A 144,179-nucleotide genomic window follows, 5' to 3' on the forward strand; every position below is an offset into this window, starting at 1 on the left:
TAAAATGCAATTGTCTTCCTTGTCCATAGCTTATGCCTGCCCATACCATAACCACACCTCCACCATGGGGCACGCTGTTCACAACATTGACATCAGCAAACCACTCGCCCACACAACGCCATAACACAGTCTGCCTTCTGCTCAGTACATTGAAGAGCACGCGACCGTAAGGCGCTACAGAGGGTAGTGCGTATGGCCCAGTACATCCCTGGGGCCAAGCGTCCTGCCATCCAAGACCGATATACTAGGCGGTGTCAGAGGATGGCCCAAAAAATAGTAAAAGACTCCAGTCCCCCAAGTCAAAGACGGTTCCCTCTGCTATCGCACAGGGAAGCGGTACCGGAGCGCCAAGTCTAGGTCCAAAGGGCTCCCTAAATCTCAGACGGCCAAACCCTCCCCTGTTACGGTCCCGCTCCCTCTCCCTGGCGCTTGAAGGAGCCAGGCTCCCCAGCATTGCGCACTCCTGCCACCATCATTACGCACACCTGCCTTCCCCCCGACACGCGCTTCAGCGATTATTGGACTAACCTGGACTCAATCACCTCTGTCATTACCTCCCCTATATCTGTCTGGTTCCCCACTCTGTTCCCTGCCTCAGCATTGATTTTCATATGTCCTTGTATAGCCGTGTGCTGACGCTGTTCATGTCTTGTTTCATGCCTGTTCCTGATTAAATGTTTGACTCTCCATACCTGCGTCTCATCTCCGGCATCGGTCCTTACATCCCCTTGTTGAATTTGCGATTTACAACTTGTTGTGTAATGTTTATGTCCAATGGCTAATGAGCACCGTTACGTTTAATTTATCATTTATCTTCATATGTCGAGGATTGACAAAGGATTTGCCAGTAGATTGTCAACTTGATTCATGGCCATGACTGCTTGTCTAGCTTGCTAGCTAAGATTTTGAAAGTATGATGTTGACATGATTGGTAGATATAATGTGATTTGATGTCATTTCATCTGTGGCCAATGACCTTGAGTCTTCTTGGATGAGCACTTCTCGTGTAAGTCTATGGCAGAACACTGAGCCAATCACGGCACAACTAGAGAACATTACCAACCCCTACGCTCTGTATTTTCTGCTGGCTGCCCCACCACCACCACCACCACCACCACCACCACCACCACCACCACCACCACCACCACCACAGAAAGCACTGAGCTAGGCTGAAACACCTTCCTTTTGGAGCTGCCTTACTCAAGAAAGCAAAAAAGATACCATGTTTGTATGCAGCCCTATTAACTTTTTTTTTACATAGTTTGCAAACTTATATGTGACACGTATTAATGCCAAAACAACATGCAAAGCGTGCAAAAAATAAATAGATAAAAAAAAAAAAGATTTAATAAAAATGTTAAGCTAAACAAGGTTGGGCTCTGCCACTGTAAACAGCCATCCTTGGCTGTCAGAGCTGGAGAGGTGACTCTGTAAACATTCCCCACTTGACCTCTTCCAGGCATTTCTGCAGCTCACATGGGGCACTTCATGCCCTGTGAGGTTGACCCTTCTGGCTGGACAGTGACCTCAGACACAGTCTTCGATGCGAGGACACTATATTTCTGTGGCACTGTGGTCAAGATGCTTGCTGGATTAATCACGCTGGCATCTTCCTGGCATCCTGCTGCTCCACAGCTCTACTCTGATTTGCTGAAGTACAAATTACTCTACTTCCCTCATCAGTGGCTCCATCTCTGTTGAGTGAAGTGTCATAGACACACTTGGATCCATCAGGCAACCTGCTGCAGGGGTTGGATGGAAGTTTGCTTCCAGAGGATACAGTATGCATGCTAAGTGCTCTCGCAGTGACTTCAGGAGGACCTGTGCCAACTGTTTTGGAACAGTAGTTGACAGCAAGTGTGCTGCAAGGTTGAGACGGCATGGCAACACATCAGACAGCGACTGTCTGCTTGAGGTTCGTCATGCTGTCAGTTTAGGGCGGCAGGTAGCTTAGCGGTTAAGAGCATTGGGTAACCGAAAGGTCACTGGTTTAAATGCCCAAGCCAACTAGGTGAAAAAATCTGTTGATGTGCCCCGGAGCAAGGTACTTAACTCCAATTGCTCTTGTAAGTCACTCTGGCTAAAAGTGTCTGCTAAATGACAAAAATGTAATTCTAAGGTAGTTGTGTGGATTGTGAATGGCTTCAGCAACTTCACAAGCTGTTCTAGCATGGCCCAATCACGCTCTGTGTTCACCCATGGATTTCTTCCCTGGTAGCTAGTAATAGTGATGCACAAGCTAAACCTATTTGAAACATTGGCATCTAATGTCAGTATTAAACTGCCAGATTCAGAAGCTTAAAAACCAAATTTAAAAAATAGCTTAACCCCGTTCGATTTTAGCCCAAAGTGATTTTTATTTTATTTGAGGTGGTTTTGTAGTTTTTAGTTTTTTCAGTCTTTCTAAATTATTTTTCCAATTTTTGTTTTTATTTTAGTTTCAGTTTTGGTTTACTATAATAATCTCGATCACCACTTTATGTCCCTCAGTGTAGCCGTGTCAATTTAGATAGATTCAGATGATGACAGATTGAGACTTTATCTTGATTATGCCAAACAGCCGCTGATGCACTTTGTTGACATGAGCAAGAGTGTCTATGGTGATACATTTGCAGTGTACAATGTACATGGTCTCACTCACTCGGCAGAGGATGTTGCATTTCACAGCTGCTCACTCAATGACCTTAATTGCTTTGAGTTTACTCCATGTGTAACTCTGTGTTGTTGTTTGTGTCACACTGCTTTGCTTTATCTTGGCCAAGTCGCAGTTGTAAATGACAACTTGTTCTCAACTAGCCTACCTGGTTAAATAAAGGTGGCTTAAATGTGCCATCAAAAGCCCACTGAGGCGACTGTCCATATCAAGCCAAGTAAAAACACATTGTCAAGAACATCCAACCACACATCAAGAATAACATGTGAGATGGTTGCTTCCTCCTCCAGGACAAAGACTGTCGATTTGTCCAAAGAAATAAGAAGCGATGGAAACCTTGTTCGTGTGATGTCATTCACCATCCTCAAACTGACAACTTCTTTCTTTCATGTGCCCCCAAAGACTTCAAAATCGCAGGTATTCAAAAATATCCACAAATGCAGAAGATACATTATTTCTCCGGAGAACCTCATCAGCAAAGGCAATACATACAGATCCCTCTGTTGCACAGTTTTGCCAAGTAAGATCAGATCTATTGGAATAGTTTGGTTTGCAATTATGGTTTATATTATGTTGTCTAATAATGTCTATTCCCCCAGGTTCTAATCTCAGAAGATGTGGGCCAGAGCAATGTGGGTGGAAATAAGAAGCCAAATGTGTTACTCCAGAGCACTGGAACAAATACCAAACTGTGTGAAGGCCCCCAAATCAATATTACAAAGCAATAAAGGATTGGTCCTCACCTTCTCTGAAATTGAAGTCACTTCAGATTCTCAGGATAAAACTGACATCAGGTAAATATACCTGAAAATGCAATAAGAAACTGCTGGCTGTTAAAGATGACTGTGAAATTGTTCGAACCCTCACCCGGCCATTCAGAATCAAAACAGTATTGTGAAGATGTCAATTTCCGAAGCCAGTGAAGTGGAGGAGAACTCCAAGAGAAAGCGAAGGAGAAACACATTCAAATCATGTAAAACTGGTATATTAACCACACATTGACAGTCTGCGTACATTCAATTTACTTGCCATGGTTTTATTCTGTATATTGTTGTGTGTTTAGAATCGCATGAGGAATGTGATCTCCCACATCCAGCCACTACTGCCTCCAAGTCATTTAAACCCTAGCCACCGAACAACCACCTTGCCTTTTGATCAACTCGGAGGACCATTTACTGTATTACTTTAGCTGATCCTTTCAAATTGACGAGTGTGGCTAGTGGAAAGGTAGCCTCAACCCAGAGGGAATCACTCCATGTTTCACCATTGTTAGTGTAGTGAAACAAATGTGAAACTGAACTGAAATCAGTCTGGATTTCGAAGCTAGGTGGTAGGGGCTTGAGAGGTGAACTTTGGCATGTTTTAGAATTTGAGTTTGAAGTTTGGTAATGTGTTGAGGTAAAGTTCTTCTTTCACTTCAATAAAACGCAAACAAATGACGTGTGTAGAAAAAGGCTGGATGTTATTTTATACTTTTATGTTTATTTTCAGGCAAAGGTCTACACAAGCCCCCACCAAAATATGCCCAGAAGCACCAGAAAACCTGTGCCACTGCTAGCAAGAAGCAAAAGGCTAAAATGCAGCATCCTTCACAATGTAACTCAACTCTTTATTCTTGACCGTTGTATTGAGACAGGTATTCTAATTGTAAAAACAATTGGCATGATGTTGTCCAATCTTTTATTGCAGAGAATCATCTCGGTTTCTCACATGGCTTAACCCTGGAGCACGAGGGTTCGAAGTCTCCTTCTGCCTTCTTAACGGAGGGATTGCCCTCACCAAATCGCTGCCAAGGATCAGACCCTTTTCCTGTGAGACGCAAGTATGAAACTCTCCATTTAGAATTTTGGCTTTAACGTTAGTTAGAAATTAGATTGTGTTTAGATTTCCTTTTAGGTTGGCTTACAAATGTGTTTAGAATTTAAAAAATGTTGGATGTTATTTGACACTTGCGTGTCTTATTTCTTTAGGCCTACCCAACTCCCACTAAATTCTGCTCCCAAGCGCCAGAACCTGTGCCAGTGCCACTAAGAAGCAAAAGGCAAAAAAAGAAAAACTGCAAGCCACCAAGTATTGGTGGTGAGAGGAAATTCGACTTCAACCTGAATGAGACAGAGGAAGATTCATTAAAGATGAAAGAACAGCTCATTGGTATGAGTTGAATTACATATTGCCATGTAGTACGGAATGGAAAATATCCTGTGCATGTGTAATGTATTAGTGTCCTTTTGTAAAATGACAGATATCTCAGATCTCGAAGCTGAGGGGGAAAACATCCCATACCGGGTGAAGAGAACATTGCACCGGTAAACTATTACTATATTTGATTCACCTTTAAATGAGGTCATAGTGTGTTGCTTGCAAAGTCCATATTTTGTGTCCTATACAGAACCCTGAGAAACGGCCTCATGTCAACGATGAATATGAATGGAAACCAAGGGAAGGGGGCTTTTGAGGACTCCAACCTGTGCAGCGTGATTATGTCTACAGTGGAGTCCAAATCATGACATCTACATTGACATTTGAATACCTTCTCGAGCTAATATCTTCTTTTCCCCCTTTACAGCAGGTGTGAGTCTTGGCGATTCAAAGGCTACAGGGGCAGAAATACTACAGGCGATGTCAACATGCCTTAAGAAATTAAAAGCATCAAAGCCTGTTCTGACCGTGCTTTTTTTTTGTTTATTGTATATCTAATTTGTTCTTCCCGAAGCCTGTGTCTGAAACAATTTTTTAGCATTTATTTTTTCTTAAATCGGCTTGTACATCTATTTTGTGTTGCAATACATTTTTCATTTCAACCATTCTTGACTTTGTTTGCTTCACAGTTTGACATGGACAAAAGTTTATACAATGCTGTTCCAAGTTACTGCTCTAATTGTGTTACACAGAATGACAATAGCCAACAGTAGTATTAGACCCTAAGTCTGGAAGATACATTTTGCACCATGAGTAGAATTGTATTATACATATCAGGGTGCTTTTCAGGTGTGCAACAACAGAAAGTCCTGGTTGATACAGTTTGTTTTCATATTCTTACCTCAGGCTCGTAAAGAAACCTACATCACAAAATGGCAACTACTTCCAAACATCTAATCAACACACTTCATGATTGGCGATAATTCCTGTTGAATTCATGGTGTGTTTTGGTCAAATCAGGTCACAATGTGTTCTGAACTTCACTCCAACTTTTAAACGTAGTTGATTATTAGTTGAGTATAGTTTCCAAACTCGATAGTATCGAAATAAAACAATAACTGTTGGCTGTCTTTTTGAGTGGGTGAATCAAAGGTTTAAATCTTATTGATCAAAGTCTCAACCAAATATGACCAACATTTCCACGTTGAAAAGACGTGTGCACAGTGGGCCGTGCTCACTCAAGATAAGTATAGTTGGACAATTGGGAGGTTGAAGTCAATTGAACTTGTTTATTGTGTCTCTGCACTAACAGTGCACGTGCACATCTAAATAAAGACTTATGCAGTTGTTCACTTGATTTAGAGAAAAAGTTGCAATTTAGAAGGTGCTCCAAACTGTAGCATTTGATATTGCTCTCAGCTGTCTGTTAACTAAAATGAGCTTCATTTGATCTCATTCTATCCTCCCACCAAAGCTGTGTTTGGGTGTGAGAAAGAGAGATCATGTTGCCATGGAAATGTCTCCTGTCCAGAAGGTTAATGATGAGTCTCGGCCACGGCTCGATCTGTTGGGTTGCCAGGCAACGCCAATGGCATCCCTCGTTGAAAAGCCTTTATTTTTGCAGGGCTGCATGTGCGTCACAACGTTTCAGCAAAGCTTTGTAAAGGACTAGATGATTGGACTAGACTTTTTTTGTGAGTGAAAGTGCCCTCTAAGAGTCTGCTGAAAAATGACTGTATTGTCAAATTGAACTTTTTAAGAATGCTCACAAAAACCTTTTAGAGAGTCCTTTGTCTTGGCTGACTTCTTCACCCAAACTCTTTAAAGTTCAAAAGATAAGCCAGGGCTACCATAGTTCACACAACACTGACAACCCAAATCCTTTGTGCTCTGATTTAAGACTGGGAGCAGGGAGCCCAGGGTATGGGGAGGCCCTTGTAGCGGTAACATGCCTGAGTAGTTTTAACTGTCTCAGTCTCTATTGAGTGAGGAGGGGGTTTACAGCATGTAAATAGCTTCACAGGCCTCCTCTGTCCACTGCTCCTCTGCCTGTTGCTGAGAGACGAGCTAGAAGTCACCAGGCTCTCTGAGAGGATAACACAGGCCTCCTCTGTCCACTGCTCCTCTGCCTGTTGCTGAGAGACGAGCTAGAAGTCACCAGGCTCTCTGAGAGGATAACACAGGCCTCCTCTGTCCACTGCTCCTCTGCCTGTTGCTGAGAGACGAGCTAGAAGTCACCAGGCTCTCTGAGAGGATAACACAGGCCTCCTCTGTCCACTGCTCCTGTGCCTGTTGCTGAGAGACGAGCTAGAAGTCACCAGGCTCTCTGAGAGGATAACACAGGCCTCCTCTGTCCACTACTCCTCTGCCTGTTGCTGAGAGACAAGCTAGAAGTCACCAGGCTCTCTGAGAGGATAACACAGGCCTCCTCTGTCCACTGCTCCTCTGCCTGTTGCTGAGAGACGAGCTAGAAGTCATCAGGCTCTCTGAGAGGATAACACAGGCCTCCTCTGTCCACTGCTCCTCTGCCTGTTGCTGAGAGACGAGCTAGAAGTCACCAGGCTCTCTGAGAGGATAACACAGGCCTCCTCTGTCCACTGCTCCTCTGCCTGTTGCTGAGAGACGAGCTAGAAGTCACCAGGCTCTCTGAGAGGATAACACAGGCCTCCTCTGTCCACTGCTCCTCTGCCTGTTGCTGAGAGACGAGCTAGAAGTCACCAGGCTCTCTGAGAGGATAACACAGGCCTCCTCTGTCCACTGCTCCTCTGCCTGTTGCTGAGAGACGAGCTAGAAGTCACCAGGCTCTCTGAGAGGATAACACAGGCCTCCTCTGTCCACTGCTCCTCTGCCTGTTGCTGAGAGACGAGCTAGAAGTCACCAGGCTCTCTGAGAGGATAACACAGACCTCCTCTGTCCACTGCTCCTCTGCCTGTTGCTGAGAGACGAGCTAGAAGTCACCAGGCTCTCTGAGAGGATAACACAGGCCTCCTCTGTCCACTGCTCCTCTGCCTGTTGCTGAGAGACGAGCTAGAAGTCACCAGGCTCTCTGAGAGGATAACACAGGCCTCCTCTGTCCACTGCTCCTCTGCCTGTTGCTGAGAGACGAGCTAGAAGTCACCAGGCTCTCTGAGAGGATAACACAGGCCTCCTCTGTCCACTGCTCCTCTGCCTGTTGCTGAGAGACGAGCTAGAAGTCACCAGGCTCTCTGAGAGGATAACACAGGCCTCCTCTGTCCACTGCTCCTCTGCCTGTTGCTGAGAGACGAGCTAGAAGTCACCAGGCTCTCTGAGAGGATAACACAGGCCTCCTCTGTCCACTGCTCCTCTGCCTGTTGCTGAGAGACGAGCTAGAAGTCACCAGGCTCTCTGAGAGGATAACACAGGCCTCCTCTGTCCACTGCTCCTCTGCCTGTTGCTGAGAGACGAGCTAGAAGTCACCAGGCTCTCTGAGAGGATAACACAGGCCTCCTCTGTCCACTGCTCCTCTGCCTGTTGCTGAGAGACGAGCTAGAAGTCACCAGGCTCTCTGAGAGGATAACACAGGCCTCCTCTGTCCACTGCTCCTCTGCCTGTTGCTGAGAGACGAGCTAGAAGTCACCAGGCTCTCTGAGAGGATAACACAGGCCTCCTCTGTCCACTGCTCCTCTGCCTGTTGCTGAGAGATGAGCTAGAAGTCACCAGGCTCTCTGAGAGGATAACACAGGCCTTTAAAACAACATGTCCTCCCCCTCTTCTTTCTTCTCCGCCAACCCCCCTAGAGATAGGGAAAAGGGCAAAGGGAATGAAACAATTGTGTTAAATGTGGGGAGAGCTCCTGTTTCTGAGAGAGAGAGCGAGAGCGAGAGAGAGAGAGAGAGAGAGAGAGAGCGAGAGCGAGAGCGAGAGCGAGAGAGAGAGAGAGAGAGAGAGAGAGAGAGAGAGAGAGAGAGAGAGAGAGAGAGAGAGAGAGAGAGCGAGAGCGAGAGCGAGAGAGAGAGAGAGAGAGAGAGAGAGAGAGAGAGAGAGAGAGAGAGAGAGTGAGTGAAGTGAGATACGAAGTGAGAGACAAAGTGAGAGAATGAGGGACAAACCCCACTACACGACATTAAACTAGTGGAAAGGAGGGCGGAAGTGGAGTATGACAAAAGGGTCAGAGAGAAAAACAAGACATGATGAGAGGAGGAGGGCCATGTAGCCGATAGTAGAGGGAGCTACAGAGGTAGATGAACATATAGAGAGGCATACTATATGTGGGGGCCAGGCCGTGAAATGGAACCCTTTGGAGCTGTGATCAGCTCCAGCGTCCTGCTAGCCTAGCTTCCATTCCTCTCCATTCACCTGGGAGTATGACTCACTACAGAAGGTGACAGAGATGACAGCCATTGAAAAACGAGCCCTGATCTGGAGCCTGTGGACGGCAGTGATCTTCGCAGCTGGAGTTGGTGAGGAACTTAATTTGATATCACCCTCAATTACAGGGGGGTGAGCCATAGACATCTTTATGTATTTCTATGGGGCTTCACTTGCTTTTGAACTTCTCTTCTAATCAGATGTTTGATGCTGAACATTAATCTGGTTTGATACGGATTAGAATGTATGTGTTTCCCCCCCCCAATACTAAACATAAAGGGATATAGGATATCATATAAAACAATAATCTGTTCGTGAGATAACATGTGTGCTTGACTCACAAATACCTCTTCCAAATTGTACAGAATTTATTAAATGGGCAATTGTATGATTAATCATGTTCATATTAATTGAATTGGTAATCAAGTGGCAATGGTCAATGTTGTTCCCCCAGATGAGCACCTTTGCCCCAAAGGAGCCCAGGTCCATCTTGCCAGTCTGCAATGCTATTGGCTGTCAGAGTCAGCGACATCATGGCTGGAGGCGAAGGGTATCTGTCGTCAGGTGAAGGGTGGGGATCTAGCCACAGTCCGAAGCACTGAAACTCAGACATTCATCCACAACTCCTTCAAATCGTGAGTAAACAGTTTATGATCTTTCTAACAGATTTATACATTATATTCTGTCACCTGACTACACTAATTCACTTCATTCCCCACCACCCTCTTTTAAATTGTTGGGTATGCGGTACCAGTCAAAAGTTTGAACAGACCTACTCATTCAAGGGCTTTTCGTTATTTTTTACTATTGTCTACGTTGTAGAATAATAGTGAAGACATCAAAACTATGAAATAATACATTGAATCATGTAGTAACCAAAAAAGTCTTAAACAAATCAAAACATATTTTATTTCTTATATTCTTCAAAGTAGCAACCCTTTGCCTTGATGACAGCTTTGCACACACTTGGCATTCTCTCAACCAGCTTCATGAGGAATGCTTTTCCAACAGTCTTGAAGGAGTTCCCACATATGCTGAGCACATGTTGGCAGATTTTCCTTCACTCTGCGGTCCAACTCATCCCAAACTATCTCAATTGGGTTGAGGTCAGGTGATTGTGGAGGCCAGGTCATCTGATGCAGCACTCCGTTACTCTCCTTGGTCAAATAGCCCTTATATAGCCTGTTGAAAAACAAATGACAGTTCCACTAAGCGCAAACCACGTGGGATGCCGTATCCCTGCAGAATGCTTTGGTAGACATGCTGGTTAAGTGTGCCTTGAATTCTAAATAAATCACTGACAGTGTCACCATCAAAGCACCCCCACACGGTCACACCTCCTCCTCCATTCTTCACGGTGGGAACCACACATGTGGAGATCATCTCACTCAACGGTTGAAACCAAAAATCTCAAATATACTCATCAGACCAAACTACAGATTTCCACCAGTCTGATGTCCAATGCTCGTGTTTCTTGGCCCAAGCAAGTCTCTTCTTATTATTAGTGTCCTTCAGTAGTGGTTTATTTGCAGCAATTCGACCATGAAGGCCTGATTCACGCAGTCTCCTCTGAACAGTTGATGTTGAGATGTGTCTGTTACATGAACTCTGTGAAGCATTTATTTGGGCTGCAATCTGAGGTGCAGTTAATTCTAATGAACTTATCCTCTGCAGCAGAGGTAACTCTGTGTCTTCCTTTCCTGTGGTGGTCCTCATGAGAAACAGTTTCATCATGGCGCTTGATGGTTTTTGCAACTACACTTGAAACTTTCAAAGTTCTTGAATTTTCCGGATTGACTGATCTTCATGTCTTAAAGTAATGGTGGCCTGTCGTTTATCTTTGCTTACTTGAGCTGTTCTTGCCATAATATGGACTTGGTCTTTTACGATAGGGCTATCTTCTGTATACCACCCCTACCTTGTCATAACACAACTGATTGGCTCAAACGCATTAAGAAGGAAAAACTTTTGAAAGAGTAGATGTGTCCGAACATTTGACTGGTACTGTATGCCTCTTTTTGTATAGAAAATCCACTCAGTGGGTCTGGCTGAGGGACGGCAGGGGAGAAGGGCCGGATAGAAGCGAGGGTTTGGGAACAGGAAGCCACCCTGGGCGGGACAGGGGCAGGGAGAGCCTGGGGGGCTGTACCCAGATGGACCTGGGTTCACCAGGACAGAGGAGGAACACAGTGTGTGAAGGACAGTACCGCTTCCTCTGTGATAAGGTGGTTACAGGTGAGACTGCATGGAGAGTGTACTGCATTAATACGTCATCGCAAACTATAATTCAGAATTAAATGTGTTTGTTGTCTTCATAGGGAGACCTAAGGGGTGTAACATTGTCACAAATTAACACATATTGCGGTGTGCTAATGGATGTGTGTATGTTACCTCTGTATCCTGTAGTTTCCCTGCCTTCGTTAGACAGCTACATCACAGGTGTTCCTCTCATGTCGGGTGTGTACGCCAGGTCACAGCTACAAGTCCTCCCTACAGTCCCAGACCCTGACCAAAAGAGAGTGGAGGTGAGTGACATAATATTTCACACTGATGGAACCGATTATGATACTTTTTTTGTTGTTGATTGACCCACTGGACTGCATTCATATTAGGAGGTTGTCAGATTTCAGGCAAAACTCTTGATATGGATGTCATTCTCATGGCATCACCTAGTGTCGGCTTTGACCACACCTTGTCCCCCCCCCCCCCCCCCCCTTGTGTCTGATTACTTTATTATCCTCCCCTCAGATGCTGCTGTTTCCTGGGCTGTGGTTCAGCCATGCTGGCCAGGTGGTATCAGTGGAGCTGGTCAGCCAGCCCAGAGAAGTGTCCACCTGGGTCAGAGTTCAGATCCTCCGGCCCTACTGCAGCCCCCACCATCACCTGGTGCCCCCAGGTAAAACTTCTTTTTTAAACACCACCTTACAGGAAGTTTTTGAGGTAATTAAATATTTTCAGTCTGGAAAAACACCAGAGCTTGAGAGTATACCAGTAGAGGTATATCAGACCTTTGTTGATGTACTCATAGATACATTATTTGCATGTTTTAATTACTCCTATAAAAATGGAAGACTTTCAGGTACTCAATAAGATGACTTGATTTCATTACTGCTGAAACAGGATCCAGGTGGTAAATATAAAGATCCAGTCCATTTAAAAACTGGAGGCCTCTTACACTTCAGTGTTGTGATGGGGAAATCCTGATGAAATGCATAGCACATAGAACAAACAAGATTTTACCAGATATTGTTCATCCTGATCATGCAAGTTTTTTATATGGACGATATATTGGAGACAGCATACGACAATTACTTGAAACAATTGAACATTGTGAAACATCAAAGATATCAGGCCTGGTCTTTATAGCAGATTTTGAAAAGGCGTTTGATAAAGTACGACTAGAATATATATATACAGTGCCTTTGGAAATGATTCAGACCCCGTTACTTTATCCAAATTTTGTTACGTTACAGCCTTAACCTAAAATTGATTTTTTTTTTATCCTCAGAAAATCTACACACAATACCCCATAATGACAAAGCCAAAATAGGTTTTTAGAATCTTTTACAAATGTATTAAAAGTAAAAAAAACAGAAATAGCTTATTTACATAACTATTCAGACCCTTTGCTATGAGACTCAAAATTGAGCTCAGGTGCATCCTGTTTCCAATGAACATCCTTGAGTTGTTTCTACAAGTTGATTGGAACCCACCTGTGGTAAATTCAGTTGATTGGACATGATTTGGAAAGGCACACACCTGCCTATATAAGGCCCCACAGTTGACAGTGCATGTCAGAGCAAAAACCAAGCCATGAGATCGAAGAAATTGTCTGTACAGTCGTGGCCAAAACTTTTGAGAATGACACAAATATTAATTTTCACAAAGTCTGCTGCCTCAGTTTGTATGATGGCAATTTGCATATACTCCAGAATGTTATGACAAGTGATCAGATGAATTGCAACTAATTGCCATGCAAATGAACTGAATCCCCCCAAAAACATTTCCACTGCATTTCAGCCCTGCCACAAAATGACCAGCTAACATCATGTCAGCGATTATCTCGTTAACACTTATGACACTTATGAAATGCTTGTAATTATACTTCAGTATTCCATAGTAACATCTGACAAAAATATCTAAATACACTGAAGGAGCAAACTTTGTGGAAATTAATATTTGTGTCATTCTCAAAACCTTTGGCCACGACTGTAGAGCTAGACAGGATTTTGTTGAGGCACAGATCTGGGTACCAAAAAATGTCTGCAGCATTGAAGGTCCCCAAGAACACAGTGGCCTCCATCATTCTTAAATGGAAGAAGTTTGGAACCACCAAGACTTCCTAGAGCTGGCTGCCCGGCCAAACTGAGCAGTCGGGGGAGAAGGGCCTTGGTCAGGGAGGTGACCAAGAACCCCATGGTCACTCTGACAGAGTTCAAGAGTTCCTCTGTGGAGATGGGAGAACCTTCCAGAAGGACATCCATCTCTACAGCACTGTACCAATCAGGCCTTTATGATAGAGTGGCCAGACGGAAGCCACCCCTCATTAAAAAGCACATGACAGCCCGTTTGGAGTTTGCCAAAAGGCACCGAAAGACTCTCAGACCATGAGAAACAAGATTATCTGGTCAGACGAAACCAAGATTGAACTATTTGGCCTGAATGCCAAGCGTCACATCTGGAGGAAACCTTGCACCATCCGTACGGTGAAGCATGGTGGTGGCAGCATTATGCTGTGGGGATGTTTTTCAGCGGCAGGGACTGGGAGTCTAATCAGGATTGAGGCAAAGATGAAGAGTGCAAAGTACAGAGAGAACCTGCTCCAGAGCGCTCAGGACCTCAGACTGTGGTGAAGGTTCACCTTCCACCAGGACAAGGACACTAAGCACACAGCCAAGACAAGGCAGGAGTGGCTTCGGGACAGGTCTCTGAATGTCCTTGAGTGGCCCAGCCAGAGCCCGGACTTGAACCTGATCGAACATCTCTGGAGAGACCTGAAAATAGCTGTGCAGCAATGCTCCCCATCCAACCTGACAGAGCTTGAGAGGATCTGCAGAGATGAATGAGATATAGGTGAGCCAAACTTGTAGCGTCATACCAAAGAAGACTGAAGGCTGTAATCTTTGCCAAAGGTGATTCAACAAAGTACTGAGTAAAGCATCTGAATACTTTAAATGTGATAGTTCCGATTTTTTAAATATTTTTCTAAATTGGCAAACATTTCGTGACGCCATATTGTTGTGCAAAAAAATCTTACACAGGGACACTCAAAGTCAATCTTAAATTAATCATTGTTTATTGTCAGCGCGCTTGTCACGATAATCGTGAGAAGCGGACCAAAGCGCAGCGTGGTGTGAATGCATGATTTAATGAAGACGGGAAAAACACGAAATACACTAAAACCAACTAACCAGACGACCGTGACCGCTATAGCAACAGAATGCCAACATGCAACATCACATAGACAATAACCCACCAACCGCAATACAAAACAGGCTACCTAAATATGGTTCCCAATCAGAGACAACGACAAACACCTGCCACTGATTGAGAACCATATCAGGCCAAAACACATAGAAATAGACAAACTAGACATACAACATAGAATGCCCACTCATATCACACCCTGACCAAACAAAACATAGAAACAAACAATGCAAATAATGGTCAGAGTGGGACAGCGCTGGAGAGGTTCCAACTAACTCAAAGCACCATAGTACACATGTCAATCAGAAGCTCCCTTTGGACAGACCCAGCAGTTGTCAAATATACAAGTTGTATTTGCATGATTTAGCATAATTAATTAATCATTTCTGTTTTGTTTCATTCTTTTGACCGACGAATACTGTTTCATAACATGTGACAGACCAACACCTCACGAGGCCTCTTCTCTCTAAGCTGAGACCTTGAAACTGAGATATCTTTCATTTCTTTCTCAAAACAAGGTCTGGGCGTACTGCCAAATTGCAGATCCTGATAAGTGAGGATTTGTACAGTCAGCCACTTGCAAGAACACAGAAATAAAAACAAGGGATAAAAGCTAAAGTGTCAATGTATGCCGATGACTCAAGTTTTTTCTTAAGACCACAATCTGGATCCCTGCACAATCTCATTGAAGATCTTGATCACTTTTCTAGCCTCTCTGGACTCAAATGTAATTATGACCAGTGTACCATATTACGTATTGGATCGTTAAAAAACACAGTGTTTTCACAACCTTGTAGTTTACCAATAAAATGGGCGGATGGTGAAGTAGACGTACTTGGTATTCACATCTCAAAAAATAGAAATGAATTGACCACAATCAATTTCAATTGAAAGTTAGCAAAAACATATACGATTCTTTACCCATGGTTTACTTACTTACTAATGGCGCTGCCTACTCCAGACAACTTGTTTTTTAAAATCATATGAGCAAAAAATATTTCATTTTATTTGGAATGCTAAGCCCGGCAACATTAAATGTGCCTATTTATATATGAGCTTAAAGCTTTAAATATGACAGCTTTAAACCTCTCACTGTACATAAGTGACACACCAAAATGGTCCTGTAGATCATTAAGAAAGGCTCATCCTTTGTTTAACATTTTTATTTTTGCCTTTATGCAGATCACAACTTCTCATTTCCAACTAATTGAAAATGACATGTTGTTTAAAGTATCTCCCTTTCTCAAACAAGCCATACAAAGCCGGTTCCAATTTCAGTTTTATCCTCCAGAAAATATAGAGCACGTATTACAACAAATATTATGTTTAAACTCAAATTTACTCATTCATTTAAAAAAAACATTCTTTATGGATTTTTTCAATTTAAAAAAATTATATTTATTAATGATATTATGAATATAAACGGTGGAGTTATGTCACATATGAAGCTATTGAAACTATATGGGAATGTCTGCTCAGTCCAAACTTATAACCAACTGATTGCAGCATTGCCACAAAAATGGAGGAGACAAGTGGAAGAGGGAGAAGGTAGGGAACTTGTTTGTCTGACATATATTAAAAATACAAATAGTCTGAAAAGAATTGGCATAAATAGAAATGTAAAGTTTAATTTGAGAACAAAAATATTTACAGCTGTGCCATACAGGTTGCAAAATAAATGGGAAGAGATTTTCGATGTACTGATTCAATAGCACATGGTCTATGAACTGATACACAAAACAACCCTTTAAGCAGCACTTCAAGTTTTTTAAATTTAAATTGTTATACAAAAGTCTTGCCACCAACTGAAGGCTATATAATATGGGGCATACAACACTCTCAGCTCTGTACATTTTTCTGTGAAGAGACAGACTCACTAGATCATTTATTCTGGTATATGTAAAATGTACATGTGAAATGTATGTATGTATGTATTGCAGAAAAGCTGTAAAAACTAAAAGGATCTGTGTCCTCCGAAGAGGGGATGGGCTAATAAGTAAAAAGGAAAAAAGAAACACCACCTCAGGTTATTAATAAAAATTTTGTTGTATTGGAAGACTTGCCCTGTGTGCGTTTGTGCTGATTCATTCCTGCTTGTTTTTGTGTTTCCCTGATGTATGATGATCGATCTTTCAGTATACATAACTGGTACTCACTCTCATTTCTCTCTCTCTCTCTCACTCTCTTGTTCTCTCTCTCTCTCATTGCCTTTCTTTCTCTCTCTCTCTCTCTCTCTCTCTCATTGTCTTTCTTTCTCTCTCTCTCTCTCTCTCTCTCTCTCGTTATCTTTCTTTCTCTCTCTCTCGTTATCTTTCTTTCTTTCTCTCTCCTCCATATCTTTCCCTTATCCATCTCTTTTTCTATGCAGGTTGTAGTTCTCTCCTGAACCCGTTCAGTTGTTGCTCTATCACCCCTCTGTGTAACACTACGGGAGGCTGTGCCCTGGGACAGTACTGGTGCCACCTGTTGGAGGCCTGTGTCACTGTCACCAGCCCCTGCAGTCCCTACAACCAGTCCCCCTCTACAGGGGAGCGCAGCTACCCCCTGCCCCCCAGATACCCTGACATACCCCCCTTCTACCACCTGGTGGCAGACCTGCCCATGAGAGTGGCTCCTTGCTCAGAGCCTGCTCATATTAGTGTATGTGTGAGACGTTCTTATTTACAGAGGGTTTCTTATGTACAGTTCTTATTTACATGCTTTATGCTTTGGATAAGTCAAATCAATGAAATTCAAATAACTATGCTTCATTCTCTCTCTGTCAGATCCTGCCAGAGAGGGAGATCAGTGTTTACCCCGATGACATTCTGTCCATCCAACACACCGGGAGACCTGGAACCTTCCTGAGTTGCCGCGACAACGCCTCCTCATCCTCCTCCCCCTGGCGACAAAGCTACCTCTCCCTGCAAGGGGCGGAGTGGGGGGGCTGGTGGGAGGGGGGGCTCTCGTCCCAGCCGGATGGAGGGCAGTGGGTGGACGGGGTGGTGTGCGACCTACGGGTGCTGTACGTCGACACACTGCATGGGCATGGCTATATTTCAAGTTCGGGCCAGAGTGAACTTAGTGGCTTCACTCACATTGGGAACATCAGTACGACCATAAGTATGACCCCTGAAACCTCAGCTCCTGCCCCAGCAAAAAGTCAAATTTCTGGCCTTTGTATGATCCATCCTCTGCCTGATGGAGACAACCAGATCCATATATTGGTTGACACTCCTATACTCATTGTGGTTAAAATATTCTCTGGAAAAGGGGCTACCAGCTCCTGGTTGGCTCCGGTGCTCCAGACAGGGGTCCCCTTCCTCCCGTCCTGCCCAGGAGAGTTACCTGACTCCTGGCCTGGTTGTGAGAGAGACTCCCCTGACAGCTGGTTCTCCCACATGTCCCTGGTGCTACCCTCAGTGGGTGTCCACACTCTAAATGTCAGTGCTGTGAATGGAGTGAGTGAACAGAGTACCTGTGTACAGGTTTGTGTCTATGAGCCGGTGGCTGGACTCAGTGTAGAGCCACATGGACATCTGAGGATGCTGGTGGACTTGTCACAGGTGAGTTAGCCCGACTAGTTGTATTGTTGTATTGTATTTTATAGTATTTATTTGAAAATCTGTGTTTTCTTTGTGCATCTTTGAAAATAATCTGATTTTCTTTTATTTATTTGTTCTGCTGATCACGTCCCTGCTACTGTACTGAAATTATACATTGTCACCGTTCCCTGTTTTTTCTAAGGCATTTACAGCCACGGCGGAGACTGGTTCCTCAGTAAAGTACACCTGGGTGATTGACAAGCTGGATAAGTTTTCCTATGAGGGAGACACCTATAGTGTGATGTTCAAGAAGCCAGCTGAGTACAAACTGAAGGTACTAAGCTCATCCATTTCATATAATTTATATAATACCGATATAACAGTGTAAAGTGCCCATAGAGGCTCACTAATAACTTGTCTCTGTTCCTCCAGGTGACTGCAGCCAACCCTGTGAGCTCCCAGACCCTAGAGGTCACTCTGACTGCTGACACCATGACACCTCTGGCCGACCCAGAATTCCTCTCTGTCAAGGAGGTTATTGCTGTGGCCGCACTGCGTCTCTACACTTTCAGGGTCAAAGTTGATGTCTCCCTAGGCGTCACTTTCAGGTTAGGGTCATTTTCTGTTTCGCAGAAGTATTCGCTTGGAGTGATATTACATCAATGAGGGTAGCATATCTGTTTACTCCATTATTTTCTCATTAACTACTGCTGGAAGTGGTGTTGGAGGTCCAGTACGGGGCACTCTTCCCTCTGGTGTAAGGAGATCCCATTGCCCCAGGGCAGTGAAGGGGACATTGCCCTACATAGGGTGCCATCTTTCAGATGAGACTTTTAAAAACCCTAAGCTATTAAATATTATTTCCTGTAGGTGGTCTTTTGGTGATGGCAGTGCCCAGGAAAACCAAACCTTTCCTGCCCTGTCTGAGTCCCAGGACAGGCCAGTGGAGCGAGGAGTGACACAGGTGTATGTGCAAGACTCTGTGAGCCATGTCTACCTACAGCCAGGTAAACATACCTCTACCAATGTGTAAATTATTGGAATTCATTCTAATAGTATAGATGCTTGCATATCACTCCTCTTTGCATTCAATACAATAGGGTATGTCTCTATTAATCTACAGTGCCTTCTGAAATATTCAGAGCCCTTGACTTTTTCCACCTTTTGTTAGGTTACAGCCTTATTTTAAAATTGATTAAATGTAATTTTCCCCCTCATCAATCTACACACAATACCCCATAATGACTAAGCGAAAACATTTTTTTTGTCTTTTATAATTTATATAAGAAAACAGAAATATCACATTTACATAAGTAGTCAGACCCCTTACTCAGTTCTTTGTTGAAGCACCTTTGGCAGTGATTACAGCCTTGAGTCTTCTTGGGTATGACGCTACAAGCTTGACACACCTGTATTTGGGGGAGTTTCTCTCATTCTTCTCTGCAGATCCTCTCAAGCTCTGTCAGGTTGGATGGGGAGCGTCGCTACACAGCTATTTGGGCCACTCAAGGACATTCCGAGACTTGTCATGAAGCCACTCCTGCGTTGTCTTGGCTGTGTGCTTAGGGTCATTGTCCTGTTGGAAGGTGAACCTTCGGCCCAGTCTGAGGTCCTGAGCGCTCTGGAGCAGGTTTTCATCAAGGATCTCTGTACTTTGCTCCGTTCATCGTTGCCTCGATCCTGACTAGTCTCCCAGTCCCTGCCACTGAAAAATATCCCCACAGCATGAGGCTGCCACCACCATGCTTCACCGTACGGATGGTGCCAGATTTCCTCCAGACGTGACGCTTTGCACTCAGGCCAAAGAGTTCAGTCTTGGTTTCATCAGACCAGAGAAACTTGTTTCTCATTGTTTGAGAGTCTTTAGGTGCCTTTTGGTAAACTCCAAGCAGAGTTTGTGCTTTTTAACCGAGGAGCGGCTTCGGTCTGGCCACTTTACCATAAAGGCCTAACTGATGCTGCAGAGATTTTTGTCCTTCTGGAAGGTTCTGCCATCTCCACAGAGGAAATCTTGAGCTCTGTCAGAGTGACCATGGGGTTCTTAGTCACCTTCCTTTTGGTACCCTTCCCCAGATCTGTGCCTCAACAAAGTCCTGTCTCGGAGCTCTACGGACAATTCCTCCGATCTCATTGCTTGGTTTTTGCTCTGACATGCACTGTCAACTGTGGGACCTTATATAGACAGGTGTGTGCCTTTCCAAATCATGTCCAATCAATTCAATTTACCACAGGTGGACTCCAATCAAGTTGTAGAAACATCTCAAGGATGATCAATGGAAACAGGATGCACCTGAGCTCAATTTTGAGTCTCATAGCAAAGGGTCTGAATACTTATGTAAATCCTTTTTTATTTTTTTATGTAACATTTGCAAACATTTCTACAAACCTGTTTTTGCTTTGTCATTATGGGGTATTCTGTGTAGGTTTGCTGAGGAAATCGTTTAATTAAATCCATTTTCGATTAAGGCAGTGACACAACAAAACGAGGAAAAAAGAAAGCGGTCTAAATACTGTATATCACTCTGTCTCTCACTCATACAGATGACTACACACTGACTGTACAGGTCTACAACCAATACGACAACATCAAGAGGGCCATATCACTGAAGGTACGGCCTCCATTGACTCGTATACTCATCTCCCCATCTCCTCCGGTTCCCCTGGTCAACCAGACCTTTCTTCTTGAAGCCTCTTCATACCCATTTCACTACGGAATCCTGTACACTTGGAACTTTGGGGACGGTTCAAAGGAAATCCAAGGATTCCACAGCAAAGTTAGCCATGTTGCTCGGACCACTGGGGTTTATAACATGACTGTGTGCGCTAACAACACCTTGACTGCACTGACAGCCTGGGTGGCCGTGGCAGTGGTGGAGAAGGTATCTGGACTCCAGTTGCGCTCTAGTGGACACAGTGAACTGAAGTCTGCAACTGAAATCAAGGGCAAAGTGGCTTCAGGTTCCAGTCTTCACTGGGACTGGGACTTTGGTGATGGGACTGGACATAAAAACATCACAGACAACTCTGCATCCCATGTCTACGAGTCCCCAGGGAGTTACACAGTCAAAGTGACCGTATCTAACGCAGTCAGCCAGGCTAGCCAGTCCATCCGTCTGGAAGTCTACAGGTTGGCCATCAGTGGAATTCTGCCATCGGAGTGTTCCGAGACAGAGAAAGAGATACCGCTCCAAGCACTGGTGAACGGGAATGTTTCCATGCTGACTTTCCATTGGAATTTCGGGGATGGATCACCTTTGTCAGTACAGAAGGGAAAGTCTGTTGTTACTCACACTTATTCAAACTCTGGGGTTTATAACGTTAACGTAACTGTTCTCAGTATAGTAGGATATGTATTTTATGATGCCAACGTTTGCATTGAGGCCCCCATTACCGGGATAACCATCCACCCATCACAGGATGCTGTGGCAGTAGGAAAAGAGGTGTGTTTTAATGCAGTTGCTGCCCCCAAAAGACAGCCCACTGGATATCAGTTTCTGTGGCTCAATCATTCATCCAACAGCTCTCCTATAAGAGGACTGGCTCATCATTGCTTTGTGTATAAGGAGGAAGGGATCCATGATGTTTCAGTGATGGCAAGTAACAAAGTCAGCCAGAGCATAGCCAAAGCCACGGTTGCTGTGCAGAAGCCTGTGAGTAAACCATCCATAGCACATAGCAGTCAAAGCAACACACTGACTGTCAATGAGAAGATGACACTTTGGGTCAAGAGTTGCCCTGGGACCAATGTTTCTGTGCAGTGGGACTTTGGTGACGGCTCACCACTGGCAAAGAGTCTAAATGTTTCCCATGTCTTTACTTCCACTGGCAGGTTTACAGTCAAGGCCACAGCTTCTAATGCAGTTAGCCTGGATTCTGTTAACCTGGAAGTGAACGTACTTCTTCCTGTGTCAGACCTGAAGCTGAAAATCAGCCAGCCATTTGCAGTAGTAGGAGAAAAGACTGTCATAACAGCATTTGGCAATGTTTCAGGTCATGTCAATTTCTACTGGTCAGTGGATGGCCCTGATACCACCACTGAGCTTGGGATGTCTCACTTTCAGTATGTGTTTCTTAAAGCAGGTGTGTATCAGGTCAAAGTCACAGCCCAGAACCTGGTTAGCCAACAAGAGGCAGCCATTTTGATTATAGTTTTAGAGAGAATACAAGGGCTTCAATTCTCAAGTCTGAGCCTGACATCCATGAACTACATACCAACCAGAGAGAGTGTCTTGCTCACGGCGTCAGTAACACATGGCTCCAATGTCACTTACCATTGGCTAGCCAACCAGAGAGGTGTGACCCAAACTGGCAGTGTTGGTGAGAACTTTGTGTGGTTCACTGAAACTCCAGGTAATATATCTGTTGAGTTGACAGCTTCCAACGGACTTGGTAAGACGACCAGCCGTATTTCTCTAAAGGCAGTAGAGCGAGTTTCAGGAGCTAGAATGTCAACAGCTAGAGACACCATACCATTAGAGAAGTATACCAACATTTCTGTAACTGTGGAGACTGGATCTGACCTTCAGTATCTCTGGAATGTGAACTCAGAACTTTCACCCTTACAGACCGATGTTCCTTTTCTTCTTTACAAGTTTGAGACTCTGGGTTCTTGTTCTGTCAGTGTGTCGGTCCAGAATGTTCTCAGTTCAAGCAACGCCACCAAACATTTCACAGTTCAGGAGGAGGTTAGAGAGGCAGACTTTCAGGTAGGTGGCAAGACACATCCATTCTTTATAACGTCCAATACTCAAGTTGCACTCTATGGATATGTCAATAAAGGGAATGGTCGGCACTGGGAGTGGAAAGTTGTTGGGTGTACTGGAGGTGCTGTGGTTTTGGACAACAATCAGTCAGTTATCTATACCTTTACAGATGTAGGGGTCTATAATGTCTCTCTGAACGTCTCTAATGGTATTAGCTGGCAGGCAGTCTCACACAGAGTCACCATCCAGGATGCTATTCAGGGCTTGACTCTAAACCTTAGCAGGTCTACGGTCTGCGCTGAAGATCATATTGCTTTTACACCATTAGTTTCCAAAGGAACCAATGTCAGCTTCTCTTTAGCCTTTGATGAAGTTGAGCCATCATATGACCTTGTTGAGGTAAGCTTCACCACCTCCACCCTCCCAGTTGGGTCTCACTCTGTCACAGCCCGAGCCTGGAACAAGGTGAGCAACTCCCAGGTGTCATTGACCGTCCAGGTGGTTGAGAGGATCGGGGGCCTACGACTGGTCAACTGCTGTTCCACTGCTCTAGAAGCTCTAAAGGAGGTCCCTTTCCAAGCAATTGTCATGAGTGGTTCTCCAACCGATTACACCTGGACGATCCAATTAGAAGGGTTCCAGCCCTCACAGGTCATTGGACAGGAAGTGATATATACCTCACCCGGAAGTGGTTCGTTGTCTGTGGGTGTGATGGCCAGTAATGGCTTCTGCTCTGAAACCCTGAATGAGACAGCTATTGTTCAGTTGCCTGTGAGGGAGGTCACGATTGTTTGTGATTCTACAGAAAACTTTAGAGGCTATAGTGTCAGATTCTCAGTCACAGTAGATGGTGGCAGCAATTTGAGGTTTCAATGGGGCTTTGGAGACTCAAGCGAAGGAGTTGTCGTCACAAAATCCAATAGAGTAGACCACACATATCTCACTGCTGGAAAATATATTGTTCAAGTCACAGCCTTCAATAACGTCAGCCAGGTCTCCACACAACTGCTCACTGAGGTGAGAGAACTCCAGTGCTCACTCCCTCAGGTCACTTTAGTCCAGGGCCAATCCACAATCGTCAAGTCTAGATCCAGCTACTTTGAAGCAAGCGTAGACATCAAAGGCTGCACCGCATACAAGACCATGTACCTATGGGAAGTGTTTAGGGGGAGTGGCTGTGGAGCTGACAAGACTGACGACACTATGGTAACCCAAAGCAGTGGGCACCCAGCAATCCAGAACAGCAGTGGACATCCAGTAACCCTGATTAACCTGGTGGGTGTGACTACACCACTGTTGTCCCTCGCTAAGCAGGCCCTGGAGGTGGGCCAGTACTGCCTGGGGTTCACTGTCTCTCTCCAGGGAACCCCTCTACGCCTGTACAGGACGTCCAGGCTCTCTGTGGTTCACAGTTCCCTGGTACCCATCATCAGGGGGGGATCGCTTAGACTGGTGTCGAGCCACAGTGACCTGATCCTGGATGGGTCAGAGTCCCATGATCCGGACGGAGAGGAAGGGGAGCTGAACTACCACTGGGAATTCATCACTGAGGTCATTTAAATCAGAATTAGGAACCCTTCATTGCCTTTCTACATTTTAGGTTGAGATTGTTCACTTACATTTATGTTAACTTATATTGCTGTCTCACCTGGATGTTTTCTCATAATTGTACCAATGGTGTCCGTTTCTGCCTGTAGAACTCTACTGGATGGTCGTCCCAGGACCAGGATCAGCTTGTAGGGTATGACAGCAGCAGGTTGACTGTCCCCAGCAGGAAGCTACAGCCAGACAAGCTCTACCTCTTCACCCTCACTGTCCAAAAGGAAGGGAGGAGACCTATCTCTACTACACAGTCAGTGAGTCCCACATTATCTCTACACACCACAATATCTTGATGCAACGAAGGTGGTTCAGCGAACCATGCTCTGTAAATGGGTTGCTGTGAATTTGACAGTAACTTACAGGCAGCTAGTGGTAGGTATAAGTTACTGTTTTTCATATTGCAGTACAACTACTGTAGTCTAATTACAGTATCAAGTACTGTGAAATGACGCACAGTAAAATACCGTATAATTGACGTACTCTACTGTAAAAAACAAATACTACTGTCATCGTAATGAATGAATGAATGGATGGATTAATTAATTAAATTCATTGAAGGGAGATGGTGTTTGTATTTTACAGGATTTTACTGTAATTACATGAGATTGGTGCAAGCAGGTTGGCTGCTAGGTAATGTTTTACACATTACAGCATATCAATTCATATTTGGTGTTTTATATAACTTGCACTTGTAGAGGCCTTAATGGTATTTTTCTATCTCAATATCAAATCATTTCTGGGTAACAATTAAGTACCTAACTGTGATTGTTTTCAAATAAAATGGTGAAAAGACACAAAAATAGAAAAATAGCTTCTTAGCAAAGAGCAATTTCTCAAGCAAGAATTTTGCTGGGAATGTCTGGGAGTGGTCTGAGTGGGGAGGGGAAAACTAGCTTTTATTGGCAGAGAGGTTTGGAACGCTCTTTCTTATTGGTCTATTAACTAATTTACCAACTTGTGATATCATCGCACAAAAACAGGCTGACATTTCAGCCGGTCCTTTCAAAAAGGGTCCTTTTTCACAGCATTATTCCAACCTCATAGTGTGAAAATATATATAAAACAGAAGAAAAACTAAATGTTTGACTGAACTGGGCCTTTAACAAAGGTTTCCAAACTGGAAGTGACTGCAGGGCAAAACAGACAAATGCTCAACCATTAAAAGTTTAAGACTAGCTGCCTCTCCAATCTGTCCCCTATACATTTATAATTGATGGGGCACTACTACCACATACCAGTTAAACTGGTACAGCATTCTCACTAATGGGTGCAACAAATATAGCCTCTTACAAGGCAGGCCTCAAAATATGTTAATGAGCCAGAAATAACAATACCATGCACCCGCTAGTGGTCAAAATGACGATATAAAGGTTTCAGTTTCAGTGTGGTCGTGTTATGTTTATTTGAGAGGATATACATGTCAAATACTCCTCCATTCCTCTAGGTGGCGGTATCTAAAGTTGCAGTGCTTCCTGTAAGTGTGGAGTGTGTTTCCTGCAGTAGCCTCTCTTCTTTCCGTGTCAGCCAGAGTCGCCCCATTGTGCTCTCTGGTCGTTGTGACAAGTGTGGCAGCCATGTTCAGGTAAGTTCCCCTCTACGTAGCTAATTGGCTGACCTAAACAACATTTACCGTTTGTGACAAATTAAATAAAGTCAGGCACCATCAGCTGTCATGGCTGCTTTCTGTAGGACTTATGGTGGAAAGTTGATGTATGGTCTTCCTCTTTTCACAGTACAAATGGAGCGAAAAGGATCAGAACGGCGTGACCCTTGACCTGAACAAGGTGACCACTACGGGCAGTCTCTCTCCTGAACTGGTGGTCCGACCGGGGGTGCTGCAGGAGGGGTGTAACTATACCTTCACCCTAAATGTTACCCACCCTGCTGGGGGAAGATGGGGGTTTGCTAGCCTGACCCTCCTGCCCAACCCTCCACCCCATGGAGGGGTGTGTACTCTTACTCCAGGCCCTGGGGAAAACATACACCTGCTGGAGACTGTGGTAACATACAACTGCTCAGGTAATAGAAACAAAGACTCAAAGATACAATCACATCTTCTTTTGGTGTCTTTGCCATGTTTTACCATGGTGTACCAGATGTTCTGTATCTACTCTATAGGTTGGCTGGATGAGGATCGTGAGTCCCCCCAGATTATCTACATTCTCCAGGTGGCATCGTCATGCCCAGGCTGGGGCCAAGCCTGTCCCCTTCTCACCCTCTACAGGGGTACGCAGCGTACATTTGGCAGTCTGGTTCCTCTGGGGGAGGCGGGGCCAGAGAAGGACCGGTCAATCATCTCTGTGATCCTGCAGGTAGAGGACCACCTGGGTTCAAAGGTCACAGCACTTAACAGGTGAACTGGAGATGAGTTTAAAACTGAGAATGCAGGGAAGAGGTTCCGACCTCAAGAGACCCATGGAGGTTGTAAAAAGAAAATTTATGGATGCTTTTGTTTTTTCAGAACTATAACAGTGCTGAGACCTGTGGATGGAGATGGGATCACAGAGTGGCTGAGGAACAAGAGCCAAACCGAACTATCGGGTTTACTTCAACAGGGTAACCCACAGCAGCTCATTCCCTATTCCATCGCCCTCACCAGCCAGCTCAATCAGGTATGAACATTACCTTTGTCTTTACCTGGCTGTGTCTCTCTTCTCCTTAACGTTATCTTTCCTTTACCTGTCTATCTCTCTACTCTCGGTCACAGGTGGATCTGACTTTGAGTGAGCAGGATCTCAGGGACAAGAGGGAGATCAGGGGGAATGTGACACAGGCGCTGGCCTCTCTGTCTGTGTACTCTCTACAGGATGCAGCCCAGATCAGCTTAGCCCTGGCCCAGTCCACTGTAGGTAACCTGGCCATAGTCTACTCAGACGGAGTTTGTGGCAATAAAAGCCTGGCAAAAAGACCCACAAATGATACAGACTTGTCCTCGACGCCTGAATGCCCCTGTGTGTTGTCTCTTGCAGGCAGTCCCAAGTGAGGTGGTGTGTGAGGGCTGTCAGGAGAATGTTCTAGATTCTGTGGGGAGAATGATCAGGGTTCTGGAAGAGCAGACGGGACTAGGAGATGACACAGCCATAGACACGGGCAGAAATATCCTCCATGTGATAGGTACGGTACCAACTTCTGAGTGGGATCGACGGATACATGCTCACAGAGCAACGACAGGAATTAGTCCAAGATTTTTGACCAAAAACGGTTATTTCTCTCTCTGTCTCCAGGCAATTCGTTGGCTGCTGTGTTCGAGTCCAAGCTCGTCTCCTCTGGTCCTCGCACTCACTCTAATGTATCTGAAACTGCAGTGTCAGCCCTGGACCATGCCAGGGCTCTCATGCTTATTCTGATGCGCTCGCGGCCACACGACAAGGAACCCCTCTCTCTCTCTGCTCCACAGATCAGTGCCGTTGGTTACCACGGAAACCCCTCGGAACTCCTCTGCACCACTGACCCCTCGGTCAACACCCGCCAATCAAACCAGTCCAACAAATGGCAATTAAACCCTGACAAGCCAGAGTCATACCCAGCACATCCACCCTGCCAGTTCCTCATTCCCTCTTCTCTCAGTGCCCAGCTCCAGCGTCAGGTCCAGGGATCTGAGGTGGTACAGATTCTCCTGGGTTTGGAAGGGGGGTCTGAGTTCTTCTCAGCAGCCAACCCACCTATTTCTACTTCTCTGGCTGCCATGGAGTTCACCACGCCCCAGGGACAGCCCATACCCATTGCTAACCTGGACACTGACAGATCTATCAGGGTTACTTTGCCCTTAATATATACTGTAGGAAGGATCGGCGCTGGGCATCGGGCTAGTGGAAGTGGGTCTGGGTCTAGATCTGGTGGAATTGACAGAGACGAGGGACGAGCCCCAATGGTTAACTTTACACTCCGAGCCAAAGGGTGGCTGGATTTTACAGTGAGGGCAATGAAGAATATGGATCCCAATGCTGGACTGTACATCTCCTTAAACTTCAGCCTGCTTCCAGGAGCTTCTCTGGTGGGCTCAGGACATGTGACAATCACAGTGGCCACCCAGCCAGGTCATCCTGCCTCCCATGATTCCCTAGTCAGAGAGCTGACCCTCTCCCTCTCCAGCCAGTCATCTGTGGAGGACACCATCTTCCTCTCTCCTCTGTGAGTGTTCTGTATCTAGACAGTTATGTTTTCCAAAACCTTTTACAAGTTGTTCACTTTTACACCGACAGAATGTTGTGAGGCCTGATTTTCTTCCACACATGGCGTATGATGACATGCCAGTCATTTACTAATGCAGCTTGTTGCCTATTATTTCTCTTCGTCCCTAGACTTAACAGCACAGTACAATCTCTCTTTGTGAACCTGACATCCAGTCTGAGTGGAGCTCCAGTCCAGGCCTCAGTGTGTGTGTTCAGCTCTCTTTGCCAGTACTACAGCCCGAGGAAGAGGCGCTGGAGCACTGAGGGCCTCCGGCCACTGGAGGGCAGCACCCTCCACTCAGCACACTGCCTCACCCAGCACCTCACCATGTTCGGGGCCAGTCTGTTTGTCCATCCAGACGCTGTGGTGCTACTGCCACCGGTATGTTTGGGACACTTTTCAGGTTAACTCATTAGTACATACAGGGAAAATACATGTTAACAGCCTTAGATAGATGCACATACATGCTGAAAAGGTAGGGGGACACAGAATTCCGAGACATGATCATACATTCAATATGGCCACCTGTTGACCCACCTTGGAAGACCGTTTTTTAATTGGAACCTCCTACTGATTCTACTCATTTGTATTACATGTCCCCCTCCATCTCACCACCCCAGTCCAGTGGTCCAATGCGTAATGTGGTAGTGGGGATTGTGTGTGCTGTCCTGGTTCTGATCCACTTCCTCCTGGGCCTGATCGCCCACAAACTGGACCACCTGGAGAGCCTGAGACTATGCCATGTACCACTGTGTGGCCGACCTGGACGGTACAGCTACAAAGTCCTGGTCAAAACAGGCTGGCGACGAGGAGCAGGTAAAGGGACTCGCAGATCTTAGACGACTGGGTAGGTGTAAGCAATAGATCCACTTCTTTTCTGTCATATTGCTGACAGTTCTCACCGAGCCAGTCCTAACAGTCCTAACGTCTGGGAGGGAACGAGGGTAGGAGAGAGAGGACATCTGGCTGAGAAAGCATTGTGTCAAAGTGAAACGCAAACCAGGTTCACGTTCATTTGTACTTCCCATCAGGCACGACGGCCCACGTGGGCATCAGTCTGTACGGGGTGACTAAAAGCGGTTCACGCCACCTGCAGCGGGAGGGGGCGTTCCAACGAAGTGGTCTGGACCTGTTCCACTTGGAGACGGACAGCAACCTGGGAGAGGTGTGGAAGATACGCCTCTGGCATGACAACACAGGTAACTACTGTAGTCTCGCATTGCAAGACTTCGTAGTCTTGTATTCACTCGCCTACTGGAACACCAGGAAAGCAGGAGATCGAGGCTCCAGGTAGTAAGATTCCAAAGAGGTTGACACAACAATACCTGTTCGTGTGTATGTCTCCCAGGTCTGGACCCATCGTGGTACGTGCAGCATGTGGTGGTGTGGAACCCTCAGACAGACCACCTGTTCTACTTCCTGGTAGAAGACTGGCTGTCTGTGGAGAACGACAGGAACGAGGGAGGAGGGACAGTGGAGAAGGAGATGTTGGCCTCCTGTAAGTGCTACAACTCTCTGTATCTGTCTTTACACTCAGGGAGAGCATGACCACCTCAAAGACAGATTTCTTTCTCTCTCTCCATCTATCTCTCAGGTCCTGAGGAGCTGTCTCAGTTCCAACGTGTTCTCTCCTCCCAGCTGGCGTTTGGAATGCTGGAGCGCCACCTGTGGCTCTCTCTGTGGGAACGCCCCGCCCACAGCCGCTTCATGCGGGGGCAGAGGGTGACGGTGTGTGCCCTCCTGCTACACCTCTACCTTGCACTAGGGGCATTGTGGTACGGGGCTGTGGGCGCAGAGGGGCATAGGTGAGATGGCAGTCTAACCAGAACATTCCAGGTGACAATAGTGTACACAATAGAAGGTTCTTGTGAAAGTGCTCAGGTGGGATTCAATCAATCTCGCACTGTGGACAACTCACTGCGCTGAACAACAACATTGATGTTTTGCCTGAGACTAATTAACTCTGTTAAGTGAAAGAATCAGCCATTTTAAGGGTGTTGTGTTTTAGTGTACCGGTTTCGGCCCGGTTGCTTGTAACCTGGGAAACGGTTGCAGTGGGGATGACTATTGCCATCCTGGTGTTTCCTCTCCAGTGTCTCCTCTGCTTCCTGTTGCGAAAGACTCACAGCCAGGTACATCTCCTACATCTCTCTCTCCTTCTCCATCCATTTTTCCTGTTGCCCCGTCAACAAAAAAAATCCTATGACTGCCTATTAAATCACACATTGTTATCACTTCTGTCAATAAAAAACTTAGTCAATCAGAGGTCAATGTGAATGTGTATTGTATATTTACTCTGTTGATTTGGAAAGTGCTTCCAAATCAACAGTCATGTGGAAAGTCCTTGACGGAGATGATACTTGGTTCAGCTACAAATGTTGGGTTGGGTTTCCCTTTCCCTGTGTGCGTTTCAGGTAGCGGTGGATATGTCAGTGCCTCCATCCCCTGTGTGTCAGTCAGTGGAGATGGGCGTCCATCTCGGCCAATCAGATCTTTCCTGCTCCTCCTTCCTGTCTTTGCCTGAAGGACCTGATCCGTCAGGCCTGGGTGGAGACACACCCTCTTCTGTAAGAGTGCAAACTCTCACACGTGTCAATGCATGCACGTACACAGATTCACAAGAGAGCCAGAAAGAGCTGTGTAAGTTGTACACTGAAAAGGCTGAAAAGCCATCTGTTTCTTCTCTCGTAGCTGATGGGAAGCAAGGCATTCAACGCTGAGTTCTGGAATGCCACTAACCTGGGAGTGGAGAAGGAAGGAGATGGCATGACCCTGTGGCCCTCCTGGGAAATAACCTCTGACCCCTTGGGATCATCCCTGGGTCATGCCCGTCTGCTGAAGAGGAAGAAAGCCCTGACGAAGCTATGCCTAGCCTCACCCTCCTCACCCCAATTTCTCATCTCCAACCCCCCACCCTCCTCTACTGCACCTGTGGGTCCATCCCAATCCCTGTCTGGCCTGCATCCAGACCACAGCCATGGACACAACCTGCAACCCAATGTCCTTACCCTGTCTGGTGTGTGTGTGGGTCCCATATGTGTTACTATGACTCCTGTGTGAATAAGTCTAAAATGATTGTCTCTCATGGTGTTTCAGAGGAGGACCTGTTGAGGTCTATAGCAGCAGACACAGGAGTGTCCGACAGTCCCTCAACATCAGACAGTGGCCGCTACTCCCCCAGGACCACCTCTCTGTCCCACAGGTAAGACCTGCCTGACCAGTCCACTCCAGACCCAAACCCCAGAAAATACCGTATCTGGCCCTGTCTACAGTATATCCTCTGAATATACAGTCCTCCTCCTCCCCTCTTTCAGTGGAGATCAGAGTTGATCTGACTGGACTAGATAGCAGGGAACAACCAGTCCTAGTAATTTGTATAGCACTGTTGCCTGTTGGCAAGGAATACTTCTGAGTCTTACTCATCTCTCTGTGGGTTTTAGCCAGAGCCGGGACAGCTCCTGCAGTGGCTGGTCTGAGCTGAGTGTGGACAAACCACTCTATGGGACAGAGATCCACAACCCCCCCTGCTCTCCCATCTCTCTGCATGGGACAGGGCTGTTTAGGCCTTCCTCATCTCTCTCTGTCTACTCCATCGCCAGTACCTTCCTCCCCAGCCCCTCCCCTGACTCCACAGACTCTACCACACGCATAGGTGAGCCACTACACGGACTTATCCAAACTTTGTTACGATTCCCTCCTCTTTATGCCAAATGTATTACTATGTGGATGCGAGAGTTCACCATTTAAAACTTTCTATGAATGATGTCTATTTTGCACAAATAATCCTCTAAACTATCTGAATATTCATATCAAACAACAATTTTCAGACATCATAGAGCATAGTTTCCTCCATGTTTTTCACCCCACCCAGGTGTGGCCCGTGGCAAGCCGAGCTGGCTGCTACCTCCCTGGGCACTGCAAGTCATTTACCCCCTGGTTGTGTTGTTGCTGGGGGCCTGCCTGGCGGTAGTAGGCCTCTATGGGAGTCACTTCTCTCGCTCAGTGGTCCTGATGTGGCTCATCTCAGCCCTGTCTGCCTTCCTCACCTCCGCTCTGCTGCTGGAGCCTCTCAAGGTAGGCAGATAGAGACATACACACAGGGAGGCTCAATAGTCAATGCAACAAATTGTCAGCAATGAATGTTTTCACCGTACCAGAGAGAGAGAGAGATACCATGTGACCCATGTGATTGTAAAACACAAGTTGCTGGCTTTGAATCTATTGAAATCTGTTCAGTCTAAGCGGGACTAGACAGGTATGCACCTTATACCCTTATTAACTAATGGTACTGTCCTCTCCTCAGGTGTGTGTGCAGGCCTTGTTCTATGCTGTGGTGTTAAGGCCTGTCGACCCCGAGGTGAATGATCGGCTGGGGCAGGAGACCGTCATTAAGAGGGAGGGGGGCAACCAGGGGGGCAAGGTGCACCCCCCTTGTGGGTTCGGCCTACTGCAAGCCAAGGAGGAGGCCAGGAAAGTGAGAGCGCTACGATCCCTCATGAAGGTGAAACAGGAAACAACAAAAAACAGCTCCCATACATCCTTATGGTAACCTCTGGAATGAACATATGTGGGGCACTGTTTATGTTCCTAACAACCTAGTACCATTTGGTATTGTACTGGAATTCAAATAACATGCATCTGAATGATTTATCTTCCCTTCTCCTCTCTTGTTCATTCCCTCTGTATACTCACTCTCTCTTTCATTTTCTCTCCTCTCTTCCCCCTCCCCAGCACTGTGTGTGCCACATGTTGTTCCTGTTGGTGGTGTTGATGGTGAACTACCAGGACAGTGTTCAGGAGACCCAGGGAAGACTGCTACACTCTGCCGTCAAACACTCACTGACCACCAACCTCAGCACCATCACTGGGTAAGGGCTGCGTGTGTGGTGTGTGTGTGTGCATGTACCCTGTACTGATTTGTGTATTGGTGTGTGTGTGTGTGCGGGGGCTGTGTCCACATGTATCTCTCTGTGTTGTTTTCAGGTGGGAGGGGGCGTGGCAGTGGATGGACAGCATCCTGGTGCCACACCTCCATCAGAACCCCGCCCTCCACCTGGTGGGGTTACCACGGATACGCTGTATACACACTCCAGACCATAATAATGGAGTCTTTCTGGGGAACAGCAGTTTTACCACACGCCAGCTTCTCTCTGGCCTACACAGCACACACTGGACCACAGCACAGTGAGTTACACACATACACATACAGACACACACCAGCTTCTCTCTGGCCTACACAGCACACACTGGACCACAGCACAGGGAGTTACACACATACACACACCAGCTTCTCTCTGGCCTACACAGCACACACTGGACCACGGCACAGTGAGTTACACACATACACACACAGACACACACCAGCTTCTCTCTGGCCTACACAGCACACACTGGACCACAGCACAGTGAGTTACACACATACGCACACAGACACACACCAGTTCCACACAAATGATCTTACATGATTCTTTGTACCATTTTCATCTCTCAGGTTAAAGGCTGTGTCCATTGACTTCACCCAGTACCACAGAGAGACGAGTCTGTTTGTGTGTGTGTCTGTTCTAATAGAGAAGACCCAGATACACACACTCATCTCCTCCCTCTCCATCCATCCTCTACTCATCCCCCCATCCTCCTCAGGACCAGACCTGGAGATTGCACTCATGGTAACATTTGACAAACAATTTGTTTGTATAAAACAACACTATTATTCCCATTCATTAGGGATTGCAAAAATGTAAGATCGTCAATAGGTTCCGTTCTGAGACACTCAGTTGGCCACTCGGTTTTGAAACCTTTCCCCCCCCCCACCCCCACCCCAAGGTGCTTCTGCTCCTCTCTGCCCTCTTCTTTCTGGGGGTGGAGCTATGGGTCATGGCTACTGACCGTGCCCAATACGTGCGTCAGGGCTGGCGCTGGCTACAGTTCCTCCTCGCCTCTTTGTCCCTGGCGATGGCCGCGCTGCGATTCTGCTTCCTGTCCCAGGCTGCTTCCTGTCTGTCTCAGCACCGCTCCAGACCAGACTCCTTCACTGAGTTCCACAGCGCCGCCCTGCTGGCCAGGAGGTCCACACAGATATCAGCCATACTGCTCACTCTGCTGGTACTCAAGGTACTGGACAACTTAAAGATAGTTCCTAAAGAATGACATTATTTGAATAGTTCCTAACTCCATGGGTTAGGAATCCACATTTTGTGCCAGACCATAATAATGGAGTCTTTTGGGGAACAGCAGTTATACCACACGCAATACAACAATGCAACAATGCAACAATGCAAAAATTTGTGTTTCAGATGGTGGGTACTCTCAGGTACGTGCGGAGGTGGGTGGTGTTTGGTCGAGTGCTTCAGCGGGCATGGAGAGAGATGGCTGCTGTGGCTCTACTACTGATCTTACTGCTGCTGCTCTTCGCTCACACTGGACACATGGTAGGAAATGGAAGGTTATGTAATGTAACCAAGGTTCTCTGCAGGAATATGCGAGACACAGCTCACTCTATGGGAATATGCATTTCCTATTCATGCATATATGTTTGTGTCTCAGCTCTTCTCCAGGTCTGTGGATGGGTTCCTGTCTGTGTACCAGGCTGGTGTGTCTGTGCTGTCTGTGCTGCGTGGTCGCCTGGTCCTGCAGAGGCTCAGCAGGACTCACCCTGTCCTCGGACCCCTCTACGCCCTCTCTCTGCTGGCGCTGGGAGGTTGGCTGCTGGCCCGTCTCTCTGGATCTGTTCTGCTCCGCACATACAGGGTTGTGCAGGCTGAGATGTACAGGCCAGCCATGGAGTCCCAGGACTACGAGATGGTGGAGTTCTTCATCAAAAGACTGAAGCTCTGGATGGGACTCATTAAGGCCAAGGAGGTATGGAGGAAACTCATTCATTCATTTGATTAAACACAAATTGAAACTTATGAAATCTCCCTCCCTCGCTTCTCTCCACAGTTCAGACACAGGGTGAAGTTTGAGGGCATGGTAGTGCCTCCCTCCAGATCATCCCAAGGATCCTGTCGCTCCACCCTCTCCTCCCCCCATCCCCTGTCCTCCGCCCTCTCCCTGGGTTCCGAAGACTCGGGTATGTCCGACGTTCCGGGTTTAGACGTTCAGCTCAACCTGGACCGCCTGCTGTCTTGCGTCAACGGTCTGCTTTCACGTTTCGACCGCGTCAACCAGCTGACTGCAGACGTTCAGGGTCTGGAGACCCAGCTAGAGGAGGTGCAGAGCAGGAGGAGGAAGAGGAGGCCGCAGAGACTTGGAAGAGGAGAAGAGACAAGTGAAGAAAGAGGAGTAGGTGGAGGGGCGATGGGCAGGAGGACAGCTCTGCTACCCCCTCATTCTCGCATCTCCCTCACTTCCTTATCTCCTTCTTTAAACCCCATTACCCTTCTCTCCTGCCCTCCCTCCACCAATCCTTCCCTCCCTCGTGTTCACAGCTCCTACTCTGAGTCTGTCATTCTCCAGCTTCACCCACACCCACCCAGGGACACTCACCTCTCCGAGGCAACCAAACCCACACAAAGGAGCCCTGGCCTGGGCTTGGGCACCGGGCATTCCTGGTGTCCTGGAGCCAGGCAGTTTCCTAGACGTCGAGCCTGGCACTCAGGGAGTTCTCACTCAGCTGATGCAGCTCAGAGGCCCCCCCAGGCCCCTGGTGGAGGTGATAGTGGGGTCAACACGAAGCCCAGGCCCTGTAGTGAGGAGGGGGACAGGAGACGCGCCAGTGAGGGAGTGCCTGTGAAGAGACGGGCCTGGATCTCAGAGGGGCCTGAGACAGACATAGACTGAAACTGAGAGAGGGACTGAGACAGAGATTAAAGTGCCTATTACTGTGGGTATACAGTATCTAGTGTATGAACCTCTAAGGTTCCAGCTATGAATTGCGCAGTACTACTTCAAGAGACAAGTTTTCCCACTGTTGTCTACCTCTTTACTAGAGCTTCTGCATTAGGTATGCTATATACGTATGCTGAGGTTGTATACCTTGTACTTCTTGTGTATCTACTGTATAATAAACATTTAAAGAGGATTATTGTGTCTCCAAGAACTGTGGAATATATTATCCTCTATCTGTAACAAGTAGTGACACACTGCATTAAATAATCACCAAGTTATTTGTTTACGTTGTGAATTTCCTCAAATGTCAAAACAAATCACATTTCATTTGTCACATGCTTTGTAAGCAACAGGTGTAGACTAACCGTGAAATGCTTACTTACACGGAACCCTTTTTCAACAAAAACATATGACACGAGGAATAAATACAGTAAATGACGAATAACAATGACGAGTAAAAATAACATGGCTATATAAAGGGAGTACCAGTACAGAGTCGATATACAGGGGTATGAAGTAATTGAGCTAACTACAGTTATGTACATATATGTAGGGTTAAAGTAACTACACAACAGGATAGATAAGACAGTAACAGCAGCGGGTAGCCATTTAATTAGCTATTGAGCAGTTTTGTTTAGCAGTCTTATGGCTTGGGAGTAGAAGCTTTTCATGGTCCCGTTGGTACCAGACTTGGTGAACTGGGTGTGGCATATCAAGAAGCTGATTAAAACTGCATGATCATTACACAGGGGCACCTTGTGCTGGGGACAATAAAAGGCCACTCTATAATGTGCCGTTTTGTCATGCAACACAATGGCTGTCACGTTCGTCATAAGGATCGGACCAAGGCGCAGCGTGGTATGCGTACATTCTCTTTTTAATGAATGAACAAAAACAACTGAACCGTGAAGCTATACAAACTAGTGCTGACAGGCAACTAAACATAGACAAGATCCCACAACTAACAATGGGGAAAATATATAGAAAAACAGAGAATCTAAGGTCAGGGCGTGACAATGCCAAAGATGTCTCAAGTTGAGGGAGGGTGCACATGGCATGCTGACTGCAGGAATGTCCACCAAAGCTGTTGCCAGATAATTTAAAGTGAATTTCTCTACGATGAGCCGCCATCAACATCATACTTGAGTTTTTGGCAGTACCTTCTCCTGACCTCACAACCGCAGACCACGTGTAACCACACCAACCCGGGATCCACATCCGGCTTCTTCACCTGCGAGATCGTCAGAGGAGGGATGTATTTCTGTCTGTATTAAAGCCCTTATGTGGGGAAAAACTCATTCCGATTGGCTGGACCTGGCTCCCCAGTGGGTGGGCCCGGCTCCCAAGTGGGTGGGCCTGGAAGGGCATAGGCCCACCCACTTGGGAGCCGGGCCCACCCACTCGGGAGCCATGGCTACATCTCTGCCCAGTCATGTGAAATCCATACATTAGGGACTAATTAATTTATTTCAATAAATTATCTTATATGATCTGTAACTCACCAAAACCTTTGAAATAGTTTAATGTGTATTACTTTCTAGCACGTCAAGCTAGCTTACAGAGTAATAAGTACAGCCCCATCGATGTGGGTGGGTGGGTGCGTGCTTGTCCCTCCATCTCCTATAATTCACAATCAGCTAATTTGTCTTGCTGACGTTGAGGGAGAGGTTGTTGTCCTAGCACCACACAGCCAGGTCTCTGACCTCCTATAGGCTGCTTCATGGTCGTCGGTGATGTCACAAACCAGCTCAAAGCCCGTAACAAAAGGGAGACAACGTGGAGATAAGGAGTAACAAAACATATATTTATTAAATAAAGCAACTAAGTCCCAAGACAGCCTCTGCGTCCCAAATTGATGAGGGGTTATGTGTTCACACCTCCACCTGCACCAGCCAACCTCCTCCTCCCCAGACCTCAGCAACCTTTGCGCATAGGAAGCAATGTTTAAGAGGAAAGAAGAACACAAGATCAGGAGGGAACAGACAGGAAAGATAGAACATGACAACCCCAAACAATGGTCAGTCACGTAAACATTCAGGAACATGGCACAAAAGACCACAACAGCTACAAACTCCAACGAAAAGAACATCAGTGTCCTTCTTAATTTTTACAACAACTCCCAACGATTCATAGTCACTTCCAACGATTCATAGTCACTTCCAACGATTCATAGTCACTTCCAACGATTCATAGTCACTTCCAACGATTCATGGTCACTTCCAACGATTCATAGTCACTTCCAACGATTCATAGTCACTTCCAACGATTCATAGTCACTTCCAATGATTCATAGTCACTTCCAACGATTCATAGTCACTTCCAATGATTCATAGTCACTTCCAACGATTCATAGTCACTTCCAACGATTCATAGTCACTTCCAATGATTCATAGTCACTTCCAACGATTCAGTCACTTCCCAACGTAACAGAATTTCAATCATTCAACCTTGTAGTGTTCAGCGATCTTCAACAGCTTCTTTAGTGCATAATTCCAACAAAACGATTGAACTTGTCTACATAAGACGCCATAGTCATAAGTAAATAATCTTGCTCAACCCCTCTGCTGAGCACATCAGACCACAACCAGAGAAATGACAAATCACCCTGAGCACCACAGAAGAGAGATGAGATACGGAGCTTCCCCAAAACCTACAATAACTCAACCCTAGTCTTCGTGCAGATTTGCGTTTACGGAAATAGAACTCCCCAGCATGCTGGCACGGATGTGCCCCCGAGACAACTGCTCAGTCCACAGACACCACACAAAAATAACAAACATTTAACCAAGGGCTTGTGACCTACTTTTGTGTGTATATGTACTGACATGCATGTGATAGACACATGTACACACAGACAATGTATTTAAATCGTAAAGTCTTTTGTCTAATGTCTTTTTTGCTGCATCAGACCAGAGTAAGACTAGTTGTCACCACTGGTGTCTGCTAACGGGGATCCTAATAAAAATCAAATCAAAACAACCTCACACAGCAAAAGCTTTTTAAGTCATGGTCTCTTCCCTTTAATTCCTCTCTCTCTCCTCCCTCTATTTCTCCCTCTTTTCAGAATGTGGTGAACTTGCCTATGCCGTTCTGTACCATCCCTCATTCATATATCGTTATGTACATATTCTTTATCCCTTCACACTTGTGTGTATGAGGTAGTTGTTGTGGAATCGTTAGGTTAGATTACTCGTTGGTTATTACTACACTGTCGGAACTAGAAGCACAAGCATTTCGCTACACTCGCATTAACATCTGCTAACCACGTGTATGTGACAAATACAATTTGATTTGATTTGTAACATTATCAAGCCAGTAATGGTCTTCCACATCCACGGGGCAGCCTGTCTCCCAGTAGAGTTGAAATAGCCCTGAAGTGACCATAATATTGTTTTGACTAGTTCTCTCTCTCTGCCACCCATGCAGTCCCCCTACTATGGCTGACGCACTGGTCTCCATCTGGTCACTCCAACCTGCGAATCGTGGGTGGTATCAGACAGTACCATCTTCAACAGATTCCAGAACATGGTGAGCCTTGGCTAGATAAATCGAAGACTTATCAGCGATGGATATCCCGTAAATCCATAGGAGCAAACATTGTGTCTCTCAAGTGCAATATCTATTCTAAAGCAAGTTTGGGATTGGAAGTAAGGCATAGGGCTTTATGTGTATCATTGATTATTAGTTCACCAAAAATGACAAACTAAGGCGTAGCATTATGAGTAGTTTGATGGTATTCTGTTTGGTTCATACATACTTTGATTATGAATAAAGCATGTACTGCATGATCAAACCAAAAATAATGTGCACCCATTCCCTTTCCTATAGTGTCACCATGTGGCCAATCATGTAACTACTCAAAGGCCCTAAAGTCAGTGTTGCCAATTTAGCGACTTTATCTCTATATTTAGCCAGTTTCTCTGAACCCTCCAGCGACTTTTACTCTTTAAAAAAAAAAAGAGTCTAGCAACAAATTCAGCTACTTTCAGGCTGCCTTTGGGGTGTTTTGCCACCGAGAGTTTCTACATTTACATTTTAGCCATTTAGCAGACGCTCTTATCCAGAGCGACATACAGTTAGTTATTCATCTTAAGATAGCTTGGTGGGACAACCACATATCACAGGCATAGTAAGTACACTTTTCCTCAATAAAGTAGCTATCAACAAAGTCAGAGCTAGAAGTGCTGTATATATTTTTTTGTGTGGGGCTATTTAAAATACTCTTTGAAGAGGTAGGGTTTCAGGTGTTTTTGGAAGATGGGCAGGGACTCTACCGTCCTAGCTTCAGAGGGAAGCTGGTTCCACCATTGGGGTACCAGGACAGAGAAGTGCTTGGACTGGGCTGAGCAGGAGCTGCCCTCCCGTAGGGGTTGCTCAGGCAGGGGTGTAGGGTTTGAGCATAGGCTGAAGGTAGGGAGGGGCAGTTCCTCTTGCTGCTCCATGGATGAGCAGCATGGTCTTGTAGTGGATGCGAGCTTCAACTGGAAGCCAGTGAAGTATGTGGAGGAGCGGGGTGTCATGAAAGAACTTGGGAAGGTTGAAAACCAGGCAGGCTGCAGCGTTCTGGATAAGTTGCAGGGGTTTGATGGCACAAACAGGGAGGCCAGCCATCAGAGATTGGCACTAGTCCAGACGGGAGATGACAAGTGCCTGGATTAGGACCTGCACCGCTTTCTGTGTGAGCTAGGGTCTTGCACTCTGGGAGAGCGACACTGTGGCGTTGTCAACAGTGATGAAGAGGTCTCTGAGCGGTCAAGCCTTCCCCGGGAGGAAGAGCAGCTCTGTCTTGTCGAAGTTGTGCTTGAGGTGGTGGGCAGAGATGCGTGTCGCCACCTGGGTGTCAGAAGGGGAAAAAGGAGAAAAGTAGTTGAGTGTCATCCGCATAGCAATGGTAGGAGAGACCATGTGAGGATATAATGGAGACGAGTGACTTGCTGTATAGAGAGAATATGAGGGCCTAGGACCAAGCCCTGGGGGACACCAGTAGTGAGAGTATGTAGTGCAGACACAGATCCTCTCCACATCACCTAGTTGGAGCAGCCTGCCAGGTAAGATGCAATCCAAGAGTGTGCAGAGCCTGACACTCTCATCCCTGAGGGTGGAGAGGAGGATCTGATGGTTCACGGTGTCAAAGGCAGTGGATAGATCTAGGAGGATAAGACCAGAGGAGAGAGCGTCAGCTTTGGCAGCGCGGAGAGCCTCCGTGACAGCGAGAAGAGCAGTCTTGGTTGAGTGACCCATCTTGAAGCCTGATTGGTTAGAGTCAAGAAGATCGTTCTGACAGCGATAACGAGAAAGTTGATCAGAGACAGCATGCTCAAGTGTCTTGGAAAGAAAGGAAAGGCATACAGGTCTATAGTTTTTGACGTCAGATGAGTCGAGTGTAGCTTGAGGGAGGTGACAGGCCATTTTGAAGTCAGAGGGGATGTAGCCAGTGGTCAGGGATGAGTTGATGAATGGGAGGTCTCCAGAGATGGTCTGGAGAAAGGAGGAGGGGATGGGGTCGAGCGAGCAGGTTGTTGGGCGGCCATACATCACTAGTCACAGGATTTCATCTGGAGAGAGAGGGAGAGAGAGAGAGAGAAAGAGGTCAAGGCGTAGGGTAATTCTGTGTGAGTGGGACCAGTGGACTCAATAGGCTGAGTGAATGTCATCAATCTTGTTTTCAATGTTGATGACAAAGTCGTCCACAGAGAGGGAGAAGGGAGGGGGTGGATGATTAAGGAGGGAGGAGAAGTTGGAAAAGAGAGTTTCCTATTGTTAGAGGTAGAAGCTTACCATCTGGGTAGGGGCTGAGTGGCTAGGGTTGAAGGATAGGGAGACAAATGGAAACTACAGTGATCAGAGATCTGGAGGGGGGGGGGTTGGAGTGAGTCTGTTAGTAGGTGTATTGCCTGTCTTCTGAGTTGGAGGGGATTAGGAAGGGGTGAGGTCAAAAGAGGCAAAGAGGGGAAAGAGAGAGTTGGAAAGAAATGAATCGAAGGCAGAAGACAGGAGGTTGAAGTCGCCAAATACGAAGAGCGGTGAGCCATCGTCAGGAAATTAGCTTAATAAGGTGTCAAGCTCATTGAGGAACTCTCCAAGAGCACCTGGTGAGCAATAGATGACAACAATGTTAAGCTTGAGTGGACAAGTGAAAGTGATGGACAGGTGAGGGGTAGAAAATATAACATCTCCAGTTAGGAGAAATTAGTGGCCCTGTGACATCCCCGTGACAACCATTTCCTCTTGGACTATGAGAGAAAACATAGTCAGATGAAGAGAGATCAGCTTGAGTAGCAGTGTTCTCTGGAGTGATCAGGGCCAAAAAATTAAAGAGACTGAAGGGCAGCATAGGCTGAAATCTGCGTTCTTGACCACAGATCGGCAGTTCCAAACATTGCAAGAGACCCAGAATTCCACATGGGTTATGCGCACAGGTACACTAAATTAGAAGGGCTGCAGCTCAGGGTCGGGAGCGTCTATAAAGCTAACAGGGAGAGGAGCGAACAGGTATAGAAAACACAGTTGCCAAAGCTACAAAAGAGCAGAGAATAACTAAGATACTCAAGTGAGAGTGGTGTGGAGCATTCCTCGAACAACTACGCAGAACAACTTAGTCTTAGTTGTATCTCTGTGCATTCAAATTGCCATTGATAAAATGCAATTGTGTTTGTTGTCTCTAGCGTATGTCTGCCTGCCCATACCATAACCCCACCGCCACCATGGGGCACTCTGTTTACAATGTTGACATCAGCAAACTGCTCGCCGACACAACGCCATACAGGCTGTCTTCCATCTGCCCGGTACAGTTGAAACTGGGATTCGTGAGGAGCATCCTTATTTGATGCCAGTGGTCATCAAAGGTGAGCATTTGCCCACTGAAGTTGGTTACCGAACTGCAGTCAGGTCAAGACCCTCGTGAGGACACTGATCCTACAGATGAATCTCCCTGGGATGGTTTCTGTCAGTTTGTGCAGAAATTCTTCAGTTGTGCAAATTCAGTTTCATCAGCTGTCCATGTAGCTGCTCTCAAATGATCCCTCAGGTGAATAAACAGGATGTGGAGGTCCTAGGCTGGCATGGTTACACGTGGTCTGTGAGACCGGCAGGACGTACTTCCAAATTCTCCAAAACAATGTTGGAGGCGGCTTATGGTAGAGAAATTAACATTACATTATCTGGCAACAGCTCTGGTGTACATTCCTGCAGTCAGCATGCCAATTGCACGCTCCCTAAACTCGAGACATCTGTGGCACTATGTTGTGTGACAAAAGTGCACTTTTTAAGAGTGGGTTTTTATTGTCCCCCAGCACAAGGTGCACCTGTGTAATGATCATGGAGTTTAATCAGCTTCTTGATATGCCACACCTGTCACATGGATGGATTATCTTGGCAAAGGATAAATGTTTTCTAACAGGAATGTAAACAAATTTCTGCACAGAATTGGTGTAAACTAAGCTTTTAAATTTAACATTTATGGGATCTTTTATTTCAGCTCATAAAACCAACACTTTACATGTTGCGTTTATATTTTTGTTCAGTGTACATTCACAAATCCTTGTTGATCATTCTGCACGTTATGAGCAGTCAGAAGTTCACACACCAAGTTGGCTACTGCGAAGAGACGCAGCACTTGACGATGACGGCCCTAGCTTGTAAAAAGACAGTGCTAGACAACAACAAATAAATACAAATTATAGTCCTCTATCTATAGAACGAAGCACACAGAGATGGAGCCTGAGAAACTGGTTATGTACACTCAGAAGAGGTGAAACAACTCCCCCTCCAATACAGCCACTGACTACCAAAACAAGGTCACAAATTGCCCTGCCCCTTAATCCTGGTTGATGTGTCAACAATCAACTGCATGTTATGAGCAGTCAGCAGTTCACACGCCAAGTAGGCAACTGGGAAGACAGGCAGCACCTAAAGTACATGGCCCTAGCTAGAAAAAAATATTCAGTAATAGACAGCGGAGGCTGGTGCCTGGACAGGCTCATTGTAATGGCTGAAATGGAATTAATGTAACTGAGTCAAACATGTGGTTTCCATATGTTCGATATGCCCCTTTTACATTTCAGCCATTACAATTTCCCCGTCCTCCTACAGCTCCTCCTATGGTATTAGACAACGACAAATAAAGACAACAAGTATACTCAGCACTCCTGGAGATATCAGGAGTCCTCTAGCTATAGAACGAAGCTATAGAATTAAGCATTTGGAGACTTTTCCCACCGAATTCTGACGCAAACGAGAGCGGGAGAAGCTGTCTGTGCAACAGAAGTCACACACACACACAGGCAAGGACGCACAAGTGGAGGAGATGTGCGGCAGGAGAGGGTGCGAAAGACCGCATCTGTTCTGCACCAAGGCAAATAGGTGCTGTGACGTCGACGCGGCAACGGCCAAGCATAGTCTAGCGACTTCTAGCGTCAAAACAAGGAGCCAATAGCGATTCTCACAAACAAAACAATAGTTGGCAACTCTTCCCAAAGTCAGTGACAAACTGTCATAGTTGGTTGGTCGGAGAGTTGCACTTGCCGTGTTAAGCAAAGTAGGCAAACCTCCACTGAGCCAGCCAGCCCTTTGACAAGGCACACTGGATTAAGATGTTAAGACTCGCATGGGCACGGTCGTCGTCAAAAAATAGCCGCGTTGACCCAGCTCGCCTGCTAAGTATCGTTCTCCTGGGAGGTGACAACAAGTCGCACAGCCCAGAACAGAGTCGGGACATCAGCGGGCTCACACCACCCCCTGCCAGCGACAAGTCCCCCTCGCTGCTGAGTCCCAGGACGTCCCAATACTGCTTCAGGTAAAGTAGCTAATGAAAAGACACATAACATGACAATCGCCTAGGACGTGACATCTTGCGACTGACTTGTCAAATTAAATGATTAATCGCTAACTAGCTAACGTCAGCTAGCTACAATAATGCAACGATTGATTAGCTGTGGATTACATCATTGTCTCGCCTGGGGAGTTAGCGGGTCGCCAAGTGGTCTTGTACGAGCTGTTGTTAGCTAGCTAGCAGGCTAGATGACATTCGTCCATGGTCTAGCCAGCTAGCTATTTACCCAATTGTAAATACACCTGATGATACTCTTTGCAGTGTTGACACGATTGCCAGTGAACACTGGACATAACACGGTGATGCTTTACGGTGTGTTCTGCAGTTTGGAGAACTAAAAACCATGCTAGCTCAAAGGCTAGTGTTTTTAGCATGCTTGACAGCCAGCACTGTGGTTTTGACAGCTGTCACTTGATAGGGCTCGTGCATGGAGGAAGTAGCTACTGTAGCTAGCTAACTAGCTACAGTAGCTAACGATTATAGTAAGCTGCTACTGTCTAGCCAACATTGATATCATGCAGCACTCATACCGTACATGCCAAGTATGCACGCAGTTCACCCAGCAATAACCTTTCTATAAACATAACATGTGACTTAGCTAACATGGACAGGTTTGATGGCATTGATGGCACACTCCACAGAATGTTATTTTCAGTCAGTCATTTTGTTGTAGTTTACAAACAGTTTGCAAACAGTTTGCCAATGATGATCAAAGTGCTACCTCTGTGTTTCACTTGAACCACCAGTATGACAAGCAGAGCAAGTCTGAGTATGGCGTCTGGGAGCGAGGGGCAGGGTAGCCCCCCGTCCACTCCCCAGAGACCCCCCAACCGCCTGGGACAGGAGAGGTCCCCTTACCTGCTGCAACACGCACACAACCCGGTGGACTGGTGGGTTAGACACACACACACACACACAAAATCCGTGGACTGGCGGGTTAGTCCACTTATTATTCTCTTTCACCAGTAGGACTAATCTAAACCTAATGAAGTACACTGATCAGAAATATAAATACAACATGTAAAGCGTTGGTCCCAATTATTAAATTCTCCTATACGCACAAAAAGCTTATTTCTTCCAAAATGTGTACACACTTTTTTATATCCCTGTTAGTGAGCAGTTTCCCTTTTCTAAGATAATTCATCCACTTGACAGGTGTGGAATATCAATAAGCTGATTAAACAGCATGATCATTACACAGGTGCCCCTTGTGCTGGGGACAATAAAAGGCCACTTTAAAATGTGCACTTTTGTCACACAACACAATGTCACAGATGTCTCAAGTTTTGAGGGAGCGTAACAATTGGCAGGCTGACTGCAGGAATGTCCACCAGAGCTATTGCCAGAGAATTTAATGTTCATTTCTCTAGCATCAACTGTCTCCAATGTCATTTTTTGGCAGTTTGGCAGTATGTCCAACTGACCTCACAACCGCAGACCATGTGTAACCACTCCAGCCCAGGACCTCCACATCTGGCTTCTTCACCTGTGGGATCCACTGAGGGGGGGTTGGGGGTGGTGCTGAGGAGTATTTGTGTCTGTAATAAAGCCATTTTGTGGGGGGAAAACACATTCTGATTGGCTGGACCTGGCTCCCCAGTGGGTGATGGCTGCAATGGCTGCACCCCTGCCCAGTCATGTGAAATCCATAGATTAGGGTCTGATGCTTTTATTTCAGTTGACAGATTTCCTGATGAACTGTAATTCACCAAAGTCTTTGAAATTGTTGCATGTTGCGTTTTTATATTTTTGTTCAGTATATGTAAACTAATATAAGATAGTGCCAGTTAAATACATGAATCTATCCCACCTCCCAGGTATCCATGGGGACAAGAGGCTTTTGACAAAGCCAGGAGTGAAGACAAGCCTATCTTCCTGTCAGTGGGCTACTCTACGTGTCACTGGTGCCATGTGATGGAGAGGGAGTCCTTCGAGGACGAGGAGATTGGAAAGACCCTCAGTGACAACTTTGTCTGTATTAAAGTTGACCGTGAAGAGAGACCTGATGTGGACAAAGTCTACATGACCTTCGTGCAGGTGTGTGTGGCTGCGTGAATGTTTGTGTGCCTGTGTGTATGTTTGTGTGCCTGTGTGTGTAAACATGTAGTAATCAAGTCCCCATATCTGCTGTGTTTGTTAATCTGTGTTGCTGTCCCTGGTCTCTAGGCAACCAGCGGAGGTGGTGGTTGGCCGATGAGTGTGTGGCTGACCCCTGACCTACGACCTTTCATTGGGGGCACCTACTTCCCCCCAAAGGACAGTGGCCGGAGACCTGGACTCAAAACTGTCTTGACCAGAATTATGGAGCAGGTCATAACAATGTCCAAGCTGTATTTGAACTCTACAAATACAGCACTTTACAAAGTTCAAATGTGTGTATACAGTAGCCTACATGGATATGCCAAGTGGCTTGTTGGGTGTGTGAGTGGCAAAGATATTAGTGCTGTAGCAACCGTGTGTGTTCCGCTCCCTCAGTGGCAGGATAACCGTGAAGCGTTGGAGTCAAGTGGTGAGAGAGTTATAGAAGCTCTGAAGAAGGGAACCTCTATCGCAGCTAACCCAGGGGAAACCCCACCCCCAGCCCATGATGTAGCCAATCGCTGCTTCGTACAGCTCGCACACTCCTATGAGGAGGAATATGGAGGATTCAGGGATGCACCCAAGTTCCCCTCACCAGGTACATACGCACACAGGAGTTCTCCAGTTCTTTCTTTTTGTCTTTGCGTCTTTGTCTGTCTGTCTGACCGTTGCTCTCTCTCCTCTTTCTATCTCACGGTCTCTTTCTCACTTTCTTTCTGCCTCTCTCTTTCTGTAGTGAATCTGATGTTCCTTATGTCATTTTGGTCTGTGAACCGTTCGTCCACTGAGGGGTCCGAGGCGCTCCAGATGACCCTACACACACTCCGCATGATGGCCCTGGGGGGCATCCACGACCATGTGTCACAGGTACATACTCTCATTCACACTAACGCCACATTGCCATCGTTCCTAGGACATGCTACTCCACTACACACAGCACACCACAACACAGCTGGCATGAGCAAGAGGAGAACGTTTATGTTGTATTTCTCATTAGTTTCTTTATTTCTCTCCCCATCTTCCTCTCTTGCAGGGGTTCCATCGTTACTCTACAGACTCATCCTGGCACGTTCCCCACTTTGAGAAGATGCTTTATGACCAGGCCCAGCTGGCTGTGGCCTACATCAGCGCCTTCCAGGTGTGTGCATGCGTGTGTTTGTGTGGCAGCCACATCATTTAACCCCTGTCTCTACCATAATCGTTTTCCTGCCAAAAAAGTCTTAGTCAGCAGAATTTGCCTAGATTAATACACTCTGTTAGGGGATGTCACATCATGTGAGGGGTATGTATAGCAATGCGAACCACTGCCGCAAAGCGTGCAATATTTTACAGGGAAAGCTGCAGCAGAAGCGAACTTCTTTGTCCGCGGGAGACTACAATAACTTAGTTTCCTGGGGAAGCTGTGAAGTGAGCTGTAGCCTCCTGGGGAAGCTGTGAAGTGAGCTGTAGCCTCCCGGGGAAGCTGTGAAGTGAGCAGTAGCCTCCCGGGGAAGCTGTGAAGTGAGCTGTAGCATATTGTGTGATTGTGAGTCTGTATGCATAGCAATTATAAGGATACATATTTCGGTACATTTTGCTGCCGACTAACTTACGCTCATTAACCGGTCAACAAACGGTAAAACAATGTCAAACAGTAAAATGATGCGACCAACAGAAAATACTATGGATGCATACAAGAAATTGACACTTTTCAATAAGAGCTTAATGAAAACATACCACAATAGCAAGCCTATCGTCTTACAGTCAAAATGCTCTAGCCAGTTATTGAACATGCAACTTATGTAATGAAGCTAATAAAAGCAAGATAGCGCCGACAGAGAGGGTGACCTCGTTTCTAGTCCTTAGGAAACTATGCAGTATTTAGTTTTTGTTTGTATTATTTCTTAAGTGTTATTACATACAGCCGGGAAGAACTATTGGATATCAGAGCGACATCAACTTACCAACATGATGACCAGGAATACGACTTTCACAAAGCGCATCCTTTGTTCGCACCACCACCCAGGGCATTGGATATCATTCCAGAGGCCGACCTAAAAAAAACGTAGCCGCAGAAGTGGTAGATGGAGCAGGCTCCTTGTCAGACTTCGGAGGCCTGCACACCACCCACCTCTTCCGATTATATTGCTCTCCAATCTCCACATAACAAGGTAGACTAAATTAGGGCAAGGGTTGCTTTCCAGAGACATACTCTGTTTCAAGGAAACATGGCTCTCTCGGGATATGTTGTCGGAGTCGGTACAGCCACTGGGATTCTTTGAGTCGCGCCGACAGAAATTAACATCTCTCTGGGAAGAAGGGCGGGGGTGTATGCCTCATGATGTAATGGTAACAACATTTAAAAAAAAAAATGTATTTTGCCAGGTAAATTGACTGAGAACACATTCTCATTTACAGCAACGACCTGGGGAATAGTTACAGGGGGCTGAATGAGCCAATTGTAAACTGTGGATTAATAGGTGACCACGATGGTTTGAGGGCCAGATTGGGAATTTTGCCAGGACATCAGGGTTAACTCTTACGAAAAGTGCCATGGGATCTTTTAATGACCTCAGAGAGTCAGGACACCCGTTTAACGTCCCCAATCACTGCCCTGGGGCATTGGGATATTTTTTAGACCAGAGGAAAGAGTGCCTCCTACTGGCCCTCCAACACCACTTCCAGCAGCATCTGGTCTCCCATCCAGGGACTGACCGGGACCAACCCTGCTTAGCTTCAGAAGCAAGCCAGCAGTGGTATGCAGGGTGGTATGCTGCTGGCATACAGGAACTCAGTCCTTTTGTTCACCTGACCTAGAATTCCTCACAAGCAAATGCCGACCATATTTTCCCCCAAGAGAATTCTCGTTGGTTGTCGTCACAGCCGTGTATATCCCCCCTCAAGCCGAGACCACGACGGCCCTCAAGGAACTTCACTGGACTCTATGCAAACTGGAAACCATATATCCTGAGGCTGCATTTATTGTAGCTGGGGATTTTAACAAGAACATTTGAGAACAAGGCTACCTAAATTCTATCAGCATATTGATTGTAGAACTTGTGTGGGCAATACACTGGATCACTGCTACTCTAACTTCTACGATGCATACAAGGCCCTCTCCCGTCCTCCCTTTCAGTAAATCTGACCATGACTAAATTTTGATCCTCCCATCCTATAGGCAGAAACTCAAACAGGAAGTACCCGTGACAAGAACTGACCAATCGGAATCCATGCTTCAAGATTGTTTTGATCACGCAGACTGGGAAATGTTCCGGGCAGCCTCAGAGAATAATATCGATCTATACGCTGATTCAGTGAGTGAGTTTATATGGAAGTGCATTGGAGATGTTGTACCCACTGTGACTATTAAAACATACCCTAACCAGAAACCGTGGATAAGTGGCGGAATTTGTGCACTACTGAAAGCGCGAACATCCGCATTTAACTATGGAAAGATGACTGGGAATATGGCCGAATACAAACAGTGTAGTTATTCCCTTCGCAAGGCAATCAAACAAGATGTTGATATAGGGACAAAGTGGAGTCGCAATTCAACGGCTCAGACATGTGGCAGGGTCTACAGGCAATCACGGACTACAAAAATAAAACCAGTCTTTCTTCCAGATAAACTAAACACCTTCTTTGCCCGCTTTGAGGATAATACAGTGCCACCGACGCGGCCTGCTACCAAGGACTGCGGGCCCCCCCTCTCCTTCTCCGTGGCTGACATGAGTAAGACATTTAAACATGTCTAGCCGCATCCTCAGAGCATGTGTTTACGGACGTATTCAATCTCTCCCTATCCCAGTCTGCTGTCCCCACATGCTTCAAGATGGCCACCATTGTTCTTGTACACAAGAAGGCAAAGGAAACTGAACTAAATGACTATCGCCCCATAGCACTCACTTCTGTCATCATGAAGAGCTTTGAGTGACTAGTCAAGGATCATATCACCTCCACCTTACCTGCCACCCTAGACCCACTTCAATTTGCAAACCACCCCAATAGGTCCACAGACAATGCAATCACTATCACACTGCACACTGTCCTATCCCATCTGGACGAGAGGAATACCTATGTAAGAATGCTGTTCATTGACTGCAGCTCAGCGTTCAACCCCCATAGTACCCTCCAAGTTCATCATTAAGCTTGAGGCCCTGGCTCTCAACCCCGCCCTGTGCAATTGGGTCCTGGACATCCTGACAGGCCACCCCTAGATGGTGAAAACAGGAAACAACATCTCCACTTTGCTGATCCTCAACACTGGGGCTCCACAAGGGTGCGTGCTCAGCCCCCTCTTGTACTCCCTGTTCACCCGTGACTGCGTGGCCATGCACACCTCCATCATCAACTCAATCATCAAGTTTTCAGATGACACAACTGTAGTAGGCTTAACTTCTTATGGCTGGGGGGCAGTATTGAGTAGCTTGGATGAATAAGTTGCCCAAAGTAAACGGCCTGCTCCTCAGTCTCAGTTGCTATAATATACAGTGGGTCAAAAAAGTATTTAGTCAGCCACCAATTGTGCAAGTTCTCCCACTTAAAAAGATGAGAGGCCTGTAATTTTCATCATAGGTACACTTCAACTATGACTGACAAAATTAGAAAACAAATACAGAAAATCACACTGTAGGATTTTTAATGAATTTATTTGCAAATTATGGTGGAAAATAAGTATTTGGTCAATAACAAAAGTTTATCTCAATACTTTGTTATATACCCTTTGTTGGCAATGACAGAGGTCAAACGTTTTCTGTAAGTCTTCACAAGGTTTTCACACTGTTGCTTGTATTTTAGCCCATTCCTCCATGCAGATCTCCTCTAGAGAAGTGATGTTTTGGGGCTGTTGTGAGTATAACAGAACTGATATTGCAGGGGAAACCCTGGGAAAAATCAATATCAACCAGATTCCTTTTCCTATCGCTTCCTCAAGGTGTCAGTCTTTAGACATAGTTTCAGGCTTTTATTTTGAAAAATGAGCGAGATTGTATGGCCGGGTGCCAGCAGCGTTTTGTATGCGCAACAGAGTTTGGGCAGCCATTGCCTTTCCCTCTCCTACTGAAAAAGACAGTTGCGGTTGATATATTATCGATTATATATTTTAAAAACAACCTGAGGGTTGATTATAAAAAATGTTTGACATGTTTCTGTGGACATTACGGATACTACTTGGAATTTGTCTGCGTTGTCGTGACCGCTCTTTCCTGTGGATTTCTGAACATAACGCGACAAACAAACAGAGGTCATCCATATATTTATATGTATATATTCTTATTCTATCCCTTTAATTACATTTGTGTGTATTCGGTAGTTGTTGTGGAGACATGTAAAGAGTGACATGTATCCATTGTGATTTTCCCTGGACTTTCACTGCTGACCTCGTTATGAGCAAAACTTGATAAAGGACCTTCCCATTTTGTCCCTAATGTGTCTCTTACATATTGTTTTACCAATCACCCACTGTCCTGGTTCTACGTCATGTCCCCCCTCAGGAGTTATTCCCTACGCCTCTTTTACTTCTGTCTGCTTCCCCTACTGCATTAGAGAGTTGTATGCAATAGTTAAGCATTGTGCCACTCAATGTGAACGTCTGCTTTTCTCAAATCCAACGTGCCTGGTAGTGACATGGGTCGACCTGTGACAACCTCAAACGGACTCAACCCTGTGGGTTTGTTATGTGTTTCCCGTAAACTACACAATACCAAAGGCAAAGCATTCAGCCATGCCATTCTTTGAAAGTCTCTTTCAAAACTCGATTTGGGCGTTCTACCTGTCCACTCGATTGAGGGTGATAAGGGCAGTGTAGTTGCCAGTTTGTTGACGAACGAACCACCTTCTGACACACCTTTCCTGTGAAATGAGTGCCTTGGTCTAATTGTTCTGGAAATCCCCATCTGGGAATGATTTCTCAAATCAAATTTTAGCTGTGTGTTGTGCAGTTCCTTTCTTACTAAGGTGGACAACGACCAGCACATCTTCGGGCCCTTTACATTTGGGCAGCGTGATGTATTCAGGCTGTAGATGTCTGAAGGGTCCTGGTGGGGCAGGCGCTCGTTGTTTCTGTACTTTCACTCATCCTTTGGTGTTGTTTGATTTGATTTGGGATTTGATTTGTTTTGTTTTCCATACAAATGTTGCAATTCGCCACAACAGCCGCAGCCTCTTTCCCATTTTCCAACACAACGATAAACTATCTTGTCCACAACAATGTGTCCCAAAGGGTGGAGCTGTGTCATCAAGCAGGGTAGGAGTGCATTTGGCACTACACATCTCAGGTTGTATTTCCACACACCTTCTTGATTGAGTTTGCATCCTACAGCCATCCATTCCCACACTTCATCTTTTGGTGCACTGCTTTGCATATCTCTAATGTGTTGCAATGTATCCAATGTGTATCTCCTAATCAGTTTAGGTGAGAGGTGTTCTATTGGCAGCCGCCCTGGCAGCTTTGTCAGCCAACTCATTACCTTTACTCTGGTCTGTAAAGATTTTTCCATATGCTTTCATTTTCAAAATTGCAACTTGTCCAGGTAACTGGAGAGAATTCAGTAGAGCCATCACCTCTGGTCCATTCTTCACAGGAGCTCCCAGTGATGTCATGAATCCTCTGTTTTCCAAAATCATGGGTAACACCAAAAGCATACCTTGAGTCTGTGTAGTTGTTTTTCCACCAATTCCGCCACCTGTGCTGATGTTACTGCAGGTAACATGCCTGTCACTATCACATTGTCCATTGTAGGAACTGCCCAGCCTGCCTTCCTCACACCCCCCTCCACAATGCTTGAACCGTCTGTGTATGAGATAAACTCAGAGTTTTCCAACAGATGCCACTTAGTAAACCCATCAGAGAGCTGATCCAAAACCAACTCACAACAGTTGTGTTCAAGTAATGTGGTATCTGTAGGATACATCAGAGTAGCTGGATTACATGGTGTGCCACGTTGCATTATGATGTTAGGAGCCAACATAGTTGGAGGCTCCATTCGTTCCAACGAGCAGCTGTGACCTGTGCAGCTTGATTCATTGTCAAAAAAGAGTATGAACAGCATGTCGGCAAAATGTGTCTTTTCAACTATACCCATGTCCAATAGATCTTTAATCACTACTTTAGTAGCATCCATAGCTTCCTTGCTAATGGGATATTGTTTTGTGCAAGGTGGGGCAACACCTGTCAAGCACACTGGTTCCATATCCAAAGTTCCAACCTCATTTTTCTTCGTAGTCCAAATAGGATGGTTCTGAACTGTAGATCCCTGCAGTTGTCTAATTTGCCACGTCACCTTCCCTTCAGAGATGTTCAGTGCACAGTCAAGTTGCATAATAACATCAGGACCTAAAATAGGTTGTTCAACTGAGCCTATCCACAACCCTTATTTTCAAAATGTTCTTACACTTGTTAAATATTACTGCACTGCCGAAACTAGAAGCACAAGCATTTCGCTACACTCGCAATAACATCTGCTAGTCATGTGTATGTGACCAATAACATTTGATTTGAGTACATTATTTTCAAACATTTGCCAAAATGCAATTAGTGGAAAACACCCTTCTATACGGCGCACCGAATGCGAGCGGTTCCATGTGACAAAGATTCAAATCTTTGTTAGAAACTAATTGCAACAACTAGGATGGGTTGCTAATATGACTAGGATTGTGCCTTTTGGCTTCTGGACAACAAAATAAAGTTGATATGAAAACCAATAGAACAGGAGAGAAATGCTGGTTAATGGCTAGAGGAAGTCTTGATCAAATAATTGCCTCTACATTTCTGTGATTGGATTTTGGCCAGGCTACTTTAAAGAAAGGTAAGACATGCCTCATTATCTGAAGTAAAGTAAACCGTTCAGGTTTCAAACAATTATACTGTAAAGTGGTGGGTGATGCGCTGATAACCTGCCAACCATTGACTTTAGCCTACAGTATGCACAAGAATAGTGATTAGGATTCACACTTTTATGAGTTGAGATTGAGAAATAAAAATAGTAGCTCTTTTTAATCGTGGCCATCAAAACAGTTTTTAACCTATAGACCAATAAGCACAACCGGTCAAATGTATTTTCAGCGGCTAACCGTTATACCTAAAAGCAATGTATAGGCCCATAGACGTGTCCCTTACCTTGTTGGTGGTACAGTAGAATAAATCAACACTGTAGTATAGTAGAAAACACCAACAAGGCTTCTTCACTGATGTATTTTTAATCTTGAAAAGGTAATGATTCACTGTAAAGCCAGCCTCGATGCGTAGTACAGGGATATATAGGTGCTGTATTTGGGAGGTGTTCGATCAAGTGCAAGAAGTTGTTTTTTATAGAAGGTGTTGTACAGTGGTTGGCTCAGAATACAGTTGCGTTATCGTTGCTATATGTTGTTGTGAGTGCAGGTCTCAGGAGACTGGTGCAATATTGTTAATTACAGTATCGTATGGTTGGTTGGGTTCCGGTTGTGTAACAGTTGCAGTGTGATATGTTGTCTTCTCTGAGTGCAGGCCTGGTTGTGGAATGGTGTTGGTCTGCTTGTGTCATGGTTGCAGTGTGGTTTTGTGATATGTTGTCTTGTGTGGGTGCAGGTGTCGGGGGAGCAGGTCTTTGCTGACGTGGCCCGGGACATTCTTCTCTATGTCTCCAGAGACCTCAGTGACAAGGTGAGCCATCTCCCTCCTACCTCATTAACACCTCTGTGTGCGTGCGTGCATGTGTGTGAGGGCCAGGTATCGCACTCTTTTAAAAAATGCCCCTGGATTACTATCAAGGTCCACCTGTTTCTTCCTCTCCCTGCTCCCTGCCCTGGCAAGGCGGCGGCCATCTTAGTTTGATTAATGTCTCGACAGCCCAGAACAGAGCACACAATTAAAACCACACTCATTGAGATCATTCTATTCACCAAGATTTATTATGTAATTATACGGTAAGGAATTACGCAAGGAAGGTAATTTACCACGGACACTTTCTTTTATACGGCTGCCTCGTACAGGGCTTTCCCTCGAAAGCTCTGAGTCATTGTCGCAGAGAGAATATAAAGAATGTGCAGACAATGGAGTTGGCCTGAATTTGAGTTTCTAGTTAATTTACTTACTGTTAAACGGAGTAGTTGTATGTTATCTACCTTTAATCTCATGTGCTGCGGGCAGTGGCGTGCACAAACAGCAGTTGATGACTGAACCTTGTTTTTTTTCACACGATTGTTAGGTAATAAGTTAGGTAGTTTAGACAGCACTACAGCTAGCTAGCACTTCCACACTCCATTTCCCTAGGGGGCAGCAGCTACCTTGTCCAGATGCTGAGCCTGGTTGATAAGCGCATCAGGTGCTGCCAATTAGGGTTGTCGTCGGTCAGAGTCCCAGCTTGCAAGCCGCAGGGCTGCTGATTTTGTTTGGTGTCCATGAGGCCTTTCGTTTGTTTTTGAGGCTTTAGTTTCGGCCTTTTAGTGTTTTTATTTGTTTCGCCACATTCTGAAAAAATTATAATCCGGTTGGACAGGCCGATCAAGAGACAGAGCTGGCCCTGGGTACATGCATTCACCGCCTGGTTGCATTACTTTTCACATTTAATGCACACATTTATTCAGGTTACAGACATTGTAACTAGGCCAAGGACCCCTTGAGAAAGCGAGTGCAACAATTTCCTTAGGCAAGTTTCTTGGTTTCGTAATCCATTACATCAACAGCCTCATGACCGGAACATTGGTTTAAGATTCATTACATTTATCATACAGAGAATGATATTAACACTATGTTCTGTAAACACCCCTTCTCTCCCTCTTGGGGGTTTAGTCTGGGGGCTTCTACAGTGCTGAGGACGCAGACTCTCTCCCTGCTGCTGGGGGAAGTGAAAAGAGGGAGGGGGCATTCTGTGTGTGGATGGGGTCAGAGGTCAGAGAACTACTTCCTGTCGTGGTGGAGGGAGCAACAGGGGGCGCTACAGAGGCTGACATCTTCATGCACCACTACGGGGTCAAAGAACAAGGCAACGTGGACATGGAACAGGTGTGTGTGTGCGCGCAAGCTCGTTGGTCCCCAAGATAGACCTTGTCCTAAGTATCTTTTAAATGATCATTAACATTTATCTTCTGTGTGTCTTCTGTAATTATCTTCTGGGCGTGTCAGGACCCTCATGGGGAGCTGCAGGGCCAGAATGTGTTGATTGTGCGTTACTCTGTGGAGCTGACAGCTGCACGCTTTGGCCTCAGTGTTATAAAGGTCTCTGAGCTACTGGCCTCTGCTAGAGCCAAGATGGCCGAAGTCAGGAAGAGCCGTCCAGCCCCTCACCTCGACACCAAGATGCTGGCCTCCTGGAACGGTAAGTGCACACACACACTGCACCCAGGTCTCCATCTGATGCGGGAGTGTATCTGTGAGGTAACGAAGCTAGGTGATTCCAGGAACCCTTCCATTAAACCTCTCTCCTCCATCTAGTCCTTAATTAGTCAATCACTTCATTAATCAGCTGTCCCACAGTGCAGACAGCACTCTACTGGGCTTTGATGACTAGGCTGCTCCCTACCAACGCTTTGATACTGACATGAAAGATGGAGGGAGGGATAGAGGGAAGGAGAGAAAAGGAACCCAGCGACCAGGGGAACTTCAAAGCCTGGTAATCACCAAGTTGCTTCTGAACTGCCACCTCACGGAGTCACTGAGCTGCTCCAGAGAGAGATAATGATACAGCGTTCCAGTATGGGACGTTACCACAGAATTCCATTGAAACCATGTTGCTGGCAGTTGCTTGACAATATTTTGGGTTTGGCAATATGACAATGGGTTTCATAACCCTTCTCTCCCTCCTTCCATATCTCTTTATTGCTCTCTCTCCAGGTCTGATGTTATCAGGCTTTGCACGTGTCGGTGCTGTGCTGGATGACAAGGCTCTGCTGGAGAGAGCGGTGCAGGCCGCTGGCTTCCTAAAGGAGCACCTGTGGGACGCGGAGCGACAGATCATGCTTCGCTCCTGTTACCGTGGAGATGAGATGGAAGTGGAGCAGGGGTAAGATGGGGGGGTAATGATGAGGATGTTTAGGTGACAAATCATAACTTTAGTACTTGACATCAGTGTGTGATTTGCGCATAAGTTTCAATTATCTGCACATATCGCAAGTGAGCAATGGACTGAATTAAAGGTTAAATAAAAAAAAATATAATAATACAATGATTTGGGCAGGTAGGTGACAACACATGAGGAACTTTCACCAACATCAATTTGACCACGTGTTAGATAAGATTCAAACTAAAACAAAAATGTATTTATCACATGCTTCATAAACAACCAGAGAAATGCTTACTTACGGGCCCTTCCCAACAGAAATAATAATAATAAATAATATATATAAATAATAGCACAAGGAAATAACGGTAACATGGCTATATACACGGGGTACCAGTACCGAGTTGATGTGCAGGGGTACGAGGTAATTGAGGTAGATCTAGTGTATGTACATATAGGTAGGGAAAAAGTGACTAAGCAACAGGACTAGTGATGCACCGATATATTACATTTTTGGCTGATTCTGATATTTTCCTTGCCAAAAAAAACGATACCGATATTTAAAATGTTAGCGACCTTTTAAGCATTCTAGTACAGTTAAATAGTTAACACACATGGACGCAGAGGTCTAAGGCACGGCATCTCAGTGCAAGAGGCGTCACTACAGTCCCTGGTTCGAATCCAGGCTGTATCACATCCTGCCGTGATTGGGAGTCCCATAGGGCGGCTCACAATTGTCCCAGCGTCGTCCGGGTTTGGCAGGGGTAGGGCGTCATTGTAAATAAGAATGTGTTCTTAACTGACTTGCCTAGTTAAATAAAGGTTACACACACGCACCACACTGACCCCAAAATGATTTTGTTGGCATTTACATATGTCCCCATTACCAGTAAAACATCATCAAAACCTATTTCTTTCACTTACCTGCTGTGCTGTTTCATTGTTCAGTCGTTTCATTCTCAACCAGGATTTCTTGGAACGCCGTTTGGGTGTTTGCGTGTCAAAAAAGAAAACGATGACCAGTAGATAACACTATTTGACATGTCAAATAAGTTTGTTGACCAATCAGGACCTGAAAATGAATTCACGTCACATAATAGCTTAACGCCTTCATAGTTATTACACTAAGTAAATAATGTATCACTTGTATTTCATGTCACAATGATTCATCGATACGTATGCTATGATGCTGGTCTCGTGCACCTACAGTGCTGGTCCTAAAAAAGTTAAGCTAATTAGCTAGCTAGCTAACTATATAAATAGGTGTAAAATAACCCACATATATTAGATTAATGGTTGCCGGACCCATCTATGGGAAGCTAGCCACAATAAGGATTAGCCACAATAGTGGACTTTGCGGTTAGCCTTCAAAATAAAACTATGGCATAATTCTACTATTTGTATTCATTTGCATCACTGTTAATGACATACTTTTATTTTGAAGGCACACCGTAAATTCCACTATTGTGCCTAATCTTTGTGGCTAGCTTTACAATACATAAACAAGTCCGGTTGAGCCTCACTAGCCAGATGAAGCTAGCTGGCTGCTTATAATGTTAGCTTTGGGCAACAGGGTTAAGTAGCTGGCTAGCTATTCATTTTCATTAACTGTTGAAGTTAAATTTCAATAGGCGAACAACAAGTGGCAACCTAGTTAATACTTACTCACAAGGATTCCTAAATCATTGCTAAGAATAATGAAAACTGCAGTTTCTATACTGGTCATTGTTTCAGGCTGGTTGTATTGGTGCTAGCTAGGTACCAAGATAAAGCTAGCTACCCCAGAAGTTGCGTCAAACAAATGCTTTATTACCATTGCGGTATTGTAAATAACATTGTTCGTGGCCGGTGTTTGCAGACTTTTTTGTACAGCTTTGACAGAGCTACTGTATCTTTTTTGACATGCAAAGACCCAAATGGCATTCCATAGTATGCATGTCTTGACGCTATTACTGTGTAACTCCGGTAGGGCAACATCTGAAAAAAAGCGCACTTGGTAGTGTGTACTGGTGCTCGACCAGTCGGCAAAAGTCAACATCACCATGTTGACCATGTCAAGGGCAATGAATTCCATTATCTTGGCCTTTATGGATTTCAGCTTTGAGTTGTCTCGCTGAAATGTTCTTACTCTTTCAAATGACTGGTCGGCTTGTTGACTGCTCGATCCACACAGCAGACATTGTGGGCTAGCTTAGGAATGCTGTGTAGAGCAACATTTTACGTGACGTCATTGTTACGCACGCCTCTGTGAAGAGGGAACGCAACACCCTGTTACAACTCAACTCTCCGTGAAGCGAAAGAGGTATGGACTGTAGGTGCGAGTAAGGGTGACAAAAGGCAGAGAATTTACCGTTTTACTAGGAATTTATTCCTTCACACGGTAATATGGGGAAAAGGGGCTGGACGGAACCAAAGCAAAGAAAGTAAATATCAAAGCCCCATCTCCTATCTTACCTGCCTACCCACTACTTACCCAATTTAGCACCACCTGGTGCCCTAACCAAAATACAGGGGTTGGTCCGCCCAGGTCTTACCTAGTGTGCCTAGACAGTGAATACTACGGGTTATGTATGCCCGCGGGCCTCTTGCCTAAGCACTCCCTAGGTGCCTTCCCCTTCCACCCTGGGAACAAATGAAACAGAATATTAGACAATTTCACAAAGGACATCAAATAAGCTCTGACTGAGCAACAAACTCACACAGAACATACAACTGCTCCCAGCAACAACTAATACAGTACATACCAACATGCTATACCCCCTCAGCCATCAACCTCCTCTCTCAGCAATGATCTATATCACAATCACTCTCCCCTGAACAACAGAACACTGGCTTTTATAGCTTCAGTAGGCATTGGAAATTGGAGACAGCTGCGTCCTGACGAGGGGGCGGGGTCAGCTCTCCAATTAATCGTGGAGTCGACCAATCAGCTGCTGGGGGATTTCAGGATGGCATCTCCTGAAACACACTCAAATACACAAACTTCAACACAGAAACTGGGGAACATAACAGTCATTACGTCCTGTACCTACGTTATATAGGTATGCACGTCCGCTTTGACATTGGTTTTGCACGTCGGTGTTAAACTAGACATGTTCACAGATATATCGTGCATCCCTAAACAGGATAGATAATAAACGGTAGCAGCAGCTAATGTGATGAGTCAAAAGAGTTCATGCAAAAAGGGTCAATACAGATAGTCCAGGTAGCTACTGGTTAACTATTAAAATAACTATTTAGCAGGTTTATGGCTTGGGTGTTGAAGATGTTCAGGGTCCTGCTGGTTCCAGACTTGGTGCATTGGTACAGCATGCCATGCAGTAGCAGAGAGAACAGTATATGACTTTGGTGGCTGGAGTCTTAGACAATCTTTAGGACCTTCCCCTGACACTGCCTGGTATAGAGGTCCTGGATGGCAGGGAGCTCAGTCCTAGTGATATACCGGGTTGTAAGCACTACCCTCTGTACCGCTTTGCGGTTGGATGGAAAGCAGTTTCCTGTAGTCCACAACCTGCTCCTTTGTCTTGCTGACGTTGATGCACTTATTAATGAAGCCTGATGTGGTAAACTCCTCAATACCATCGGATCAATCCCGGAACATATTCCAGTCTGTGCTAGCGAAACAGTCCTGTAGCTTGTCATAGAAATGGATATTGTATTATGTCCTTGATAATGTCCTTGAAGGCTCTGGATCCGCCATACACACTGGCTGGTAGGTGGGGGACCAACACATGGTTTATCCAGGTGTTGTGGTTGTTCCTGCCCCAGATTCCATGAGTGAGCGAATGTGTTCACAAACTGTAGGGCCCTATGAAATCCGTTTTTATTTGTAAATATGTTTTTTTGCCTGATTCCGTTTTTCCGAATTCTGTTTTCTCAGGTTTTTTTGGTGGGGGGGGGGGGTTTCAATCTTGAAAACACACTTTTAAATAGAAAAACAAGTAAATTGGATGTTCAAGTCCACAACAATGTTTGAACCACATCATGAGACTCCATTTGAGGTCTGGAAAAAATCTAAGAAATGTTGGTTTTGGAGTGCAATTACCCTTTAATTCAGGTGTGCACGGACATGAATTTAAAACCTGAGCCCCACCCATGCCCGCGAGGTTCAGGCCCGACCCTATCCAAGCCCGATTGCTTCTGCCAAATTTAAGGACTGAATCTGCAGGAAACCACGGCAGGAACCCCCACACGTGTGTGTGTGAACACGTGCATACACACTCACTGGCCTGGTTCCAGTGGGCCCGTCTCATTCGTACTAGTCATTAGGGGTGTAACGATTCACCGATGCGGTCCCCGGCTCAAATGTTTAAGATATTAGTGCATATGTCCATGGGACCCCATACCTATCCAAATGTAGCATACATCGGTCAGGAAATCAATTTCAAACGTTATGAATCGCCGGGTTTGCCATTTTTTTGTTGCTGCTCAAATTACTTTCTACTTTCCGGAAATATCTCATATTTTGTGACTTCACATTTTGCATGCCGAACAACCCCAGACAATATCAGTAGCCTAGTCAAACTGCGGGCTGTGTGCAGCTTTGCGCGCTGACCAACGAGAGGTAGGCCTACTCCTGATCTGGTACATCTGCGTGTCACCTTCAGCATTTAAATGTTTCGTGAAATTGCTTGCTCAATATTAGGCTTTATTAGTAGAGTGACAACCAATGTAATTTGCTAGGTTATTTTTATCAAATACATAACAGCGTGCCGGAGACAACTCTCATCTGGCTGTACATGCTGATCGGGACTTGGCCTACATTGGATTTTTATAAACATTTTGGGGTTGTTTAGCATGAAGCAATCAGTGTATATATGGTCATTTTTACATATACAGGGTCAAGTTGATAATTTCGTAATGAGGACAGCAATCACTTTTGCTACTCCTACTGCATGGTCGAAGCTGGAGAAGAAGAGAAACTCACTCTCCTAGTCAGTCAACTTCCAAACGATCTAAACCATTCGATTATGAGATGAGATGCTCTCCTTTTGGTAGGCATTTTCATTATTAAACATGCAATGAACTACACAGAGGGAAAGTACACTGCATTCAGCACCACAGACAGGACTCCTGTTAACGGGTATGCACAAAAACACAAGGAGAGAGAGCTCAACATTACATTTAAACTACTCAATCAGTGTGAGGAGTGTTAGTGGAATGTGATTCACATTTAACAAACAAACAAACAAACAAAAAAATTCTTCACATTTTCAAACAGTCCATTTATATTTTCCAACGGGGCTATACATTTGGGTAAGTTTTTTTTTCTTTCTCGCCTGAGTAGGGTTGTTTCACTGCCAAAAATAAAACGAAACCATCTAGTGTACAGCGAAATTAATTTTTTAAATTTTACCTTTATTTTACTAGGCAAGTCAGTTAAGAACAAATTCTTATTTTCAATGACGGCCTAGGAACAGTGGGTTAACTGCCTGTTCAGGGGCAGAACGACAGATTTGTACCTTGTCAGCTCGGGGATTCGAACTTGCAACCTTTCGGTTACTAGTCCAACGCTCTAACCGCTAGGCTACCCTGCCGCCCCAACAATGTCAAATACATGTAGTCAAATAATTAATATCCAATCACATTAACCGTTACTCTCTCGCGGGAATTCCACTAACGGTCCGTATGTAGCCAAACGCAGCTGCTGCTCATGTTGGTATCTGTACAGATGGCACAAAAGCCATGATTTGATTTGATTTGATTTGACAGGGAGACATAGGCCAGTGGTAACGCACGTGCAAGCAGTTGCTCCTGATGCCACTTGGGCACACTGCAGTATCCACTGAGAGGCTGCTAAGGGAATGCCTGACAGCTTGAAATACATTTTTATAAACACTACAGTGAAAATGGTTAACTTAGCTAAAGCAAGGCCCCTGAACTCTCGTGTATTTTCTGCACTATGCAATGATATGGGCAGCCATGTAATGCTTTTACAACATACAGAAAGAAGTGCGCTGGTTATCAAGGGGCAAAGTATTGACATTTAAAAAAAAATTGAGACGAGCTTAAAGTTCTTACTGACCATAATTTTCACTTGTCTGACCGCTTGCATGATGACGAGTTTCTCACACGACTGGCCTACAGTGCCTTGCAAAAGTATTCATCCCCCTTGCCATTTTTCCTATTTTGGTGCATTTTAACCTAATAATTTAAATGTATTTTTATTTGGATTTCATGTAATGGACATACACAACATAGTCCAAACTGGTGAAGTGAAATGGGAAAAAAATTACTTAAAAAAACTGAAAAGTGGTACGTGCATATGTATTCACCCCCTTTGCTATGAAGCCCCTAAATAAGATCTGATGAAACCAATTACCTCCAGAAGTCACATAATTAGTTAAATAAATTCCAACTGTGTGCAATCTAAGTGTCACATGATCTCAGTATATATACACACACACCTATTCTGAAAGGGCACAGAGTCTGCAACACCACTAAGCAAGGGGCACCACCAAGGAAGCGGCACCATAAAGATCAAGGAGCTCTCCAAACAGGTCAGGGACAAAGTTGTGGAGAAGTACAGATCAGGGTTGGGTTATAAAAAAATCTGAAACTTTGAACATCCCATGGACCACCATTAAATCCATTATTAAAAAATTGAAAGAATATGGCACACCAGCAAACCTGCGAAGAGAGGGCCGCCCACCAAACTCACGGACCAGGCAAGGAGGGCATTAATCAGAGAGGCAACAAAGAGACCGAAGATAACCCTGAAGGAGCTGCAAAAGGTCCACAGCGGAGATTGGAGTATCTGTCCATAGGACCACTTTAAGACGTACACTCCACAGAGCTGGGCTTTATGGAGGAGTGGACAGGCATATGGAAGAAGGTTCTCTGGTCAGATGAGACTAAAATGGAGCTTTTTGGCATCAAAGAAAATGCTGTCTGGCTCAAACCCAACACTTCATCACCCCGAGAACACCATCCCTAAAGTGAAGCGTGGTGGGTGCAGCATCATGCTGTGGGGATGTTTTCATTGGCAGGGACTGGAATGAATGATGGATGGCGCTAAATACAGGGAAATTCTTGAGGGAAACCTGTTTCAGACTTTGAGTTTTGAGACTTGGATGGAGATTCACCTTCCAGCAGAACAATGACCCTAAGCATACTGCTAAAGCAACACTCAAGTGGTTTAAGGGGAAACATTTAAATATCTTGGAATTCCCTAGTCAAAGCCCAGACCTCAATCCAATTGAGAATCTGTGGTATGACTTAAATATTGCTGTACAACAGCGGAACCCATCCAACTTGAAAGAGCTGGAGCAGACATACCCCAAGAGACTTGCAGCTGTAATTGCAGCAAAAGGTGGCTCTACAAAGTATTGACTTTGGGGGGGGGGTGAATAGTTATGCACACTCAAGTTCAGTTTTTTTGTGTTCTGATTTGTTTCACAATAAAAAATATTTTGCATCTTCAAAGTGGTAGGCATGTTGTGTAAATCAAATGATACAACCCACCCCCCCAAAATCTGTTTTAATTCCAGGTTGTAAGGCAACAAAAAAATTTTTTTTCTTGCCTGAATGATCTGAATCTAGGATTACAGGGACTCTCTCTTGCAGAGCGCCAAATTCAAAAACAGAAATACTCACAATAAAAATTCATAAAACATACAAGTGTTATACATCGGCTTAAAGATGAACCTCTTGTTAATCCAACCACGGTGTCAGATTTCAAAAAGGCTTTACGGCGAAAGCATACCATGCGATTATCTGAGGACCGCGCCCAGCGCACAAAACAGTTACCAGCCAAGTAGATTAGTCACAAAAGTCAGAAATAGCAATAAAATGAATCATTTACCTTTGATGATCTTCGTATGGTTGCACTCCCAAGAGTCCCAGTTACATAATAAATGTTTGTTTTGTTCAAGAAAGTCCCTCTTGATATCCAAAAACCTCAGCTTTGTTGGCGCGTCTTGTTCAGTAATCCAATGGCTCAAATGCAGTCACAACAGGCAGACGAAAAATCCAAATACTATCAGTAAAGTTTGTAGAAACATGTTTATAATCAATCTTCAGGTTGTTTTTAGTCATAATAATCGATAATATTTCAACCGAACAATAGCTTCGTCAATATTAAAGAAAAACAAGAAATGCTCGCTCTTGGTCGCGTGCAGAAAACAGCTCTGGGGACTTCCCACTATCCACTGACTCAGAGTGGTCTTACTCCCTCATTTTTCAGAATACAAGCCTGAAACAATTTCTAAAGACTTGACATCTAGTGGAAGCCATAGGAACTGCAATCTAGGTCCAAACCATTGACAGCCTGTATAAGCAGGCAAGAGAAAAGCACTCACATAAAAAATATCTCACTTCCTGGATGGATTTTACTCAGGTTTTTGCCTGCCATATCAGTTCTGTTATACTCAGACATTATTTTAACAGTTTTGGAAACTTTAGAGTGTTTTCTATCCAAATCTACCAATTATATGCATATCCTAGCTTCTGGGCCTGAGAAACAGGCAGTTTACTTTGGACATGCTTTTCATCCGGAGGTGAAAATAGTGCCCCCTACCCTAGTGATATTAACAAGGACAACACACAGGTCTTTCAATCATTGTATGATTTTTTGTGTGCAAATGAACTCAAGCTTACGGACATTGTCAAATGTGATATATAGCAAAGCACCTGAGTGAGTTGAGTGCGCAATTACGCAGGTACTTTCCCGAATTGGATGACACGAACAACTGGATTCATTATCCCTTTCATGCCCTGCCTCCAGTCCACTTACCGATATCTGAACAAGAGAGCCTCATCAAAATTTCAGCAAGCAGTTCTGTGAAAATTTAATTTAAATCAGAAGCCACTGCCAGATTTCTGGAGTGGGCTGTACTCCGAGTGCCCTGCCTTGGCAAATCGAGCTGTTAAGACACTGATGCCCTTGCAAACACGTACCTATGTGAGAGTGGATTCTTCACTCTCACTAGCATGAAAACTAAATACAGGCACAGACTGTGTGTGGAAAATGATTTAACTTTGTTAAAGCAAGGCCCCTGAACTCTCGTGTATTTTCTGCGCTATGCAATGATATGGGCAGCGACCATGTAACGCTTTTACAACATACAGAAGTGTGCTGGTTATCAAGGGGCAAAGTATTGACTTTTTTTTATTTATTGAAAGATCAGCTTAAAGTTTTCTTTACTGACTATAATTTCCACTAGTCTGACCGCTTGCTGGATTAAGAGTTTCTCACACGACTGACCTGAGTGATGTTTTTTTTCTCACCTGAATGATCGAAATCTAGGATTACAGGGACTCCGCAACTATATTCAATGTGCAGGAGGCTATGATTAAGAAGTTGGAGCTCTTCTCTGTCTGCATTAACAAAGACAACACACAGGTCTTTCCATCATTGTATGATTTTTTTTGTGTGCAAATGAACTCGAGCTTACGGACAATATCAATGTCAAAAGCACCTGGGTGAGCTGGATGCCCAATTACGCTGGTACTTTCCCGAAACGGATGACACAAACAACTGGATTCATTATCCATTTCATGCCCTGCCTCCAGTTCACTTATTGAGATCTGAACAAGAGAACCTCATCGAAATTGCAGCAAGCGGTTCTGTGAAAATTGAATTGAATCAAAAGCCACTGGCAGATTTCTGGTACTTGCTGATCACACTGTTAAGACACTGATGCCCTTTGGAACCACGTACCTATGTGAGAGTGGATTCTCGGCCCTCACTAGCATGAAAGCTTAATACAGGCACAGACTGTGTGGAAAATGATTTAAGACTGAGACTCTCTCCAGTACAACCCAACATTGCAGAGTTATGAGCATCCTTTCAAGCACACCCTTCTTATTAAACTATAGTGAGTTATTCACAATTTTCGATGAACAAATAAGGTTTTATATGTAAGATGGTTAAATAAAGAGCAAAATTATTTATTATTATTATTTATGCCCTGGTCCTATAAGAGCTCTTTGTCACTTCCCACGTGCCGGGTTGTGACAAAAACTCACACTCATTCTTATGTTTAATAAATGTATCGTATAGTGTGTGTGTGTGGCAGGTATACAATGATGGCAAAAAAACAACATTTGAGAGTGCGCTGACCCTGGTGCTAGAGGGGGTACGCAGCTGGAGGTTGAATCTTTGAAGGGGTACGGCACTATAACAAGTTTGGGAACCACTGGACTAGAGCGGTGAAGTCAGGTATAGTTTCTGACATCAATATGCGCAGGATTGCTGAGAGGTGAGAGTCAGTAAGAGATGATCTGTGCCTTGACTTGTTATATTTCATCACTGAAAAGGTTTGTTCACGTATGTAGGTTGACCCAAACAGTACAAACATCTTCTGAGCATGACTCCTAATCTTTGGAAGGTTTTGTTTGTCGAGAGATGCATAGAACCTTGTCAGTGACATTGTTTTGAATAGTTCTCCAATCACTGCATCAGACTGAAGATCGATAAGCTCAAGTTGCAGGTCAGTGGGAGCGTTATCCACATTGAAGGAGAAAGGAGAGGAAACCAACAGCATGTCATTTTCCAACACTTTGAAATCCTGAAAACGACAGGAAAACTCCCCGTTCAAAGCACGCGGCAGCAACGTATACTTCTCCCCACTGGTCATCTGATAAGGAACAGACTAGTAGTGTCGGAAGGTGGGTGAGATTGTTGTCATCTGATAAGGAACAGACTAGTAGTGTCGGAAGGTGGGTGAGATTGTTGTCATCTGATAAGGAACAGACTAGTAGTGTCGGAAGGTGGGTGAGATTGTTGTCATCTGATAAGGAACAGACTAGTTGTGTCGGAAGGTGGGTGAGATTGTTGTCATCTGATAAGGAACAGACTAGTAGTGTCGGAAGGTGGGTGAGATTGTTGTCATCTGATAAGGAACAGATTAGTAGTGTCGGAAGGTGGGTGAGATTGTTGGCTTCTACTTGGCGGGTCAGGAGGAGTCATTTTCCATTGAAGGCTTTGACAAGGCTGTACATCTGATGTGCAAAAAGGCCCTTCCCTTGTAGTTTGGAATTCAGTTCATTCATGAGGGCCATGATGTCAACGGTGAAGGCAAAATCAGTCAACAATTATTTATCTTGCAGTTGAGGGAAATCCACATTTTCCTTTCATTTGCAAAAATTCAGCAATATCCGACTTCAGGTCCCACATCCTTTTAAGCACCTTCCCCAAACTCAGACATCTCACGTTTGCGTGGTAGGGGTGATTTGCATGACCCGATTCTGTCTCTTCCAACAGTGAGACAAATTGCCTGTGGTTTAAAGATTTTTCTCTTATGAAGTTTACTGCTTTAATGACTATCCACAACATGGCTCATTTTCAGAACAAATTTAAAGAGCACCTCCTGATGAATAATGCAATGCAGGTTTTAGCTCAGCTATTTGCTCTTGTATCCTTTTCAAATGGCCAACATTTTTTCCTGTCAAGTTTGGGCACCCATCAGTGGTCGCAGTGGATAACTTTTCAAAACTCAGTCCCAGCTTTGACACACACTTATTAACCTCCTCCAATAAATCTTTCCCTGTGATTGTGCTCTTCATTGACTGCACTGAAGCAAGCTCCTCTGTATTTTCAAAGTCTGGGAGTTATGCCTCGTAAGGATATCAACAACTGTGCATCACTGCTCTCATCCAGGGCCAAGAAGAAATAGGTGAAATCCTTTACCTTGTCTTTCAACTGTTGTTCCATATTCTCTGCGATGTCCTCAACACGCCGGGTCACTGTTCGTCTTGACAGGGCAAAGTATAGCTACGGAGTGAATTAAACATTCTTTATCGAATTCACCCTCAGCTTCTCTGCATGCTTTGTCTGGAAGTGTCGGGACAGCGATGCTCTCTTTGCACACTAAGCACACAGCTTTCCCTGATATCTCAATAAATAAATATTTTGATGTCCACTATTGCTGGAACACCCTACATTCATTGTCTATTTTCCTTTTCTTTGAAAAACTCATTTTTGCTCAATTTCTAGCTAGCTACTATTTGTAACTGTGATGTGTATGTCAGCCTGTCAGTCACTGTCTGTCCTCGTGCAGTTGTTATTTTATACGTGCCTTCAAAATAAATGTCCCACAAGCGGTGGGGAGTTAAATCATTACACAAAGGCGAGTATACATTGGACTTTTCATTTGAATAACAAATACGTTTTTTCAAAACTTACTATCGCAAATTCTTTATGTGATCTGAACATGATTCCGTGGGCCGTATTGAATCAGTCCGCATACGGCTCTCGGGCCGGCCTTTGAACATAATCAAACCAAATCGTTTCAAACTAAAACATATTGCATCGGAGCCCATCTATCAAATCGTCTTGAAAGAGAAAGATGCACGTCCCTACTAGTCATATTCCCATCCCATCAGCAAGTTGTAGAATGTTTACCCAGGAGAATGCTTATCTGGGCCTTTTCTCTCTCCGAAGATAGGCTGCGCCTAGCTATATCTCTTGACATGTCAGGCACACACAGGACAAACTAAATTCTCTGAAGGGATGGCTAGGACGGTATAGAATTGGGTAATAGACCTAGAGGTGTTGTGGTGCTGTACCGCCTCACAGTATGATGTTACTAGGGAGAGAACTAGCTGGGAGGAATACTGTGGTTTAGAACAAGTTTTGAGAGAGGAATTTGTGCAACACTGGTTAAACTTTGGTCCTCCTATCATGCACCCCTAAAATTTTACATTTTTGGTCTAGCCCTGCAAAAACACAAGCTGATTCAAATAATCAAGGGCTCTTTTCCTCTCCCCCGCTCTCTTTCTCCCACCATTCTCTCCTTTTCAGTTATTATTGAACCCAAATCCTCAACAAATACTGGAATGGCATCAAAGTTAACATCCCACCCCAAACTCGATTTAATGAGTCAGATGGGAAATACGTTATCAGAGAGCTTTTCTCCCTTGTGATTTTACTCTGCGTTTGAATTGTCTGAGACTAGTACGGCACAGCGACTGTCTGTGACCTAGAGAAAGGTCTCTTTTGAGAACAGTAAACGCATTAAAGTAAATTCTCAGTTTGAAATCATAAAAAGAGTGTGTGGGGGCCTCCCAAGTGGCGCAGCCGTCTAAGGCACTGCATCGCAGGGCTTGAGGCGTCACTTCAGACCCGGGTTCGATCCCAGGCTGTGTCACAGCCAGCCGTGACAGGGAGACCCATGAGGCGACGCACAATTGGCCCAGCGTTGTTTGTTTTAGGGGATGGTTTGGCAGGCTGGGATTTCCTTGTCCCATCTCGCTCTAGCGATTCCTTGTGGTGGGGCGGCCTGCAACTGACTTCGGTCGCCAGCTGGACGGTGTTTCCTCCGACACATTGGTGTGGCTGGCTTCCGGGTTAAGTGAGCAGTGTGTCAAGAAAGGTAATGTTTTGGACGACTCGTGGCTCTCGACCTTCGCCTCTCCCGAGTCCGTAGGGGAGTTGCAGCGATGGGACAAGACTGTAACTACCAATTGGGGAGAAAAAGGAGTAAAAAGTTTTAAAATAAATAGGAGTGTGTGTGTGTGCTCAGGTGAACCAAATACATACTCAGGGTCGTGTGTGTGCATGTGTACGTATTCGTTTGTTTGTAGTGTGTGTGTGAAGGCCTCTTCAGACTCTGAAAGGTTTTCCATCTAATTGACTGGAGCTAGATGATGTGGGTTTCCAAACTGTTTTTCTTGCTGACACGGGGGTGAGTGCAGAGACCCCCTCCACCTTTCTCCACATCACCCGTCTCCTTTTTCATTCATCCCTCTCTCGCTCCCTCACCCCATTTAATTTCACCATCTCTCCATTTCCTCTTCCTCTATCTACCTTACCTTCACACGTGGAGTAGATGACAGTCTGTTACCGGTGCATCCCAAATGGCTCTGGTCAAAAGTAGGTCACTACATAGAAAATAGGGTTTCCATTTAGTATGTAGCTGTGAGTCTCCTAACAGTTGCTCTCACCCCTCTCCTCAGCCTGGGAAGTCCTGTTAGGTGAAGTGTTGGCTGACCCATGGAAAGATGGATATGCCTTCTCCATCGCCCACCTCACTCCGCCACCGTCCCCAGACACAGGGCTATCTGCCCTCATGTCACCGTTTGTCCCCCACACTCACCTTGTCGGGGTGTCACCCTACGAGACAGGCTGGGAACCTAGGGGACACAGGGGCTGTGGGTGGAAGGTACTGGGGAGGTAGTGGGGGTACGTGGTGGAGGGCAGGTGGGGGTGTTGGGAAGGGACTTACAGGAGCCTAGGAAATATAGTTCTGGAAGGGGGGTATAGTTTATATGAAGAGTTACTGTGGTTACTGGGGTTGAAATACAAGATGGTAAAATGTCTTCTTTTTGACTCACGTAGACTTTTGTTATACAGTTTATAAACAGTGTTCCATACACCTAGTAACTGATTTATCGATAATTTGATTCATCAATCAATCCTTGATTCATACAGTGCATTCAGAAAGTATTCAGACCCCTTCACATTTTTCATATTTTGTTACGTTGCAACCTTATACAAATTATTTAAATTATTTTTCCTTAACAATCTACACATAATACCCCATAATGACAAAGCAAAAACTGGTTTTCATCAATGATCTCGCTGTACTTTGTTCAGTTCATCTCCCTCAATCCTGACTAGAATCCCAGCCCCAGCTGCTGAAATGCATCCCCACAGCATGATGCTACCGCCACCATGCTTCACCGTAGGGAGGGTGCCTGGTTTCCTCCAGACATGACGTTTGGCATTCAGGCCAAAGAGTTCAATCTTGTTTTCATCAGACCAGAGAATCTTGTTTCTCATGGACTGAGAGTCATTTAGGTGCATTTTGGCAAACTCCAAACGGCTGTCATGTGCCTTTTACTGAGGAGTGGCTTCCATCTGGCCACTCTACCATAAAGGCCTAATTGGTGAAGTGCAGAGATGGTTGTCCTTCTGGAAAGTTCTCCCATCCCTACAGGGGACTCTTGAGCTCTATCTGAGTGACCATTGTCACCTCCCTGACCAAGGCCTTTCTCCCCCGATTGCTCAGTGTGGCCAAACTTCTTCCATTTAAGAATAATGGAGGCCAACTTATATACACAAGTGTGTGTGCCTTTCCACATCATGTCCAGTCATTTGAATTGACCACAGGTGGACTCCATTCAAGTTGTAGAAACAGGATGCACCTAAACTCAATTTCGATATATATATACATTTGCTAAAAATTATGTTATTGTGTGTAGATTGATGAGGACAAATATGAATTTAATCCATTTTAGAATAAGGCTGCAACGTAACAAAATTTGGAAAAAGTCAAGGAGTCTGAATACTTTCCGAATGCCCAGTATCTTTCCTTTTGTCTCTCAGCGTGTCACCCATTGCTGGTTTCCTGGACGACTATGCGTATGTTATCTGTGGTCTGCTGGACCTGTACGAGGCCACGCTGCAGCCAGAGTGGCTCCGCTGGGGGGAGGAGCTACAGGACCGACAGGACCTCCTCTTCTGGGACGCAGAGGGAGGGGGCTACTACTGCAGCGACCCCACAGATCCCACCGTACTGCTGCGACTCAAACAGGGTGAGTTTCTTTCTCAATGATGTTGTGTAGAAAAGTAATGAAGAATGGCTCTTCGATATCAATTTTTCTGTGATTTATCAATACCCACTCAATATGTCATGTTTGCCAGGAGATGTTTTTCTGTCCTGGAGAAAAAAGTAAATGTTTGTAAGAGCGCCAGGTCTTATTTCTAAATGGCACAGCTCCAATCTCCAGTAATTGAACACACACAACTTTATTTTCGTAACATTTATGGACTTTTAAAATTTTTATTTATTTATTTTTAGAATTTCTTTTGGGGGGGGGGGGGGGGGGGGGTGTTACTTTTTAGCCTTTTTTTTCCCTCCCCAATTTCGTGATATCCAATTGGTAGTTACAGCCTTGTCCCATCGATTCAACTCCCGTACGGACTCGGGAGAGCCGAAGGTCGAGAGCCATGCGTCCTCCAAAACACGACCCTGCCAAACCGCACTGCTTCTCGACACACTTCTCTTTTAACCCGGAAGCCGGCTGCGCCAATGTGTCGGACGAAACACCGTACAACTGGCGTCGGAAGTCAACGTGCAGGCGCCCGCCCCGCCACAAGGATTTGCTAGAGAGTGATGGGACAAGGACATCCCAGCCGGCCAAACCCTCCCCTAACCTGGATGACGCTGGGCCAATTGTGCGCCACTTATAGCTTAAAATAGCATTTGAAAAAATTCAGGACATGAAAAAGTCCTGACTTTTCAAAAAAATTCTAGTTTTCCTACCTTGTCAGGACATTCGGTGAATTGTAAGGACATCGAGGTACTTAGGTAGGAAAACAAGTGCACATGCACACAAGCAGACAGACAGACAGGCTGACAATAGCACAAACACTTGCACAAACACACCACCTTGCCTCTTGGCTGATGCCATTGTGCAAATGGCTCTGACAACACATACCAAGGTAGAGAAAAAAAGTCAAATGGAAAGATAAGAAAGCTAAAAAGATGATAATTATTTTAGTTTTAGCCTGTTGACAGATTAAAACTGACTTGTGTTGGTGTGCCTGTGTGTGTGCGCGACTCCACATTTTAAATGCATGTGTGTCATGTGTGTGTGTGGTGCCTGTGTGTGTGATTAGACCAGACATGCAATGCCTTTTCTCATCTCTGAGGATTGACGGGGCCATTATGTTGCTCGCAATGTGTTGAATTCAGCTCCATTAGTGATGCTACACCTCTGTGTGTGTGTGTGTACGTGTGTGTGTGTGTGTGTTTCTGTCACAGGAAGATGGATTGCCCTACAGTCCAGTGCCACTGTGTATTTTACATTCCGACCCAAAGCTGTGTGTGTCTCACCCCGTTCCACCACTCTTTGCTGTATGTGTGTGTGTGTTTCATCTCAATCCACTGTTCCGTGTGGGTATGATTTCTGCCATGGGGCTCAGGGTGAGGAGAGATATGAAAAACGATTTAGTGAACCCTATGTGGTTATGCATGACTGTGTGCATAGGCCTCCTGCCTTGGGGATCACAGTAAATGTATACAATTATTTAGTGGACTATAGCCTCTCGCATGTGTGCGTGTGTGTGTGTGTGTGTGTTTGTCAGAAGCCATCTCCTATCTGTCTGTCTGAATCAAAAGCGGATGGCTTGTGTTAGTCATCACCCCCCCCCCCCCACACACACACACACACAGACAGACAGACATTCACGCACACTCATGTGTTGGTAGACTGCTAAGAGTTAGCTGTGTAGCGTGAGGTCAGAGGTCATGAGAAGTAAGGCTGGGAATTGCAAGGGACCACATGATACGGTATTATCACGAAACTGAGGTTGCCGACACGATATGTGTTGCGATTCTATACTGTGATTTTATTGCGATTCGAGAAAACGAGTTTTAATCAGTCATGGAAAGAAAAGTGCTGAAAACATTGGCTCCATATTTAAAAAGAAGCTAGAAAACAAGCTGGTGCTGGAATAGCAAACTACTGCAAAAATGATATTGCAATATTGTTGATACGATGTATCATAAAAAATATTATCCTGATATGTAACTATCAATAATTGTTTTTGTCCCCGCCCATCACTAATGAGAAGAGCAGCGCTGTGATCTCATTGGCCACCAAAAGGAGATAAACACCAATCACTTAACAGGACTGAGTCACGAGGTCACCTGTCAGTCATTTCAAGTCACATCTGACACACATTGATGCACATACATACGCACGCACACATACAGGCACGCTCAGGCATAATCAGAACAAACGTATGTAGAGGAACTTTTTCTCTTACTGCAGGAGTCACTTGTCAAAGATCTATTTCATTTGAAAAAGTTGAAGTTGGCTCTGAGTCTGAATACAAAACAGTACACACTTTTTGATCTTTCACCCAACATATGAAATGAGTGTCTTTTACGTCTCTCTGTTTCTCTCAGACCAGGATGGTGCAGAGCCCAGTGCGAACTCTGTGTCTGCCTTGAACCTACTGCGTCTGTCCCACTACACTGGTCGTAAGGACTGGTCACAGCGGTCACAACAGCTACTGGCTGCCTTCTCTGACCGGCTGACCAGAGTCCCCATAGCCCTGCCAGAGATGGTCAGGGGCCTGATGGCTAACCACTACACACTCAAACAGGTAACACAAACACACACGCACACCAACTCAAAAGTTGCATAGTTTGGAGTGGAACAAACTGAACTTTTATCATACGGCTGGATATTTGTGCTAAGAAAGGAGATGAAAAAACATTTAGGGAGAGAAAGAAAAGAAGGCAAGAACATTGGAAGTGTTCTGTCCATCATATTTCACCTGCGGAAGAGAAGTCACAGAGGGGGCGGAGATAACAAGCTGTGTGTGTGTGTGTGTGTGTATAAGTCAGATAGGGGGCTGATGATAACAAGCTAGGGATCAGACAAGGTTAGCCGAGCCCCGAACACACCTTCTCCTCTCTCGTTACTGCTACAACCACCACTCTGACCTCTAGCTCTTGCCTCTCTCTGGATCCTTCTCTCTTTTCTCTCTCTCTTTTTCTCTCTCTCTCTCTCTCTCTTCTAATCCTCTCTGTCCTATACCTCTTTATTGCTCGGTCGCTCAGTCTTTCTCTGTCTTAGTATATTTTCTTCATCATTCATTAATTCCTTCTCCCTTTAATGTTCTCCTTGAATGACCTTGAATAAGGGTTTCAAATTTGGGAAAATTAGACTCTCTAATTGTTTTATATTTTTTACATTTTGTCAGGAAATGCAGCTCCGTCTCAGGTTCTGCTGTTGTGCAGTGGTTGCACAGCCTTTCCTCTACAGGGAGCCAGGTTTTCCTGTGTCTATCCTTCTCAATGGCAAGGCTGTGCTCACTGAGCCTGTACTTTGTCAAGGTTTTTCTAAGGTTTTGATGGTAACCATGGTCAAATATTTAGCCACGGTTTACTGTCGATTTAAGGCCAGATAGCACTGCATTTTGCTTTGTGCTTGTGTTTGTGTTTCCCAATAAGCAATATAGTTTTTTTTTGGGGGGGGGGGTTTTGGTGTAATTTGGTTTATCCTGAACCTCTCTCCCTCTCTCTCTTCCCTCTCTCTCTTCTCTCTCTCTCTCTCTCTCTCTCTCTCTCTCTTCCCTCTCTCTCTTCCCCCTCTCTCTCTTCCTTCTCTCCTCCCTCTCTCTCTTTCCTCTCTCTCTCTCTCGCTCTCTCTCTCTCTCTCTCTCTTCCTTCTCTCCTCCCTCTCTCTCTCTCTCTCTCTCTCTCTCTCTCTCTCTCTCTCTCTCTCTCTCTTCCTTCTCTCTCTCTCTTCCTTCTCTCCTCCCTCTCTCTCTCTCTCTCCCCTCTCTCTCTCTCTCTCTCTCTCTCTCTCTCTCTCTCTCTTCCCTCCTCTCTAGATAGTAATCTGTGGTCAGAGGGATGCACCGGACACCTCCAGTCTGCTAGCAACAGTCAACTCTCTGTTCCTTCCACACAAGGTAAGAATTAAGGGCTAAATCCATTATTAGGCAGTTTTTAGCAGCAATCCACCAGTACAGTACATCCTGACCAACCTCTCTCTAAATTAGTTATTACTAGTTAGTTGTTACTTATTATAAACTGGGACGTTCAAGCCCTGGATGCTGATTGGCTGAAAGCTGTGGTATATCAGACAATATACCACAGGTATGACACAAAATAGCTTGTTTACTGTTCTAATTACAGTGGTAACCTGTTTAAATAGTAATAAGGCACCTTGGGGTTTTGTGGTATATGGACTGTATCCAAGCACTCCACGTTGTACAATATACACGTTATGTATATTTGCCATATACCACACCCTCTTGGGCTTTATTGCTTATTTAAATTATTTCTCAGTTATTTTGGAGTGACACATCCTCTTGTCCTTAAGTTTGTCTCATAATGAGTGTTACAGCAATCATACCAAAAGGTCAGGTTGTCAAATTCATCTCTCTCACACACACACACACTTTCATACTCTCACACGGTCTCAAACACACACACACACACACAGCAGGGCTGGTTGTGACAGTGCCTGGGGTGTTGGCTAACCTCGTGTTGTTTAAATGTCAGGCACAGAGGCCTCGCTGTATCGCAAGTCATTATTAAGGCCTAAATGAATCCTAATGAAACTACTGATTTAGAGGACGACCGATTTGAGTTTTTTTCACGTCCGATACCAATTTTTGGAGGTCAAAGAGACCGATATGTTGTGCCAATAATGAATAGAATTCAATTTGAACATTTTGAGACTTTTTCCCCAGAGACAACCATGTATGCAGTAACAAATACATTATACAACAATACAATCAATTTGACTTTGTCTTTAACAATTGAACTACATAACAACATAATGGTTATCATTTATTTGAATGGTCAATCTCTTCATAAACTGGGTAAATCAAGATGTAGCCTAGGCCTACTCACAATACAGGTGGATGCATCTTCAATAGGAGTGTGTTCATCCATTTTAGATATCGAGATATCGAGTTTTGGCTGATTCCAGTGGTCTTTGGGGCTGCAGATGACAATCTGTTTCCCTTTTCATTTGGGACCATTTAGGCCTACTGATCAACGACATTTTCATATAAGTAGTCTATTGTCTTCTTTTAGAAAAAATATGCGCTGTCTCCACTCGCGCAGCCAGACAGTTGGGCTTGGGCGGTTCGTCTCGGCAACGGAAAAACAATCAGCTTTGAAATTAGCACATTTTGCGTTATGGTTTGCTAACGCAAATAAAGTTCTAGAGTAACGTTAGTGAACTGATGTTAGCTTCAGAGCTACATGTACATTTACATGTACATTCTGTATTTATTTTATCTAATCAATTACATTTGTGTCGATTTAGCTCAAATAGGCCTATCACCTCATTTTTTTTTAAAGATGAGGCTAGTTGATTTGCAGCAAGCGCTGCTGTAAAGTAAAAATACTTTAAAGTAACACTTATTGGTATTTTATTTTACTATTTATATTTTGGACCTCTTTTACTTTTAATTCACTACATTCCCTAAGAAAATCTTGGTACTTTATACTCCATACATTTTCCTTGACACCCAAAAGTACTCGTTACATTTTGAATGCCTTGCAGGACAGGAAAATAGTCAAATTCATACACTTATCAACCGAACATCCCTGGTCATCCCTACTGCCTCTGATCTGGCGGAGTCACTAAACACACATGCTTCGTTTGTAAATGATATCTGAATGTTGGAGTGTGCCCGTGGCTTTCCGTAAAAAAAAATAATAATTAAGAAAAGAAAATGGTGCCGTCTGGCTTGCTTAATATAAGGAATTTGAATTGATTTCAACTTTTGATACTTAAGTATATTTTAAACCAAATACTTTTAGACTTTTACTCAAGAAGAATTTTACTGGGTGACTTACTTTTACTTGAGTCATTTTCTATTAAGGTATCTTTACTTTTACTCAAGTATGACAGTTGGGTACTTTTTCCACCCCTGTCAGCCAGCCACCATTAGGCTACTGTGTAGCTGTAGGCCTATTTCTAGTTGTTTCCTTGTGTGAATAGTTTTTTCAGCAACCCTCCTTTTGTAAAATGGATACTTCTGGATTTTGGCAATGAGGCCCTTTATTTTCTTCCCCAGATGTATCCCCCTTTAAATGTATCAATTGCCTATGACATAGCTTTATCATTTATATCCTGTGTTTGACTTGGGCAGGAGGTCACCGGAGCTGAGTAGCCAACCAGCACCTCAAATGTTCGACTGAGCTCATTGTCCTCATATAGAATATTAGCTCAAAAGTATTGTGGAGCTCTTGCCCATATAAACAGTAGCCTACCAGTCCCAAAAACGAATAGGCCTCCAGCACCTATTTCAGTCCTCCTATCTTTATTAATCTCATGTCATTATGAGTTTTATTCATTTCTTTGTTGTCTTTTCTTTTGTTCGCATGTGAGTATGTCGGGTTTCTCTGTCCTGTCAATGCTGAGGTGATCACGCCACCTCAGCACGGATATAGAAAAAGGCTAATTTGGGGATGTTCGATAGCTGAGTATTTCTTGTCTTAACACACCATCACCAATGAGCCAATCGTTCAGCCTGCCTCTTAGAACCACAGTCCTGCTCAGCGGCGGCAATCAGGAATTTTTCACTTGGCCATTGCACAGGGGTAGAGGGATGCAACACCGCAGGACCCGTGGGCTCCGACAGAGATCATTGCGGCACAGTCTGCGTTTTTCATTTTTCATGGCTACAAACCCAGGCACTTAATTAATGAAAATAGTAACCGTATATAGTTCTGTATAAAACTTAGCAAAACATTGATTTATTGTGTATGTGTATGTAGCCTACCCTACTATGTGAGAGAGATACATGGAACAATTCCAATGCCTGTAATGGCAAATAGAGAAACGTTTCATCTCCTTTCTTTGCCCGGCAAAAATGTCTGTATAAACACATGACATGTCATTTCTAGCCTATTACATTTTATATGACTGGAAACATCAGCAGAATCTTTTTAATGCTACAGAAAATACAGGGTATAGTCTACCACTGACAGTCCACGCACTGCCACTGACAGTCCACGCACTACTACTGACAGTTCACGCACTACCACTGACAGTCCACGCACTACCACTGACAGTCCACGCACTGCCACTGACAGTCCACGCACTACTACTGACAGTCCACGCACTACCACTGACAGTCCACGCACTACTACTGACAGTCCACGCACTACCACTGACAGTCCACGCACTGCCACTGACAGTCCACGCACTACTACTGACAGTCCACGCACTACCACTGACAGTCCACGTACTGCCACTGACAGTCCACGCACTACTACTGACAGTTCACGCACTGCCACTGACAGTCCACGCACTACTACTGACAGTCCACGCACTGCCACTGACAGTCCACGCACTACTACTGACGGTCCACGCACTGCCACTGACAGTCCACGCACAACCACTGACAGTCCACGCACTACCACTGACAGTCCACGCACTACCACTGACAGTCCACGCACTGCCACTGACAGTCCACGCACTGCCACTGACAGTCCACGCACTACCACTGACAGTCCACGCACTACCACTGACAGTCCACGCACTACCACTGACAGTCCACGCACTGCCACTGACAGTCCACGCACTACCACTGACAGTCCACGCACTACCACTGACAGTCCACGCACTGCCACTGACAGTCCACGCACTGCCACTGACAGTCCACGCACTACCACTGACAGTCCACGCACTGCCACTGACAGTCCACGCACTGCCACTGACAGTCCACGCACTACCACTGACAGTCCACGCACTACCACTGACAGTCCACGCACTACCACTGACAGTCCACGCACTACCACTGACAGTCCACGCACTACCACTGACAGTCCACGCACTGTCACTGACAGTCCACGCACTACCACTGACAGTCCACGCACTGCCACTGACAGTCCACGCACTACCACTGACAGTCCACGCACTACCACTGACAGTCCACACACTACCACTGACAGTCCACGCACTACCACTGACAGTCCACGCACTACCACTGACAGTCCACGCACTACCACTGACAGTCCACGCACTACCACTGACAGTCCACGCACTACCACTGACAGTCCACGCACTACCACTGACAGTCCACGCACTGTCACTGACAGTCCACGCACTACCACTGACAGTCCACGCACTACCACTGACAGTCCACGCACTACCACTGACAGTCCACGCACTACTACTGCCAGTCCACGCACTACCACTGACAGTCCACGCACTACCACTGACAGTCCACGCACTACCACTGACAGTCCACGCACTACCACTGACAGTCCACGCACTACCACTGACAGTCCACACACTACCACTGACAGTCCACGCACTGCCACTGACAGTCCACGCACTACCACTGACAGTCCACGCACTACCACTGACAGTCCACGCACTACCACTGATAGTCCACACACTACCACTGACAGTCCACGCACTGCCACTGACAGTCCACGCACTACCACGGACAGTCCACGCACTACCACTGACAGTCCACGCACTGCCACTGACAGTCCACGCACTACCACTGACAGTCCACGCACTACTACTGACAGTCCACGCACTACCACTGACAGTCCACGCACTACCACTGACAGTCCACGCACTACCACTGACAGTCCACGCACTGCCACCGACAGTCCACGCACTGCCACCGACAGTCCACGCACTACCACCGACAGTCCATGCACTACTACTGACAGTCCACGCACTTCCACGGACAGTCCACATATTACCACCGACAGTCCACGTACTGCCACCGACAGTCCACACACTGCCACTGACAGTCCACGCACTGCAACTGACAGTCCACGCACTACTACTGACAGTTCACTCACTACCACTGACAGTCCACGCACTGCCATTGACAGTCCACGCACTGCCACTGACAGTCCATGCACTGCCACTGCCAGTCCACGCACTACCACTGACAGTCCACGCACTGCCACTGACAGTTCACGCACTACCACTGACAGTCCACACACTACCACTGACAGTCCACACACTACCACTGACAGTCCACGCACTGCCACTGACAGTCCACACACTACCACTGACAGTCCACACACTACCACTGACAGTCCACGCACTACCACTGACAGTCCACGCACTGCCACTGACAGTCCACACACTACCACTGACAGTCCACACACTACCACTGACAGTCCACGCACTACCACTGACAGTCCACGCACTGCTACTGACAGTCCACGCACTACCACTGACAGTCCACACACTACCACTGACAGTCCACGCACTACCACTGACAGTCCACGCACTGCCACCGACAGGTCTGTGGGTTCGTTGTATGAATTAATGAAATTCTCTGCCTGTTTTTTTGCAATGCAGCAATGTATCCATTTATCCAGTGTGATGACATCATACCATAGCTTCACGTCGCTCTCACCTTTCAAACTTCCACGACAGTTCATTGCCAACACTGTCGCCTATTTTATATCTGTTCAGCAAACAAGTGGATCGATCGACGCTTCTCTCCTCGAAAAGTTCTAGGTTTCAAACTACAGGACCAGTCAAAGGTTTGGACACAACTATTCATTCAACAGTTTTTCTTTATTTTGACTATTTTCTGCATTGTAGAAATAATGGTGAAGACATAAACTATGAAATAACACATATGGAATCATGTAGTAACCAAGAAAGTGTTAAACAAATCAAAATAGATTTTATATTCTTTGCCTTGATGACAGCTTTGCACACTCTTGGCATTCTCTCAACCAGCTTCATGAGGTAGTCACCTGGAATGCATTTCAATTAACAGGTGTGCCATATTAATTTGTGGAATTTCTTTCCTCAATGCATTTGAGCCAACCCGTTGTGTTGTGACAAGGTAGGGGTGCTATACAGAAGATAGCCCTATTTGATAAAATACCACGTCCATATTATGGCAAGAACAGCTCAAATATGCAAAGAAAATGACAGTCCATCATTACTTTAAGACATAAGTCAGTCAATCTGTAAAATTTCAAGAACTTTGAACGTTTCTTTTAAGTGCACAATAAACATCAAGCGCTATGATGAAACTGGCTCTCATGAGGACCGCCACAGGAAAGGAAGACCCAGAGTTACCTCTTCTGCAGAGGATAAGTTCATTAGAGTTAACTGCACCTCAGATTGCAGCCCAAATAAATGCTTCACAGAGTTCAACTAATAGATACATCAACTGTTCAGAGGAGACTGCGTGAATCAGGCCTTCATGGTCGAATTGTTGCAAAGAAACCACTACTTGGTTTGCTTAGGCAAAGAAACACAAGCAATGGACATTTAGACCTCTGGAAATCGGTCCTTTGGTCTGATGAGTCCAAATTTGAGATTTTTGGTTCCAACCGCCGTGTCTTTGTGAGACGCAGAGTAGGTGAACGGATGATCTCCGCATGTGTGGTTCCCACCGTGAAGCATGGAGGAGGAGGTGTGATGTTGTGGGGGTGTATTTCTGGTGACACTGTCTGTGATTTATTTAGAATTCAAGGCACACTTAACCAGCATGGCTACCACAGCATTCTGCAGCGATACACCATCCCATCGGGTTTGCTCTTAGTAGGACTATCATTTGTTTTTCAACAGGACAATGACCCAGATCACACCTCCAGGCTGTGTAAAGGTTATTTGACCTAGAAGGAGAGTGATGGTGCTGCATCCGATGACCTGGCCTCCACAATTTCCCTGACCTCAACCCTACGTTCATTAGAACGTGCGTTGAAGATGTCGTTCCCATAGCAACGATTAAAACATTCCCTAACCAGAAACCGTGGATTGATGGCAGCATTCGCGTGAAACTGAAAGCGCAAACTACTGCTTTTAATCAGGGCAAGGTGACTGGTAACATGACCGAATACAAACAGTGCAGCTATTCCCTCCGCAAGGCTATCAAACAAGCTAAGCGTCAGTACAGAGACAAAGTAGAATCTCAATTCAACGGCTCATACACAAGAGGCATGTGGCAGGGTCTACAGTCAATCACGGACTACAAGAAGAAATCCAGCCCAGTCACGGACCAGGATGTCTTGCTCCCAGGCAGACTAAATAACTTTTTTGCCCGCTTTGAGGATAATACAGTGCCACTGACACGGCCTGCAACGAAAACATGCGGACTCTCCTTCACTGCAGCCGAGGTGAGTAAGACATTTAAACGTGTTAACCCTCGCAAGGCTGCAGGCCCAGACGGCATCCCCAGCCGCGCCCTCAGAGCATGCGCAGACCAGCTGGCCGGTGTGTTTACGGACATATTCAATCAATCCCTATACCAGTCTGCTGTTCCCACATGCTTCAAGAGGGCCACCATTGTTCCTGTTCCCAAGAAAGCTAAGGTAACTGAGCTAAACGACTACCACCCCGTAGCACTCACTTCCGTCATCATGAAGTGCTTTGAGAGACTAGTCAAGGACCATATCACCTCCACCCTACCTGACACCCTAGACCCACTCCAATTTGCTTACCGCCCAAATAGGTCCACAGACGATGCAATCTCAACCACACTGCACACTGTCCTAACCCATCTGGACAAGAGGAATACCTATGTGAGAATGCTGTTCATCGACTACAGCTCGGCATTCAACACCATAGTACCCTCCAAGACCCTGGGTCTCGACCCCGCCCTGTGCAACTGGGTACTGGACTTCCTGACGGGCCGCCCCCAGGTGGTGAGGGTAGGCAACAACATCTCCACCCCGCTGATCCTCAACACTGGGGCCCCACAAGGGTGCGTTCTGAGCCCTCTCCTGTACTCCCTGTTCACCCACGACTGCGTGGCCACGCACGCCTCCAACTCAATCATCAAGTTTGCGGACGACACAACAGTGGTAGGCTTGATTACCAACAACGACGAGACGGCCTACAGGGAGGAGGTGAGGGCCCTCTGAGTGTGGTGTCAGGAAAATAACCTCACACTCAACGTCAACAAAACTAAGGAGATGATTGTGGACTTCAGGAAACAGCAGAGGGAACACCCCCCTATCCACATCGATGGAACAGTAGTGGAGAGGGTAGCAAGTTTTAAGTTCCTCGGCATACACATCACAGACAAACTGAATTGGTCCACTCACACAGACAGCATCGTGAAGAAGGCGCAGCAGCGCCTCTTCAACCTCAGGAGGCTGAAGACATTCGGCTTGTCACCAAAAGCACTCACAAACTTCTACAGATGCACAATCGAGAGCAACCTGGCGGGCTGTATCACCGCCTGGTACGGCAACTGCTCCGCCCACAACCGTAAGGCTCTCCAGAGGGTAGTGAGGTCTGCACAACGCATCACCGGGGGCAAACTACCTGCCCTCCAGGACACCTACACCACCCGATGTTACAGGAAGGCCATAAAGATCATCAAGGACATCAACCACCCAAGCCACTGCCTGTTCACCCCGCTATCATCCAGAAGGCGAGGTCAGTACAGGTGCATCAAAGCTGGGACCGAGAGACTGAAAAACAGCTTCTATCTCAAGGCCATCAGACTGTTAAACAGCCACCACTAACATTGAGTGGCTGCTGCCAACACACTGACACTGACACTGACTCAACTCCAGCCACTTTAATAATGGGAATCGATGGGAAATTATGTAAATATATCACTAGCCACTTTAAACAATGCTACCTTATATAATGTTACTTACCCTACATTATTCATCTCATATGCATACGTATATACTGTACTCTATATCATCGACTGCATCCTTATGTAATACATGTATCACTAGCCACTTTAACTATGCCACTTTGTTTACATACTCATCTCATATGTATATACTGTACTCGATACCATCTACTGTATCTTGCCTATGCTGCTCTGTACCATCACTCATTCATATATCCTTATGTACATATTCTTTATCCCCTTACACTGTGTATAAGACAGTAGTTTTGGAATTGTTAGTTAGATTACTTGTTGGTTATTACTGCATTGTCGGAACTAGAAGCACAAGCATTTCGCTACACTCGCATTAACATCTGCTAACCATGTGTATGTGACAAATAAAATGTGATTTGATTTTTGATTTGATTTGATTTGAGATGGTTTGGGATGAGTTGGACTGCAGAGTGAAGGAAAAGCCAACAAGTGCTCAGCATATGTGGGAACTCCTTTAAGACTGTTGGTGAAGCATTCCAGGTGAAACTAGTTGAGAGAATGCCAAGAGTGTGCAAAGCTGTCATCAAGGCAAAGGGTGACTACTTTGAAGAATCTCAAGTATAAAATATGTTTTGACTCATTTAACACTTTTTTTTTAGTATGTTTTGATGTCTTCGTTATTGTTCTACAATGTAGAAAATAGTAAAAATAAAGAAAAACCCTTGAATGAGTAGGTGTGTCCAAGTTTTGGACTGGTGCTGTATATTGCTGTTTATTGTCTATATATAGCATAGGCTACCTGTTTAAGAGAGAGGTGAGTTGCCAGAGGAGATGCATCAATTACAAGGAGGGAGCGGTGAAATATCCGCCAGAGTTTAGGCTACCCTTGTCAATAAGTGATTGCACAGATTAAAATGTAGGCACGGTGCCAACATTACCATCCATTGGTTCACAAAAATGTGTCAACAGCAGATAGAATATGGACAGGCTGCGTGCGTGTGTTTCTATTCTCTAATGGTTGTCAATTTCATCTTCATATACAGTAGCCTAGGCCTATATCACAGCTGTCTCCATATGTCCCCTTCACTTTCCTTGTCAATTTATGTGATGGGCTACATTGATTTGGCATTATCCTATAGTGTCGACTAGTTGTTGATGTCCTATAGAAAGGATTTGAAGCAAAGACAAGGTTTTTAATACTTTCCCACCCCTTTTTTTTCCTGAGAAAGGAGAAATGTGATTTGAGCAAGATGCGCTGCAGGCGGCTTTGATTAATGGGTCCTTTTAGGTGGGTGGGTGTAAGATGTAAGAGTTCGCTAATTATCTCTGTCCATTCAGAGAGTTTCCTAAAATAAGTCGAGCCTGTCTGGACTTTATCTCTTTAATCAGGTAGGAAGAAAACTGTCGGCAGCCAGCGTCACGAGGGTCGGCATGTGCAATTGAGGAAGGATGACAGGTGGCGGTTTTGCATTGCCTCTCTTATTTGGGGAGCAGAAAATGAAACGTGATTCATCCTGTAGGATGAATATCCTAATGTTTTCAGTAGCGTATTATTTCTTCCAGTATGTGATGTTTCTCTCATTACGGCGTCCTCTCTAGCCACTGTCTAACAACATACCCTAATGCCACTGAGGAAAAGACCGCGGCAATCTATACTTTGCGACCACTGACACTTATGCACACCCACACACACACACACACACAATCAATGCAATTCTATTATCTTTATCGTGAGGTAGTCTGCTGCTCTTTAGCAGTCATTTGTTTGGAAAGAAAATGCTATAAAGCTCATTTATTTCACATGTTTAAACATGTACCTTGGTGATATCTCAGTTCAATGGGGTAATGGGAACACGTAGGAGATCACAGCATAGAGATCGACCATGAGGATTACCACCAGGACCAGCAATAACCCGTACAGATGAACATGTAGAGAGAATATCATGCAGCACCGCATAAAGCCATGAGTAGATTGATGCCGCACAAGAGAAGAGAGAGAACATAACAGGACACCGCTGGGTGTCCATAATCAAATGCCCTAAGAAGTTCTGGGAGAGAGCAAGGTCAACTCTAGCTAAGAGGGTCAGGGATAACGTGGGACCTCGGGATGTTTCTGGGGCTTAGAATGGAGAGCAGAGAAAGAGGGATAGAAAATGGAAACCCTCGGTTGGGCCGATATCATCATGAATGGAAGGAGAGAAGTTGTCATTTTTAACAAGCCTATAATTGAGAGAAAGAAAGAGGGTACCACAGACATGCATCTCCAGATGTAGACAAAACAGAAAGCCATTAGCAGTACCCTTGGACACGGACACACCCCAGGAGAGAGAGCCTTGGGCGGGCCGAGAGCTGATAATCTAACAGTGGTTCCCAACCCTTTTCTGAATTTTGCTCTGGCCCAGAGTTCCCCGGAAGTTCCCCCTCATGTGCATTTTACCAGTAAGCCTATGGTCTCATGAGTCTTCTCAAGTACCCCCTATGGATAGGCCAAGTACCCCAGGTTAGCACCCCTGGTTGGGAACCACTGATTTAATACACTAAAGGCCCCCTGAGTACAATATCGCCCTCTAGCGGGAGAACTACTGTTCCCATAACATCTGATGGGAGGGAGGGAGGGAGGGAGGGAGGGGAAAGGAAAGGAAAGGAAAGGGGAGGGAGGGAGAGGAAAGGAAAGGAAAGGAAAGGAAAGGAAAGGGAAAGGAAAGGAAAGGAAAGGAAAGGAAAGGAAAGGAAAGGAAAGGAAAGGAAAGGAAAGGAAAGGAAAGGAAAGGAAAGGAAAGGAAAGGAAAGGAAGGAAGGAAAGGAAAGGGGAGAGAGGGAGAGGAAAGGATGGAGAGAGAGAGAGAGAGGGAGGGAGGTTGAAAAGAGGGAGGATAAGGTAGAGGAGAAGAGAGAGTGAAGGACAGATGAGAGAAGAGAGCGGAGGAAATAAAATAACAAGGGAAGTGTTCTCCACGACACATTAGGCAGAGGGAGAGACGATGTAGTTTAATTCAATTCTAATCATGAAGTCATCTGTCGGTCAGGGCTGAGGCAAGGCAGGGTTAATTGAGGGGAATGAGCTGTGTCCAGTTTGATGCATTTTAGCACAAGTGCACGTACTTTGTTTATTCCATGTATATTCATGGCTCTAATCTAGAGCCCTCAAACTCAACTCTGGATCTCAACGCTAGTTCCAGAGTGTTTTTTCATTGTTTTAAACCTGGGACACCAGGGGGGTGCAAATGAATTATCAGGTAGAACAGAAAACCAGCAGGCTCTTGTTTAATGGCACATTCATTCATCAGTAACGAAGGCCCGCTGGCCCGGGGCCACTAAATCACGTTGGGCCAGTAACTTTTCAGTGCCTTTTTGCATTCCAGTTCAACATTTACCTGCTCTGTCGCAGTCTACCGTTGAAGACTACACGCGTAAATGTCATGCTATTTGTATTTGAGAAATCTGATTGGCTGTTCATTCAAGCGCCACCACGCAACTTCTCGAGCAGTACTGATGTCTCACTGAGCGTATTTCTTTTAGGGAAAGCGAATTACAAAAGTTAACCAACAATAGTAAACATACTAGCAATATGCCAGCTGCTGTTGATAGTCTGCAAAAAGAAAGCTTCAAAAAATACTGGGCATTCCTCTTGGCTAGCCTACTGTAACCATGTCATTTCTCTTTTGGTATGTTTTTCATGGTTTGGGCAAGGCCCCTTAGTTCCAGTGAAGGCAAATCTTAACACTACGCTACAGCATACTAGACAATTCTGTGCTTCTAACTTCGTGGCAACAGTTTGGAGAAGGCCCTTTCCTGTTTCAGCATGACCATGCCCCTGTGCACAAAGCGAGGTCCATACAGAAATGGTTTGTTGAGATTGGTATGATAGAACTTAACTGTCCTGCACAGAGCCCTGACCTCAACCCCATCAAACACCTTGAGGATGTATTGGAACGGCAACTCTGAGCCAGGCCTAAGTGCCCAACATCAGTGCCCGAACCTCACTAAGGCTCTTGTCGCTGAATAGAAGCAATTACCCGCAGTAATGCTCCAACATCTAGTGTAAAGCCTTTCCAGAAGTGTGAGTTTCTTATAGCAGCAAACGGGGAACCAACTCCATGTTAATGCCCATGATTTTGTAATGAGATGTTAAATGAGCAGGTGTCCACATTCTTTTAGTCATGTTATTGGGAACTGGAACACGCTGTTCACGTCGATCCAGAGCATCCCAAACGTGCTCAATGGGTGTCATGTCTGGTGAGTATGGCACATTTGCAGCTTCCGTGAATTGTGTACAGATCCTTGCATCAACATGCTGAAACATGAGGTGATGGCGGGGATGAAGTCCCCATTTGCCCACTGAAGTCAGTTACGACACCAAACTGCCGTCAGTTCAAGACCCTGGTGAGGCTTGCGAGCATGCAGATGAGCTTCCCTGAGACAGTTTCTGACAGTTTGTGCAGATGGCTGGGCTCAGTCAATCCCGCAGGTGAAGAAGCCAGATGTGGAGGTCCTGGGCTGGCGTTGTCTGCGGTTGGACATGCTGCCAAATTCTCTAAAACAACGTTGGCGGCGGTTTTTTGTCATTTTAATGTTAATTTATTTATCTGGCAGCAGCTCTGGTGGACATTGCTGCAGTCAGCATGCCAATTGCACGCTCCCTCAACTTGAGACATCTGAAATGTCTTGAGTCAAGTATTCAACACATTTGTTATGGCAAACCTACATTTTCTTAAGTCACATAAGCGGCATGGACTCACTCTGTAAAAACTGAGGATGGATAAACAGCATTGTAGTTACTCCACAATACTAACCTAAATGACCGAGTGAAAAGAAGAACGTGTCACAGCTGGCTAGGTGTGTAGAGAGGAATCGGGCGCAGAGAGTAGAGAGGTCCAGGGGAAAGATGTACTTTAATGTGGCACCAAAAGTAAATGCCCAAACACGCAGGGCGCCAAAACACTGACCAACCCAAAACAACGGTTAACACGGTCCAGAGGACAAACAACACCAACGACACAACGTGAACATCAAAATAATCCCGCACAACAAAGGGGCGGGTTCCACACGCTAAATAGGGAAGCAAATCAAGCACACACAAAATGGTAACAGGTGTAACAAATGAGACAAAACTAACCGAAAAGAAAAAGGGATCGGTGGAGGCTAGTTGGCCGGTGACGACGACCGCCGAGAGCCACCCGAGCAGGCAGGGGGGCCAACTTCGGCGGGAGTCGTGACAAAGTCTGTACAGAATAAGAAAATATGCCAAACATGCTTCCTGTTTGCAATAAGACACTAAAGTAATACTGCAAAATATGTGGAAAAGAAATGTACTTTTTGTCCTGAATATAAAGCATTATGTTTGGGGGAAATCCAACATCACTACTCGTCATATTTTCAAGCATGGTGGTAGCTGCGTCATGTTATGGATATGCTCATCATCAGCAAGGACTAGGGAGTTTTGTTTGTATAAAAATAAAGACCTGAGAACAGGCACAATCCTAGAGGAAAACCTGCTTTCCAACAGACACTGGGAGACAAATTTTAACTTTCAGAAGGACAATAACCTTAAACCCAAGGCCAAATATACACAAGTTACTTACCAAGACGACATTGAAGGTTCCCGAGTGGCCCATTTACAGTTTTGACTTAAATGGGCTTGAAAATCTATGGCACGACTTGAAAATGACTGTCTAGTAGTGGTGCAACGGATCACAAAACTCACGGATCGGATCGTTTTTCAGATCAGCAAAAAAAAGAAGGGAGACACAACTTTGCTTTCCATTTATTACTTAAAGAACACTTAAAGCAAGGAACTTTTCAATGTTTAAAGAAAATATTCAAATAAAATATTCAATACCTAATTGTTAAATTAAAGTGCAATATGAGGCATGATACCTTCTTCCTTTGAACAATAGTGAATGAAAAAATAGCCTGTGTCCACGTCATCAAACAAAAGTACAAAAAGAAAGAAAGCAAAACAGACCTGAGCTTATAAATTATTATTTATTTTTTTTCTCCAAAAGATGAGGATATCTACATTGTCTGGGGAGAGGGTAGACCTCTTTGCAGTCACTATGCCCCCTGCCGTGGAGAACACCCTCTTGCTAGGAACTGAAGTGCCAGGCACAGTCAGGTAGTGTCTTGTCGTCATGGCAATGTGAGGGTATTTACACTCCATTGTTTTTCCACCATGCCAGTGGGACACCATCCACTGAAACGCCGCTTGCTGCCTTGTAGGATGCCTCCTCTTTGATGGTGTTGGCAAACGTCTTGCCTGTGTCCTTGCCCGCAAAGGTCTCCCCGAAAAGCTCCTTCATGGCTGAATTATTTTGCAGAGGAGGTGCCTCTGAGTCTGCTCCTGTCGGCTCTGTGGCTTTGACCCTGCAGAAAAAATGACTTGTTCTATTAAACTAATGATTTATTTTCATATTTCATAGAACTATAATCGTGGCAATAACATTTAATAAAAGCCATTATTATTCCAAGTAAAAAATGGATGATTCTAATAGCGATAGCATTGACTAAGATTAGACTGCACTATATTTATTATTTAAGTAATTCACTATTTTTTCTTTTTTTTCTTTTACCTCTTCAGTGGCCAGAATCTCAGTGGTGAGATCACTGTATGTCCTCCAATGTAGGGCAGGGTCTAGGTGAGACAGGGACTTAAACCTTGGATCCAGTGCAGTAGCTCTATGAAGGTAGTCCAGTGCATTAGGGGGGCATCTGGGGTTCAGGTCCTCTCTAATGGCAGCCTTGACATCTCTAGTGATGGTGCTGTCTTCCTCACTTGGGGCCATGGATTGTAGAATCCTTGTTTTCAGAGGTAGGATCACGGACACAGACGGTGCAGTTTCAGTGCTCCTTGGGGTTGTAACCGTTTTTGGGGGGTTTGAACACCTGGAGGACCTCCTCTGACACTTCCACGTCATCATCAGACAAGGTGACGATGTCTTTATGTTTTTTTCAGGGTCTTGTCTGTCAGTGCAGAGTATACAGCTGCCTGCTGCTCAAGATGGCTCTCCAACATGTCATAAGTGGAGGTCCATGTTGTTGTGACATGGTGTATGAGCTTGTGGGCCGGTAGCTGTAGCATTTCTTGCTTGGTGTTAAGCACATGAGTGGCTGTTGTGCTCCGGTGGAAAAAGGAAACCACCTTCCTGATCCTCCCAAGGAGGCGGTCCATCTGGTTACCTGAGATTCCCCTTTGAGATGCTAAATTGATCACATGTGCAAAGCAAGCTATCTGTGGCCCCAGTTCAGCCTCTATCACTGCATTTACTTGGTTCTTGGCGTTATCTGTGGTGGTTGGGATATTGCTGTTGGGCCTCTCTAGCTTCCACTCTGCTCCTGCTCCTAGCAGTACCTGCGCCAGATTTGTGCCTGTGTGACTGATAGAGGGGGCGTGTCTGTAGCACCGGACTTCACATCTCCCACTTCTCTGTGGTGTAGTGAGCAGTCACATTCACTTAGCTTTCCGTTGCCCTGGAGGTCCAGCCGTCTGTGGTGAGGGCAACAGAGGATGTCTTGGATAATTCGTCAACAATTTTGATATTTTCCTGTTCATAAAGATCTGGCACGATATTACATCAAAGTGTATTTGTCACGTGCGCCCGAATACAACAGGTGTAGACCTTACAGTGCGATGCTTACTTATAGGCTCTAACCAATAGTGCAAAAAAGGTATTAGGTGAACAATAGATAATTAAAGAAATAAAACAACAGTATAAAGACAGGCTATATACAGTAGCGAGGCTATAAAAGTAGCGAGGATACATACAGACACCGGTTAGTCAGGCTGATTGAGGTAGTATGTACATGTAGATATGATTAAAGTGACTATGCATATATGATGAAAAGAGAGTAGCAGTAGTGTAAAAGAGGAGTTGGTGGGTGGGACACAATGCAGATAGCCCGGTTAGCCAATGTGAGGGAGCACTGGTTGGTCGGCCCAATTGAGGTAGTATGTACATAAATGTATAGTTAAAGTGACTATGCATATATGATAAACAGAGAGTAGCAGCAGCATAAAAGAGGGGTTGGGGGGGCACACAATGCATATAGTCCGGGTAGCCATTTGATTATCTGTTCAGGAGTCTTGGGGGTAAAAAGAGAACGGTAGTAGAGAAAACAGTCTATGACTGGGGTGGCTGGGGTCTTTGACAATTTTTAGGACCTTTCCCTGACACCGCCTGGTGTAGTGGTCCTGGGTGGCAGGCAGCTTAGCCCCAGTGATGTACTGGGCCGTACGCACTACCCTCTGTAGTGCCTTGCGGTCGAGGCCGAGCAATTGCCGTAACAGGCAGTGATGCTCTCGATATTGCAGCTGTAGAACCTTTTGAGGATCTCAGGACCCATGCCAAATCTTTTTAGTTTCCTGAGGGGGAACAGGCTTTGTCGTGTCCTCTTCACGACTGTCTTGGTGTGTTTGGACCATTCTAGTTTGTTGTTGATGTGGACACCAACCTGCTCCACTACAGCCCCGTCGATGAGAATGGGGGTGTGTTCGGTCCATCTTCATACTGAAGTGGGTGCGCCAGGGGATTTCGCAGCGTGGCTCAAGCCCTTTCGCCATATTTTTCAACTCTTTGTTTTCCACAACAGAGTATGGCCTCATGTCTGCAGCGATAAACATCCCAATAGATTTGGTGATGGCTTTAGTCCGGTCTGACTCTGCAGCAACGGGCTGCTTAAATGCCGCGGTGAGAAGTTGTCTCTGGGATGAGTTGGCTCCCGTCACTGACACACCAGGGTGATGACGCTCTAAATGTGTGGCCACGCTCCATGTATTTCCATGATCCTACGGCTTTCTTGTGGCACAATGCCAACACACCGTAATGGTGTTGTCCACCACCCTTCTTCCATCATCATATTTGACAGGGAAGCCAAAATGGTCCCATACATGAGACTTACATGAAGCGGGAGGCTTTTCCAGTTCTTCAGCTCCTCCGCCAGCTCCATGGCTGTCAATGGTCTTATTTTCTTCTTTGCTTTTTGCAGCACGAGCATCCAGGATTGATTCGTTGGGATTCAACGTGCCCCGTTCACGTGAACAGTGCACACAAATGCTTTTTTAAAATGATCAAATCAACCTTCAGGCTTCAGAGTAAAACACAGCATCAGTCTTGCCTCTATCTTTTCACTGCAGCTCTGCATCGAGACGTAGGGAATTATGACTTTAAAAAGTAACCGCGGCAGTAAAACTGTATTTCACACTATGATGGTTCAACTTTGCCATTGATCTGTGGTTCACATGCGTGCCGAACCGTGGGGGGGTGGTCCGTACAGGTCACGGATCAGCTACAGTCCGTTACACCTCTACTGTCTAACAATGATGAACAACCAACTTGACGGAGCTTGAAGAGTTTAAAAAAGAATCATGAGCAAATATTGTACAATCCAGGTGTACAAATCTCTTAGAGACGTGCCCAAAAAGACACAGCTGTAATCGCTGCCAACTACGGTCCGTTACACCACTACTGTCTAACAATGATGAACAACCAACTTGACAGCGCTTTAATTAAGAGTATAACAAATAATCATGGGAGTTGAATACTTATTTAATCAAGATTAGATAAATGTTCAAACCCTTGAGTCAATACATGTTAGAATCACCTTTGGCAGCGATTATAGCTGTGTCTTTTTGGGTACGTCTCTAAGAGCTTTGTACACTTGGATTGTACAATATTTGCCCATTTGTATTATTTTTTAAACACTCCCAGCTCTGTCAACTTGGTTGTTCATCATTGTTAGACTGTAGTGGTGTAACGGACCGTAGTTGATCCGTACGGGTCACCCCCCCCCCCCCCCCCCCCCCCGCGCAGTTCGACACGCATGTGAAGCGTGGATCAATTGCCAAGTTCAACCAAAGTGTGACAGTAGAATAGTCAAATGCTGCTGTCTGTGTAGCAAAGCCCATGTTTAACACCTGCTTGCTTCTTCAATCATACCTGGATTGTAGATAGCTGAAAAAAAGCCTCTTAAAAGAAAGCTTGAAGCCTAAAGGCCTAGACAGTCAAAATGAAGTTTTCCCTGTGGTTTTATATAACATTGTACAACAGCTGATGAAACAAACACTGTACAAGTGTGAACACATTTGATCAGTGTTATTTCCTGATAGTTGCTGTTTGAAAATACAATCTAGCATTAGAATGTACCAGAGGCCACCAAAATAGAGCATGTTCAGCAAAACATACATTTTAACACCTACTACTACACCTACTGCTACTTTGTATTGTGGAAAACATCTCAGTTAGACTGTATGTACCTCCACTTTAAATTATACCTTTTCTAGGAAGACTCCCTGCACTAGTACTGTCTGCAGTACACCATTAGACCCAGAGAAGAGCATGAGAAAGGTTACTCTGGCTTGTTTCCTAGGGAGTGTACTAAGTAGTGCAGCAGGGAGGGGATTGGGTATGTGGAGAGGTTGTTAGGGCCCTTAAATGTCTGTGGCAGGTGTTGAAGGGGCCCTTGGGGTACTTGTATATGGGAGGGTTGTTGGGGGTGGTATTTGGGCGAGTCTGGGGGATCCTTTCAGGTGATTTGGGAAGGAGGGAAACGGGGGTAAGAAAGGACACGAGCAGAATGAAGATCAGGGGAATGGAGAGATGAAACAGGAGAAGACTGCAGAGAAGATGAGAAGGCAAAGTAAGGAGAGGACTCAGGAGGGGAAACAGAAAGAGAGGGATGAGTTGAGGACAGAGGTTTGTGGCCTCTAACAGCCAGGCCTTTAGAATGGTCTGTAATAAACGAGGGAGACAAATGACATCTCCAGCAAGACCTCTGAGACACCAACAGAGTAAGGGGGAGGGAAGGAGGGGGAGAGATAAAGGGCGGGAATAGAGGAAATTAGTAAGATGGAGGGGTGGAAGGGATGGGGGGGAAGAGGGTGCAGGAGAGCTGAGAGAGGAGGGAGAGGAGGGAGAGGAGAGAGGAGCAATGGTAACAACCCTGCTGTCGACACAGGATGTCAGCAGACTTAACAAGCATAGAACAGTCTGCCACCTTACACACTACTGATCTATCACTACTGCTTCCCTCTCTCTCTCTGCTTCCCTCTCTTTTACCAACTCCCTTCACTTATTCACGCTTTTCTCTCATTTGCTCTTCTCCCTTCCCTCTTCCCCCCCCATGTCCTTTTCTGAGCTGTAGGTGTTCTCGGAGCTACCCAGCATGCAACAGCTTGACTCGTCCCCCACCTGCTCTCCTCCCTTCTTTCCTCTCCTCCTCCTGTCGTCCAGTTCTGTCGGGGGTTCTCATCGCCCACTCTGAGAGAGTGCGTGTGTGTGTGTGTGTGTTAGCCATTTTATTGCACTCTGTTAATCGCCTGCTGAGCCTATCGACCAGTCAGAGGCCAGACCATAGTTTGATTGACAGCTCTAGACATTCTAGCAGACGGATTCCATCTCAGGGAGCTGTCTGCAGCCTTCCGACATCTCCATTTCTCCTTCCTTCACGATTACACTCCAATCAACTCCTATCATCATCACTCTATCGTCACGTCTCCATCCATCTGTCCCTCACCTTCTCGTCTCCCGTAGGGAAAAGAAAGAGGGAGAAGTTGGGATGGATGAAGGGTGGGGAGGGATGAGTGTGCATATGTGAAGTTTGCGAACTCAGTCAGTGTTTAAACTCCGATCAGTCTCTGTCAATGACTCCAGTTGTAGCCCACGTCAGATCCTCTTTGGCTGTCTCTCTCTGCGGTTTCGTCTCCTGTTGTCTGTCACTCCTCAACAAGGCTCAGCTCTTATCCACACTGCAGCTGTGTAAATAATACCCAAGGCACACTGATAAGACACACACGCACCCTGGAGAATCAGGAATATGTAGCCAATCACGTTTGTGCGTCGGAACAATACAGAGTGAGGATGTTGACTGATTGTAGAGGCTGATACACACACACCCACCCACTCTGGAGGATGTAACCTGTGTGTGTGTGTGTGTGTGTGTGTGTGTGTGTGTGTGTGTGTGTGTGTGTGTGTGTGTGTGTGTGTGTGTGTGTGTGTGTGTGTGTGTGTGTGTGTGTGTGCATGCTTTGGAGCAATAGGGAGTGGAGATGTTTCTGGTGACTGATAAACACTCACTTAGGCAGCTAGTCAATGGCGCCGAGCAAGCATCCTCTCCTTCAGTCATTCCTCTCTTGGCTGTCCTATAGGATCGGGTAGCATCTATCGACGTCTGGGACTGAGATTTCTCTCTCTCACTCTCTGCTACCTCTACCTCAACCCTCTCTTATTTTTCTGTCTCTTTCCCCTAACTCTCCTCCTCTTCCTCTCCACTCTCTTCCTCTCCTCTCTCTTCCTCTCCTCTCTCTTCCTCACCTCTCTGGTACTTCTTTGACACACTCACACTCTCCAGTTCCCGTGGACGAATCGTATTAATGAATCAGATCAGGGTTTCCCTCGGTCCTAGCCTTCGCACTACACAGCTGATTCAAATAACCAACTCATTATCACGATTTGATTATTTGAATCAGCTGTGTAGTGCTAGGACAAAAAACAAAATGTGCAGGACCGAGTTTGAGAAAGCATGGATTAAATAGCTTAATGCCATTGATTGGCCAGTGCGTCCGGACAAGACAGGTAGGCCCTGGACAGGTACTTCTACGTGCTTCTACACCTGCATAGCTTGCTGTTTGGGGTTTTAGGCTGGGTTTCTGTACAGCACTATGAGATATCAGCTGATGTACGAAGGGCTATATAAATACATTTGATTTGATTTGATTTGAGGTAGGCCCTGGACAGGTAGGCCCTGGGCAGCTTTCACCACTGTGTCCAGCTACTAATTCAACACTCTAATTTAGCGTGTACCTAATCTCATCCACTAGCAAATCAAATGTATTTATATATCCCTTCGTACATCAGCTGATATCTCAAAGTGCTGTACAGAAACCCAGCCTAAAACCCCAAACAGCAAGCAATGCAGGTGTAGAAGCACGGTGGCTAGGAAAAACTCCCTAGAAAGGCCAAAACCTAGGAAGAAACCTAGAGAGGAACCAGGCTATGTGGGGTGGCCAGTCCTCTTCTGGCTGTGCCGGGTGGAGATTATAACAGAACATGGCCAAGATGTTCAAATGTTCATAAATGACCAGCATGGTCAAATAATAATAATCACAGACAGAACAGTTGAAACTGGAGCAGCAGCACAGCCAGGTGGACTGGGGACAGCAAGGAATCATCATGTCAGGTAGTCCTGAGGCAAGCTCTCTCTCGGTCGAACCGTCTGGCTTCACAGTTCCTCAGAACGAGACTTGACTGGAAGTGTGAGGCAGGTGTGGCTGAAACAGCCACGGGTTTTAATTGGCTGATCTCTGTCAATCACCACCTAGCATAGCCCTTACAAACTCGTCCCTACATTGTGGACTTCAAAGAATGAGCAGCGCAAGTGATTTTCACAAAAATTGTCTTTAGAAACAGTTTTCACGGATAAACGTTTATATGCACGAACTCAGAATCAATCGAGCTTCCCCCAAATTAGAATATTGGTCAATGTGGTAGAATGTTTATTTTGATTTTCTGATTTTCTGCATTGTTAACAGTCCCATCTAATACAGCTGTAGCGGGCTCTCTCCCTGTCCAGCCTCCATTTTAATCACACCCCTTTTCAAGTCCCACTTTGATGTGAAGTGTTACCAGGCTCCATGTGCCAACAATTAGTGTGTACCCAGTACCAAATCGTCCCGAGCTTAAGACCGCCCTCGCAGCCTCTTCAGTCCTACACATACTCATTTTCAGTTTAGTGTGAAACCAGTAGTTTGACACAATCTGATCTTTTGGTAGTTGTTGAGCTGCGGGTGACAACGCTAGTGGGACGTAGGTGGAGTGAACGGGGACTTTTGAAACGGGACTAATGTCCCAGTGGTATTTTAGCATTTAGAGCGAGTAATAATTCCTAGTCAAGTGGCGTTATTTATTTGGGATAATCTCCTGTGAAATTTAAATCTGAGCGTCAGTCTTGATGATATCTTTTTATCGACGCTCAACTTCCAACACAAGTCGTTTTGAAGCGACGTTAGGCTGTCAGTGGTTGGCTAACGGAACGCGGCAGGGCTTCCGATGTCTCCTCACCATGTGATTTAGACTGTCTGTTGACTTCCTGATAAAACTCCTAGTTCACTGACACAGACCCCATGTCCACAACTACAGTTGGGAGAACAAGTATTTCATACACTGCTGTTTTTTTTTTTGCAGGTTTTCCTACTTACAGAGCATGTAGGGGTCTGTCATTTTTATCATATGTGCACTTCAACTATGGGAGACGGAATCTAAAACAAAAATCCAGAAAATCACATTGTATGATTTTTAAGTAATTAATTTGCATTTTATTGCATGACAAAAGTATTTGATACATCAGAAAAGCATAACTTAAAAGTTGGTACAGAAACCTTTGTATGCAATTACAGAGATCATACGTTTCCTGTAGTTCTTGACCAGGTTTGCACACACTGCAGCAGGGATTTTGGCCCACTCCTCCATACAGACCTTCTCCAGATCCTTCAGGTTTCGGGGCTGTCGCTGGGCAATACGGACTTTCAGCTCCCTCCAAAAATTTTCTATTGGGTTCAGGTCTGGAGACTGGCTAGGCCACTCCAGGACCTTGAGATGCTTCTTACGGAGCCACTCCTTAGTTGCCCTGGCTGTGTGTTTCGGGTCGTTGTCATGCTGGAAGACCCAGCCACGACCCATCTTCAATGCTCTTACTGAGGGAAGGAGGTTGTTGGCCAAGATCTCGCGATACATGGCCCCATCCATCCTCCCCTCAATATGGTGCAGTCGTCCTGTCCCCTTTGCAGAAAAGCATCCCCAAAGAATGATGTTTCCACCTCCATGCTTCACGGTTGGGATGGGGTTCTTGGGGTTGTACTCATCCTTCTTCTTCTTCCAAACACGGCGAGTGGAGTTTAGACCAAAAAGCTATTTTTTTGTCTCTTCAGACAACATGACCTTCTCCCATTCCTCCTCTGGATCATCCAGATGATCATTGGCAAACTTCAGACAGGCCTGGACATGCGCTGGCTTGAGCAGGGGGACCTTGCGTGCACTGCAGGATTTTAATCCATGACGGTATAGTGTGTTACTAATGGTTTTCTTTGAGACTGTGGTCCCAGCTCTCTTCAGGTCATTGACCAGGTCCTGTCGTGTAGTTCTGGGCTGATCCCTCACCTTCCTCATGATCATTGATGCCCCACGAGGTGAGATCTTGCATGGAGCCTCAGACCGAGGGTGATTGACCGTCATCTTGAACTTCTTCCATTTTCTAATAATTGCGCCAACAGTTGTTGCCTTCTCACCAAGCTGCTTGCCTATAGTCCTGTAGCCCATCCCAGCCTTGGGCAGGTCTACAATTTAACCCTGATGTCCTTACACAGCTCTCTGGTCTTGGCCATTGTGGATAGTTTGGAGTCTGTTTGATTGAGTGTGTGGACAGGTGTCTTTTATACAGGTAACGAGTTCAAACAGGTGCAGTTAATACAGGTAATGAGTGGAGAACAGGAGGGCTTCTTAAAGAAAAACTAACAGGTCTGTGAGAGCCATAATTCTTACTGATTGGTAGGTGATCAAATACTTATGTCATGCAATAAAATGCAAATTAATTACTTAAAAATCATACAATGTGATTTTCTGGATTTTTGTTTTAGATTCTGTCTCTCACAGTTGAAGTGTACCTATGATAAAAAATTACAGACCTCTACATGCTTTGTAAGTAGGAAAACCTGCAAAATCGGCAGTATATCAAATACTTGTTCTCCCCACTGTATTCCTCTCACTGCCTCTCGCCTGGTCTCTCTCCCTCGGCCTCTCACCTGGTCTCTCTCCCTCGGCCTCTCGCCTGGTCTCTCTCCCTCGGCCTCTCGACTGGTCTCTCTCCCTCGGCCTCTCGACTGGTCTCTCACCCTCGGCCTCTCGCCTGGCCTCTCACCCTCGGTCTCTCACCCTCGGCCTCTCTCCCTCTGCCTCTCGCCTGGTCTCTCACCCTCTGTCTCTCACCCTCGGCCTCTCTCCCTCTGCCTCTCGCCTGGTCTCTCTCCCTCTGCCTCTCGCCTGGCCTCTCTCCCTCGGCCTCTCGCCTGGTCTCTCTCCCTCTGCCTCTCGCCTGGCCTCTCTCCCTCGGCCTCCCTCTCTCTCGTTAGATATTACATTAATACATGTATCTTGCGGTGATGTGAGCGGCTGACTGCGTGTGTGTTTTGCATGTGTGCCCGCGCTGTTCGCCACACGTCAGAGCGGCGTCTGTGTTGCCTGCGGGGATGTCCAGATGCCAGGTTGTTTCAGTGACTGAACAGGTCCTCGACTCTATGTGAGTGAGTGAGTGGGTGTGAGTGAGAGAGAGAGAGAGAGAGAGTACATCTCTTCATGCATGGCTGCACAAAGCCCAGGATTTCAGAGATGTTATGCTCATCACTCTTCCTCAGGTGTGTCAGGATTCGGGAGCTCATAAATTGTGTGTGTGTGTGTGTGTGTCTGTGTGTGTGTGTGTGTGTGTCAGCAGGCAGTGGGCTCCTGTGTATGTGTCTGTTTATTTGTGGCAGTGCAGGTAGGCTACACTGTTAGTTCTATTACTCTGTGTCATAAGCCTGAGCCATCTGTTCTCTAGCGCACACGCACACACACACACACACACACACACACACACGCACACAGGTGGGACAGCTCATAATATCGCTGCACGGTTTAAACTTCATGGAAGAAGTGGAGTTTGGCACAAATGCAACACAGCAGTGTACGTGCCTGCGGTAGCAGGGTCAGTCAGAGTATGAGGGGACGAAGCCTGTGGGAGTTTAGCAATGCTGTTGTGTGCAGCCAACTGTGCCGTCTGTACTAACGAACTACAGACTCACTCACCTAGAACACACACACACACACAGACTACGAATCCAACTATACACACACTCTAACATAGAGCCTTTGCCATGTATTGTCCCCAGGTGTATGACTGGATACAGATAGAAACATGACATCCATAGAGAAGTAGGTATGCTTTCTGACACGTGACAGATAAGAAAGAAGGAGACCGAGAGAAGAAGAGTGAGGAAGAGAGAAAGAAAAGAGGTAGGAGTGGAACAGAAAGAAAGAAAGAAAGAAAGAAAGAAAGAAAGAAAGAAAGAAAGAAAGAAAGAAAGAAAGAAAGAAAGAAAGAAAGAAAGAAAGAAAGAAAGAAAGAAAGAAAGAAAGAAACAAAGAAAGAAACAAAGAAACAAAGAAACAAAGAAACAAAGAAAGAAAGAAAGGAGGGGAAGAAAGAGACTGAAAGAGAGGAAGAGCAGTCCAGTAGAAGGGTTCAGCAGGCCGGGGAAATCCTTCTTTCGTCTCCATGGCAACAGTCATGCTGTTCTGCCCACATTCCATCACACTTCTCACCAGTGTTCCCCGAAGATAAATAAAATAAAACATATTTTGGTGTTATGCCAAACAAAAGCTCTTTCTCTCGCTCTGTAAATATAGTGTCCTGCCACGTCTCAGTATTAAAGCCCACTGCTCACTAAACCTCGGGCCTTGTTCCAAGTTCACTACTAGGCACTACTCCCCAGTAACTTCACTCAGATCTGAGAGGATAAGCACCGGAGGAAAAAAAAGGACATTTTACTTAGAGGGAGAGTTAATGACAACATTTCTAATGTCCATCCAATCCTGTCAGATCTATGAAGTGCCAAGGGGTTAGGGGCTAGGGACTAGCAGTTGAAATGGAACCAGCCCATTAGTGACATGACCGCAACAAGACGCTCGTTCCATGTAGATAAACTAGAGACCGACCGCAATTCCTCAGGTAAAAGGTCAGCAGCGGGTCACCCTCTCCCTCCTCCTCTTCTCATGAGTCCTCCTGTTCTCCATCCATCCCTCTCTCCCTCCATCTTTCTCTCCCCCACTCTTTGGGGAGCCAGATTGTCTGACAGGCTAAAGGAAGTGACACGCATTTCACAGGAAGCAGAGGAACATTGATGTCCTGCTGCCTCTCAGTGACCACACACACACACACATTCTTTCTCACTGTAACTGGTGTGATGGGGGGCATCGACCCTAGTCTTATGAAGTTATTTCGGGGAGAGGGGGAGGCACAGGGAGGTGGAAAGGGGATCGATATGAATGTGGCGCTTCCTGATGAGAAGTCTGGAAAACAGACCCCCCCCTACCTACACACACACACACACACACAACCTAGTCTCACACACTGTGAGTCATGCACAGTGCAGAGCTGCCCTCGTCGATAAAAAGAGTGATTGTTGATTGAAAAAGCTACCTCCTTGTTATCATCACCCCCCCCCCCCTTCTCTCTCCTGACAGGGCTACATTCTCGGAAGGGTAGGGTTAGGGTACAGTATTGTTCCCTGGGGTACAACAATGTCAAAATACACAATGTACCTTCAGAGGTACACAATCTCACATGGTACTGTTCGGTACCATTTACTGTGCATGTGTGGATCATTTAGTATAATGGTACATTTCTGTACCCCATATTTTTCTGAAACATAAATCTTCCGTGCGCCGTAGAATTGGCGCCTTTCCCTATGTTGCTCTGTGCATAATAGCTAAATGAACCAGCATTTTGGGATTGAGAACAATACATCGGAGGCAGCAGAGACGAGGAAACAGCACTTGCCTTAAGCCCTATTCAGACAGGATGAGTTTTACTGTGGGTGGTCGGGTAATGTAATTATGTGCACAAGCGCAAAACACCACATCTGTAATTTTAGTTCCGTCCGAATCTGCCATGTCAGTCATTTGTACATGGCAGGAGAGTAACAATTCCAGCCAGAATAATATACTGTTTTTGGGAGTACTCCAAGGTCCTCTGATAATACTAGTCCCGTGCGAGTCGTCATCCCTGTGTTTTGAGAGAAATGTCTGCGTTTGACAGGTTTTGCTCGCGCTTTGAACAAGAAACAATAACTGATTTGATAAATTGATCGTGCTGACTACAGTTGAAGTCAGAAGTTTACGTACACCTTCGCCAAATACATTTAAACTCAGTTTTTCACAATTCCACAAATCCTAGTAAAAATTCCCTGTCTTAGGTCAGTTAGGATCACCACTTTATTTTAAGAATGTGAAATGTCAGAATAATAGTAGAGAGAATGATTTATTTCAGCTTTTATTTCTTTCATCACATTCCCAGTGGGTCAGAAGTTTACATACAATCAATTAGTATTTGGTAGCATTGCCTTTAAATTGTTTGACTTGGGTCAAACATTTTGGGTAGCCTTCCACAAGCTTCCCACAATAAGTTGGGTGAATTTTGGCCCATTCCTCCTGACAGAGCTGGTGTAACAGAGTCAGGTTTGTAGACCTCCTTGCTCGCACACGCATTTTCAGTTCTGCCCACAAATTGTTTATGGGATTGAGGTAAGGGCTTTGTGATGGCCACTCCAATACCTTGACTTCATTGTCCTTATGCCATTTGCCACAACTTTGGAAGTATGCTTTGGGTTATTGTCCATTTGGAAGACCCATTTGCGACCAAGCTTTAACTTTCTAACAGATGTCTTGAGATATTGCTTCAATATATCCACATAATTTCCCTACCTCATGATACCATCTATTTTGTGAAGTGCACCAGTCCCTCCTGCAGCAAAGCACCCCCACAACATGATGCTGCCACCCCCGTGCTTCAGGGTTAGGATGGTGTTCTTCAGCTTGCAAGCCTCCCCCTTTTTCCTCCAAACATAACGATGGTCAATATGGCCAAACAGTTCTATTTTTGTTTCATCAGACCAGAGTCATGTGCAGTTACAAACCGTAGTCTGACTTTTTTATGGCGGTTTTGGAGCAGTGGCTTCTTCCTTGCTGAACGGCCTTTCAGGTTATGTTGATATAGGACTCGTTTTACTGTGGATATAGATACTTTTGTACCTGTTTCCTCCAGCATCTTCACAAGGTCCTTTGCTGTTGTTCTAAGATTGATTTGCACTTTAGGAGACAGAACGTGTCTTCTACCTGAGCGGTATGACGGCTGCGTGGTCCTGTGGTGTTTATACTTGCGTACTATTGTTTGTACCGATGAACGTGGTACCTTCAGGCGCTTGGAAATTGCTCCCAAGGATGAACCAGACTTGTGGAGGTCTCCATTTTTTTTCTGAGGTCTTGGCTGATTTATTTTGATTTTCCCATGATATCAAGCAAAGAGGCACTGAGTTTGAAGGTTGGCCTTGAAACACATCCACAGGTACACCTCCAATTGACTCAAATTTTCTGGAATTTTCCAAGCTGTTAAAAGGCACTGTCAACTTAGTGTATGTAAACTTCTGACCCACAGGAATTGTGATACAGTGAATTATAAGTGAAATAATCTGTAAACAATTGTTGGAAAAATTACTTGTGTCATGCACAAAGTAGATGTCCTAGCCGACTTGCCAGAACTATAGTTTGTTAACAAGAAATTTGTGGCGTGGTTGAAAAACGAGTTTTAATGACTTCAACCTAAGTGTATGTAAACTTCCGACTTCAACTGTACAAGGGACAGTACAAGGGACAGTACAAGGGACAGTACAAGGGACAGTACAAGGGACAGTACAAGGGACAGTACAAGGGACAGTACAAGGGACATGTATCAACTTTCACAGTAAATGTTTTTCTTCATGTTTTCTGCATATGATTTGAATATTGACAAATTCATCAATAAAACATATTTTGCGCCTATTTAATGTAACCCTTGCTGTTAATAGATTGCAATGCAGAATACAACTGACCTAAACATTTGAAAATGATAGATTCACTTTCACATCCATAGCCTTAAAACACATCTAACGTGCAAGTGCACTGTTTAGCTCACATCTGAAGGCTGGGGGACATTTCGATCACAATATCCTAATGATTATGATCACACTTCCTCAATTCAAATATTATGGTGACACTATACCAGAGATGGTTTGGTAAGGTTTCGAAATTAGTGAAACAAATGGACTTGTTGAAATATCTTCACGCCTAGAAAACATCTTCAGAGTAACATTTATTGGGGAAAAAAGAAAGAATTACAGGGGCTTCGTCCAAATCGTCCAACGGAATGACAGACGTTGTGGGGCGGCAGCGTAGCCTCGTGGTTAGAGCGTTGGACTCGTAGGTGGAAGGGTGCAAGTTCAAATCCCTGAGCTGACAAGGTACAATATCTGTCGTTCTGTCCCTGAACAGCCACTGTTCCTAGGCCGTTATTGAAAATAAGAATTTGCTCTTAACTGACTTGCCTAGTTAAATAAAGGTTCAAAAAAATAGCCAACGTTCTCTAGTAATACTAGTCGCTGTGCGAGGTGGAGTTAGCCTAATTGTCTAAGAAAATTGAGGAGAGAACAAACCCCAACTTAACTAGGTCTGTAATCAATAGCCTAACTGTTAAATGTGCCTGGCTTTATACATCATCCATATACAGTATTCTGATCCCTTGACTTCTTCTACAATCTACACACAATACCCAATAATGACGAAGCAATTTTTTTTTTTTTACACATTTTTGGCTAATTTATAAAAAATAAAACACTGAAATATCACATTTACATAAGTATACAGACCCTTTACTCAGTACTTTGTTGAAGCACCTTTGGCAGCGATTGCAGCCTCAAGTCTTCTTGGGTATGACGATAGAAGCTTGGCACAACTGTATTTGGGGAGTTTCTCCTATTCTTCTCTGCAGATCCTCTCAAGCTCTGTCAGGTTGGATGGGGAACATTGCTGCACAGCTGTTTTCAGAGAGCTATTTTCCGGTCTCTCCAGAAATGTTCGATCGGGTTCAAGTCTGGGCACTGGCTGGGTCACTCAAGGACATTCAGAGACTTGTCCCGAAGCCTTTCCTGCGTTGTCTTGGCTGTGTGCTTAGTGTCGTTGTCCTGGTGGAAGGTGAATCTTCGGCCCAGTCTGAGATCCTGAGCGCTCTGGAGCAGGTTTTCATCATGGATCTCTCTGTACTTTGCTCCGTTCATCTTTGCCTTGATCCTGACAAGTCTCCTAGTCCCTTCTGCCAGGTTTCCTTCAGACGTGGCGCTTGACATTCAGGCCAAAAAGTTTAATCTTGGTTTCATCAGACCAGAGAATCTTGTTTCTCATGGTCTGAGAGTCTTTAAGTGCCTTTTGGCAAACTCCAAGCAGGCTGTGCTGTGTCTTTTACTGAGGAGTGGCTTCCGTCTGGCCACTCTACCATAAAGGCCTAATTGAAGTCCTGCAGAGATAGTTGTCCTTCCGGAAGGTTCTCCCATCTCCACAGAGGAAATCTGGAGCTCTGTCTGAGTGACCATTGGGTTCTTGGTCACCTCCCTGACCAAGGCCCTCTCCCTCGATTGTTCAGTTTGGCCAGGCAACCAGCTCTAGAGAGATTCTTGGTGGTTCCAAACTTCTTCCATTTAATAATGATGGAGCCCACTGTGTTCTTTGGGACCTTCAATGCTGCAGAAATGTTTTGGTACCCTTCCCCAGATCTGTGCCTCGATACAATCCTGTCTCAGAGCTCTACGGACAATTCCTTTGACCTCATGGCTTGGTTTTCGTTCTGACATGCACTGGCAACTGTGGGACCTTATATAGACAGGTGTGTGCCTTGCCAAATCGTGTTCAATCTGAATTGTAGAATCAAGTTGTAGAATCATTTCAATCCTTTGACCTCATGGCTTGGTTTTCGTTCTGACATGCACTGGCAACTGTGGGACCTTATATAGACAGGTGTGTGCCTTGCCAAATCGTGTTCAATCTGAATTGTAGAATCAAGTTGTAGAAACATCTCAAGGATTATCATTGGAAACAGGATGCACCTGAGCTCAATTACGAGTCTCATAGCAAAGGGTCTGAATACTTGTGTAAATGAGGTTTTTCAGACTTTTATTTGTCATTATGGGGTATTGTGTGTAGATTGATGAGGTAAAAATGCATTTTAGAATAAGGCTGTAATGTAACAAAATGTATACAAGGGAAGGGGTCTGAATACTTTCTGATTGCACTCTATGTGTTTAGAAATAAGACGGATCTTGCTTCTGTTGCCTGTTTCAGTGTTTGTAGCCTAATGATTCCGTGAGCACCAAGCCTCATGCGATGGCAAAATGTTGGATAAAGCAATTTTCACAGATTTGTCTGTTTTTAAATCTTTGCTCTGCTGTAATAACAGCTTTCCCATTTTCTCTCTCTCGTTAGAACAGACTGGTATTACTCATCATTTATTTAGCGTTCACACTGTTCCAGACAGGCAGAAAAATAATATTGTTATCTAACAGCAACTGTTTGTCAAACATAATATGTACGCAGCTCTCACTCCTATAGCCTCCTTTCTCTTGATCTCCATCTTATTGTTATAATTTCAATTAGTATTATTATGATCATCATTATAATATTCAGTAATGTTGTTGTCATTCGTAGCCTTGTGTAACCACCACCAGTAGGCCTAAGAGCACATCCTGTTGAGTAATATTACTGTAACTTACTTAGGCCTATATATGCCATCAACTCACATTTTATTAGTCACATACAACAGGTATACAACACCTTACAGTGAAACGCTTACTTGCGAGCCCCTTAACCAACAATGAAGTTTAAAAAAAATACAGATAAGAATAAGAGATAAAAGTAACAAGTAATTAAAGAGCACACAGCATTCGAGAAATTCATGCTTTGAAATGAAATCAGGGATTTTAGTGTTCAAATTAAATAACAAAGGGAGCTTTGAATAATTGGCCTAAACAATAAATTAACCTTAATTCACAAATGCATGATACTGTTTTTAGTCTGCCGTAATAAATATTTTATATATATATATATTTTCTGTTAGAACAGACTCTCTGGTACACTCTCTTATTTATTTGGTCTTGTTTACACCGTTTCAAATGGTCAGAAACTAATTATATTGTTATCTAACAGCATTTTCTTTATCTCCAGTAGTCTCCACAACTAAGTCAAATGTCTTCCATAGATCTGACTTTCCCTTTCCCTCCTGAGCAACCAGTGAACATTCGCCCATTTCGAGTTTTTTCACGTCGTACGCATCCATTTTGCTGTCGGCGTTACCGTGTTCAGAGTTTGGTTATAACAATGTATCGATGTTATTATGATAGGCTATAGGTCAGGCCCTGTTGGTCACATGCCTGCGATGCTTCCATGTTCCACATAAAGAGAGCAAGGGTTGAGGGAATAGGGAATGTATTTTCTAGACAAATTAGGGATTTCGGTAACAGAACTTTTGTCGGAAACAAATAAGAAACTTAGCTTAAATGGCTGTAATTATGTTGCACGGACAGCGCAATAAACACTTGCTGGGCTGCGGTGCTTTTCCGCTGCAGTAGGGAGGAGAGCGAGGCAACGTTTGCCAGTCACACAGGCACAAAGCTGTCCTTTTTTTCCAACACAGTGTGACCACCGGGCACTTTCCTGAGTCATTTGTATGTCTTAATTATTTCATCAAGCAGTGTGCTTAAAGCATCAGACAAGCTCAGTACATATGTAGTTGGTTTTATTCAAACACACAGGGTGTGTCTGTCTATATATGGAAAAAATCATTTTAAACATCGATTCGATTGGATAACTCTCAGTCGGGATGACTCAGTGGACCAACATTTTTGTTATGTTGGGTACAGCCCTACTGCATTGGCCCTTTCATATCTTCACCATGCTCAAATGGATATTCAGAATCTGCTTTTTTAGTTTTTACCTATCTACCAATTTTTTTGCGAGGCATTGGGAAACCTCCCTGGTCTTTGTGGTTGAATCTGTGCTTCAAATGTACTACTTGATTGAGGGACCTTGCAGATAATTTTATGTGTGGGGCACAGCGATGGGGTAGTCATAAATAAATCATGTTAACCGCTATTATTGCACACAGAGTGAATCCATGCAACTCGTTATTTGATTTGTGAAGCACATTTTTACTCCTGAACATATTTAGACTTGCCATAACAAAGGGGTTGAAGACTTGTTGACAGAAGACCTTTCAGGGTTTAATTTTTTATTCATTTGTCAAAAATTCTAAAAACAAAGTTCCACTTTGACATTATGGGTTACTGTGTGTAGCCTTGTGACACAAAATCTCAATTGAATACATTTTCAATTCAGGCTGTAACATAAGAAAATGTGGAAAAGGTCAAGGGGTGTGAATACTTTCTGAAGGCACTGTATGACATTTCTTGTCATAAAGAGTTTTTTAATTTAAATGATAAAACATTTGCTTAGGCACTCACTTGGTGAAGGCTAAAGGGGTTAAATCCATTTAATGTAACAACCATGTCTCTGTCACTAGCAAACAGTCATGAGTGGTACTGGTAACAAAGACATTCACTTGAAAGACACCCTGGGAAATATGCAAGTATGTTTTTATACACTACAGTGTAAGAACAACACCCCCAATAATGTTTAGAGGTACATTTTAAAAGGAACGACTTTGTCACTTTGGTGGTAACCTAAAAATACAAATGTTTACCTTTTTCTAAAGGTGCGCTTTTGTACCTATGGACTACATATAGGAAAGGTACTTTCTCGTACCCCAAGGTACACTATTGGCTCTTTTAAGGTACAAACTGCAAGGGTACAATTATGTACCTATAACTAAATGGTTGTACCTAACAGGGTACCACAACAGTGACGAGCGTTTGTACCCTTTTAAGTACACTTGTGTGTACAATATATACCAGCATTTGCTATTCCTCTGTCTGCCTCTCTCTCTCTCTCTCCAGGTCCTGATGTTAGCTGATGGGGAGACAGAGGGCTACCTGTACCAGCGTCTACCCATCCTCTCCTCCCTGACCTGCCAGGGTGGCAGTGCCACAGCATACGTGTGTGAGGACTTCACCTGTGCCCTGCCTGTCACAGACCCACAGGAGCTACGCAGGCTACTGCTAGAGTAAAGAAGAGCGGGAGGGATGGCGAGAGACATAGAGGGAGAGAGGACCAGATTAACCCTGTCCTAACCTGCTCCAGCTAACCCAGTCCTAACCCTGCCCTGCTCACCTCCACCTCTACCTTAGTTTAACCTCCTGCACAGCAGGTATAACACATCCCTCTGTAACCCTACAGTAACCATACTCTCCCTGGCCATAAGGGCCCAGTCTAAATGCTCTGTAGATAGTGGGACCCACCACGTATATCAAGATGTGGAGGCGCGTAATCTCTAGGAGTCACAAGCCAGTAGTTCCAATAACAGCAGTTGTCTGCATAACTTAGTCACAGACCTAATAAAGCGATACCAAGCAAAGGCCGTATCAGTTCTTCAGCAGTACACTAATAAACTGTGTGTAGATGTCAGTGGAGGCTGATGAGGGGAGGACGGCTCATAGTAATGGCCGGATTGGAGTCAATGGAATGGTATCAACCAATGGCAACCACGTTTGATACCATTCCATTGACTCCATTCCCGGACATTATTAAGAGCCGTCCTCCCCTCAGCAGCCTCCACTGGTAGATGTTGATAGATAGTGTTCCAGGGATGCATTGAGGAATTGGTCTGAAGATGTAGTAGAGAACTCTCTTTATGGATGAACTCATACAGAATGTTCTTCTCCTTTGCTGATATTATCACACAAGCTCTTGCATGGAGCAGACAGGAGAAGCGTGTGCGTGCTTGAATGCGCTATGAACTGCCCTTTTCTCTCCATAACTCACCCCCGTAGCCTGTTAATGCCCTCTAGCATGCTATGATGCCCAAACTATAGTATAAAGACCCATAGATGTATAGACTATGCATACGATGTATGGAACACTCTACAGCTCTAAATCTGCAAATAAACAGTACTTGAATACTCTTATTATTCTGTTCTGTGTTTACTAAATGTGTGGGATGATGGATCATCAAGTGGAACTAGGGGGCCGCGACTCTGAAAAGTAAACAAAATATACACTGGAGGCTAAAGGCACCTTCTCTCCATATCCTGCTCTCCCGACTCCCCACCTTGTCTGACTTTGGCTACTACGATACTGAAGTATGAAGCACCATACATTTCCATGTCCCCCTCTTCCCTCCCCCTCCCCCCATGTTTGATAATGGACCACTTAGCGTGATGTGTATCCTGGAATGTCACTGTGTGAAGCGTCCCTAAGAAGCCCATACAGCCAATCTCTCCTCAACCAATGTAAACAGGAATGCAGCCTATGAGAAGAGTCCCCTGTCCGTAATACTTATCTCCATCCTGCGCCTCAGACTCCTGTACTATAAATACCCACACGGACACTGGTTTTTTTCATCTCTCACTGTCTCACTGCTCTCTAGGATTCATACTGAGGAATGTAAACTGTGTGTGTGTGTGTGTATGTGTGTCTGTGTGTGTGTGAGACAGATGGGTCCGGGGATGTTGGAGGCTGAAGCGAGGGAGCTCGTCTCTGGAGGTCCCGCTCTGGGCTTTGGAAGCGGCAGAAACGAAAGAACGGAGAAAAAAAAGACAGAAGGAAGGAAACAACAAGATGAGGAGAGGAAGGAAAACCAGAATAAGTGAGAACCGTTGGGTCAAACAACCTCCATCTTCCTGTCCCCCGAGAGAGAGAGTAGGAGAAAGAAAGAATGAGGGACAACGGTTCCACCGAGCCATCTACACTCGTTCACTTCTCATCCCTTCTTTCTCTCTGCCAAACCCCTCCCCAACAGAGATGGCGTGGGCCACGAGAACGACAGAATGAAAGAACACATGCTGGCAGACGAGTGCATCTGTGGAGGAACAAGGGGAGGGAGCAGAAGGATGGGAAAAGAGAGAGGGAGGGAGATGATGGAGAGGGAGACCAGGGATGCAGAGCGAGAGAAGGATGATGAGGCCCTGTGTTCTGTTCTAGTTATGTCATGTCCTGACTTCACTTGTTACTTGTCAGATTGGCTTCTGTCACCCTTTTGTCACTTTGCCTCATTTTTTTTCTCTCCCTCAAATGCCTGTTCTCCTCTCTGCCTCTCTCTTTCCATCCCCAGCCAATGGTTTGTGAGGCAGGTTAGGGACGCTTCTACCCTTCTGCAGTTCTTCCTCTGTACTGTATCTCTGTCTCCCTCCCCATTCGCCTGTCATATTCAGCTCGCTCTCACTCTCATTTTGGAAGTGGTCACATATGGCAAATGCTTCTCTAGCTCCTTCTCTCATTCCCACCCCGCCCTCTCCCTTCCTTCTGTTCCTCGTAGAAAGAAACTTGCAGACAAAGAGAGATGCTGCTGTTGTTCCTTTCCTTTCCTCCTCAACTCCCTGCCTGTCCCTGTTATTGTGAGTTAATTGTTTTTGATGAGCTGCACCAGCTACATTTTAATTAGAGCCTAGATTAGTGTTTGACCCTGGCTCGCCCGTTGCCTTGGTGATTACGAAACTGTAATCTACATGGCATGGATGAGTGGAGACAATTTACCTGCCCAAGAGCAAGGGAGTGGCAGAGGGTGTGTTTGTTTGTGTGTGTGTGTGTGTGACCCGCTCCCTCAGTCTGCCGGGCTGATAATGAGGCCACAGGGGCCTGAGCGACATGCCAACCTGGAAAGAGAGAAAGGGGGAGGTGGAACGGAGAGATACAAAGTGATGTACAGAAGAGAATATAACAATGACGAGAGGTAGGAAAATGGGAAGGCAGAAAGGGAGGGAACAGAGCTCTATATTGAAGAATAGAAGATGATTGAGTAAAGGGGAACAAAGGACAGCGAGAGGGGGAAGAGAGAATCCGTGGAGCTGTATACAGTAGAAAAACGAAACAGACCTACCACAAAGAGATGGAAGAAAGAGAGGAGTAGTTTTATCATATCCCAATCTCGTGATGGGACATTTTTGTCCGTCTTGAAATAAGTGAGAGAAATGTCTGTTCCATTTAAGGAAACATGGCCAATAACAGTAATGTTAAGTTGCTGGCTATGTGGGAACTTTTCCAGGAATCTTAATAAGAAAAGGTTACCTGAGGCCTTCCGATCACTGGGAGTCCTCATCAGACCTCTTATCCCTGTGCGTGTGTGCGTGCTTTCACAGCGGAGCCAGGCAGAGTTGAGGAGTGGTGTGTATTGATTTTTCTCTCTTGGAGGTCTGGGGCTTATCGGCCCAGTACCGGTGGGCTACCTGCGCCGTGTGAGTCACACACACACACTAGTAACAGGCAGCAGGCACATCAATCACCTCACTTCCTCACACACACATTCACTCACGCACACACACCTGCAACTTACAGTTACATGTGTGAGTAGGTACAGAAAGTATCACCCCATCAAAATTGGCAGTGGTGGTCACTCCTTAACTTATTCCACATTTTGTTGTTACAGCCTGAATTCAAAATGGATCAAATATTTGTTGAAAATTAAATACAGAAATATCTCATTTACATAAGTATTCACACCCTGAGTAAATATGTTGTTTTGTAGAAGCACATTTGTTGGCGATTACAGCTTTGAGGCGTCTCGGGTATGTCTATATCAGCTTTGCATATCTGGATTTGCGGATTTTCTCCCATTCTTCCTTTAAGATTTTCTCTCGCTCAGCCTACCGGGTGGCGCAGTGGTTAAGGGCGCTTTACTGCAACGCCAGCTGCGCCACCAGAGACTCGGGGTTTGCGCCCAGGCTTCGTAACCGGCCGCGACCGGGAGGTCCGTGGGGCGACGCACAAATGGCCTAGTGTCGTCCGGGTTGGGGAGCGTTTGGCCGGTAGGGAAATCCTTGTCTCATCACGCACCAGCGACTCCTTTGGCGGGCCAGGCGCAGCGCGCGCTAACTAAGGTTGCCAGGTGCACGGTGTTTCCTCCGACACATTGGTGCGGCTGGCTTCCAGGTTGGATGGCGCTGTGTTAAGAAGCAGTGCGGCTTGGTTGGGTTGTGTATCGGAGGACGCATGACTTTCAACCTTTGTCTCTCCCGAGCCCGTACGGGAGTTGTAGCGATGAGACAAGATAGTAGCTCCTAAAACAATTGGATATCACGAAATTGGGGAGAAAAAGGGGTAAAAAAATAAATAATAATTAAGATTTTCTCTCGCTCTGTTAAGTTAGATGGGGTGCAGCCAGCTCTAGGCAGAGTCTGGGTAGTTCCATATTTCTTCCATTTCCCAATGATTGAGATACTGAGCTCTTCGAAACACTCTAGCAATTGTTTTCTACAAGCAAGAAAATGTTCACCCAGAAGCGGTGCTCCTAGTGGCCGGGGACTTTAATGCAGGCAAACTTAAATTGTTTTACCTCATTTCTACCAGCATGTCACATTTGCAATCAGAGGGGGAAAAACCTTTACTCCACACACAGAGGTGCATACAAAGCTCTCCCTCGCCCTCCATTTGGCAAATCAGACCATTATTTTGTACCCCTGATTACTGCTTACAAGCAAAAACTGGAGCAGGAAGTACCAGTGACTTCCTCAATACGGAACTGTTTTTATAGCACAGACTGGAATAAGTTCCGTGATTCATCCAATGGCATTGAGTAGTATACCTCCTCAGCCACCGGCTTCATCAATAGGTGCATCGATGACGTCGTCCCCACAGTGACCATAAGTGACTGCAACTGGATCCTGGACTTCCTGTGGTAAGGGTAGGCAACAACACATCTGCACCTCCCGGGTGGCGCAGTGGTCCAAAGCTGTGCCACCAGAAACTCTGTGTTCGAGCCCAGGCTCTGTCGCAGCCGGCTGCGACCGGGAGGCCCATGGAGCGACGCACAATTGGCCCAGCGTCATCCGGGTTAGGGAGGGTTGGGCTGGCAGGGATATCCTTGTCTTGTCGCACACTAGCGACTCCTGTGGTGGGCCGGGCGCAGTGCACGCTGACCAGGCCGCCAGGTGTACGTATTTCCTCCTACACATTGGTGCGGCCGGCTTCCGGGTTTGATGTGCATTGCGTCAAGAAGCAGTGCAGCTTGGTTGGGTTGTGTTTCAGGGGACGCATGGCCCTCGACCTTCGCCTCTCCCGAGTCCGTACGTGAGTTGCAGCGATGAGACAAGAATGTAACTACTACCAAATGGATACCACGAAATTGGGGAGAAAAAAGGGGTTAAAAAAACAAACATCTGCCACATTGATCCTCAACACTAGGGCCCCCCAGGGGTGCGTGCTTAGTCCCCTCCTGTACTCTCTGTTCACCCACGACTGCATGGTCAAACACGACTCCAACACCATCATTAAGTTTGCTGACGACACAACAGCGGTAGGCCTGATCACCGACAACAATGAGACAGCCTCAGGAGGAGGTCAGAGACCTGGCAGTGTGATGCTAGGACAACAAGCTCCCCCACAATGTGAGCAAGACAAAGGAGCTGTTTGTGGACTACAGGAAAAGGCGGGCCGAACAGACACCCATTATCATCGACGAGGCTGTAGTGGAGCGGGTCGAGAGTTTCAAGTTCCTTGGTGTCCGCATCACCAACGAACTAACATGGTCCAAGCACACCAAGACAGTTGTGAAGAGGGCACAACAACACCATTTCTCAGGAGACTGAAAAGACTTGGCATGGGTCCCCAGATCCTCAAAAAGTTCTATGGTTGCACAATTGAGGTCAATTGTTGCATCACCGCCTGGTATGGCAATTGCTCGGCATCTGACCATAAGGCGCTACAGAGGGTAGTGCGTACGGCCCAGTACATCACTGGGGCCAGGCTTCCTATATACTAGGCGGTGTCCGAGGAAGACCCAAAAGTCAGTCACCCAATTCATAGACTGTTCTCTCTGCTACCGCACGGCAAGTGGTACCGGAGCGCCAAGGTAGGACCAAAAGGCTCCTTAACAGTTTCTACTCCCAAGCATTATGACTACTGAATAATTAATCAAATGGCCACCCTGACTACTTACATTGACTCCCCCGTCCCTTTGTTTTTACAGTGCTGCGCATGTGACAAATAAAATTGTATTTGATACCCTTTCCCAGATATACAGTACCAGTCAAAAAAGTTTTAGAACACCTACTCATTCAAGGGTTTTTCTTAATTGTTACTATTTTCTACATTGTAAGTTCTTCAAAGTTCTTGAAATGTTCCGTATTGACTGATCTTCATGTCTGAAAGTAATGATGGACTGTCGTTTCTCTTTGTTTATTTCAGCTGCTCTTGCCATAATATGGACTTGGTCTTTTACCAAATAGGGCTATCTTCTGTATACCCACCCCTACCTTGTCACAACACAACTGATTGGCTCAACCACTTTAAGAAGGAAAGAATTTCCACAACTTTGAACAGGGCACACTACTTGAAATGCATTCCAGGTGACTGACTCATGAAGCTGGGTGAGAGAATGCTTAGAGTGCAAAGCCATCATCAAGGCAAATGGTGGCTATTTGAAGAATCACAAATATAAAATATATTTTGATTTGTTTAACACTTTTTTTGGCTGCTACACGATTCCATATGTATTATTTCATAGTGTTGATGTCTTCACTATTATTCTACAGTGTAGACAATAATAAATATAATTTAAACCCTTGAATGAGTAGGTGTTATTTTTTGACCGGTAGTGTATGCAGCATCAAAATCCCGGAGATTTCCGAACAGTTCCTTGGACTTAATGGTATAGTTTTTGCTCTGACATGCACTATCAACTCTAGGACCTTTATATAGACACGTGTGTTTCTTTCTAAATCATTGTCCAAACTATTGAATTGGCCACAGGTGAACTCTAATCAAGTTCTGGTGACATCTCACCTGAGCTCAGTTGGAGAGTCATAGCAAAGGGGTGTGAATTCTTATGTAAATGAGATATTTCTGTATTTCATTTCCAATACATTTGGAAACATTTCTAAAAACATGTTTTCGCTATGTCATTATGGGAGATTGTGTTCATGCTGTAACAAAAACAAAATGTGGAATAAGTCAAGGGGTATGAATACTTCCTGAAGGCACTGTAACTCGGTTATGGTATTCTGGGATGGAGGGATAGAGGGGAGGTGAAGACAGATCTGTCCATTCATATTCATCAGCATCAGAGGAAAGGTCACAGAGACAGGGCCACGAACTCACACGCACCGAGACGTACGTCCACTACACACCACTGCACTGGACTGATATTGAAGCAGACGAGCCCAAGTAGAGATCTAATAGCTGCTTATCCCACTACCCTGGGTGCATCTCAAATGGCACCCTATTCCCTATACAGTGCACTTCTTTTGACCAGGGCACATATGTCTGGTCAAAAGTAGTGCAAAGGGAATAGGGTGCCCTTTGGGAGACAGTCCCTATCACTGAGTAGAGTCTTCTAGAGGACACTGATGGATAGAGGGAAAAGAGGGGTAGAGGGGGAGTACAGAGAGGGGGAGGAGAAAGAAGAAAGGGATTGAACACAGAGGATAGAGGCAAAGCAATGGAGGGAGACTGGGGAGGGGAAAGATAATCGGGGGAAAGGGGAAAACTGAAGGAGAGATGGGAAGGGTTTTACATTTCTCCTCTACATCGTGTTTACTGCTGTGGGATCCTGGAGTCCCTACATGGGAGATTGGAGAGAATATATCATGTGTTTTTATAGGCTCCATCAACATGTAATGACAGCCTGCTCGCATTCTATTGCCTTTTGCCTGCGGTTATGTTGCGCTATAAAGATTGTATTGGACATACAGTAGGAGTGCCATTAAACAGTGTGGCGAAGCCTTCTTGGCCATAGAAGGAAAATGGTTTTCAGTCCCACAGCAGAGCGATGGATCCGGCACACATACTTACAGATAATAAAACTTCTAAACTCAGCAAAAAAAGAAACGTCCTCTCACTGTCAACTGTGTTTATTTTCAGCAAACTTAACATGTGTGAATATTTGTATGAACATAACAAGATTCAACAACTAAGACATAAACTGAACAAGTTCCACTGACATGTGACTAACAAAAATGGAATAATGTGTCCCTGAACAAAGTGGGGGGGGTTAAAATCAAAAGGAACAGTCAGTATCTGGTGTGGCCACCAGCTGCATTAAGTACTGCAGAGCATCTCCTCCTCATGGACTGCACCAGATTTGCCAGTTCTTGCAGTGAGATGTTACCCCACTCCTCCACCAAGGCACCTGCAAGTTCATGGATATTTCTGTGAGGAATGGTCCTAGCCCTCACCCTCCGATCCAACAGGTCCCAGATGTGCTCAATGGGATTGAGATCCGAGCTCTTCGCTGGCCATGGCAGAACACTGACATTCCAGTCTTGCAGGAAATCCCACGCAGAACAAGCAGTATGGCTGGTGGTATTGTCATGCTGGAGGGTCATGTCAGAATGAGCCTGCAGGAAGGGTACCACATGAGGGAGGAGGAAGTCTTCCCTGTAACGCACAGCATTGAGATTGCCTGCAATGACAACAAGCTCAGTCCGATGATGCTGTGACACACCGCCCCAGACCATGACGGACCTTCCATCTTAAAATCGATCCCGCTCCAGAGTACAGGCCTCGGTGTAACGCTCATTCCTTCGACGATAACCGTGAATCCAACCATCATCTCTGGTGAGACAAAACCGCGACTCGTCAGTGAAGAGCACTTTTTGCCAGTCCTGTCTGGTCCAGCAACGGTGGGTTTGTGCCCATAGGCGACGATGTTGCCGGTGATGTCTGGTGAGGACCTGCCTTACAACAGGCCTACAAGCCCTCAGTCCAGCCTCTCTCAGTCTATTCCGGACAGTCTGAGCACTGATGGAGGGATTGTGCGTTCCTGGTGTAACTCGGGCAGTGGTTGTTGCCATCCTGTACCTGTCCCGCAGGTGTGATGTTCAGATGTACCGATCCTGTCCAGGTGTTGTTACACGTGGTCTGCCATTGCGAGGACGTTCAGCTGTCCGTCCTGTCTCCCTGTAGCGCTGTCTTAGGCGTCTCACAGTAGGAACATTGCAATTTATTGTCCTGGCCACATCTGCAGTCCTCATGCCTCTTTGCAGCATGCCTAAGGCACATTCACACAGATTAGCAGGGACCCTGTGTATCTTTGTTTTGGTGTTTTTCAGTCAGTAAAAAGGCCTCTTTAGTGTCCTAAGTTTTCATAACTGTGACCTTAATTGCCTACCGTCTGTAAGCTGTTAGAATCTTAACGACCGTTCCACAGGTGCATGTTCATTAATCGTTTATGTTTCATTGAACAATCATGGGCAACCGTGTTTAAACCCTTTACAATGAAAATCTGTGAAGTTATTTGTTTTTTTCTGAAGAGTTGGGATTTCCGTTATTTTAAATGTATTTTGCATTCTGTGTATCTCAGTCTTTATCATGGAGAAGGAGCCTAGCTGACATATGTGGTTGTTGAGATACATATCCATGCGTGTAGCTGATCAATTCACATTCTCAAGAGCAGGGTGAACTTGGAATTCAGTCTCTTTCTTCCATGTGCCAGCCACTACCCTATCCCTGGTTACCTGAGTGGTTTAGCACTTACATATTGGGTTTGATTTCTTACGTGTGTGTGTGTGTGTCTAGTGAGGTACTAGAGAGAAAGAACAGGAGGTAAAGAAAGAGAGAACAAATTCAGTAGACTACGTGTATGCTTTCTCTATCTCTATCCTTCTCTTTCTCCCGCTCCTTTTGTTTCTTTCCCAGCTATAATATCTATGGAGTGTTTCCAGGGCTAGTTTACATGTTGGAGAGGGGGATAACTAGAGTGGTTGAGGCTACTGGGGAAGAGAGAGGCTACAGTGCCTTGCAAAAGTATTTATCCACCTTGGCTTTTTTCCTATTTTGTTGCATTACAACCTGTAATTTAAATAGATTATTATTTGGATATCATGTAATGGACATACACAAAATAGTCAAAATTGGTGAAGTGAAATTTAAAAAATAACTTGTTTAAAAAAATTCTAAAAACTATTAAATGGAAAAGTGGTATGTGCGTATGGATTCACCCCCTTTGCCATGAAGCCCCTAAATAAGATATGGTACAACCAATTACCTTCAGAAGTCACATAATTAGTTAAATAGATGAGTGTCACATGATCTGTCACATGATCTCAGTATATACACTGCTCAAAACAATAAAGGGAACACTAAAATAACACATCCTAGATCTGAATGAAGGAAATATTCTTATTAAATACTTTTTTCTTTACATAGTTGAATGTGCTGACAACAAAATCACACAAAAATGATCAATGGAAATCAAATTTATCAACCCATGGAGGTCTGGATTTGGAGTCACACTCAAAATTAAAGTGGAAAACCACACTACAGGCTGATCCACCTTTGATGTAATGTCCTTAAAACAAGTCAAAATGAGGCTCAGTAGTGTGTGTGGCCTCCACGTGCCTGTATGACCTCCCTACAACACCTGGGCATGCTCCTGATGAGGTGGTGGATGGTCTCCTGAGGGATCTCCTCCCAGACCTGGACTAAAGCATCCACCAACTCCTGGACAGTCTGTGGTGCAACGTGGATGGAGCGTGACATGATGTCCCAGATGTGCTCAATTGGATTCAGGTCTGGGGAACGGGCGGGCCAGTCCATAGCATCAATGCCTTCCTCTTGCAGGAACTGCTGACACACTCCAGCCACATGAGGTCTAGCATTGTCTTGCATTAGGAGGAACCCAGGGCCAACCGCACCAGCATATGGTCTCACAAGGGGTCTGAGGATCTCATCTCGGTACCTAATGGCAGTCAGGCTACCTCTGGCGAGCACATGGAGGGCTGTGCGGCCCCCCAAAGAAATGCCACCCCACACCATGACTGACCCACCGCCAAACTGGTCATGCTGGAGGATGTTGCAGGCAGCAGAACGTTCTCCACGGCGTCTCCAGACTGTCACGTCTGTCACATGTGCTCAGTGTGAACCTGCTTTCATCTGTGAAGAGCACAGGGCGCCAGTGGTGAATTTGCCAATCTTGGTGTTCTCTGGCAAATGCCAACGTCCTGCACGGTGTTGGGCTGTAAGCACAACCCCCATCTGTGGACGTCGGGCCCTCATACCACCCTCGTGGAGTCTGTTTCTGACCGTTTGAGCGGACCAATGCACATTTGTGGCCTGCTGGAGGTCATTTTGCAGGGCTCTGGCAGTGCTCCTCCTGCTCCTCCTTGCACAAAGGCGGAGGTAGCGGTCCTGCTGCTGGGTTGTTTCCCTCCTACAGCCTCCTCCACGTCTCCTGATGTACTGGCCTGTCTCCTGGTAGCGCCTCCATGCTCTGGACACTACGCTGACAGACACAGCAAACCTTCTTGCCACAGCTCGCATTGATGTGCCATCCTGGATGAGCTGCACTACCTGAGCCACTTGTGTGGGTTGTAGACTCCGTCTCATGCTACCACTAGAGTGAAAGCACCGCCAGCATTCAAAGTGACCAAAACATCAGCCAGGAAGCATAGGAACTGAGAAGTGGTCTGTGGTTATCACCTGCAGTACCACTCCTTTATTGGGGGTGTCTTGCTAATTGCCTATAATTTCCACCAGTTGTCTATTCCATTTGCACAACATCATGTGAAATTTATTGTCAATCAGTGTTGCTTCCTAAGTGGACAGTTTGATTTCACAGAAGTATGATTGACTTGGAGTTACATTGTGTTGTTTAACTGTTCCCTTTATTTTTTGAGCAGTGTATACACCTGTTCTGAAAGGCCCCAGAGTCTGCAACACCACTAAGCAAGGGGCACCACCAAACAAGCGGCACCATGAAGACCAAGGAGCCCTCCAAACAGGTCAGGGATGAAGTTGTGGAAAAGTACAGATCAGGGTTGGGTTATAAAAACATTTCAGAAACGTTGAATATCCCACAGAGCACCATTAATTCCATTATTAAAAAATGGAAAGAATATGGCAAGGCAACAAACCTGCCCCACCAAAACTCACGGACCAGGCAAAGAGGGCATTAATCAGAGAGGCAACAAAGACACCAAAGATAACCCTGAAGGAGCTGCAAATCTCCACAGCAGAGATTGGAGTATCTGTCCATAGGACCACTTTAAGCCGTACACTCCACATAGCTGGGCTTTACGGAAGAGTGGACAGAAAAAAGCCATTGCTTAAAGAAAACACGTTTGGTGTTCGCGAAAAGGCATGTGGGAGACTCGCCAAACATATGGAAGAAGGTACTCTGGTCAGATGAGACAAAATTGGAGCATTTTTGGCCATCAAGGAAAACGCTGTGTCTGGTGCAAACCCAACACCTCTCATCACCCCGAGAACCGCTTCCCCACTGTGAACCATGGTGGTGGCAGCATCATAGGGATGTTTTCATCGGCAGGGACTGGGAACCTGGTCAGAATTGAAGGAATGATGGATGGCGCTAAATATAGGGAAATTCTTGAGGGAAACCTGTTTCAGTCTTCTAGAGATTTGAGACTGGGACAGAGATTCACCTTCCAGCAGAACAATGACCCTAAGCATACTACATAAGCAACACTCGAGTGGTTTAAGGGGAAATATTTAAATGTATTGGAATGGCCTAGTCAAAGCCCAGACCTCAATCCAATTGAGAATCTGTTGTGTGACTTAAAGATTGCTGTACACCAGCGGAACCCATCCAACTTGAAGGAGCTGGAACAGTTTTGCCTTGAAGAGTGGGCAAAAATCGTAGTGGCTAGATGTGCCAAGCCTATAGAGACATACCCAAGAGACTTGCAGCTATAATTGCTGCAAAAGGTGGCTCTACAAAGTATTGACTTTGGGGGGGGGGGGTGAATAGTTATGCACGCTCAAGTTTTCTGTTTTTTTGTCTTATTTCTTGTTTGTTTCACCCCCAAAATATATTTTGCATCTTCTCTCTCTCTCTCTCCCCTCTCTCTCTCTCTCTCTCTCTGATATGACATTTTCTTTCATCAACCTCACTCCTATTGACTATTGAGTTTACATAAAGTTTTCTTTAATGAGTAAAAATAAAAACCCTAACCTTGTAACCACATTTATGACACAGTCACATTAAAAAATAACTATTTTAAAATGTCAATGGTTTATTTCAATATTCTATAATCAATTTCCCATTTCCAAAGCAAACGTCAAGGGTCACATTGGTTGTGGCTTGCACAGGTAAGATGATATCAATGACTTTGGTTATCAATGGTAAAAACATACCATGGTACCACAGAGGCAAACTGATGTCAGAGTGTACACACATACACACACAACACACAGACACACATACAAACATGAACACAAAGGAGAACAGAGAACAAGCTGCCCAAAGGATGTAGCTTGTATGAGTGTGCCTCTGTCCCTTTGCTTGAATTTGCTGTGTGTGTGTTTGTGGGTCCCTCAGCTAGCCCTTGACATTTCCTTGACATTTGTTGACATTTCTAATGTGTTGCAGAGCCATGTAAAGCAGAGGAACTAACTGTGAGTTCATCAAAAGTGGTCTGAGAATACTGATGACCAAATGTCACCAGGCCCTGACCATCTGGTGTGGCCCAGTTACAGAGGTGAAGGACTGGAGTCAATTTAGTCATTATACACTGAGTGTACAAAACGTCAGCAACTCCTTCCTATTATTGAGTTGCACCCCTTTTTTGGCCTTAGAACCACCTCAATTCGTCGGGGCATTGACTCTACAAGGTGTCGAAAGTATTCCACAGGGATGTTGGCCCATGTTGACTCTAATGCTTCCCACATTTGTGTCAAGTTGGCTCGATGTCCTTTGGGTGGTGGACCATTATTGATACACACGGGAAATTGTTGAGTGTGACAAACCCAGCAGCGTTGCAGTTCTTGACACACTCAAGCCAGTGCGCCTGTCACATACTACCATACCCCGTTCAAAGGCACATCAATCTTTCGTCTCGCCCATCCACCCTCTGAATGGCACGCGGACACACGCCTCCTCCCCGTCATCTGCACGGATTGAAGGGGATTTAGCAGACATCAATAAGGGATCATAGCTTTCACCTGGTTAGTCTATGTCATGGAAAGAGCAGGGGCGCTTAATGTCTCGGGCACTCAGTGTACAGTCATGCTGGGGTTATGTTGTGGTCATTATCATTGTCAGACAATAGATGGGGGCGCTGTCTCAAAAAGGATTGGATTTTAATAAAGGTTGAATGAGATTTCATATGGTCGTCTTCATGGTCTCCTTCACTAAGGTCTCACTTACTCTCTTGGTTTTTGTAGTTGTTTTTTCACCTGTCTCGGTCCAGCCTATAGTGCAATGTGTCTTTGAGATTGCAGTTAGTTAACTATTACGGTTAGCCTGCTTGAAAGAATATAGCATGGTGACACCATACAAGGCACAGTTTACAGTAATATCACCAGGAAGTCATCGTGAACTTCATACTTCACAGAGCAAAAAATCAACGGGGCACACATTCTTTTGTAATGTTGTCTTTATTCATATCACGTCAATGAAATTACGACCAACTAGCTAGCCTTTCTGATGGAAATTATATGAAGGAATTTTATCTTCAGATGCCGGGCCGGAGCGGACTGTTATTGTTAGCATATGGTAATGTATGAGTCACTCTCTCTGTAAGAGAAGACAAGACTGCCTAACTGACTAACTGGAGGTATTTATAGACCTCAGTCCTTCCCAGAACTCTTGCTCCCTCCAAAACTATCATCTAATACCCATCCCTCCATCTTCAAAAGAGATGGGAGATTGGGAGAGCGATGGAGAGATGAGAACAGAAAGATAGAAATATGTTAGGCTTAGAACGAACAGGACAAGTTATCAAGTCCACTGAGAGAGTGGAGGAAGTCCACTTCTGGAACAGAATGAATACGTTTTGGATGGATTTCTTTCTGTTTTTTTCTGACTTTGAGGACATTTCTGTCAGTCTTGCCTTTGTTTAGTTGTGTTTGCTGTGACTAATTAAATCATCATCGAAATGTGATTGTTTCTCAAATCAATATCAAAACCCTAATCTTCCCAAACATAAAGAGAACGATGCATCAATCATATGCAATATTTTAATTTAGTTTGATTTTGCCTTTAGAGTGACAAACACACGCAGGCTTGCACAAACACACGCAGACACACATTGACACAGTGATGTCTTGGCTTGCCCTCCTGGCTAACAAACGCTTCTAATAAATCGATCTGCTGTGCTCTATGGGGCTAACATTTCTCTCTCGCATACACAGATTCAACCACTCGTCAGCAAAGAAGGGTTATTATTGAGAATTTGGTGACTGTGTTCATTGACTGACTGTCATGTCAAGGTCCTAGGTTGGGATAATATCAATAAAGAGACGACACAGGGAGTCCATACTTGCGAACTCTTGCTCAAACCTCTGGCTTAAACCTTTGTCTTAAAATGTTAGCTGGTAGGTTTTCTCATTGGCCAACATGACACAATTAGCTGACCAGGGAGTCATAGAAGGATTCATTTTTATTGGCTACCTCTGGGCACACACAGGTTGAATCAATGTCTCACCTGTTATAAGCCCCACATGTTATTTTGGCATTAATATGTGTCACATATCAGTTTGCAAACAATGTTAAAAAAATATATATATATATATTTGAGTTAATAAAGCTACATACAAACATGGTCTCTTTTTTTGCTGTCTTGAGTAAGCCAGCTCCAAAGGCAGCTCATGAAGCATGATTTGTGCAGCTCATGAAGCATGATTTGTGCAGCTCATGAAGCATGATTTGTGCAGCTCATGAAGCATGATTTGTGTTGGGGATAAACGAGCTCCTGACTGGGAAAATATACTTTGAATGGTCATCCAACTCAAAATTGTGAATCTGGCCTCCAGTTGTTTTGAAAGCACCATAAATCCAGAGAATGACAGACTTTGATGACAAAAGTTGCCCGTGAAGGATCGCCGCCCCACCTTCCTGTTCAAGTGAGCACAGCATAACAAGGTGAGTCCAAAAATATATTGTATCCTGCTGCATAAATGATGTTCTATGCCAGGGAGATATAGATACTGTAGCTAAGAAAGTAGTAGTTAGTGTATGTTGTGTAATAAGATGTTAGTAGCCAATTTGCATCACCCTAATAATTTGGTCTATTTACCCCTCTTAATTTTGCCTACTGTTCTGACTTGGTTGTGCACATGTAGCCTATAACCTGATATAGAGAAATGTAATCATCGAATATTGTAATAGATTTCATTGCCTGCTTATATGCCCCCTTTATTTATACTAAGGTTCTGACTTGGTGTACAGGGAGAACACTGTGAGAACGGTTCGGAATGTTCGGAATTCTGTCACGGGACATTTCAAAAGTGCTGAACACATAGTTATATTGACTACATCCATCCTAGCTCGCACATTAATGTCTTAATTGAAATGACGGATTATGCTTGTCGTCCCCTTATGCCATAGTTTGTACATCTCAATTGTCATTATAAACCACATTTGTGGTCAGCCATATCAGCTATGTTTTTTGAAAGGCAGTAAATGAGGCTGCCAGACAAGGCTCTGCTGACAGCCAGGTGGAGCAGTGGTAAGATGTTAGGACAGCTTGACGTAGCACCGTTTGTTACCTTTATAGTGCAATTAATGTATTGTTTAGTGTTGTGTAGTGGCTTTTCACAATGCATCCTACTTTTATTCATTTTTGAACCACCAAGATTTATATGCTAAAATCACCACAGTATTGAACCAGGGTGACTATTTAATAATAAATAGACATGAAACCGTCTGGACAAGAGAAACAAAACAACATCAATGCAGACACAGGGAGGAAACTGAGGAAGTGACAGATATAGGGGAGGTAATCAATGACGTGACGGAGTCCAGGTGAGTCCGATGAAGCGCTAGTGCGCATTACGATGGTGACAGGTGTGCGTAATGAGGAGCAGCCTGGTGGCCTCGAGCACCAGAGAGGGGGAGCAGGAGCAGACCTGACACCTGATGTGAATGTATTTTTAGAGTAGACACATCACTAGCAGGACATGAAGCTAGGGAAAGGGTGTAACGGTACATTCCAGGTGAACAAAGAGGAGAGCAATCCTTGAAAACATCAATCAAAAATAATTTTGGTTTTAATTACAAGTTGCAACAGGGAGACATCTCCAGCACAGAAGCAGAGCAAATGTCTACTGGGCCTTCTCTGAGAAGGGCATTAAATATTATCACTCAGCACCAACTGCCCTGTAAACACCAGCACGAGAGGCTTGTAGGAAGTCACAACATCAGCTGCTACAGAATCACACTGTGTCACAGATACAGTAAATTATCAGTGTGCCCTTGGCTCAGTCTGGCGTCAAACTTTGATCATAACACTCAACACTGGCAGACATTTGATACTGGCAGTTAAACTGGTCAAAGGCAGGAACATCAGTAATTAGTTACAACAGGTTACTGTAGACTAACAAGTGTAAACTACTTAATTAAATAGTGTACTTAAACATGCACCGTTAACTCCTGTTTCCGTTTCCCCAAGGGAATGCATCTGTGTGCCTCTCTTTCTGCACATACAATCATGTTTATTACATATTCATCCATATCAACAGTAAATCAAATACAGCAAAACAATTAATTCAATAATTAGGGTTTAACCGGGGTGTGGACATGAAGCTAGGGTTAGGATTTACCCTGATCCTAGATCTGTGGTTAGTTTCAAGACCTCAAACTGCAAGTGTATCAGCCCAGTGAAAAGATTGATAAACTGCAAGTCAAATTCCTTTTTGATGAAGTTTGTAGACTCAAAACAGGGCTGTGACCACAGGGAACATGGATAAAAGCTGGGGATCCTTTTTCATCTGGAGGTTTTGCAGCGGAAAGCAAATATTTGCCTAGCTCCTCGTTATTGTGGTCGTAAGTCTTCCCAGATCGCTGGGCAAGAACTGATGGTCGGCCAAACTGTGGACCTCTCTCTCTCTCATTCCCTCTTCCTCTCGCTCGCTCTCTCTATCTCTCTCTCTCTCTCTCTCTCTCCCCCTCTCTCTCTCTATTACTATCTCTCTCTCATTTTCTCTTCCTGTCACTCTGTCACTGTCTCTGTCTCTGATTATCTCTCTCTCTCTCTTTTGCTCGCTCGCTCTCTCTGTCTCTCTAATGATGTGTGAATTGGTTGACAGGGGGAAAAGACCAAACTGGAAAATCCCCAAGAGATCAGATCTGTCAGGGATAACGCACACCCCACACATGAGAAAAACACACACAGATGGACACACACAAACTCACCTTGTAACACTTTTCTGCGACATCCATCCAACATCTGAGACGTCCTTAAGATGTGTGAGGACGGGATTGGGACAGCCTGGCTTTGAGGGGTTATGGAGATTACTGTACACCTCTAACATCTGGTACCCCGTCTGCTTCCCCTACTCTCTGATCTGGCTCCTATCAAAGACCCACTGCGAATCAGACAGCAGAATTTACATAGTGGTCACCCCTCATGAAACGGAACGAACAAACACACACCATACTGTAGACTAAGTATACCAAACATTAGGAACACCTTCCTAATATTGAGTTGCACCCGTCCTCCCCCTTTCGTAGGGGCATGGAAGCCTCAATTCGTAGGGGCATGGACTCTACAAGGTGTCGAAAGCGTTCCACAGGGATGCTGGCCTACGTTGACTCCAATGCTTCACACAGTTGTGTCAAATTGGCTGGATGTCCTTTGGACCATTCTTGATACACACGGGAAACTGTTGAGCATTAAAAACCCAGCAGTGTTGCAGTTCTTGACACAAACCGGTGCGCCTGGCACCTAGTACCATACTCCGTTCAAAAGCACTTAAATATTTTGTCTTGCCCATTTCCCCTATGACTGGCACACATTCACAAACCATGTCTCAAGTGTCTCAAGGCTTAAAAATCCTTCTTTAACCTGTCTCCCCTCCCCTTCATCTACACTGATTGAAGTGGATTTAACAAGTGACATCAATAAGGGATTCACCTGGTCAGTCTATGTCATGGAAAGAGCAGGTGTGCTTAATGTTTGTATACTCAGTGTACATACACACACGAACTCAGACCCACACACATTCAAAGAGGCCAGAGCAGGGGGGGGGGGGTTGCAGATTAAAGAGAAAGACAGAGGTTGAAGCAGAATTCCTGGACAGGAATAAGTATAAGTGGGTGATCCATCAGTCACAGAGAGGATGAAGGAGAAGAAGGAGGATGAATAGCAAACGGAAGAAGAGAAGAGGAAATAGGGAACTAAAAATGAGGGAGGGAAGAAAGTACAAAAGAGAGGGAAGAGGCCATGGAGAACAGTGGAGAAAAGCAGAGGAAGAGGTGTATGGGACACATAATACACAACCCCAAAAAGACAAACACACAAGCACGTGTAAGGCACACACCGTATGAAAAATATGCACGCCCACTCCCTCCTAGTGTCCACACTCAAACTTTTCCATCATCCAAATAATTTCAAACACACACTTCACAGGAATGGAAATATTGATCTCCCTTTCCGCCGCTCATTTCTCTGGGAAATTAACTAGAAGACAGATGCCGAGCCTGAACCTTGTATTTAATCTTCATTGGGGAATATATCATCTAGAAACACAACTTCTAATTCTGGTCCCCGTGATGGAAAAGCAGGCACCCCGTCAAACTAGTGTGTGTGTGTGTGTGTGTATTTGTGTTTGCGTGTGTGTGTGTGTGTGCGTGCATGTGATTGTCAGGTGCATGTGTACAGGTCCTAGCCTCTTTGCTCTCATTTGGGGGGTAGCAGCTGTCTCAACTCTCTTCCCTCTTTCCTCCCCCTCTCCTCTCCCTCACAGCAATGGGGTGATGCCTGCTTAGGTCAGAGGTCAGATGAACCTGTGCCCACCCCTCCAACACACCCCTTCCCACCCTCGGCTGTCAGAAGTAACAATGTGATGTTGACCTAACAAGGGACGGGGGGGGGGGGGGGGGGACGAAATGAAACAGATCTTTCTCCAGTCTTTCAGACAGCTGTCTGCTGGACAGAAGAAGAAAATAAAGAGAGATGGGGAAAAAGTCACCTGACAAGGTATAAAAATGCCCACCAAAGTTTTGTGAAGGTTTGTTAGAAGAACAACATGAAAAATAAAGTTACGTCTTTGGCGGAAATGACAAGATGTGTTTTACTGACTAAATCAGAGGAGGCTGGTGGGGGGGAGCAATAGGAGGATGGGCTCATTGTAATGGAATACATGGAATGGTATCAAACACATCAAACATATAGAAACCCAATGTTTGACTCTGTTTATTCCATTCCAGCCATTACAATGAGCCCGTCCTCCTATTGCTACACCCACCAGCTTCTTCTGGACTTCATGGTTCGCTAATATTGAAATGGAGAGGGAAAGAAATTATGAAAGAGAGTGATGATAAAAAGCCTTTGTTGAAAAGATGAGGGAGTAAATGAGTCAAAAGGGAGTAGAGAGACAGAGAGCGGCGGAGAGAGAGAATGAGGGAGGGAGAGAGAGAGAGACTGAGGGAGAGAGAGAGAGAGAGAGGATGAGGGAGGGAGAGAGAGAGAGAGAGAATGAGGGAGGGAGAGAGAGAGAGAATGAGGGAGGGAGAGAGAGAGACTGAGGGAGAGAGAGAGACTGAGGGAGAGAGAGAGAGAATGAGGGAGGGAGAGAGAGAGAGAGACTGAGGGAGAGAGAGAGAAGGGAAAGAAATGGGCCGATAAGAGTGGCAAAGAAGGGCGTGAAATAGATAGAAAAAAAGGACAGCAGGATAGGAGAAAAGAGGGAGCATGTAGAAATAAAAAATGAGACTCAATGTAATGAATGGTGTGACTAAGACATGTAAACCAGAGGATAATTAGAGATTATTAATGTGGCTGCTTTCCAGACTATAGCACTGCGCTTCATTAGGTAATATGCCATTAACGTACACACACACTAAACACCAAGCACACACTAAGCACTAAGCACCAAGCGCACACACACGCACACACACACACACACACACCATTAACGAAGCAAGTCAAGGGCTCAAAGGATACCTTCATTACAATATATCATCCATTTCTGTACTTTCACTGTCGTTCTCACTCTTAATTTAATGTTGTGTCTCTCCTCATTTCTGTCTAATGCTCCATTTTTTCCCCCTTTCATTCTGTTCTTGTGCTTTCCCATCATGTCACTTCTTTATAGTAGAGTAAAGAATATTCCAGATGGGCCTTATGCAACATTACAGCTTCATTGCTTCTAATGGCTGAAGGGTGTGTGTGTGTGTGTGTGTGTGTGTGTGTGTGTGTGCGTGCGTGTGTGCGTGCGTGTGTGTGTGTGTGTGCGTGTGTGTGTGTTGCTGACTCATTGTTCAGTATTTTGAGAGAGCCTGATGTCCAGGGACAGGTTGTCAATACTATACAATACATATAATCACTGTTCCTTTAACTGCCTGAGGGAGTGCCCTTACATTTTTGGGGCGGAAAATACACGTGGTTTTTGGACACATGTATGAACACAGGTTTAAACAAAGGGCACTCTCTCAGGCAGTTAAAGGAACAGTGATTATATGTATTGTATAGTATTGACAACCTGCCCCTGGCTCTCTTAATATCCTGAACAATCAGCCAGCAACACACACATACGCTTGGGTGCGGACACATATTGGCCTATTGTGATGACACATAGAGATTTTCACGTCAATTTTTCACACGGTAAAACAAAAATAATCACGGACACTTGTGAAATTTCACATGGATTTATTTTTTGCACATTCCCCAGTCGCTGCAAATTTCACCACATTTTTTTTTGGGGGGGGGGGTTATGGTTGGACACAGGAGCCTTTTAACCCCATATGGGCCTTGCTGGCAGGTTTCCCCCACAGCTCCCTCTGCTGGGATCTCTTGATTGTGCCAAAACGGACTGTGAACTTCTAATTATGCCCACATGTTTGCTATTGTTGTTGTGACATTGATTGCCATTGCCTTGCACGCTGAAGAAGGGCTCATACCCCAACCATTCGTGCAGCAATAAAAATATGTCAATCTACCGGAGTGGTGTCCTATTTCTGTTCTTTGGACCATATACGAGGATCCAGCATCCGATTTAAGTTTATATAAGCTGGAGTCAGGCACATTATTTAGCTTTTCTTGCAGGCAGATGCCATTTTGTTCTCATGACAGAAGGGATCTCACTGTTCCCATGCTTTGGGACAGCGGTTAGGAGCCAAAGTGTTTGTTGATTTTTCTGTTTGGATGTTGTTGTCTGTCAGAGTAACTTTTTTGTTTGTTGGAAAAGTGGGATAAGAATTAGGACATTTGGTCAAATCCACCTCCTCGGGAGTAATCAAAAATATCCACTGTATTTCCTTTGCCTCCCGCCGTGCTCCACAAGACCTTCTCCCCTCGGCTGTGATTCTCCCTCGGTCACCCTACTGGAGCTCCAGTTCAGGGGCCCCACACAGCTCCCCGTCATCCCAGGGAAGGCAGCTCGTCCTGGGGTGACTTTCTCTCAGAGGTGACTGAAGGATCCTGGAGCTCTACAGGAGCCAAAAATCACAGAGCTGGAGTAGACTCAAAGAGAAAGATGAAAGAAGAGAAAGACAGCTCTGAGGGGCCCTTCTGTCTCTCTCCTTCTCCTCCTCCCTCTGCCCCTCTCTTCTTTTTCTCTTTCTCTGCTTCTTCCCTCTGCTTCCGCCCTTCAATAACAACTTTTCTTTTAATCAGTTTTTGTTTGTGAAGAAGTTGTACTAATTAGGGAGGGAAATAAAAAGAAAATGAAAAGAGGGGAAGAAAGGAGGAGAAGAACAAGAGGAAGAGCGTTCTCCTGTCTCTGAGGTGATATATTAGTGATCTGATCCATGCCAGACCTCTCATGAGTTGAATGAGTAGTGAGCTACAGAACCATGTCATTACCGCAGTATAAATAATACAGAACTCAAATATTCCAGCTTCAGACAGACGGTGTTCTGTATCCTAGGTTACGGAGAGTTCTTGCTGGTGGGCATATGTCAGTGCTCTTTACCCAATAGTCACATAGAAATGTCTAAATACAGTATTATACATTTTTATATCATAGTTGGTGTCATACACTATTATGATGTAATTTGATACCATCCAGTTGTATTACTGTGTAATTTCCCCATCGAAGGTGTTAAGTGTTTAGATTGATATGGGCTTTTTGTCAGCCAGCTGCCTGCCTGTCCTCTAGGGTTTGTATTGATGTATTGACAGATGTACAGAGACCAGCCCAGTCCAGAGCAGACCAGACTAGCCATCTCACGGGTACACCATTAGAACACAGGGTCAGGCTTGAAATCACTTTGTTTTCACACTAATGTAGGCTTACAGTAGGGTGTCGCAAAGTGCATTACAGTCCAGTAAACTGATTGTGCAATGTAATGTAAAATGTAATGATCAGTGTGTACATTCAGCAATAAGTCGTCTGTGTGCCCTAAGACCCGCTGAGATCAAGCCTATAGGTATTTTATCTGGGTACTAGCATATGTGTTGTGGTCTCAGGCAAGGATACACATCATTCAAACATGGTTTACGGTTCATGTAAAATCTTTGTGTTTACATCTTGTCCGCACCTGGTAGTGTAACGTAATGGGCTAACAAAGTATTGAGCATTAACGTAATGGGCTAACACAGTATGTAGCATTATCGTAATGGGCTAACACAGTATGTAGCATTAACGTAATGGGCTAACACAGTATTGAGCATTAACGTAAAGGGCTAACACAGTATGTAGCATTAACGTAATGGCCTAATACATTATGTAGCATTAACGTAATGGGCTAACACAGTATGTAGCATTAACGTAATGGGCTAACACAGTATGTAGCATTAACATAACGGGCTAACACAGTATGTAGCATTAACCTAATGGGCTAAAACAGTTTGTAGCATTAACGTAATGGGCTAACACAGTATGTAGCATTAACCTAATGGGCTAAAACAGTTTGTAGCATTAACCTAATGGGCTAACAAAGTATGTAGCATTAACCTAATGGGCTAACACAGTATGTAGTATTAACCTAATGGGCTAAAACAGTTTGTAGCATTAACGTAATGGGCTAACACAGTTTGTAGCATTAACGTAATGGGCTAACACAGTATGTAGCATTATCGTAATGGGCTAACACAGTATGTAGCATTAACGTAATGGGATAACACAGTATGTACCATTAACGTAATGGGCTAACAAAGTATTGAGCATTAACGTAAAGGGCTAACACAGTATGTAGCATTAACGTAATGGGCTAACACAGTATGTAGCATTATCGTAATGGGCTAACACAGTATGTAGCATTAACGTAATGGGATAACACAGTATGTACCATTAACGTAATGGGCTAACAAAGTATTGAGCATTAACGTAAAGGGCTAACACAGTATGTAGCATTAACGTAATGGGCTAACACAGTATGTAGCATTAACGTAATGGGCTAACACAGTATGTAGCATTAACATAACGGGCTAACACAGTATGTAGCATTAACCTAATGGGCTAACACATTATGTGGCATTAACATAACGGGCTAACACAGTATGTAGCATTAACCTAATGGGCTAAAACAGTTTGTAGCATTAACGTAATGGGCTAACACGGTATGTAGCATTAACCTAATGGGCTAACACAGTATGTAGCATTAACCTAATGGGCTAAAACAGTTTGTAGCATTAACGTAATGGGCTAACACAGTATGTAGCATTAACCTAATGGGCTAAAACAGTTTGTAGCATTAACCTAATGGGCTAACAAAGTATTGAGCATTAACGTAAAGGGCTAACACAGTATGTAGCATTAACGTAATGGGCTAACACAGTATGTAGCATTAACGTAATGGGCTAACACAGTATGTAGCATTAACATAACAGGCTAACACAGTATGTAGCATTAACCTAATGGGCTAACACAGTATGTAGTATTCATGTAATGGGCTAACACAGTATGTAGCATTAACGTAATGGGCTAACACAGTTTGTAGCATTAACGTAATGGGCTAATACAGTATGTAGTATTCATGTAATGGGCTAACACAGTATGTAGCATTAACGTAATGGGCTAACACAGTTTGTAGCATTAACGTAATGGGCTAATACAGTATGTAGTATTCGTGTAATGGGCTAACACAGTATGTTTGCAATAACGTAATGGGCTAACACAGTATGTTTGCAATAACGTAATGGGCTAACACATTAACGTGATGGTTTAATTTAACACCATAAGAAGAGAGCTGCTGAGGAGAGGAGGAGGGTGATGGGAGAGTGATCAATGAAGTCATTACCTCTGTAGGACAAAGTTCAGTCACACAGCCTGGGGAGGGGTAACAACGGGTTATTAACACACACATGTAAAGCATTTCACTGTAAGTAAAACTTGATTTGATTTTGAAATACATTTGGATGGACACACACGCACGCACGCACACACACACACACACACATGGTCCTGAATGGCTTGCTTTGTAGAGCAGGGCACTTGCACTGCCAAGGTTGTGGGTTCAATTCCTGTGGCCACCCATTATTTACACCTCAGTTCACCTTAGGTAAGAGAAGACATTGAGTGATCAGAGACCCATGCAGATAATGAAAGACAGAGTTTTGACTATAGAGGAGAAGGTGTCAGACAATAAGATGGAATATATAGAATGTAAAGATCTATGGCCTCATTCACGTTGTATCTGAGCAGTCCATTGCACTGTGCCGGATGTCATTCATTTCAGTGGGGACTGTCCACAACGGAGTGGTATCGCAGAGCCCCCTTGCGGTTGAAGGCTCCGTTGCGAAACGGATGCAGCATACTTAGAATTTTTCCGAACTTTGCGTCATCATGAGTGCAGCCAGAGTCTGTCAACAGAACAGGAAGTTACCAAACCACAGATCAAGATGAAAATCTATGGTTTTTGTCAATGGCTTTATGGGATAGCTAGCTTGTAAACAATGGCCCATTCCTGTAAGGGAGTACTATTTTAATAGTAATGTTAAATAATACACATTGGCTGTTAAGCTAATTATAGGACTGTTGCCTCCCGTTTTAGTTTCTTGTGATGGTAATGCCGTTTGTTTTTGAGGATAATTATTAAGTAGAGGTCGCTAGCTACACTATCTTCAACCTAGTCTACCTTTTAGCTAGCTACAGTATCTTCAACCTAGCTTACCTTTTTAGCTAGCTACAGTAGCTAGCTAGCTGGTCTGTAAGCTAGCTTGACTTGCTAGAAAGTTTTTAAAAAACAAGTTGTGTAAAAATAAACTAAATGAGACATGTTTTATTATCACCTGAAACAATGTGTCTCTCCTGTTTTGAATGAAAAGGTCATATTTTGCAATCTTCCTAAATAAATGTGATCTCTGACGAGAGACTAGGCTCTCCTCCATATTGTTGTGTGTTGGGAAACCCTATGCTTTGCCTATGCTCTCCGTCCAGTAGCGGAATGCGATTGGGTGAAGATGACCTACGGCGTGATGAAATACGCCACAATGTGTAAGGGGCATACTGGTGACGTGTCCTACAAATGTAAACTTGTTACTGTAGTCATACTAGAAGCCACATCACCAGCAGATATGACTTGAAATGAAACAAATCTAACAACAGACTCCTTTGGAACTATTGAAGAGTATTCCGATTCATCTTTGAACATCAAGGAAAAGAACATGAATTACATTCAAAGATCAATGAATAACTGTATAGGTACGACAAGGCGTGTATGGAATGCCGTGAAAACACTAGAATTCATTCTATGGTGGGGATATTGTGCGTCATCAGCATTGATGCAGTAAGTCACTGTTGGCCTGTCAATAAGGTGTAGCATTTAAAATATTGAAACCAACAACAGCTACCCTCTTTAGGATGGCCCTAAATACATGTTGTGTACTGGCCTCTTTCTCTACACACACACAGAGAGAGGTAGTCGAGCGGAGAAAGTTAGCCATAATGCTCAAATGATGGATACGCTATTGGATAACTAACAGCTAGGAAGGATAGGATGGAATGGAAATGGGTTGTAGATATTGATTCCTCACCTACTCTTGGATCAATAATTTTACACAATAATGAAAATAAAGTGTTACGCAGGGCAGGGTGGTAAGATAGGGAGGAAATAAAAGAGGTGTGATTCTCTCTCGTTGTGTGTGTGTGTGTGTGTGTGTGTGTGTGTGTGTGTGTGTGTGTGTGTGTGTGTGTGTGTGTGTGTGTGTGTGTGTGTGTGTGTGTGTGTGTGTGTGTGTGTGTGTCTCGTTGCAAATCAAGTCATGCGGCTATCATTGATCTGAAACACAGACTCCGGAGTGTGGCTTTAACTGTACTCTAACTACTTCATGTCTCACCACAGCGTGGCTCTACATTACTGCCTTTCAATAGCTATGGTATACCAGCCAGGAAAGAAATCACTAGTGAGAAGAACATTATAATCTGAGAGAATGCACATTCAGTGCCCTAGTTTTACCTGTTCAACCTGGAGATGTTTTGAATGTGCAGCAGCAGCACTATGAAAACCTCCCCACAAAAATATTTTCATTCCAGGACAGGCAGAGGTATCTCCCTCTGTCAGCTGAACAGACAGTGAAATAACTGACATCTAAATCCCATAGCAAAACACACTGGCTCTCTGCCTCAGGCTGTGTTGCTTCCTAAACCAACTCTGTCCTCCACAGAGAGAGAGAGAGAGAGAGAGAGAGAGAGAGAGAGAGAGAGAGAGAGAGAGAGAGAGAGAGAGAGAGAGAGAGAGAGAGAGAGAGTGACACTTTTGTTTATTATCTATTTCACTCGTTTGGCAATGTAAACATGTGTTTCCCATGCCAATAAATCACTTTGAATTGAGAGAGAGAGAGAGAGAGAGAGAGAGAGAGAGAGAGAGAGAGAGAGAGAGAGAGAGAGAGAGAGAGAGAGAGAGAGAGAGAGATAGATAGATAGATAGATAGATCGATCTTCCTCTTGCGGCCACCCTCACCGGCTGAACACACGCGCCCCTTGCACGATGACGCCTGGCTGCCGCGCTTTCCATCCGCCGCATTCCAGAACAGTCCTCTGCTCCTCTAGCGCAAGACCAATCGAGCCATGACATCAGTCTCGACCACATACACACAAGCGCGCGCGTGCACTCAAACACGCTGTATCCTATGTCGCTGGCGCTATGTTGTTAGTACATAATGTTGTTAGTACATAATATGATTCTCAGTTGATGTGGAGGATTCCTGCTGATAACTTAAACGTGTTATAGTTGCTATTATAAGCCCTGAGTGCTGATTGGCTGACAGCCATGGTATATCAGACCTTATACCACGGGTAATCTCCACCTGCACAGCCAGAAGAGGACTGGCCACCCATCATAGCCTGGTTCCTCTCTGGGTTTCTTCCTAGGTTTTGGCCTTTCTAGGGAGTTTTTCCTAGTCAACGTGCTTCAACACCTGTATTGCTTGCTGTTTGGGGTTTTAGGCTGGGGTTCTGTACAGCACTTTGAGATATCAGCTGATGTACGAAGGGCTATGTAAATCAATTTGATTTGGGTATGACAAAACATTTATTTTTACTGCTCTAATTACGTTGATAATCAGTTTATAATAGCAATAAGGCACCTGGGGGTTTGTGGTATATGGCTAATGTAGCACGTCTAAGGGCTATATCCAGGCACTCCGAGTTGCTTCGTGGAGAAGAACAGCCCTTAGCGGTGGTATATTGACCATATACCACACCCCCTCGTGCATTATTTATTAAATAGACTATTGGTGCAGAAATATTGTATAACACATCACACGTGTGAAGGTGACGGTGGAAACGAAGGCATCGTTTATATCACATGGAAACGTTTTTTTTTCTTAAACTTCCCATAATAAACCTGTCGCCCAATCATCAAGTAGCTTTGGTTAGACACCAACACTTCCTCGCTTATCATTGGCCAATAGTTGACAATCGGATTCCAGCTGTTCCCCCTCCCTCCTGATACATTTGAGACGGACACATTTCTAGGCCAATAGAATAGTCGAATTAGATATAGTCCGTTTCTGGTTGGTGGATTGGCGGTTAGGGAGGAGAAGTTGAATCCAATTCCAGCTGTGCGTGCGTTCTGAGGAGCGGATTCTTGGTGTGGGCAGCCTCGCCGAACGAAAAGATTCAGGAGAAAGATAGATATAGGGAGATACTTTTGTGTGGTTATGTCGGTAATAATGTGACGGAACCTTAAACACATAATTTCACACGCGCTGCACCCATACCCCGCGTATACGCAAAGGATGCCTTATGGATGTGTTATTAGAGCGGAAATGTTAAGTACTGTATTTCAATTATGAAACACTTTTAGGCTGGGGTACATGCAGGCGCTAAAACACCTCATGTTTGGATGAATGGAATGAACACATTTGGATACTAAAACCGAGGACGAAAACGAGGAGAAACCGAATTGTTTGTTGATAGTTTTTTTGTGTATTGATTTGAGTTGAGTTGTTTTGACTGAAGTGGGAAAGAAGGGGTCAGAGGGAGAGGGAAGGAATAGGAGAGCCAGCGGTGGAGATTCTGCTATAAACGCCAGACCAGGATTTGTGTCTGGAATCTGACCAGGATTTAGACAGAATTCCAAAATATTACAAAGGGAAAGGTTCTATGAAGAGACCGTGGTGTTCCGAGAGAGCTCGAGACTAAAAACCATGCCTGGCGCATGATGCCCATAAACCCGCTGTAGCGACCACCTGGAAACTATACAGCCCGCAAGACGCACGCACGTACCGACTCTTTTCCTCCCCTCCTGCTCGCTCTTCTCTCTTCCCTTCTTCCCTGCACGCGCGATTCGGGCTGCACTTTTGCCACGAGAATCCATCATGCGATGACTGAGCGCGCTTTGGGCACATCTACTGATTCTATTACAGGTAATACATCAACAATTACAACGATAAAAACGCCTGTTTTTGTTATTGGTTGTGTTATGTGGTTGGTTTACGCGATTCCAAAAGCAAACGAATTTCGTTTAATAATCCATTGATGTTGCTGAAACGCATGATTGAAGTTTGGAAAACAGGAATTTGAATAATTGTTCATTTCTTAAAGATGCAGTATGGCATCTGATACAGTGTGGAGAGAAAATACACGGGGACGGGAATCCCTCTATCCAAAATTACGAGGCACTGCAGCTCAGTTGGACCCCTATCTGTTGCCAAATGTTGCGAGAAATTTGGGTGACATAGGATCATAAACAAGTGTTGATCGTTGTTAAAAACAAATACAGTAAGGTAGTGTCAAAATAACTACAGATTTACGTTTAAAACTGACTTCTTGGGAGGTGAATGCATATTTGGGTGAAATCTAATAACGGATCCCGCTGCTCCCCACTATATTCTGCTCCAATATTTGGATTTAATTGTAAGCATATGTCTTGGAGACCAGAAACCCGTATAAAGAATGTTATACAATCCTGGTATAAAATCTTAATAACGAGTTTTCGTTTTTCCCCAAATATCCTTTAATCTATTTGAAATTTATGCAACGAATATGAATTTATCCATCAACAATAACAATTGTCCTCCTAAATAGAATCATCCTACACACACTTTAATGATGCCTAAATATGTAGACAAGTAGTTTTTTTGTGTGCATAATCCTTCTGTCATTCTTAAACTATGTTTATGTTTGCCCAAATATATGGAAATAATTATGGACATATACAAGTTATTATGTTGAGCGTCTTGAGACAACGTTATAGTTGAATGTTTACGCATTTCTACGTTGGTTTACGCATTTCTACGTTGGTTTACGCATTTCTACGTTGGTTTACGCATTTCTATGTTGGTTTACGCATTTCTATGTTGGTTTACGCATTTCTATGTTGGTTTACACATTTCTATGTTGGTTTACACATTTCTATGTTGGTGATGTTTACATTTCCTCCACCCCTCCATCTCAGGGGGTGAATGATGGATGAGGATGGGGGAAATCTCCCCGGTGACCTCCGCGCCAGGGACACAGAGGGGCGCTCCTCTCTCCCCAGAACTTTCATACGGCTCAACGACCTGTCTGGGGCCGGAGGAGGAGGCGTGGAACGCAGCGAGGTGGAGCCAGTATCACCGGGACCTGATGGACTCTCTACATCCGGGGAGGAGGCCTCGGCAGGCGGGGATGATGAGCTGCCTCACCCCACCCTGGCTCCCGTCGTGTTTTCTACCTGAAACAAACCACCCCTCCGAGGAGCTGGTGTCTGAAGATGGTCTGCAACCCATATCCTTTTACTTAGAAATAATAGCTGTCAGTTCACTCATGTGTGCTCTGCTTGGATCATGGGATCATCTCTTATATATCCATACCCGCACACACATCTGTGAAGGTAAGATGCACCTGCTTTTGGTTATGCGCTCATCCAATCCTCTCAGATCTACGTAAGTGCCTTGGGTTTAAGTCTTGAGGTTGATTTGGGATTCAGAGTATCTGGGAAGGTCTACAAGGCTTCATGGAGACCCATGTGAAAATTATGCCTCTTATAATCTCTCTGTCTGTTAATGTTATTGCTGGCAAAGAAGTTGGATACATTTGCCCTTAGAAGCTTATTTTAGGTCAGATTGGTGAGTTTCAAGGATAGTAACTTCAACCTGGAGTTCAACGGACATCGGGTCTTAGTTCAGGGGCCAATCCATGGCTTGCACCTATCGATTTGTCCTGCTGGATATCTGGTGACCTCATGAAATTGAGGTCAGATATGACCGAGTATGAATATTGCTCTGCAATATGGACAATATAGCATTGGCTGCAATGCCTTATGAAGAACAGAGGCCATATATTGATTGCTGTGTCTCGAGGGGTTGCAGGCCTATACTTGTTCATTTCACATTTCAAATTATTTGCACCTGATTTATTTTATAATTTAGCATTTTTCCTGATTAGAATTGATTGATTAATCATAATTACAGGAGGCGGTGAACATCGATGGCCCTCCACACACACACACACACACACCACACACACACACACACACACACACACACACACACACACACACACACACACACACACACACACACACACACACACACACACACACAAACACACGGTTTCATCAGAAGTCAGTTCTGTAGGGCTGAGAGAGGTTATGTTCTAACTCATTTCTTGATACATACCTGTGTTGTTGTTTATTGACTGCTAGCTCTGTGTTGTGTCTCTGTGTCTGCGAATGTTACAGTAGTGGAGTCTAGTCCTTTATTAAATCATACTTGAGAGAGAAACCGGTTATTGATTCAAAAGAGCACAGACCCACATTGATTTAGTTCACCCCAGAGAGGAGAGAAGAGATATAACTAGCTTGGTGTGTGTGTGTGTGTGTTTGCATTATGGCATATATGTGGAGCATACCTAGACTTCCGTGGGTTTTTTGTGTGACAGTGGCGGTGTGTGTGTGTTGCGGTGTTTAGGTAGATGCTCTTTGAGCAGCAGCCCTCTGAAGGGGAAAGAATGCTGGTTTGGCATGTGTAT

General features: G+C 45.0%; 2 protein-coding genes across 2 annotated transcripts; both read left to right on the top strand.

Annotated features, from left to right (window-relative positions):
- The first annotated feature begins 9,553 nt into the window (after positions 1 to 9,553).
- pkd1b (polycystic kidney disease 1b) lies at positions 9,554 to 36,655 on the top strand. Its single transcript, XM_031804585.1, has 37 exons — positions 9,554 to 9,756; positions 11,148 to 11,356; positions 11,528 to 11,646; positions 11,870 to 12,017; positions 16,917 to 17,227; positions 17,314 to 18,093; positions 18,275 to 18,406; positions 18,535 to 18,680; positions 18,943 to 19,079; positions 20,614 to 23,957; positions 24,015 to 24,326; positions 25,822 to 25,959; positions 26,111 to 26,396; positions 26,496 to 26,730; positions 26,839 to 26,989; positions 27,085 to 27,222; positions 27,347 to 27,491; positions 27,602 to 28,508; positions 28,766 to 28,931; positions 29,171 to 29,366; positions 29,582 to 29,749; positions 29,899 to 30,048; positions 30,145 to 30,355; positions 30,559 to 30,682; positions 30,965 to 31,117; positions 31,242 to 31,566; positions 31,647 to 31,752; positions 31,991 to 32,202; positions 32,422 to 32,624; positions 32,854 to 33,051; positions 33,282 to 33,418; positions 33,534 to 33,734; positions 34,042 to 34,216; positions 34,374 to 34,661; positions 34,844 to 34,978; positions 35,094 to 35,408; positions 35,490 to 36,655. Exons 1-37 carry the CDS (start codon positions 9,554 to 9,556, stop codon positions 36,327 to 36,329), a joined length of 12,144 nt encoding a protein of 4,047 aa, XP_031660445.1. The 3' UTR covers positions 36,330 to 36,655.
- Positions 36,656 to 44,856: 8,201 nt separating this feature from the next.
- Positions 44,857 to 112,916, top strand: spata20 (spermatogenesis associated 20). Its single transcript, XM_020460470.2, has 15 exons — positions 44,857 to 45,171; positions 45,954 to 46,097; positions 47,025 to 47,244; positions 47,374 to 47,517; positions 47,683 to 47,884; positions 48,023 to 48,153; positions 48,320 to 48,424; positions 55,832 to 55,906; positions 57,035 to 57,247; positions 57,368 to 57,560; positions 58,076 to 58,244; positions 73,513 to 73,721; positions 76,103 to 76,302; positions 77,539 to 77,619; positions 111,848 to 112,916. Exons 1-15 carry the CDS (start codon positions 44,969 to 44,971, stop codon positions 112,016 to 112,018), a joined length of 2,460 nt encoding a protein of 819 aa, XP_020316059.1. The 5' UTR covers positions 44,857 to 44,968; the 3' UTR covers positions 112,019 to 112,916.
- The last annotated feature ends 31,263 nt before the right edge of the window (positions 112,917 to 144,179 follow it).

This window comes from Oncorhynchus kisutch, linkage group LG25, assembly GCF_002021735.2.
Source record: "Oncorhynchus kisutch isolate 150728-3 linkage group LG25, Okis_V2, whole genome shotgun sequence".
NCBI classification, from domain to species: domain Eukaryota; kingdom Metazoa; phylum Chordata; class Actinopteri; order Salmoniformes; family Salmonidae; genus Oncorhynchus; species Oncorhynchus kisutch.

What these genes read in the sequence shown, in the direction of transcription:
- pkd1b (XM_031804585.1), top strand. Translation starts at nt 9,554, where the DNA reads ATGGTCAATGTTGTTCCCCCAGATGAGCACCTTTGCCCCAAAGGAGCC. An exon ending in CTGTGGTGCTACTGCCACCG is followed by an intron (nt 28,932 to 29,170) that starts GTATGTTTGGGA and finishes TCACCACCCCAG; the next exon opens with TCCAGTGGTCCAATGCGTAA. An exon ending in ACCTGGAGATTGCACTCATG is followed by an intron (nt 34,217 to 34,373) that starts GTAACATTTGAC and finishes CCCCACCCCAAG; the next exon opens with GTGCTTCTGCTCCTCTCTGC.
- spata20 (XM_020460470.2), top strand. Translation starts at nt 44,969, where the DNA reads ATGTTAAGACTCGCATGGGCACGGTCGTCGTCAAAAAATAGCCGCGTT. An exon ending in ACCCAAGTTCCCCTCACCAG is followed by an intron (nt 47,885 to 48,022) that starts GTACATACGCAC and finishes CTCTTTCTGTAG; the next exon opens with TGAATCTGATGTTCCTTATG. An exon ending in GCAACGTGGACATGGAACAG is followed by an intron (nt 57,248 to 57,367) that starts GTGTGTGTGTGC and finishes TGGGCGTGTCAG; the next exon opens with GACCCTCATGGGGAGCTGCA.